General features: G+C 40.8%; 1 protein-coding gene across 4 annotated transcripts; it reads right to left on the reverse strand.

Moving 5' to 3' along the window:
* Positions 1-8,787: 8,787 nt before the first annotated feature.
* UGT8 (UDP glycosyltransferase 8) lies at positions 8,788-53,735 on the reverse strand. Of its 4 annotated transcripts, none has more exons than XM_054066029.1 (6): positions 53,390-53,735; positions 34,396-35,219; positions 16,957-17,099; positions 14,442-14,518; positions 12,736-12,955; positions 8,788-11,119 (listed from the first exon to the last, which is right to left on the reverse strand). In XM_054066029.1, the coding sequence occupies exons 2-6, from the start codon at positions 35,215-35,217 to the stop codon at positions 10,756-10,758; spliced, it is 1,626 nt and encodes a 541-aa protein (XP_053922004.1). In that variant the 5' UTR covers positions 35,218-35,219; positions 53,390-53,735; the 3' UTR covers positions 8,788-10,755. The 4 variants fall into 4 exon arrangements, with proteins under 4 accessions (XP_053922004.1, XP_053922005.1, XP_053922006.1 ...); XM_054066030.1 differs by lacking the exon at positions 53,390-53,735 and adding an exon at positions 51,300-51,513; XM_054066031.1 differs by lacking the exon at positions 53,390-53,735 and adding an exon at positions 39,736-39,756.
* Between the last annotated feature and the right edge of the window lie 90,444 nt (positions 53,736-144,179).

Raw genomic sequence — 144,179 nt, forward strand, 5'->3', positions numbered from 1 at the left:
ACCACAAATTCTATATGATTTTATTTAAAAAGAACCCCGTAATATTTCTCTTTTTCCAGTAAAGTAATGTAGATTTTTAATTCGTGCATCTTCTTGTTTTCATGCTTTTCCCAGCATCACTAAAAAGACCCAACACTGCACCTTCTTCTGAGCTGCATTACAGAAGCTGCAGAGCCAAAAACACCAGAAAGAAAAAGCAAATTAAACATTTTTTTTCATCAGGAAGCTTACAGGTGAGGCTCACGCTGATGAAAGGTGTTATCTGCAATGAAATCAAGCAACCAAACTTACAGTCTTAGAACTGAGCTTGAAAACATTCCCTGGGCAACAGTCCCTCATCAGAAAGCCAGCAAAGTCCAGCCAGGACGTAAGGGGAATATTGGAGCTACCTGAGCTTTCCGTACAAGCAGAATTGGAATTCAGTTATTGGGACAACTTCTGACATAGTTATAGTACAACCAGAAGTGTTATCCAGGAAAACAGTACCAGGAGGTAAATGCCAAGGGGCTTCAGCAAAGTGGTAAACCAACATTTGATAAGCACAAAACTATACACGCTGAAACTCTAGTGATAAAAGATGCTGCACTAAAAAGGAAAGATACAGAAACATATTTAAAAAAAGAGATATAAAAGGTTAAGACTGGAAAAGCAGAGCACAATAAAGAATGTCTTATAAATACAGGCAAATGCTTTAATTCCTTGTAGAGCTATTTTTTTTCCTAGATATATTTACTGCCTTTATAGAGTTTTCTCAGTGGGTGGCACCTGGAACTGAAAAATCTTCCCTTGCTTTAAATCTCACAGAGGTCAAAGAGGGAATTCATTGAAAGCCTGTATCTGAGATTATCACATATCAGCTGCTTAGTTTCAAGAAGTAAACAAGTTGTTTGTGTTTTGACTGAGAACATTTTCTGCCTATGAAGCCTCCAGAGGAATTCAGTGCATCTTTCCACAATGAACTTTGAAAAAGATTGTATAAGCTTTAGCCACCCTATGAGAAGTACAAATAATTGGATGCTTCTATAATTCCTTTTCTTAAGTGGAGACTTAGCACCTCTTTCCTCACTCTATAGGGGTTTCATATTTAGTCCAAATTTCCTACGTGAAATCTGATTAACGATTCCCAGGCCATTCTATGATTCTTGATTACTGCTGAAGCCTCCTATTAGATCATAGAATGGTTTGGAAGGGATCCTTAAAGGTCTTCTAGTCCAAGGCCCTGCAATAAGCATGGACATTTTCAACTGGATCAGGTCACTCAGTGCCCCATCCAGCCTAATATTGAAAGTTTCCAGAGATGATGCACCTGCAGCCTCCTCACCACCCTCACTGTAAAAAAACAAACAAACAAACAAATTTCCTTATATCTAATCTAAATGTCCCCTCTTTTAGTTTAAAACTATTAGCCCTGGTGCTATTGCAACAGGACCAGCCCAAAACTGTCTGCATCTTTCTCATAAGACAGTATAAGGTCTTCCTGGAGCCTTCTCTTCTCCAGGCAGAACCACCCCAACTCTCTCAGCCTGTCCTCATATGGGAGGTGCTCCAGCCTTCTGAGCACTTTTGTGGCCCCCTCTGGACCCACTCCAACAGGTCCGTGTCCTTCCTGTGCTGAGGGCTCCAGAGCTGGACACATAGCAACAGCTCAGTTTAATTGCATGTTATGCAATACGGTATTTTATTTTCATGAATCAGCTTTAGAAGTGCTGCTCTTTAATTTTCTTGTGAGCTCTTTTTCATTGGGAAAGGCACCTGAGTGCGTTCAATTTTGGGTTTGAGTATTATTATTTCATTACAGCAGATATATCACGCTAGAGTTCTGTCGAGGCAGTGGTTACTCCAGCCTCATGCTGGTGCAATGCACATCTTTTTCTCCCTCTTGTTTTTCCTTAGGCTGAGCGATTTCCATTCCTCTCCATTTCCATTTCTAGAACTCTCTTTTGTCCATTTTATCTGTCAAGAATGGCCAAACCCCCAGGAATCAGAGAAGCATCCCACCCGTTTATGTGCATTGCTTTATCCTCAAGCATCGTGTTGAATTATGCATTAAAGCATCCAAGAGGCTGCTGAATTTTTATACCAACTACTTGCAGCTCATCTCAAACCAGACATTTACTCAGTTTCCTCTCTCCTACTTCACCTTTATGCCCAAATTACTGGGGTCAGGAGTTCCTACATCACTTTTGCCCTTTCTGGTTTTGAACAACTGATGTACTTCTGCAGTTCCTTAGAACACCAGCACAGACAAAACCACAAAATGCCACTTACATCTCTCCCAACTTAATTATTACGCTGCACTTCCCAGTGAGTGCAACACTGTGTCAGGCAAAGAGCAACAAGGAATTCTTCCTGATTTCCAAAGAAGCATTTCATTTTCACCCCTACCTCTCCGTGGTTTCCCAATCTCAGCTTCACCAATTTCTTTTCCGTGGTGCAAGGTTCTTCTATAAAGGAGGAAACTAAACCTATGCGCTCAGCAACATTACCTCACAGTGCTTAGAAGTGAACTCACAGTTTTTTGACCTCTAGCAAGGGTTTATTTTTTTTCACAACAGACTAGAAACATAGATAATAAATTAAAATATTGACCTTTAGTTTGCCCTAGGCGATTCTTAAATATGCGGGAATGTAGCAGAATGTTTACTTCCATAGAACTCAGATAATGCACTACATAAAACTCTGTTAAAATTCGGGTTTGCATTGCAGTCATCAGTCACAAGCAAAACAAGATGAATGGACACACGCCAGGATAACTCCCTCCCCTCTCTGTCTCCTGTATCATTGCTACTAGTAGAGACACTACGGAATCATTAAGGTTGGAAGACACCTCTGAGATCATCTAGTCTAACCCCACCGTGCCTCCTGAACCATGTCACCAAATGCCACACCTACATGTTTTTTGAACGCCTCCAGGAAAGGAGGCTCTACCACTTCCCTGGGAAGCGGGTGTCAATGCTCACTAAGCGTGAGATGTACCAATTGTCCAGTCCAATCTCTTGATCTGGAATAAAAAATGTCCATATGTAGATTGATTTTGAGTTCATCTTAACTTATAAAGAATTTTAACAGTTCTCTCTCCCCATCCAGAAAAGGAAGAAGAAAGGTGACAGGAATCCCACACCTGTGACTACATCTACAGCTTAGGTGGGACATGCATTCCCAAAGGTTTGCCTGTATGGATATCACAACATTTAAAACTGTTTTAGTTACATTCAGAGAAAAGTACAAGAAGTGACATAATAAATCCAGTTTAAATCGTATACTTGCAAAAGAATCTAAGCTTGGCAAAGCAGATGATCAGACACCAATGTTAACTGGTGGGAGGGCACTTAGGCAAAAAACTCCTTCTTACAGAGAAGAAATAGTTTTCGATGTGCTAGTCTATCAAGCACTATATCAGTGAAAGGTGTCCAAAACTGGTCTTGAGAATTGCCCTGAAGAAGGCACAACTTTGCTAAGAGTTTTTATTGTACCCTTTGCAATAGGGTGAGAAGGGGTAGTATTGGAAACAAGGACTGAGTGGTTAATCAGTGCCTTGGAGGGATGAATGTTGAACACGTCCTGTAAAAAACGAGAGATACCCACTGCAGAGCTTGAGGAAGATCATAAAAATGAAAGCGGCAGTTTGCCAGCAGACTCATAGGCAGCAGGACATCTTTGATGAAATAATCCAGCATCCTTTAACTGTTGTTTCTTGCTTTAGTAATCCCTCCTCATCAGCCTCAGTCCTTACACCTAGACGTACAACTATTTCAATTAACGTAATCGTCCTAACATTAAAAAGCCAATTAACACTTCTCACAGTGCAATTATGCTCTGTTTGTGAGTTGATCCTTTTGTCTCTGTGTTTCATAGACCAGTGCTTTCATGACAGCACTTCTAATCTAGGCTGCAGTCTGGTTCAAACACCAATTTGATACACTCTCATCGAGATCCTTCAACCCAAATTTCCGCCATAGATGCTAAAAAGTACAACACAGTTCTCCTAAGGAGCAGTTCCTGAAGTGGCTCCCAACAACATCCTAAGAATGGATGGGCAGCCTGATCTGGTGGGATGTCCCTGCCCATTGCAGGGGCATTGGAACTAGGTGGTCTTTAAGGATCATCAAGAAACACACGAAGAGAAGAGTAACCAAGAGGACTGAGACAGAGATGCACAATGCTGTCATTCTGGTTATTTTACAATGAAATAAAATTTAGCATTGTTTGCTTGTTTTAAAAGAGCAGACACACCCCCACACAACACCCACACACATAAATAAGTGTTCTACCCCTGAAAGATATAATTTGCATTAGGGTAAAAAAGTCTCAACTGGTCTGCAGCGTTTTCCAAACAATGGCAGAAGGCTGCCTTGAAAGATTAATCCCTTTTCTTTTAAGGTTGCCTTCTCTGTTCAATGCATAACAAACAGGATTGATCAAGCTGGTGAGTAAAACCTCAGACTCAGTATCGTGAGTCAGGATGCAGTCTGGAATTACACATGTATTTTTAAACAGGCCTCTTTAACATTCCTTTAACAATCTGGCTGATTTCAACACTGGCCAAACACCACCACCAACTTCTCCTAGACTCTTTGTCTTGGAAAAAAAAAGGAATATTGGCTTACTGTGGAAGAAAAGAAAGTTTTCCCATTATTATCCACAGTGCAGACTTGGAATGTGCACCAAAGTATTAGAAGGTGGGGTGGATTGTTGTTGGTTTTGTTTGGGGTTTTCCTGGCCCTCCTCTGGACCTCTGTGGAAAAATACATTGCTAGTGAAGTCTGTCTGATAGCAGTTATTGAGAACCTCAGCCTTCTCCACACCTGTTGTTACCATTTCGCCAGTGTTGCTTATCAGAGGGCTGTCACAAAAGGGTTTAACAATGAAAATAAGACAAAGGATACATTCCAAACGCCAGTTTAATGTCATAAATGCATAATGGGTAACTCAAGCAAAGACTATATTTCAATAAAAGTTATTCTACAAACACTTCAACAAACCTTACTTAACCACAAATTCAGGAAGTCAGTCAAAAACTATTACTACACAGCTAACAATTAACTCTAAGCTTAAAATAGCAACTCAGAATGTGTAAACACTCACCTGTAAGGCAAGGACAATCAACCCTGGGGAGTTTCCTTGGATGGCACCCTGATCCGAGGAGAGAGCCCCCGACTGCAGATCCACTGCTCTAAGGAGGACGGGTTCAAAGTCTTCCAGCAGTGCTCCAAGTTGGATCAGAGCTTGTGGTCATATATGGTCGCGATGGCACTCACTGGTTGGGGTGGTCTTTTGGCACGCTCAGGAGCAGGACACCTGACTCAGGTCACTCTGTGAATGACACATCACCTACACATCCCTGTGGATGTGGCACCCGCTACCCTGCACCATGGCATCAGACCAGCTCCCCAGGGCGGATGCACGTGCCACAGGGGGGTACGCTCTCTTTGACCTTCCTTTTCTGGCTGACGTACCTGTAGATGCCTTTCTCATTATACTTTGCGTCTCTTGCCAAGTTCAGCTCTACACACCCGGACCTTTCTGACTCCATCCCTACACAACCAGGCAGCATCCCTATACTCTTTCCAGGATACCTGTCCCGGCTTCTGCTGCCTGTGTATTTCCTTCTTGCCATTTAGACCGACAAGTCTCAACTCAGCCATGCAAGTCTTGCCTTCCTTGCCAGGTTTCTTACAGCTGGAGATGGACAGCTCTTGGACTCTATGGAAAGCATCCTTAAACATCTGCCAGCTCTGTTCTGTTCCCTTGTCCCCAAGGGCAGTTTTCCCAGGTGGGTCCTTCTGACTGACTCCTTGAAGAGATGGAAGTTTGCTTTCCCAGAATTCAGGGTCCTGACTTTGCTCTTTGCCTGACCCATAACCCTCAAGGACTGCAAACGCCAGTGCATGGTCACTGCAGCCCAGGCTGCCTTCAATCTTGATGTCAACGATTATCTCACTTGCATTGGTGACCATCAGGTCCAGTATCGCCTCCTTTCTGGTTGGGATGTCTACCACTTGGCTTAAGAAGTTAACCTCAATGCATCCCAGGAGTCCCCTGGATTGTCTACAGCTCACCATGCTACTTTTCCAGCAGATGCTGGCGTGGCTGACGTCTCCAAGCAAGACAAGAGCCCACAAGTGCAGTACCTCCTCTGTCTGGAGTAAGAAGGCTTCATCAACAGGCTCGCCTTGATCAAGCAGCCTGAAGTGGACACCAACCACAAGCGTTCCCTTTATGGCCTCAGCACCTGATTCTCACCCATAAACTTTCAACCTGCTTGTGTCTATTCTTCAGACAATTCTTCACACTTCATCCATTTCTTGATGTAGAGGGCGACACCTCTACCCCCTCCTTCATCACCTGTCCCTTTTCAACAGCCTGTAGACAACAATAACCAAGCTTCAGTCATGGGATTTGTCCCACCAAGTTTCTGTAATGGCAACCAGCTCAAAGCTTTAAAGCAGCATGTTGGCTTCCAGCTCCTCTTGTTTGTTGCCTGCGTGGCCTGCATTAGTGTAGAGGTGCTTCTGCTGGGATGTCAGTCATGTAACCTTCTTAGAGGAACACTCTCAGATGTTTCCCCGTTGTCTCCTCTGTTACCTCAGGGGCCCCTGGCGCACCTCCGTAAGACTTCAAGTGAGCTGCAGCGCACCCAACGCATCTCAGAGCAGCTGAGGGCCCTCAATAGCACACCGTTCCTCTATCCTTGCCGTGCAATCCCACAGCTTGTCACGCACAAGGCTGGCATATTCTCCCTCCCCACCAAGTCTAGTTTAGAGCCCTGCCAACGAGCCCTGCTAGTTCCTGAGCAAAGACACTCTTCCTTCTTTGAGGAAGGTGAATCCCATCAGATGGCAGCAAGCCTGCTGCTGCATCGGTGCCGATGACAACAGCCACAGAGCCACGGAGCAGACAGGGTCCATTTGTCTTCTTCTGATGTCACTGCCCACAACCGGAAGGAGAGAGTTAAAAAAACAACCTGCGCTCCCCATTCCCTCACCAACCATCTGAAGTCTTTTGTCTGCCCTTGGATTACGTATGACAGCCTCACCACCACCCGCACGGAAGAGCGCGTGTATGACAATTCATACACAGATATACCCATTTACAGATACCTATACAATTTAAGGGAGAAAATTTGGCACCCTGGAAATAACAGAGCCAAAATTCTGCTTGTGTGCATGCGCACGCTAATATTTAAATGGTATCTCTTCGCCTCAGGTGCATAGATCAAACCAACTACAACAAGTACTACGTTATTTTTGTGCCGCAGAATGAAATCAGAACGTAATCAACTAGACAAAAAGCAGGATCTTTCAAAAGCATCAAAAAAGGGATTAACACAGTATGAAAAAAAAAAGATTTTGGAAGTGATCTGGGGAGTAAGAAAAAACTGCAACCAGATTCACCGATTTCCTTAAACTCCAAATACCTGATAACCATCTCTGGAACCTCTTTCTGCACGTGATAATTACACAATCTTGGTTTTACAGCTGCTTTCCTCCCGAATTGTTTCGCTATTCAAAGGAAATCAAAAAGTAGAGAACACCAAACCTATGCCCAGGGGTCTCAAGCTGTTTTGAAAACCTTTATTCAAGTAGCACATCTTCTAAAGCTCCTATTGCGGCTACTTCTTGTCAGGTAGGTTTACCCAAAGAATAGCTGATAACAGTTACTCGGAGTACCTTTCTTGTTATACCCCGATATTAAGGAGAGCAGTGAAACCCATGTAGAACCCTGTGTGAGGGCAGCAGGTTACGCAGCTGTTCTGTGCTGCCCAGTGACTTCTGTACACCTCTCCCAAGCACGGCTACAAAGTGACTGACTTGGCACTAGATTTACCCTCTACCTGTCAGAGATTTTTTTTCTGTAAGTGTTGCCAACACATCATCATGGAATGGTTTGGGCTGGAAGGGACCCCAAAGCCCACCCAGTCCCAGCCCCTGCCACAGGCAGGGACACCTCCCTCTGGATCAGGTTACTCCAAGCCCCATCCAACCTGGCCTGGAACCCCTCCAGGGATGGGGCAGCCACGGCTGCTCTGGGCAACCTGGGCCAGGACCTCCCCACTCTCACAGGAAAACATTTCTTCCCAATACCTACTCTAAATCTGCCCTCTTCCAGCCTAAATCCGTTTCCCTTGTCCGATCCCCGCACTCCATGACAAAAAGCCTCTTCCCAGCTTTCCTATAGGCCTCCTTCATTCACCTACTCCATTTAATACACGTTCTTCTATTACTGCACAGGGGTGAAATGAAAAATTACTTTTATATCCAATCATATTGGAACCTACAAGAAAGCAATTTTGAAAAAACCAGTTTAGGTGGATCAGACCCATCTAGAAGTTTGGAAATACAATTAGTAATACAGCAAATTCCTGGTTTTGCAACTGAATTGAAGCATGTTTATACCCAAGAAGACTATTCAGAAACCAATCTCATCTAATACCATCGTGAAAAACCTCTTCGTTTTGCTTTCTAAGAAATCGGTATAACTTAACTCATATAGAATAGACCACATTTTACCAGGAATGTTTAGATAAAGAAAAGATTAACTGCCTTAAAAAAGAAATCTGATCATGTATTCCATCTTTCTACTGATTCAGCCTTCTATACGAAACAGTTCTACTTTCACAAAACATAATAATTTTCCCTTTCAAATCGGTATTGCACATCGTGGCATAGAAAAGAAAGAATTTGTGTATCCTAATAAGCATCCAGTTACATACACTCACACACACTGGGTTCTTCAAAATAAATGGCATTCATTTGAATAAAAATGTACTTCCAACAACAATTTCTCTATTAAATCCATGTTTATTGCTTAAGTTTTATCACAGTGGAGATTAAATTATGCTTAATCATCCGGTCAGTGCTTTTGTACCTTCTTCAATGCCAAAAAAAAAAACCATCTAAACCAAGTCATTCATACACTCGAAGTCCTATCAGCATCCCACCATTCATCGCCTCTGTGTGCTCCTTTAGTTGCCACGAACTGCAAGATTGTAAAAAGGTATAGCTAATAGGCTTATTTATAATACCATTTTCTTCAAGTATTCAGAAAGCAGTACAAGTAGCTGTACTGTAAATTAGAAACATATCTGTACTGTTATTTATTGCTATAGGATAGAGGCTCCTGATGGAATGGTAGTGAAATATTGCATCACTGTGTATGAAGATGATCTCAGCATCCCGTAGTCGTCACAACTCTTCCCACGTTAGTGAACAACACTAGGTAAATGGGTTTCTTTCCTTTCTCTTTCAGGCATGGGAATCCAAACTACAAATAAATAAAGCATACACACACAACTTGTGTAGTGCAAATTCCAAGTAAACAGAATGACATGGAAATAAACTCATAGTTGCCAACTCTGGTTCCGCGGGGCGGTTATGATTTTACCCCCGGCGCCCTGCATCCCTGCCCTCGGTGCGCACCACCGCCAGCATCCCACGTCGGCGACAATGATTGAAGGAGATTGTTGCAGGGAGGGGCCGTAGCAGGGAAGGGGGAGACGACCACCTCTGCAAACCTCGCACTCGGGTGGACGGGCTTCACCCCACGTGTCCTGTCAGACCTCGGAAAGAAGGCTGGTCGCCCAACCCGGAGAGCAGCCTCCCATCCCGCACTGGAGAGTTTGTATTGGCAACTATGCAAAACATGGATTGCGTGGCCCAGACTAATAGAAGGTAATATTTTTCCAGATACAACCATTGAAAGAGAACATCTACAACACTGCGATTCAGAAAGAACTTAATAATAATGAGAATTAATAGGAAAGACATTCAACTTCGGGGTGGAGTGGGGTGTTTGCTGTTTGGTTTTTAAACAAACCCCAAAGAGTGGGTGTATTCTGCACAGCTCTGGGCCATTACAACACCTTTTGCATTAAGCACAGGGCTAGATTTTCTTTTTCCTTTGTAGGCTTATGTTTGTTTCATTTATTTTTCTTAATTACGCAGATCTACTTCTCACACAGCCACATTTTAAATTGAAACAGAACGCCCTAATATTTTCATGGCATAAATTATATATACAGAGAAAGGCAACAAATAAAATTCTGTATAAATTAAAAACTCAGACATATTGTAGACTTGCTCTAGACCCTTTTGTCCAAAGTACTGGTAGTGAGCAGAAGAGTCATGCAGCTTAACAGTAAAAGGAGTACATATTTTTGCCATTTTTCTTCAGTGCTCATTTTAAGGTTGGTTCTTTTAAAAATGTCTGTTGTCAGTTTGCAATTTGCTATTTCTTGCACAAAGACTGGGAAAAGTTACTAGTCTTTTCAAAACAATATTCATACACAATGTGTTGAACCTTCAACAAAGGAAACAGAGCTAGCACTAAAGTTCTCTCAGCTAAAAGATGGATATATTAAAATAATTTTAAAAAAAGGAAAAAAACTCTGCAAATAAAAAAGAAACCTTTCCTCATTTGGGACACACACATTTAGCTCTTAGAAACTGAAAATTCATAAATACCGGCATTTTATAACTTTAGAGAATTAAGGCTTCTAAAAACTTCAGTGCCAAAATAACCCCTCTGCATCAGTATTAAGAATAAAATATTTTCCATTCTAGGTTGTGCTTGCTCTTCCCTTTTTTTCTTTTTAAGACTTTTCTAAGTTCCGTAGAATTTTGTCACATAATATTACATACTGAAGGGGAGTGTTAGAACTGCTTATTGAGGTTTTAAGTAGTTGTTAGATTAAGTTACAGCGATAAAATTCGATTACTGATCTGATTTATTACTACTTTACATGGGGCGGTTGGCTCATTTCACCTTTTTTTCATGCTTAATGTGGCCATTTCTTCTATACTTGCCATTTGGTATCCCATTCTGGTAATGTCCATTAACAGCGCTATGTTTGTCGTTGGACCAAATATTTTTGCTTTGTTTGCAGATAAATTTTGTTATCCTGGCCAAAATATAATAAAGTAAGGCAGCACCCACTAGTACAACAAAGGCAATATCCAGTAAGAAATACTGATAGAAAGAGATGCTGTAAACAGCGGCACGTAGATGTTGGGCTCCGTTGTGACGGAGGATGTAATTAATCCAGTATACAGTCCGGTTAACGGGATGACCGGGTTGGTCTTTGTGGATCTCAGACAGCCTCTGGGCCCGCTGCCGGTAGCTGTGGGGCAGAAAAAAGGGAAGAAAGGAAAAATCGTTGTCAACGCTCTAAGCGGTACAAGGCTGCAGATGTAAATATACTTAAGCCCTTGGAGATCAAACGGCACACTACCCCAGCACCCGCGCAACCACCAGCACACAGAGGGCTACACACGGCAGATAATCTGTCTTTAAATCAGTTGTTACGGCTCACTGATGAAGTGTGACTAGGGAAGCAGACCCATGAAAGTCTAAAAGCAGAAATCCACCCTCCAGCAAAGCTACCAAGAGCCAAGTTGACGTGCTGCTAGAGGAGAATCTTATCTAATCCAAAATGCATCCTATCGAGTGAGACGCATTTGCCTTTCCCACCGTGAAGTGGCAACATCGCCTGTCCCTGTCTCACACATCGCTCATTTATGTAGTTGTGCAACTGAATTACCAGAGAAACCCAGAACAAAGCAAGAAACTCGTTTCTGATTGCACTATTTCTGCTTGGGTCCATAGTTCACCCCAAACCTATTTATTTTTCTCAACAGTCTGCCTATGATGTCAAATTCCTCTTCTCCCCTCTCACGGCAGCTGCAGGGTCAACAGGTTATTTATGCACGACTTGTCTTTCTACTAAGGATAATTGCACAAGGGAAAAGTGATGAAACTGATGTTATCAGGATGCCCTCAGTGACATTCCCCTTTGCGGTTCTGCTGCCCACTCCTTACAGGTTTCTCTTTTCCCAAGGCAAGCGCTGCCTAAAGACTTTGCTCCCATGAAAAGTAAGAAGCATTATCGGTACCATACTGCTGGACTACAGCCCAACACAATGAAACACCAGCTAACACGTCATTAATTTTTATCTGGAGACAGCCAGAACATCAACAGATGTTTAAAACAGCTTCTGAACAAGTTGTAAAGTGAGACTCCTCAGGCTTTAATACCCCTGAATAAATTTGTTTGCTGGAATTAGAAAGAGTTATAAAACCCAGTTCATAGATTTTTTTTTTTTACCTAATCCACTCGAATAAGGACAAAAGATTATAAAGAACATAATCGAGTCCTCACATTCATAATAACTTGTTAGAATATTGTCACTGCAACAAACAAATTACATTCCTGTCCCTAAGAGAGTTATCACCAGCCAGAAAAGGATTTTTTTCTTTCCTAAAAAAAAGTCAGGGGACTTCAGAAGAGCCACTGGTTCTGAACACACCCTTATTTATAGCTACAATCCAAACATGCCACCCCACAACCACATAGATTTTGCTCCAGGTCCCTTAGGCAGCACAGACAGACCGCTAAATAGAGAGCAACCAAGACACACACAAAGGAGGCATTGGTCGGCAATAAGGAATAAGTCACTACAAGTTTGTTTTTATAACCTTTCTGCCCTTCCCATGGCAACTGTGGCAAAAGGCAAATGAGACAATTTGGTTTGGGTATGCAGAGCAACGAGCTTAGCACCTACACAGAAACATGATTGATTGAGTAATCTGACGAAATGGCACAACCATCCAGAGACTTGCCTCAACTGTACACACAAATCCCAACATGCATTTTGTCCCTTGCATAAAAGGTTCTGTATGTGAATATTTACCTTGTAACAATAACTTAAAAGCAAGAAATAATCCATCATTCCATACCTGGGATCATTAATGACTTTTACTAGGGCTTCATATAATTCGTTCTCAGTGACTGTTTTCCAGTTCAACAATATTCCCATGCCTTTGGCCTGCACACGAGTCATAGTATCGTAGTGGTCTCCAAAGAGGGGAATCCCCACCACCGGGACCCCATGGTACATGGTTTCAAAAATGCTGTTCAAACCTCCGTGACTAAGGAAAGCCTTAATGTTAGAGTGACCTGAAAAAAGAGGAGGCACGAAGGTTAAAAGGCATATTTACATCTCAAAGTAAAGGCATTGAAGCAACTGGGTTCAACCCATTTTTCACCATGTTTCTGGGGCTGCAATTCAGGAAAGCAAAAATGAATGCAGCTTGATCTGAAGTTCCCCTGAAATCCACTCCGCGGAAACTTTGCGTGCATTAGATGATTTTCTCGTACACTATAAGACAGGGAATGGCCAATACAGAGAAAATTCTCATGTCTATGAGTTGTGTGAAATGATTAATGGAGTAATTAATATTCATTGTTTACTCCTGACTAGCTGCAGGTGGTGACTGCCACCAGTTTAGTAGTATAAATGAGCCACAGAGAACGCATTTTTCGTCATTACTCATATGTAATACAAGCTATTTAATGACAGGACAACTGATGTTACATTCTCTCTAAAGCTTCACATGCCTTACTTCAGGCTAGCAAGATCTGACAATAAGGACAGCGACCTTATGCAGTGGAAAAATGATACTGCCTCAGAGCAATTTAGTAAGCAGAACAAATCCACCTGGTTTAAAAGTCATTTGTCTAATCACTACGTTGTGACAAATACTTCAGCTGACACGCACACACATGGAGGCACACACATGCGTAACGCATTCATCAGCGCCCATTGTAGCGGTGGAGCTGTTGTACGAACATCCAGGTATCCCAGAGACAGCCATAAACATTCTGTGGCCTCTTGGATCCGCAATTTATTTAGCTATACTTCAACAGGGAACAAAGAGAAAAAACTTATATACCTAGACTCTAATATCTCTTTACTGAGAGATGTAAGAATATCAAGTTTTACATCTGCACCTGAGAACCTGGAGTACTTCAGATTAGTTAATCAGAGAGCTTATTATCAGCTTGCAACCCATGCCCAAGTCCTGTTAGAGCTTTCTCTGGAGAAAAATAAATAAATATGCACATATACAGCAGGATGTACAGACCCTTAAGACCAGTTTTGGTGCATTGTGAACAGACTTGGTATGCTCAGGTTTTTTTACTTTCCTAGAGACACCAGTGAACACCATACCATGCTTTTCTTGTAACAGAAACTAGTAATTACAGCCATGAGTTCCCTAAAATAGTCAGAAAAATCCCTACTCATTTATCTTTAATATTTTTTTTCCTCAAACTGCATAGCTTCCATGGTATAGAAAATACTCGTCAAAACCTTTTCCCATTTATAAGACCAAACAGTCTTCAGAAAAACTATGTCCTTCTACCTTATTAACTTAGGGGGGGGAGAGGAAAAAAGGAATTAATATCAGGGAAAGACAACTAACATCAGAAAGGTGTTTGCTTTCATCATCTTGAAACTCTGACAAATTCAACATTGTTGTTCTATGACTTCCAAGACCGAAATTATCCTACCTTTACAATGCTAATTCAAATAGAATATTGAATCTGAAAAGCAACTTGAATTTGAGCTAGAATAAGTGACAGATGATCAGAATATACTCACCAAGGAGGTCGTTTTGTGGTAACCATTCTATAAGCTTTGTATTGTTGCCTAAATTCCTTGGTTTATTTCCTGAAAACCTAAAACAATAAAATCAAACGGAAGCTGAGTTATCAAGACCTCCAAAATCCAACTCAAACCACAAAATCAAAACAAATGATCCATGAGCCCTAAAGCAATTTCCAATTACATGGGAACACTGTTTACTCACTACTACAAGGAAACAAAACAGGCTCAACCAAAATGCTGTCAATCAGTAATAATTTCCAAATTCATCTTTTCATCGTTCAGCTTCTTTGCAACTTGAAATGCAATGTTATCTATTAACGTAACAGCAATGTAGTTCCTTCTCAAAGTATATATAACTCTTACCACCGTTACCGGCCGGGGGCTTTATAACCTCTTTATGGTTCCAAGTCTGTGGTTTCACTGGAAACTCTGGCTGGTACTAGATAAACAACTGCAGTGAGAACGTCCCATGAGCACACAAATAACCACCTGTACCTTCAACACGAGGCATTCCCTTTCACCTGGCCAGCTTCCTGTATCACAGTCTTATTTTAAAAGGAGTGACTAATATCAAGAAGGGAAAGGCTGACAGCTCAGCTTATAAGGCAAAAAGCTACTGATCAAAAGTTTGTGATCAGAATGAGACAAGCAGTTTAATTTTCTTACTTGCTGAACTGCCTGAAAGCCAATAGCAACTTCTTGCTCACCTCAGGTTGCTGGAAAAGTTTAGGCCATAAAATACAGGCTCGAAATACAAACTGATTTACATATTAATGCTATATACAGTTAAATATAAAAAATTAAATATATTCTAAACAGAAGAGAAAGAGGGAAAAAATTACCAGTGATTACTAGAGGATAGAGCTGGTTTGTGACATATAAAACCATTATGGTTATTAGAGAGCATTAGAACTATAACGTCACAGAGAATCACCCACATAGGCCAATTAAACAACCTACTAGTTTGTACATTCTGTATGTTGAAAAAAAACCCCTATGTTAATTACGCTAAGTTATATAAGAGCAAATAGACTATGTTACCGGCTTTGGCTCTAACTAGTATTCCATAACCAGCAGTGTATAATGAACTACAAAGATCTCCTTGATTTGGCATTGTGACATAAAACTGCCAAGCTGTCCTCCCTTCCTCATTTTTCGAGGTGTCTAGAATAAAACTCACTTGTGTCCAACACAGACCATAGGTCAGTGACCTGAAGGACAAAAATAATCTCTCCCAAAGATCACGTCTTACAGTAGTCCCAGGGACACCTTCCCATTCCACAAATCATGATGGAAACAAACAGTAGGCAGGTTCTCTTACCCAAAAAGACACTCAGGAAATAATATATTGCAGGTAACAAAACCAAGGCAAAACAAACAAAAAAGCATCAGTAAGGAAATGCCAGCAAGGAAAATTAAAAATTTTAACAAAAAGCTTCCACTGAAACTGTTGCTTTTGAATTTAAAAAGCTATTCCCCAAGAAAAATCCATTAAGATGTATTTATTTAGTGGATACTTGCTACAGAAAAACATCCCACAGGAAAACATAACGGAATAAAACAAAAGAAAAGCAGAACTTTGAACTAGAACTAATAATTAATTACAAGCCACGCAGTGTTGCAGGCTTCATAAGAAACAAAGACACAGCACCCCTACCCCAAGCAAAACTTCACAAGCAGATCTTCACCGCAAGTACCAAAGGTTCTGTGCCTGAAGAATTTCCATTTTCCTGTTGTTTAGTGGGGTTCACTACTTCAATTATACACAGTCCCCAAGAGGTGGCAGGGAACGGAACCCTACACTGCTAATTTAACTCCAAAAGAGAAGCAAGGACAGCAGTCAAACTGGAAGACACTAATTATTTGGAAACCAATGGTGCACACAAACTCCCCTGAATTATGTAACAGAGTGACACTCCATGTGAAGCAGAGCTGACTAAACAGTCCTTGGATTTTTACAGTAAGCTTAGAGAGTCACTCAAGTTTAGAGTCAAGAAAGCTTATTACTGATTGTCACTCCTGCAGAATTTTCTTCCTCCAATATCTCACAGATAAAGATAAGTGAGAAGAGCAATAATGAAACTCTGTATGTACAGTGAGAAGAGAAGGAGCCCAGAACAAAAGAGGAAAAAGATAAATTAGAAAGAAAACCCAAGATTAACATCAGCAGGATGTCATTCTTGCTCCCCATGGTGGCTTCTTTATCAGAAATTATGACAGTGTGTCACAAATGTTATGACCTCAGACTTCGGTTTCACTGCCCCCAATCCTTCTAGGATGTAAACCCAGCTATGAGTGTAACCTCTGCCTTATTCTGCCACGAAATCATTGCTCCTCCTTATTACCAGGGGACTGCAAAACTTCCAGAGAGAGTGCCTTTCAGAAGGCTCCCATCCTCTGTATCATCCAGACTGTCTCAATTTCAGCTTCTGCAACTCCAGATCGAGATGGCACAACAGGAAACGAGCATGATTTAAATTACCCCAAGTACAGCTGTCATTGTACTCACCTCCAAATAACTCTCTGCGGCAGCCTGGCGAGAGCATGTGCTAACTTATTTGCTATATCTTCTGAAAGGTATTTCACTCCAGCTCCAAACGAGACGAGGACAAAGCCATTTTCGTTAGCACCATTCACCCACGTCTGGAGATCCTGTTGAAGTGAAAATTTATACTGAGCATAAGTAAACCACAGAAAGAGATTAAACATATATTGCTTAGAAAGAACAGCTGTTGATCCCCATGTTACTTCACAAGCCAAGTTTCAAAAGGCAAACATTTTAGGCATCACCGAGTGCAATAAATCCATGATTCAGAATCCACTATCTAAGCAGCAAAATCCTTCGGTGTTTGTTTTAGCTTCCATAATAACAACCAGTTTTGTAAGGCAATTTGTCCTTCTTTAACCGATCAGTTGACACATTCACAAGTTAACACATTACATTTTAACTCAGTAAAATATAAATAGAACTGTCTTGCAGTATCAGCCTGGAAGGACAGCACAGGAAATACGTGAATGAAGTCTGGTGCTTGGCTGTGTGATTCTTAACCTTAAAGGGAGAGTACTTCAAAAGGCTTGGCTTGCTTTCACTTCCATAAAAACAATAAACACAACTTGAAGGAAACCAGAACTTCAAAACACTCCCTTGGGTTCTACTCCTCCAATATTTAAAGGAGCGAGGAACAATATTGCATCTCCATGGCAAGTACAGGGTGCATGACTCGTTTTCTTGGACCTGCATACTTGATCTTAATTAGACTCAACTGTGTGCCTCTCGCACAGCAGGTTATCAGTATTATATCATTAATACCAGTAACCAGCATTATTTTAACAGCAATAATCTTTGTAACCAGTATATCACAAGAGTAACAAAGGCCCAAGCCCTTTACACCCTTAAGTCCACCCTCCTCCCGTAATTACTCTGAAATTGAGTCTCTTGCAACGCAATTTTTGCTCATCTTCTTGATTCAAGGGCTGCCTCAACTTGGAGAGGGAAAGCAGCAATGCCAAAAGCAGAGGTCTGCAGCACCGGCTCTGATCAGAAGCACTTCAAAAGCAGAATGATCACTTTCCTAGGGGTAAAACGACAGCCACGTCGTGAGATTCAAGTTCAGAGGCAGCAGCTTTTACAGCAGGGCACCCTGCAATACTTCTGCTGCCGTACAGGGCTTTGGGGCTCTCACCAAGAGATGCTCAGCCCCGCATGGTCCCTAACGAGAGTGCCCCGTGCACAACCACGGCGGGTCCAGGGTTTCCTTGCGCTGAACACCTCAGTGCCTTGGGTCCACCCAGAGGCAATTCCTTCACAACTGATGCTTTGGACAAGTCACAGTTAAGTTGTAAAGGAGAGGACAACATCCCAACATCGGGCACTGACTGTGGAAACAGGGTTTGTGTCACTGAGGACAAGGCAAGCCAGCAGACACCACTACAGATCCCCACCAGGACAGCAGGGCTCCGCAGGGTCAGAGGAAAAACCTTCCTGGCATATGAGACAGAGTGGAGCTGCCAGATAAACAAGTCTGACACAAGAACACTGTCAACTCAGCTTCAGAGGCAGGGGAAATTATAGCAAAAAAAAAAAAAAAAAAAAAGTAAAATCCTCAGCGTAACCTTTGCTTTTGCAAACACAGATTTAAATTCTATTTTTCCAACGCAACCGTTGGCAGCAGAAACTAAAGAATTATGCCACTGACACACAGACATGTCAACTTGCCGAAAAATAACTTGTATTTCCGAGGATATAGTCCCGATTTCACCAAATTTAAGTCTGCTCAACCCCCATAGAGCAATAGGAATGAGCAAAAGGAAAACTAAGAGCTCTGTTCACAATGCACCTCTTGTCCCGGTAATAAATAGCAGGCCAGACAGTAACAGAGTAATGCTGTCCTATCGTATCTGAGCACAAAACCACAAAAGCTACCAAAAAACCCAGCAGGCGCAAAGATGACCCGCACACTATGCTGGGAATTGTACACAAGTCTCTGCTCCGCAGTGAAAGAAGGGATTTTCATTTTCTCTAGAATCCACACATTTGTTTTTCTTCATCCTTTTCCAGCGTGCTTTCTGCTCCATTTTTTCCCTATGTCTGCTGAGAGAGGGGGAAGGAGGGGTACTGTCTGCAACCTGCCTCAAAGCTGAATCATTTATTATGGGCTGAACTTCTGACATGGAAGTTTCCAAGTGCTTTTGTGATTTATTTAAAGTTTGCCCTTGAATTTTATTTAAGGACCTAAGGCATGCTGCTAATGTAATTGTATTAGAGTTGCTTTTGCTTAGCGGTTCATCTAGTTACATCTCAAACTATTTCCTATCTGTTGTTTAAAGCTCAACAGAAAATACCCTTTTGTGGGTTCTAGGACAAACCATTCTGAAAAGCAATCAAGTACCGTGCTGTAAATGACAGCTGCCTGCCCATTTGTGACATTTGATCCAATTACCTTCCGAAAGCTGAAGCACCTGTCAGTTACATGGTGGTTTTCTTCTGGAAGCAACCCAGCGCTCACAGGCTCTTCAAAGGATGCTCACCCACCCCGACACCTGCAGGAGGGGCAGAAACCTGGAGGTTTGAGAACTCCATGATGCCGGTGCTCAACAAACCAGCAAGGGGAGACTCTCTGCCAGACCTCATACTTACTAATCTCATTCAGCATCAGAAGTTCTACCTATGACTGCTTCTGCCTGCTGAGACACATGGTTTCTGCTGCTCAAGATCAGTCTGTTCTAGCTGAGGAACAGCTCTCAAGGCTGCTGCTTCTCTGCGCTTACTTAGAAATTCTGTGAGACTTCACAACTCTGATGTATCCGCGCAGTAAGAATTACACATCATTATGTATACACGGAGGAGGTATAAAATATTTCATTTTAATGGAATTTCTAAAACAGCGTTCAAAAATCCCCAGTTTTAATAACAAATAGCTATTAAGTGCTTAGTATTGTATGTAAGTGATAAAAAGAAAGGAACTTTACTGCGTACCACGGAGTTAAGAGTCACCCTACAAACAGGCTTTTGCATTTTATTTTTGTTAGCAAAGCAACCTGCTTTGTGTTGTTATGGCTGACTTCACAGCCAAACTCTGAGAACCCTTCCCTTTGAAGGCAATCCTACTGCTTCAGTGGAACATGACATGTACAAAGGGGAACTTAATCTTGACAGGCAGGACAAGATCCTGTCATCAGGCTCGAAAGACGGGATTTGTTTGCTATATTAAATGGAATTACATTGAAAAAAAATATAAGTCAATGGAATAGAAATTGGTTTACTTTATATAAACTGAACCCTATTATGTGAGCGCTCCCTCTCCTGACCCACTTCTTAAGTGTGGCAACACATAAGCACACACTCGCAAGCGCCCAAGTGGAACTCGAGCAACAGCAGTTTTGCATGGAAAGGTTTTGATTCACTTCAGAAATCAGGCACGCTTCCCCTACAGACACGTCCACACAAGAAAGAGAGAAGTGAAATGACGTTTGCCACGCTACAAGTTCGTCAGCTGCAAAACAACTGAGCCAACAGGTACCTAAGAATTAACACAAGTGCCACGGGCAGGACTGGGCTCAGACACAACAGCATACACGGCTACAGTGGACTTGCAGGCCAGAGCTAAAACGATGCCTGGCCAACCCAAACTAGAAGGAAAGGAACTTCAAGTCCTCCTCGGAGTTTCTTTACGATGCTAAATCAGAAAGAGTAGGATTTTGATTCCTCACATGGTCACAGTCAAACTGACCTCTGCCAACCTCAAGAATATCCAGATGAGTTTCGACTTAGCTCATTGTATTTTCACATCAGCTGAAGGGTTCTTTTTCTCTCCACTCTAATTTGTCCTAATTTTACTTAAGCTTTACATCATGCTGGTAGTAAGAGGAATTCCTTGCCTGCCTCCTGAGCTGCAGCCCCATTCCATTCTGCTTCCCCAGAAGGGTGCTGGAGGTCAGTACCGTGCATGAACTGCAGAAAATTAATTACAGACTTGTCAGGACAAGGGTTTTCCTTGCGTACATACATCTGTAATTTCTGGCACAACACAGTCTTCATTAAATGGGATCACTAGCATCGCTAAAAATGTAAAAGTAAAAAGCAGGAAAGGAAGAGCAGATTGGCACTGCTTTCTTGTAGGGTTCCCCAGTTTTGTGACCTGGACAAGTCTGTTATTCTTACATTCCTTCAAATACCTACAATTATTTCCCCTGACAGCTTTTTAGCATTGACTTTCTAAATTCAAGATGTAGTGAAAGCGAATCCAAGTGGCATTCATAGGTCTTTGTGTTGCAAGACAGATCTGAACATCCTGGTACAATTAGCAAGGCCACAGCACAAAGGCTCAGTATTTTCTTGTACTTCCCCTGCTCTTGATGTGGCATACAAGGTTTAGAAGTGATACTCAAAGTCAATAAAAAGCAGACTATGATCTTGGCACACTTCACCAGCATTCTCACTATAGCTGCGTGCATCACTCACTTTGTGCATGTGCATTCCTAATGTTTACTTGAGGAAGCACACTGCAGTGATGTGATGCAGGACGAGCAGTACAAAATACAAGCTCTGAGCCATTCCCACAAAGCCTGAATCGTGGTAGAGAACACACTGATGCCACAGGACAATTCTGTTTGCCTACAACTGCCTTCAGTCTTCAGTCACGTTCCTACCTTTCTATTCATTAAGGCTGTACCAGCCCTAATGCCCCAAGAACCACTCTCAGTGAAACCATCACTCCACCACTGCACGCTGAAAGTTTCACGAACACCTTGGAATTCACCTCATTCTCTTTTCTTAAATCCATTTACACTTGTGACCTCCAGCACATTGTGCCTGCCCGATCTAATTACGCACCCTTTGAAAATGCACTGAGTCAGTATGAGTCATTAGAGCCATCTTCGTTAGAAGCGGTGTACTCTGTTCAGGCAGCATTTTACAGCTCCTTGCTTGCAGCAGGAAAGCGACCTCCTCTTGTCCAGTTTAAATGATGCTTCAGTTCACTGAAAGCTCTGTGTGATTGTTTTAATGTAAGGAAAGAATACTTAATATTCAAAATTACAACTTTTAAGGTCTAAACCCATAGCAAAAGTCTGGGGAGGGGGGTTATTACAAAGTGAGCTCCACTGTTTAGCCTTCCTCTAACTCTTCTTCAAACTTCAGCTGAACACAGAAGTGAGAAGGCAACTCCTTGGACTTGGGGAGTTAATTCGAACTTTACAAATATATCACAATGATTACCTCTTTTGGTGACTGTAATAAACCACTTGATCACTTTTTTTTTTTCTTCCAACGCTATTTATTTTGAGGCTTTGGCTTTATTGTGTAGAAAGACACTCTTGCCTCAAATACCTGAAGTCCTATCAACGTGGCTTTGCTGAGGCTACCCTGCAAATTTGACAAACTGACCAGCAGCTCAGAAAGACCCGGCTTTCCCCTTCCAAACTAGGAATCAAACTCAAACAATTACAACCCCTAAACACTGTGGAACTCAAAAGCAAAATTTTCAATAGAATTTCTGAAAAAAACTTGGAGCAGGTACTCACATAATGTGCAGCTGAAGAAGCACTGAAAATATAATTGTTCTTCAGACCGAAAACAAGCTAACATGAAGGCTGGATACACAGATGTATAACAGGATTTTTCCAGAAATTTTAATACACTAAAAGCTTAAAAGTCTGGGATTGGAGAGATATTGGCAAAAATTGCACAAGTGACTGAGCCTGTCTTCTTCTTCAGGCTATCTCAACAGTCAGTGGAGAGGCTCATCCAAAGGATAAAGCCAAGCACCTACAGATACACACATCACCTCTCTTCTTGCCTGGATCCATCTCCTCACCAGGCACAGTACGACCTCAGATGGGGTCAGCCCATGTGAAGAACAGAAAACACATCAAGGCTACTATAGCACATGTTACGTTCCTGAAAGGAACCGCGAACTACATTTTCTAACTGAATTTTTGTTTGCATCCAATTACAGCTTTAAATACATTCCCAACAAAATATCATCTAATACAGACATGAATTAATTACCATTTTCACTTAAGTGATTTAAAAATAACCTGTGCACATTAATGTATGAAATATTTAAGGGAGCCCCAATTACAACGCTACGCCAAACCCTGCCAAGGCCCCTGCCTATTCTCATGTTAACTTCTGCACAAATGCATGTTCTTTGAGCAAAATAGAAGACTGAGAGACTGAAATGATAAAACTTTCTTTCAAAGCTCCCTAACGGTCGATTCAAGTCTCTGGTTTCACTTTTGTTGACTGACTGATCCTGGTACACCAAGTCCCAGGGGAGACAGCAATTCATCTTTGGCCATACTCCACATTAGTTGGGCTTTCTAAACCCTTTTAATACACGATAATTTAACACGCTTACATGTCTCACAGAGAGGTATTGCACTTGTGTAGACCAAGCAAAGGTGGTCAGACAGCTCCTATTCCCTTCCTTCCCCAAGCAGGGAGCTTTCACACGGCAGTGGACTCGCCTCATGATCATTCCCCCCTCTCAGAACTTCTATGCATGCTTTGAAAACGCTGCCTTGAGTTTGTCACATAGACTGTCCAAAGGCTGCCTAAGCAGGCTTCTCCTTTTTCCATGTGGGTACCGTTAACTGCAGTCCTAGCTTTGCGTAGTAGCAGACCCCACGACCTCGCGTTGTTCTCTTCTCCGAGTTTGGCTGCCTATGAGTAACGATTTCTGTGTGACACAACATAACTGAAGAGTGAAGGTTCGCAAGGATCTACCGATCTTTTACTGAGTCGTCCCTGTGCCTGCGCAGGAAGAATAAGCACTTATTAATCTCTGTATACTATAGGCATGAGGGGAGGAGGAATAAATAAAATAAAATAAATCTTTTTATCATTCTCAGACAGGAATGCTATTGTGCCGACCCTACTATGTGAGCTTTGTTCTGTTAGAGTTTCTAATTAGCTATTCTTAGCAGGCTTCGATGCTAAATGCACAGCTGTGACTATAGAGTGAGGACCCAGCTGGCAGTAACCAGTGGTGCCTAATACTGCGCTTTGTTGCAGATAAACAAAGTACACAAATACAAACATAACCGGGTTTAATATCTGAAGCTTTCCCTGTTCAGCTGCTCGATTCAAATGTGTAATAGCACAAATGTCTGTTCTTTGAATATGGTTGCAAACCACCATTCCCCAATGGAGAGCACAGGCAGACTATGCAACTTCTGCTACCAAATGATGCTTAAAGTAGACAAAACCCGATCTATTTCAAAATAAATAAAAAAGAAGCTACATAAAGCCATCTTCAGAAAGGAGATTCTCAATGTCAAATAAACAGAAAGGTACACAGACCATTTTTATTAGCATCCTAACTTTTCTGGCATCTTCTAAATAGTACTTCTCTCATGTGAAACATTTAAATGTTACATTAATCCATTTTTAACCTCATTTCAAGTTTTACTGAATGACAACATTCCAGCATAGGCGGTTCAAGGTCATATAGATGCCATTATACAATCTCTACTATCACTCAGCAAACAGGGTCCTATAGTCTGAAAGTTATAAAATAACCCAGAGAAACACCATCACTTCAGGCAAAGTATGCTGTTTGTAGTCACTCACCATGAATTTTTAAATTGGTTTACAACCAAAAACAGTGGGTTTTTTATTTGCTCTAACAAGGAAAGGGCCAGAGCAAACACTTGCAGAAGTGCAGAAGACGGCTCGCACCTCCCTGACTCAACACACCCAGCTGCATTCTGCTGGCTCAGCCGAACATCTCCGCATCGGCAAATGCTTAAGGCACACACTGAAGGTTATTTTTCCACTAACTAAATTCCTGCAATTTAAAAGCGATGGCCATGAGGCAAACGCGCTCATCCCATTTTTATCAGGGTTTGTTGCTTTTCACTTCATCAGCCTCAGTCAGTTCAACTAACAGCAACCACGCTGCACTCAACCAGGACAAAATCCTTCCCCACCGGATTCCCCCCTGAATTCATTGCAGGTTTCTCAGGCACAAGTCACTGAGAGTCACCAACCTCCTCTCTGTTGTGGACCCGTAACTAAACTTATTCTTTCTGGTCTTCCTCCTCTCCCATTTTTTCTCTGCTGTCTAAAGTTAACCTGAAACTTCTAGCAAAGAAACACAAAAGGCAGAGTGCTTGTAAAGTCTCAGAAAGCTTTATACCTTGTCTTCCCTAGTTATGCTGGTGTTGGCTGACCTGCACCACATGCTTTTAAGATGCTAATAAATCAAATTCTATCTATAAACACAGCCCATGCAGTTAATACGCACAATATTTTTTCATATTTTGTAGTTCATATTAGCATAGAGTAAAATAATTCCAAACCCAATAATTGGTAGGCATTAAAAAAGAATACTCAGATTACGGCATGAAACTGAACTCCTCTGTTTTCTTGCTGGTTAAAGCCACGCAACACCACCAGCTGGGAAACAAGCTGTAAGATCTGAACTGTTTTCTACTAGGACCCCAAGCACTAAGTGCGCTGTCATCCCATATTAATCTAACGATGATGTTGATCAAGTGCTTTTTCAATAACATTGGACACGGATTCAGCCCTGCTGCAATACAGGCTTTTCCCACTTACGTTTCTCACTAATTATTTGGTGTCAGTATATATACATATACACACATACACAAACAGAGTACATATTTGGCTTATCAAAACGCACTGGAGGGAAAAAGTCTTTAAAGCTTTAGGAAGCTTTTTAATGTCTAAAACGTTGCATTTTCTTCTCCCTCTCTTCTACTATCTTTTCCTGTTTAACATCCAACACCAGAATTTTAAAGTCCATTTAAGTTCAAAAAGGAAGGAAGTTCAGACTCAAAAATGCAAGCAAGAAATACGGTACCACAAGCCTTTGTCTTTCCTTCCATATCTCAGCCCTCTCTAGAGTTACAGGTGCCGCCAATGAAGACTTTGAGAACACATTCTACCTAAAACTAGAGGTCAACCAGAAACTGCCATGCAAGTACTTCCCTGATGCAACACCCTCCATCAAAAATCCATTACTCACCGGACCTTTGGCAAGCACTCTGGGAAAGCAACCTTGCCTTTCAAATGAATGGAAGGTAGTAGAAAATAAGAAGCTTGCCCTTCAAGAGAGGTTATTAAAACCACTGCATAGAGTAGCAGGTGCAGAGGTATCCTCAAATCCAGGATTCAAATTAAAAAACCTTGTTGACATTACCACAAAGGCAATATTTTGTTCAAATTCCCAAAAACTCCTTATCTTTCCTAACTATAAAGCCCCGTTGCATGACTTGTAAGCATAGACAGAAAGCTTTATGATTATTAAACACAAATCTAAACCCAGGCTTGCCAACCCCCCTCTTGCAGTTTCAGTAGCTATTAACTTAGTTAGAATTGCTGAAGAAATAACAGTTAAGACCATTTTAACTATGGAGACTATGTTTTTACTTATTTCACCCATAGAACATCAGGTCATATTAAGTTGCAGCAGATACAGTACGAAGAAAAGTTAAAGGAGGTGAATTTTAATTCCAGATACTGATATAGAGCCCCCCCAACCCCCAATGAATCCACGTTATAAACTGATTTAGGTGGGAAATTTTGCCTTTCGGTGTTCCCGTACAACACCTGTGCTCTGTGGGTGGTAGGAGACAGAATTCTAACCTGCAGCTTTGATTTAATAATGGCAAGGTCTTCTGCCTTTCCTCTTCAAATTAAATAGTTTTTCTTTCCCCCTGCAGCTCTCTTCTCCCCCTCTTCTTTTCTCCCTTTTCTTTGTATTTATAAATACACATACAGACATATTTATGCACATATATGCATACATACACAATATATGTACATTTTTATATAACATTCATGTATTTTAAACAGGTCAATCACCACTCCTTTAACAAGCTTAAAATGAGCTGCCTTCTGAGCCTGTGTTTACACAATAAGATCGTGCATCCTTCTACAAATCCTCCCTAATCACCTCTTCTGTTCCTCCACTTGGTTCAGGTGACCAGAATCACAGTCAGACTCTTAGAAGGGCCCAATCTACCTGTGTCCTCCCCTCGCCTTTGTGTGAAAAGCCTGAATAGAAACCAGGCACCGCAGCAGTACTGAGCAATCCCCTGTTTTCACCTCTTAGGGGTCTGGATGAAGGCAGGATGAATCCCCCAGCAGGCGCTGGGTATCCAGCCTCCATCAGACCAGGGTTATCGGACCCAGCACAGCATGCTGTCCCACAGCATCCCCAAGTAGGCTGCGCACAGCCTGGGAAAACACCGGGAGATGCAATGGAGCAGCAGTAAATCAGCAGGTAAAGGTTAATATTCAATTAGAGGTATATTGCTGCGTTAAAAATTAATTGCACTCACTCCTTTCACTCAGTTTAAGGGAAAAAAAAAAACCAAAGAAACAAATAAATTAAAAAATTAGGACAACTCTGTTAATATTTTAATTTCTGTTCAAGGTGCTGTTGACACCGACACGCAGCCCCCTATCAAGATTGCTCAGTCAGGATACGACAGAAGACTACTTAAGGTCACCTGAAAAGTACATCCTCTGAACCTGGGCCCTGAAAAAAAATACTGCACACCAGGTTTCAGCCAAACACGAACTGACTTCCTGAACCTATGACTCCCTTGAAGGCAAGCTTTTAACGAAAACGGCATTATTTGGAAGACAGATGCTTTTTTTAGGCAGAGAAGCTGGAGATGCATTACGGGTTTTCTCAGCGCTCTCCCAAGAGTCAGGTAAGAGGTGCCTGAAGCCACACCATACCCCCTTCCTCGGCTGCTAATGCTAGGACAGGGAGCCAGGCATGGTAACGTCCCTTCTGCTTCCCACTAGTCAGGTTCATTTCTTCAGAAGCCTCCATCCTCCCCTGGAGGCCCCCGTCGCACACGCCTCAGCACCCCCAACAACGTTATTTGTCCTACATAGACATCAGTCTTAAAAACTTGCAAGTGACTCTTGCCATTAAAGTGCTGCTCATTACCAAAGTAAATAAACTTTGTTGATTTGTGTGTTTCAATATGAAAACCATCATAGAATCACCAGGTTGGAAAGGACCCACTGGATCATTGAGTCCAACCATAATAAACTAGATGAATGATGAACAACCAAAATGATGAATTAGAATATTTAAAACCAGAAAACTTGTTTACAATAGTGGCTTACGTTAATCCATTTGATTTTTTGTCAATAAAGAAGCACAGTAAAATAACTTATGTTGCTTTTAACTTCTCCAATTTGACCTATGCAACATCCAAAGCCTGAAGCTTGTGTATACTGGGAATGGAAAACGCAATCATTTGAGCTAAAGGAACAACCACCTCACACTTCTATAGGTCAACCAAATAAAGTTGCATTTTGATTGACAGTACAGGCTTGTTAAAGAGTTTCGGTGTTTGTTCATCAGACCTCTGGACGCCAGCTTCGGTTTGGCATGCGTACTTGGAGAGCCTGCCTTCTACACCAAGTCTTACTGGAGATCCTTCACTGCCTTCTGCAATCAGCCCTGCATCCTTTGTGTCTTACACCGTACTGGAAGATGCCGAGTCACCTATCTTCCTGGATTTAAAATGCAGCAGTACAGCAGGACCAGACATGGTTCATCACCCCAGCTGCACGGGAGCATCGGAGTGACACCTATGGCAGTTTTATGGCTGCGGGTACCTGAAGAGCTCAGGCAAGGCTTACAGGTGCAGCAAAAGATTAATTGTTGGGAGGGGAAAAAGCTGTATGTGTAAATATATTTCAGAGCCCAAATACATGATCATATGGTTCAGCACAGAATTTACACCATGCCCCATAATCTCCATCATCCTTAAAAGAGTTTTTACCTCACCAGCTGACAATCGCAGGCATTTTAAAACAGCTCTTGAATTGCTTCACATCACCAGAAATTTACCGTTGGAAGTAGCTCTAAAGAGCTATTCCCCAGACTTAAAAAAGAAAAATAAATAAAATGATGGTGTTGTGCCACACGTAAAAACCTACCGTTGGCAAGAGCTTATAGGTGGCGTCCTTGAAGTTGAATGAAGAAGAAAAATCTGATGTAAGCCATAAAATTATTCTTCCACCTAATTTTAATTTACCAGCATCAGCTACACACATGTAGCAAACATACAGCTGCCAGCAAGACTCAGAAAAACACCCCAGTTTTTCAGTGAAGATATTTCAATGCCCCCATTTTGTTACACAGATCTAGATCCGCATAACAAGATTGGATACGAGATCTACAGGGAGGGGCGAGTAAGTACTGTAATTGCTATTTGTTGACAGCTATTGCTGAAAGGACAGCTTCCACTTCTGAAATGCGAACAGCCTCCTTCAGAGCATAAATTCAGTTTACTCAGGTACAGAAGAATTAAAAAAAAAAAACCCAGATGTCATTTGTTTCTCTTCTCCTATCAAGGACAAATGGCATTGAGTTCTGAGAAGTTGCAGAAAGCATTGTGTTACCCAGCAGTAGTTATGAAACTTTAAAAACTGTGAAGAAGCAGCAGCTCAACTTACAAACTACAGAGTGGCATCAGTTTAGTTTGGAAGGGGGAGAGAGGAGGGGTAGGGGGGTGTTTGTAAACACCAACACAGATTCTCTCAAGCACGACTGCATCCAAACTGCAGCATCCAACCAAAGTCCAAACGCACCTACATCACTAAATAGTTGATGGAAACACCATTCAGCTGCTTTCATAGAATCATAGAATGCCCTGAGTTGGAAGGTACCCACAAGGATCATGGAGCCCAGCTCCTGTCCCTGCACAGCACAACCCCAACACGCACACCGTGTGGCTGAAGGCGTTGGCCGAATGCTTGTGGAATATCGTCAGGCTTGGCGCTGTGACCGCTTCCCTGGGAGCCTGTGAACTCTGCCCCCCCCCTCACCTGGGACCAGGTATTTCCTAAGGTAGCAGCTTGTAGCACCCAGTCAATTTCTACACTGATTCAAGGGCATATCTTATCAGGCTGATTAATGCTTAACTACACATCAAACTGGTCTGAAGGTATCAATGCCATAACAGAGGTTTCCCTATTGTTTCCTAAACTGTGTGTGACTTGAAAAAGCCAGCTTCATGGAGCTTCAGAAGATCCCTCCGGAGAAGCATACTAAGAAAGAGGCATTACTTTCCTAATGGCCACTGCCAGTTATCTGGAAAATACCGCCAGGTACACTTAATAGTTGAAGTCAGTGATGACCTTAAAGACTCACTATTCAGTCCGTCTCCAGCTTTTGATCTTTTAAGGCTAATTCTGCTCACACTGTCCTTACGCAACCCAAATTACACTGAGCCTGGAGTTAACAAACCCTGGACTCTTCCCTGTGCTCATGTAAGATTTTATTCACTTATGGTAACAGGTGCAGCGACATTAACCACCTCCTTGTCTTTTACAGAGCACACTATTTAAGCAAGAAACGGATTCCAAATCCATGAACTTCAATGAAAATAGCTTAAGTACCACAGAAGACAACTCCTGTACAGTGCCTACTGCCTATGCTGAACTTTGCGAAGCCATGATCAGCCCTTCCACCACGATGAAAAGTGACACAAGTTATGCTCGGCTTCATCCACCTGCAGCAGCGATCAGAAAGGCACAGGAGGAAACGTGCCATCCTCGGGAATTTGAGTCACAGATTAACAAACTGTGTCTGTAAAGGGCAAGACCAACCCTGCTACGCTGAGAAGAAAGCTCCGTGCCATGCCGCAGGGTGCCGCAGGCAGCCAGGCAGCGTGGTGACCTCCAAAGGACCTGCTGCTCTCCTCACTGGCTCTTGGCTCCCGCTCCTCCGCACGCAACCCTGCTGAGGGACACTGCGCCAAGTGCAAACTGACATAGGGCACTGCCTTAGAGGGAGAGCAAAAAGGAGGACCGGAGCCTGGCGAAGGCTTCCTGAGGCGTCTGGGCAGGCTGCAACCCAAAGACACATTTGCAGTTTGTATACCACAGCCAAGTGCTGTGCACTGCAGCTGTAATTGCTTTAGAGCTCAGAAGCGGCTAAAAATCATCCCCACCACGTGAGCTCCCAGCGTGATCGGCCACTGCTGGTTTCTGAGCGGTGCAAGGTAGTAAGGATATGCCCCGGTAAGGCCAGTTCCCTTTCCAGGTGACGCGCGAGATGCGCAGCTAACACAGAGTCCCTGCAGGGACTGCAGCCTGTTCCTAACGCAAGCACCGTGCCAGCACGGCAGAGGCTCTGCGTACACACTGTGCACGCTCCAGCAGCGTGACTTTGGCTACAACTACTGCGGTCCCCGATCTCAGCATCTCCCCCTGCAAAGCATGTCACTGAAAGCCCTCCCAAAATATCAAATGCGGCTACAAACCCTTACGTCTCCTGTCAAACGCCAGCAAGTGCTCCATTCGCAGGTGAAATAAGACTTCCATCTGAACATCCTCCAAAATAAATCTAGTTTACGTGCACCAAAAATACTGTATGCAGTAAGTGGGGATGATTGGAGGATTTACAACCCATCACCCCAAACCGAAATATTGGTGGGACAGAAACAGAGCAAAGAAAGAGACAGGTTTGTTTTCCCTCACACAGGCACTGCTATATGACATGGATATTCAGCACACACCCTGCCACCTTTAAATCCATGTTTTTCTTACTTCTCTTTAAAGAATGTTAAGGCAAACACAGGTACACTGTGAGCAATCACAACACAGAGCTACCACGTCCCCTAGAATTAAAAAAAAGCCATTCCATAACAGTTCAGAAAGACCTTGACCTGTCTCCTTTAACTGTATAGTTATTACCCTCTGCCTTCTCTTTTCAAGTTTTTACTCATCAGCAGAAAACTAGAGCTTTTCAGCTATGTGCAGGAATTCTGATTTGAATAAACAAACTACTTTTTACCTTTTCCACCACCCCCTAGTCTCCCCCAAATAAAAAACTCTCTCTGTGGATGAGGCAGCCGTGCCTCTGCTGAGGTGCTTGGGTATTTCGTGCTAAGCAGGTATTTTAGAGCTGAAAAAACGACACAGATTTTTTTTTTCTAGTAATACTCTACCAGAAGAAGTGAACTAGGTTAGTTATAACCAGTTTTGAAGAATGCAACAGACATTTGGCTTGCAATAATAGCTTAATTTTGCCGACTGTAGCTTGCATCTCTGCTACATTCCCCTCTTTTCTGAAGATCATCTCTGGGCAGGAACACTGCTTTACAAAAAACCTCCCGAAGCATCACCATTTCCAGCCCAACACAGTAAATGAGCTCTGCTCCCAGCTTAGCTTAATGCATCAGGCTAAAATCTACAGAAAATAAATTAGCAAAGGCTCCTGCCTCAGAGACACAGCAGTAACTGAAAACAGTCACAGCACTACTTGTCCGATTTTAATCTCCCAGAATAAAGTGAGACTCAGGAATTTTATCTAACTGTTCAGTAAAACCAAACCGATTGCCCAATAATTTACCTACAATACATACCTCGGTGGATTACGTGTAACAGTTTAGACATGGACAAATAACGTGGTAAAAGATGAACACACTCTGTCTCTCTCATATTCAATCAAATCCCACACTTGGAACACTGTAAGACTGAATTGCTTGATAAAACTGAAGAGAAGGTAAATAATGTCTCAGTTCACCAATAATTACACTTTTTCCCCCCACTGTAGTTAGTATTTGCCAGCATATACTCTACCTACAAATCCATTTCAAGGTCACTGTCTGGTTACACTCAACATCTTACTTATTGCTCCTCCTTCTTGAATTGCAAGGTATTGTACCAGATTAACCTCCCTGGGCCCAGAGTAAATTCAGAAAGTACACAGAAATATATTCTCAAAAGGCTCCAAATACGTATTTAATTGTGTGTGGAAATGTTATATATGTTTCTACACACACACACACACATCCCTTTAGCAAAACACTGAAAGAAGACTGCTTCTTTCACTTTCTCACACTCTGTTTTATAGCAAAGGAAGTATTTGCTTTTGAGGACAAATATTTTTTTGCCCTAAAGATCAATCTACAGAAACAAAAAATAAGACAATATTAGCACAGTGCCCAAATTGATTATGCAAAGGTATTTTTTCTTCCTATGGAACAAGAACACACCAGTTTGGAAAACGAAGAGCTGAAACTCAACCCAGACAACAAGGTTTTCCTGGAGAGGACAGGGCTGTACTTTGTTTAGACATCACAGGGCTACCTTTACTCTGCCTTCTCAGGATATCTGCACAGCCTAACACACGCTAAATACACGTACATTGATGTAAGCACAGGAAGGATCAGGTAGAAGCAGCACTGCTATGGCCATCTCTGATGACACCTTGGAGAAGAGACTATAGCGTATCTTGGGATGTAACCACAAATGCGTTCAGAGTGCCATGGAAGTGCCTGCTCTCATTCAGCTCAGATGCATTTGAAGTTGAACACGGGAGGAAAAAAAAAAAGACGAGGGAACTGGCTCAGTGTTTCACATCCTGCAGCCCTAATCGGAGAATTTCCTGATGCTTTCCAAGTAGGTGAAAAAAGGTACTGCTAAGACACTACCAACAGTGCAAAGAATGAAAACAGACACACCTCCCTCAGCCTTCCATGACAAATTTTCAGGCTAAAACAGATGAAGAGTGATCTTGGCAGTTTTCATGCAAAAAGCAAAGGCTGAATGAGGCAATTTTGAAAGTAAATGATTGAGCACTGCAGGTCTACCTACCTATTTACCACCCAGCCAGAAGCATCCATTAATAATCATTCCCAATTCAGGATCTATTTGTGTAAGTGGAAGGGGAAGTGACCCTTGGTTTTCTGTGAAATTTTGCTCTGCCTGTCACTCACCGTTGTGCTGCTGAACGGACATTCACAAATATCAGGTATCAAAGATCACATGGTACACTGAAATAATCAAACTCAATTACTAATCTTTGCAGCCAGAATTTCTGGAATCAATCCAGTCACCATAGCGATCTCAGTCCAGAGTTCAAGACCCGATGGTCAATAAGCGTATAGTAAAAATTCATATCCGACTACAGTAGTGGTGCTATTTGTATCAGCTCACATGGTCTCCATTTCCTGGCCTCTACGTTTTCTTCATGCTTATATACACCCAGTTTTAAACACATTTTAACATATCAAACCAAGGAAAGCAAGCACTCCATAAACACATTAATACCATGAAATTAGATAGTATAAGCTATCAGCAGACTTCTTTAAGCACAGGCAGTATTCATCCATTCTCCCTTCTTCCCATTTTAACCCACACCTGGTTAGAAGCTACAGATGTAATTTCCAAGACAGCGCGCACTGTTTTTAACTCTACTTTACCATTAAGCAAAACACTTCCTGCAACCACAAAGGACTCCTTTTGATGAGCCTGTCCAACAGTTCCCCTCAGCACCACCACAAGCTTCTTCCAGTGACTTTTAAGGGTATATTTCAGCAAGCAACAACACACAACACTAAAGCCCATTTGAAATTCACTGCTTAAAAGCTGCCACTTCTCATATGAGGTCAACCAGATGCCACAGAAATTACTGTAAAGCTCAGCAAACCTTACTTCTGGCAGAGGGCTGGCCGGCTTGGTTAGGATTCCTCCAACATAAACAACATTGGGTAGCGTAGGTCTTGGAAACTCCAGCGCTACATCAGTACAAAGCATCCACAGGCTGGATCCATGAACCAAGTCATACATGGACCGTTCCGGCAGAACCTTGTATTTCTGCATTATCCTTTCATATTTTGGCAGAACCAAAAAACTGACTCCAAATCTTGAAATAATATAAACAACTGTATTTTTAATCCTCTCAAATAGGTTCATGCGATCTGTGAGCAGTGAGTTAAATTCTGGAACATAAGACAGAGGAGCTGGAGCACTCACTTCTGCTGGATACCAGAGGCCCGTGGAAAAGACGGCATATTTCACCCCTAAAAGATGAGCTATAACAAATCCACACATCTCATTGGGATCTACCAGGAGGAGGTCAAATTTTTCCTGTTTCAGAGCATGCATGAGGTTTTGGTTGCCAACGATCATGTCGCAGTTCTTGGAATAGTGGTCCAGGATATCGAACAGTTCGAGGGCTGTCAGTCTCCCAGAGAAGATACTCCTCATCTTGGACTGGAGAAAATCATCCGAGGTGCTGCTGTTAAAGATCCCTGGGTAGCGCTGAAGTCTATAGTGATTAGATGGAGGAATCTCTCTGCCCTCAGAGAGGAGAAACACTGTCTGGTGACCTTGGTCATGCAAGGCTGAGGCCAGAGTCTTGAAAATATAAAGATGGCTTTCAAACATAATTGGCGGCACAACAACGATTTTGGCAGCCCTCGCTAGCCCGACAAAACCCCACAGGAGAATGAAAGCTGGAGCGTACGGCTTCATAGCTGAAACGAGAAATAAAAGCATTACATCAACAGAAAACAGGTTTCTATGCCACCTGGGAATTTAAAATAGAAGTTATTACATGGCTGTCCCATGAAAGCTGATCACATCTTCCCGTTTCGAGGTTGTCTTTACAGTGGTCATGGGGAACGAAAGAGCCACTCTGCTTCAGAGCACACGAGCACATTTGGTAACGCTCAGTTTCCAGCAAGATCTGCTTCTTCCCCTCCCTTCCCATCTGGCACTTGGGGTAAACAAGAGAATTCTTTTAACAGCACCACCAACATGGCACCTGCATTAAATGGCTGGAAAACCAACTGAGACAGTGAGGTTGGCACCCCCCATGGAGATACCACGTGCACCGCTTCCGAAGTATATACGCCATCCAACTTCCAACATGAAGTCAGTGCTGAAATTCCTGCCACATTTGGGATTTATTTAAAAGCACAACTGCGATATTGACACTGTAATCAATTTACATTAATAAGAAAGATGCTTAGTTCTAAAACACAAAGGCTTAAATTCTGTATTTATTCACATGACACCTGAAGGACGCACTGGTGATTGTCAGAGCACAGGACATAACATGACTCTTTCACAAATACAGTTCAGTCTTGCCCCCTCAACTGGAACTTCTAGTGTTTCTAATTTTGTAGTTTGCAAGATGCATACTTCATGCTGCAGTTAACATGGTTAGGAGTATTTCTACCACAAGATCTCATCCGATAGTCACCCACAGCCATCAGGCTGTCCTCCTTCAACCTGCACCTCTCCAAACTTATTTAAAGATGACGTTTTCTACCCATTTTTCTTCATATAAACCAATAGGAATAGAGACGATAAAGACATTTTTTTCTCCTAAAAGGACATGCAAATATATGCAATGCTTTTCTTTAGTATCAACATTAATCAGATGAATCACGGTGGAAAGTCAAAACTTGGCAGGAAGATGCTACTGTCAAATAAGAACCAACAACTACTGTGAGCTTTCAAAAATTACACATCCTGTTTAAGAACAAATGAAATAACAGGAGTTAATGCTACATCGGAACATCGCGACTTCTGCTGAAGCCCTTTTTCGCAGCACTTGATTCTATGAATCTACTTAAATCAGCAGTGGAGCACAAACTCAAGCACGGACTTTCACTTCTGCTGGAAACCCCACTGCTATCCTAAACACACGCAGTTCCTGACTGTAGCAGGCTGACGAGGAACAGGAAAACAGTTCTTCCCCCATGCTTCGGTATGCAGGGCCTATAAAACGTTGTATGTGCTAGATGAAAGCATTACAAACACAGCAAGGGCAAGTTAGAAAGCTCCTCAGCCTCTTTAACCCTTCTGGGACGGAGGAACAAGCACACGCCAAACTAAGCTACCAGCTCTTTTCTTCTGCCCAACTGATCCACATGGAAACCCGACTCTGTTGTGGTGTCCTTAGCAAATGACCACAACAGAAACAGGCAATGCTGCTACTCATTCTTTGTTATCTCCTTACCGTCTAGTGTTATAACCCACCTTCAACAGATCACTCAAGACTTCCTTTAGATTTATTTATTCTTTAATGTAACGTGGGTTACCAGTTCACCAACACAGCATCTCAGATTTATACTGCTACTACATAATACTTAGCTTTCCACAAAATGCCCCAATGTCACATTCAATATCAGTACAAATAAGCTATGTTCAGATACAGTCAATGGGGCCCTACTGGAAGATAGCACTCTTTAGGTAGGTGAGGTATTAAAAATAAGTAACTAATTGTTCATCGATTAAATACTCAAGAAAAACGATAAATTAAACTACAAAAAAACCCCCACCATTATTGATTACATCTCCCCATTCTGCAAGCATTCCCACAGTATTAAGTTACTGCTCCTGTCTACAACAGCAGTATTACAAAACAGTGAATGGCAGTGCAGGAATGGGAAACTCGGAAACAGTAAACGTTCCTATGAATGGTAGGAATCAAAAGGACCAGGAGCCTCAGAGCTAGTCGTGATCCAACAGGTTGCCAGGACACCAGCAGTACTTCGTTCTCCTGACCCAACAGAGGCCCAGCGCACAGCAAGGGAAGATACAGTCCTTAGCCCCAAGGTGTGTTTAGCACAGCCAGGGTTATACACATGCCACCAAAAGCCATGGGAACTGCTTGTGCTTCCCTGGGAGGATGACAGTACCATCCCACCACTTCCTATCCATCCAGCAGCAACCTCTTAAACAGGAATCACACTGGATATTTTGCTCTTTACAAAGGTACTATCTCAGTCTTTACAAAGCACTACCTACCTCACACAAAAATCCGTCAATATAACTACCAGCCATTTACCAAACACTAAGATTTTATCTTCTTTAGGTGTATCAGCATCAAAAAAATATATAACATGCCTCCCTTGGGGTCGATAGATTATGGTATCTTCAGAACCATAAAAAAAAGAATCACTTCTCAAAAACGCATTATGCTATGAATTTATTTTCAATGCAAGCACCTTCCACGGGGACAGGGAAACGTGTGTATAGGACCTGCCAAGCCACAGAGATATTAAATACATAATGCTAATAGAGAATTGCCAATTAAGTGACATTTTTATTGGGAAAATTGGCCTTGACCGTATATTGGACTTTTGGCAGGAGCCTGCAGGATGAAGCTTCATCATTTCATCCCCTGGCCAAGCAGAAGCAGGGAGCTTGGAAGGTTCGTATTTAGCAGGAACCAGGGCAATACGTAACAGCACTTTGTAAGCCAGTTAACCACGAGCATAATTCCCATTTGGCAGACTGGGATGGCACAAGAAGTGGGTGCTCAGTGCCATCATCAGGCCAACAACACGCAACTATGCAAGATGAGCTCCAGGCTCAGTCCCAGGTGCCCATTCACTCCAACTGCCCTCGGGAATGAATGCCTTCAGCACATAAGGCATTTCCACCAAGACAAGGAGAGCAGCGGAGGCTTGCCTATTCCCGCGGGAACTCCTGATCTGGCTTATCTCCGAGAGCAGCAAGCAGCACCGAGGTAGACGGGTCTGTGCAGAGGTCAGGAAAAATCATGAGGTGGTGCTCAGCTCCTCAAAAGCAGACCTACAGGGACTCTTCCCGCTAAGCTCCAGCCACGCATTGGTGGTGAACTACCAAAATATATCACTTGCCAAACTGAGTAAGAAAGACTGACATCCAACACAACTGCTCCCTGTGTCTGAATACCAGGAGCATAAAAAATTGTCTAGTGTCCTGACAGAAAACAGTAAAGAACACCCAAAGCCAGAGAACGCGTTTCTCCAAGACAGTTAACAATGTAAAATCATTTTCTACCTCTGCTTTAAGTCCTTCCACTTAAGATCTGCCTGCATTAAATAAGATGATTTCGGTGTCTGAGCTAATATAAAATACCCTTTTATAATAGAGGGTGAAAAGAAAAAATCTAAATTCCCTATAATTATAAAAAAAACCCCACTAAGCTATCCCAGATAGAAGCCATTACCACTTCCAGCCAAAAAGCCCTAAAAGCAATGGCACAAAGGAAAATAAATACAAGCAGAGTAGCTTTGTATGAGTGTAACCAACTGCTGACTGCAAAGAGCTCACCTATAGGAGTGTAGCATGAAAAAGTTAAATATTTAAAGAAATACCAAGAGGTTAAACATTAAACCTACTCCAACAGTTCCTCAAAGTTAACGACTTACACGTGGTTTGTTTTCTGGGGTTTTTTTAAATGAAAGAAAAAGCACAAGTTTTAAACTGCATTACAGCAAAATGAGCACTTTGACAGAAGACTGCTGGAGGGATGTTTTCAACTGACCAAAACAGTTCTAAATCGCCATTTTTTTTTTTTTTTTAAAAGAAGTATTTCTCAATTCACTCAAAGACCAAGCAGGACCTGGCACAAGAACTGTAACTACACAGAAATGGGTGACTTTCAGAGGAAAAAATAAGGGGAGGATCCTTTCCCCTCATTGTTCACTTGGAGATTGTGCAACGTAGAAAGAAACTCAATGACATTTACAGTTATATAAATTAAATGAGAAAGTCTTAATGTTTAAATTAATATTCTAAAACCGAACTAATACTACATTTATATTTCAACCTTAGAAGTGGTTTGAAAACAGTTCCAGTTAATAATTTATGTAAGAGTCAATTACAGGACTGGAATACATACCAAAGATTAGATGTACTGTCAAGCCTTAATGATTTGCCCATCACTAACTAAAACTTACAGGCACATTTGGGTTTTTTCCTGCTTTAAATCACTGGCTGCCTACCTCAAAGAAACAGCCATTTTCAAGCCAGCAATACCATTGTCAGTGTTCTCCTCCACCGTAGTGAAATCTAGAAGCCAAAGAGGTTCTCAAGCACCTTGTAGCACAGCTTGAATTCAAACACCACGATTATACATCACTACTCAGAAAGGTAAACAGTTCTTACACACTTACATATACCGTAGCAATGAAGTGCTTTTTATTCATGCTCCTGACTTCTAAAGCAGCAAATGAAGTTCTACAGAGAAGAGTTCAGTGATGCTATTACCTTTGTTGAGTTCTTCCCTCCCTTTCAGCCTTTCTTTAGATGCTCTAAGGTTTGTTGAGTTTACCCAGGCAGTTTGGTCAGAAGCCCGGGACCTCTGCTTAGAAAGGTGCCCTTCATACTAAACCGCAGCACTGTACTGACAGCAAAGGAGCAATCTCTCTAGCTGCTGATGCCTCTCACCTTACCCAGAGAGCTCACATTACTCATTACAATTTAACAGATACCAGCAGACGTTGCAAGGAGCGAGCTCACCAACCAGGCTTCCACCTCTGCCAGCCCCAAAAGGGTGACTGTGCAAGCTAACCACGTGCATCACTCGAGTGCAATTACCAAAAAGGGGTGAAAATCACATCTTATCAGCAGCTCAACTTCTATTAAAAGTTGCAAACCTGATGCAGTTTCTGCATAGGGAGTGTGGATCTTGCCTAGTGATCAGGTCCGTACTGCAACTGCGTGCGGTGGGCTGCCGGCCAGGCTGCTGCACAGCCGGTTGCCTTTTCTTCGCCAAGTCAAGCTCAACATAAGTTACCCCACCTGCTCATATCTCTGTGAGGTCAAAAACCAGAACCATAAGCAGTGCAGTGTCACTTCAGCATCCAATCCCACCTTACTATGCCCAACAGCGGCATTTACCACAGGTAAACATGCAGAGCGTGTTTATTTCTTTTAAAGCATCTACTGTAGCAAGTAAGAGGAGACATGGTTGAAAACATGGTTAGGAAAATGCTGAGCTAGGCTGTGACCAAAAAGACAACTGGTTACAAAGAGCACCACAAACTCCACCTGAAAAGCACACAAACAGCTACTGGCTATGGTTTACTACTGCTCTTAATAAAAAGGAAGCATTAAAGAGAAGAAAGAAATGAGCATGGTCTCAGATGTTTATCTAATGCATTACCTGATTTATTGAAGCCCCAGTTTATTGATGCCCTGCCTACTCAAAATCCCACCGATATTAACTTTTAGTCCGTGCAAATCTGTTTGCTTTGGCTGTTATTAAACACAGTTTTACAGATAAAGCATGGTATCCAGCCTTTACAGGCTTGTAAATGTTTCAGTTAAGCACACGCAGAACCAAGCCCTACGCTCGCTGCATGACCAAGGGCCCTGTAAGCAAAGCCTTTTATCAAGCCTAAGATAGCCAGGAATGACTAACAAAATGCACCTACGGTTAAGTTTGAAGCTGAAAGAGGAAGAAAATATTCCAAGACAAATAAAAGGTTCTCTAATGCTGCTTACAGGATGATTCAGACATAAAAATACATGCACCCAAGACAAATCTTGGCTGTGTGTATCAGCCACACGCAAGCAGCTGCTAATAAAGACAAAAATATACACACACACAAAAGCTTGAATGCAGTGCATTGATTTAAAGCTGGGGAAGACTGAACATAGAAAAGAACAGGTCTGTCTTCATTTGTGACATCCTCCAAGGTATCTCCTCAAACAAATTATTTTCTCGGGTCCCTCTCACAACGTTTTCTTTAAGATTCAATACCAGTCCACACCAGTACCAAGCCCCAGGTAAAGAAATGCTGCCTATGTGAGGAAATGCCATGACCAGATCAGACCTAACGGCCAATTTCAGAAGATGATCAAATTATCACAGACAGAGGAAGATTTTAATTAGTGGAATAACAAACAACAATGAGGAAAACCATGTTCTTCAAGCTAAAAGTACAAACCCTTTAAGCTGGCAATTGTAAAATATATTTTTAACCTATACCACTGCTTGCTGTACTGTACATATTCCATAGATCATAGGGAATACTACTCCATAATCCTTTAGAAGCACTAAGGTAAGACCAATAAGCGGACTTGAGGCAGCAAATCACAGTCGAAGATTAAGAAGTGATTGCAACTAAGAACCCATGTAGTGTAAAACAGACGAAAGCATCAGAGGGGTCTGAAAGCACAGAGCCTTGGAGCAGCAAACCATTAGATTACCTAGGAAGAGACTCAGATAACAGGTATTACACAAGGTTTGGATTTATATCCTTAAATTTTTCCTATCACACATCTTCTTACTAATTGCTGACGAAGTGCATGCTATCATTGTTATTCTGTGTTGAAATGTTTTAGATAAGTGGCGAGATTGGGCTTGTAACTACAGGGTCCTGTTTCAACCAAATGAATAAATGAACAAATTAGTGGAAATTATTATAAAGAAATGGAGCAGTTCGATGAGTACAGGAATATCTCATCTACTGATAAAAAGCGAGAGGAAGATTTATAGGCATGACGATGTCACTGTAGCGATCTGTCAGAGACTTACTGGGTTGGTTATGCAAACAGCAAAGGCGTTAAGAGGGAGTCAAAAAGATACGGATGCTATAAAGCCCTTTTAGTAAAAACTTATTTGTGCAACAGGTTTTATCAGGCTTTGAAAGATTTGACCTGAGCTTTAGTATTCAAGAGTTGAGCAAAAATGATTTAAAAACCTCACTCAAAAGGTAGCACAGCAGTAGAGAAGAGGTGCTTCTCTTTCAACACGCAGGTTTTACACAGAGTATTTGCAACAGACGTGCTAGTAGATAGATCTTTTTTTAGTGATTCACATGCAAACAGAACTCTCATGCAAGGCACCATGTCCTATTAAGACAAATTCATGGCAAGTGACCGAGTTATAACATTCATGCTAGCACTTCGCCACTAGCTTTCTGACAGAACAGCTTTAAAAGAGTCTTCATAATGATGGAAAACAACCCCAAACTTCAAAAAGATTAACTGTATCTAAAAAGATGAAAAACTTACAAAAACTGCCTTGATTGTTCTATGAAGAGCTTCTGAATTCATACCAGATTATTCTAAAGTTATTAACAGTAATACAGTCAATCTTTTAAACAAAGCAAGTTATAAACCACAGCAAGACTGGCATACTTTGGGATTATGATATTGCAGTACTGACAGCATCAGTCAGGAAGAGATTTACCTGAGGGTAAAGGATTCAAGTCTAAATAAATGTTTTGATAACGTGAAGTATGTTATAACAGGGCAAAAGCACATTCCCCTTCGCAAGGCTTTCATTTCTAAACACTCTACGCACTAGAACTGAGCAGAGTTTTGAGTTAAAAATACATATATATTTTATTGAACTTCACTATTGTACCAGCATCCACTCTCAAGACTCAGTCCAACAAATGGCATGAAAGCGACTTTCACAAAGATTTTCTACCCTGTGAAACACTTATGTTTGCAAACTTACAAGAGAATATATTTTAATAACCCAAATGAAAGTAACAAGAACAAGAAGAGCAAGTTCTCTTTTTTCCTGCTGTGTGCTGGTTAATCCAAAAGAGCGTATTTTAAGATAAATACAATCTGTAAGTCTATCACCTTAAGTAGTGGGGATTTGCATTTGCAGACACTACACTACCTGTCAATGTTTTGGTAAAAACGAGTGCTATTGCAAACCCTCCTGGTTTGAACAGGTCTATAATTGCTGCATGAAGGAAAAAAAAAACATGTTTTTGCTGCTGGCCTCAGTTCAAAGCAGCAGAGCAAGACGAGCCCAGGCTCCCGGCCCCACACCTCGGGAGCCGCACTGCACCCCCAGGACCGGGCGCAGGGTGGCACGGGGACACATCAGTAGGACAGTTCAGGTCGGGCTGCGTTTATTATTACAGGCCTTGTGCCAGAGGAAAGCTGACCACATATGTACACGGTGTTGCAATGGAGCCGATGTGCCATCCTGGACCTTGGGACAGAGAGGAAGCACAGTGCAGAAACCTGAGAAACGAGAATTCTGCTTCAAAACCTACGGACCTTCAACTGAACGCAGCCTCAGTGTGACAGCCGCTCAGATTTCTCCGCATTGGCACTATTATCCAAGTCTTTTCCTTGCTGCCCATGCTTACTCCACCCCCAGCACCTTGGAAAGAGAAATGCTGACTACACATAGTGGTAAAGCCATCTATTTGAAGGTGAGACACGTATATTCCTTGTGGAGAGATTTGTCTAGATCATCTAAAACAAAGCAAGCGTGTTTTCTGACAACTTATACATCTTCCTTGCAGCTACTGTGAACGCCGAAGATGTGGTGTTTCGGCACCAAGATACCCTTGACAGAGCTCCCTTGACTTCTGGAGACCTTTCCTCTGTACTTAGAGGAAAGCAATGTTTCCCAACCTGCTACAACCATTCTGCATCACAAAGAAAGCAACCAGAAATAATGCTGTGACATTGAGAGGTGGGGATATTAACGTAGAGAAGCCAACAGGTTACTCCACACTTACAGAGACACCAGTGGTGTTTAGGATGTAACTTACTGGCTCACAAGCTGTCAGCCTTCTGTGTGACACATGCACTACCCAGAAGAGCCCGATAACAGGGCAAATTACATCAACTTCTCATGCTGCACAGTCAGGAGCTACAGGAGTAAATGCAGAAAGAACAGCAAGACTTTCTACTTGCCAAAAGCAAGGAGGCTTTAGAGCCACAGCAGCCGATGTGGACAAAGACAACACCAGTGAAGGGTTAAATGAACCGAGTAAAATCCCAACTCTGCCTCATTTGAAACACTTGAATCAGCGAGAGATCTTCCTTTGATAAAACAACTCTCCAAGGAGAGGATGGACAAATTTCAGAGCACATCTTTGTAGTAAGCTAAATATGTTGGTGCAACAAACACCGCCTATACTTACGTGCTATCATCATGCAAGCATGATTTTTGCCTTCTGAAAGAACCTCAGGATCTGAAACAACATCAGTTTTAAACCTCATCCCACTTTACTGGGATTTTATTTTAACTTCAGGAATTGTTTGGGGGGATGCTTTAGTTTTCGACTACAGCTAGCTTCAGCTTGGTACAAGCTCTCTCTGGTCACGCCATCACATGACACCTAGAAGCACTGAATGAATTTCTTTGTTCAGTTTCTGACTTCATCCTATAGCAAATAATTACATTTTAACAAGCCACGCAAACAGAATCACAAGGGACACTACAGCAGGTTTGTTTCTGTAAGGGGAAATACAACTTTAATCAACGTTTAAATACTTGATTTAATGTTTTGCTCTTATCCAGCTCAATTAAAATAAGTGAATCGCTTAAGACTACGCAGCAACATCACACATCAACATTCACCTTGTTCAATCTGTTCAGCACTAGGTTCAGTTTTGGAATTTACAGGTAGGATTTTTTTTTTTAAAGCAAATTGTCTTTTACTTTCAGGTTTGTGTTTTGTAGCATCTGCGCTGAACTATGTCGTGGTAGAATCTGGTTGTTACATACAGTACTTTTACCCTTACTCTAACAGGTTTTCTTCCTACGCAGTTTAATCCTCAGTCTCTGATTTTTAAGAGCGAGACCGCATCACTTAGAGTGGGATACAACAGAAATCAACTCCTAACCTTCTGAAAGGCACTGCCTACACCCAGTAAGGGTTAAGAAAATACTCAGGTTTTTTTGCAGTAGTTTGTATAAAGACAAATACACAGAAGCTTTCTCCAATCAGTCGCTGGCTAAAACTAGATTATAACTTCAGAAAGGAAAAGGTCTAAATAAAGGGGTTTGAGGATTTTCAAAGACAATCTGAGACTTCAGTACAATCTATTAATTTACAGATATTAAGGGGGAGGATGATAGAGACATAGATCCAAAGGTTGCAGAGGGGCAAGATAAAGATCATTCACAAAGGATGGTCTGGGTGTAAGACCGAAACAAATCAACAATAAACCACCCAGATGCGTATCGAGTGCTTGTGTGTGTGCACACACATCTGCTCCTTCCCACTGAAATTGCACTGCCTGGGAGACAGGACAGTCGTCCTCCACTTCTGGAAAGCAGCTAGAACTTTTTGAACGCTATCACTATATACTAACAAATATTTGGTGAGGGTTTATAATAGAAACATGTTCTGCCATAAGCTATCAAGTTCTTTCACCAGTACATAGCTTGACACAAGATCGACTGCTTAATGAAAAATGTCATCTGGGATGAAATTTATTGGGAATACTCCAGGCTGCTTGTACTTCCATGAAAATAAAGCCAATTGATAAATAAGGAAAACCGTTACCGAAGTAGCACAAAGCAGAGTAATTAAAGATTCATTACAGCGACTGGTTGAAGAAATCTGGCAGCTTTAGGTTGCACAGTTAAATTTGACACGCTGCATGCCAGACTGGGATCTATTTTACAAAACGCTCAACTTGGAAAGGAAAATTCTCAGATCATTTTTGCCAGCAATATGTGGAACCACAGCAAGATTCCCAGAGTCCAAAGCTCATTTCAAAGGAGCAGCACGGCAGGCTTCCTGTATGAAAGACTGAGCCACCTCTCGCACCACAGGAGCTGTTGCAGCCAGCATTACACAACTCCAGCTCATGCTCTGAGGACCACCATGAACAGATACAGGTAGCAACCTGATAGAAACAATGGTTCTCAAAAAGACAGGAGCCATCTGAGTATGCATCTCTTCCCAGTTTGCCCAATATACCTTGTCAGATCTTCGCACTTAGCTCCACAGCCAAATTCCTTGGCTATCTGTTTGCCATTAGCGTAAGGAACAGTAATTGCAGGTTAAGAAGTTATGACCGGTACCTGAAAAGATTATCAGAGAGGATGGGGAGCCATCACACTTTGATGTGTTCAGAACTTGGACGAGAGAGAGACACACAACCTTCCAGCCAACACTTCTAACCTACTGACTCCACAGGCACCACAGATGGTTAACCCTTCCACTACCGTGGCAGCACGTACTCCTGAGGATTGCCAATGCCAAATCTCACCTGCAAGTTCCTTACTGGCAGCAACTTTCTAGTCAAGAACGCTCTCGAGAAAGATACTGCTACCAAGGTCCAACGCACCCATGCTATTAAAAAAAAAAAAGCACTTTTCAGCACCTGTTTATATTATGATAAGCTGGAAGAACCAGCGTCTCAAGCAAACTTTCAAAATCAACATTTCCCTATGTGCATACAGCATCGACATTCTCTAACAACCCATTAAGGAAAGCACTAAGCCTTTTTCATCTGGAACTGACAATACTACTACCACAGCGCAGTAAACCTGTTAAACATGAGAAGGGAGAACCCAAATCACATGCTCACCTGAAAGAATATTTCATTATAGAATTTCCAGCAGTACAAAATGTTGGTGTACGTGGCACAACATCTCCTCTGTTTGCATTGTTATTCTTATGTCTATTTCCCACCTTTCATCTGACACAAAAATATTTAATCAAATCGTAGCAGGGGAGGGAGAACATCGCTTTCCATGAAACAAAACAGAATCAAATTAATAACTAAATCTGCATTCTCAGTCAGTTCAAGGACAGGTACAGCCCAGAGGAGACCTTGCAAGCGCATTCTGAAGAGTAGATTCTCTCTCCAGGCACTGCACGTTGCAGAAAGCACATCCCACTGCGCTGCTGGGTTCGACCGCAGCAATGGGCTCCACAGCCACGCTTCCCACCTCACCTCAAAAGCAAGCTCTGCACCTACACACCATTTAAATTATCCTAATGATTCAAGCAGTATCCTGGCCGAAATTCTTGTTCCTAACTCAGATGTCATTCAGAGATACATGCTTCTTGAATCCCATTCATAGTGTAAACTACAAAATACCCAACTTTTCTCTGAATTTGAGGATTTCACATTTTAAATATTAAATTGGGAGGGCAATGATGCCCTGAAAAGAAAGCTCAAGGCAAACAACAACACAATTACTGGACTTTTTTTTTTTTAATGCTAGTACTTCACTTTTGTTAAAAGTTTTGACAATTCTTGTTTAAATATCTTCATTTTATGAATTGGTGTTCTTGACGTGAAATTGCAAAGCCTTTTTGGTTTGACTTCACTACCGACTTGCAAGGGGGGAGGGAGAGGATCACCAGATTCAGCATCTGGAACTGCATTTTAAACAGTATCTTCATAACTTCAACATCAGGATTTAATGTTTGAAGGCTATGCTACACCTATGCACTCAATCCTCATATATAACAAATGCATGAAATATCTTTTAAAAGACTGGTGTTAATCTACGGGTGAAAACAGTTTATCTAATGGAATACAGCACCATAGTTGCAGGAAGTCAGAAGGTCCTCCACCTTTCACACTCCCCCTGCTGCCTCCCCTTAAACAGACTGCAAGACAACTTTCAGATTTTTTTTTTGTTTGATTTTTAAAAAGCACAATGTTTCATCGGGGCATCAAGACTCAAGTACAACTCCATTCAGAACCTGAAGCTGACCCAAGATTTCCCGTTAACTCTCTCCTGGGTTATTGAGTAGGAAGAGAAAATAGTCTTAAGCCACTTTTCTCATGAAGCCAAACCATCCATTCATGGGAGGAAAGAACAGCATGGAGCAAAGAAGAAAGCTATACTTGTTCCCCTATACAAATAAAGTTATGTGCATGACAACCGTCCCACTGAAGAGGAACTGTCATAATAAATCAGGCTTAACACTACTCTTTGCAACTCCGAACTGTATTATTTAGAAAGCAGTTATTTATATTGTCTTTCAAACACTTTAAATCATTACTATTGCATTTTTATGAACTGTATTTGTAAATACAAATCAGTGGTACTTTTTCCAAGTACTATCACTTCTTCTCATGTAAAACATCTTTTTGAACTGGGCTAGTAGCTATTCTTTTACTAAAAAGCCATCTACTGATGAAATAGTTCAAGATGTAGCAAGGACGCAAATATCCCTCAGTTGCAGGTTTAGTTGATTAGGTGTTTACTAACAGCTAAACAATGAAGTGACTCCGTAAAACCATAGGCAACGTAATCAATTCCTCCTGTATTTAGGAATTAAGTAAACACACAAAACTATGTAAAAAAATAAAGAATTTCAAAAGCTTCCAGAAGAAAGGACTCACTACTACTCCAACAGACTGGCTCCAAGGCAAGAACTGTAGCACAAAATCTTTCCTGTAATTAGCAAAATAAAACATTCACAAATAGCACAGTGCTATTACTTAGCAGCAAAAAAAAGGAAAGCCGAAAATTCCACTCCTATGGGATGACAAAACAGTATGAATAAAAATCTCTTAATGGATGTTCAGTGAAAAATAGTGATGATCAATCCCCAAAGGATTTTCTTTATAACAGAAATGCAAAAAATCTAAAGACTTCTTCCTTACAAGGAGCATTACAAGGAACTCACACACTGCATATTTAAGATAAACACATCCCAAGTGTCATAAAAGACGAGAAATAGTTTGTCAAAGGGTTCAAGAAACCTTATATCACAAGTTTTGGAAACTCACTCCAAACATAGTTGTCCTGGGCGAACATTTCAGGACAAGGAACTATATTGAAAGGTTCTAGTGCATTTTATTTCCTGGAAAACAGGAAGAGCCCTCTACAATGCCTGTTCACAAAGGCTTTGTCCTGTATCAGAAAGCCTGTGTTCACACCAAAGACACTTTCTAAAACAAACAAACAAAACCAAGAGGAATCCATGTTGAAGATTTTTTCAAAGAACAAAAAACCCAACCAAAAAAAAAGTGCATGACTTCAACTGCTTCTAACGTATCAGCATCTCTCAAAGGTAATCCTACTCTCTTCATAAATATCGTACTATAAATATTATACTACTGAAACAAAGAGAAGCATTCTATTAAGATTTAGGATCTGGAGAGAAAAAGTATTTCATTTAGTAAGGATCTCTCAAACACAATCTTACAAATGCCTCAATAGCTTTTAGTGCCATAACGTGTTTTTTTCTAGTAAATAACTGACTGAGAAGGGACTCAACCGAGATGGAGTACACCGAGCTGAACTCTTGGTACTACTCTAGAGGAACCAACCTGACTAAAACAGAAGATGGAAAACAGCGCTTTCAAGAACCTGAAGTGGAAAACAAAGAAAGTAGGTGCAGGTAGTAAAATACCCAGCAATTAAAATGAGAAATAATTTAGTTCTTGCTCAGCAAAGTCAAATAGAAATTAATTGAGTCATGATAAGCATTGTTGTTAGAGTTACTACTATAATTAATTGCAAAACATTTTTTAAGCGGTAGGAGTGCTGCAGCAAAACAAATCTTCTGTACAAGTCTCAACAGGTACAGAAAAGGCCATACACAAAGCTACTCTCAGTGGCCCCGTTTTAGGGGCAGCGTGGCTTACCACAGCACCTTCTTGCCCAATGTATGCACACGTAGTAACGCACCTACCACAAAGAAAAGACTTTGATAAATTTTTCTTTTGTCTTACTGGAAATAAAACACACTGCTATAAATCAATCAAGTCAATCTGTAGCAAATGATACACAGCAAAGAAACAAAGCACGTTCTGTTACTTTTTCTTTACAAACTAATTAGACCACATTGTCATGATCTGCAGCACTGCTGGCATTCATTCACCAATCCAACACAGTTCCTCCAAGCAAACCTACTAACATAGTTATTCCAAAGGGCTGATTTGGATAACAACCTCTAACGCATTTGAGATATAATAAACATGGCTTTAAAATGTCACATATATTAGAGTTAAACTGCCTTCAATTTCTCTAAACAATAACTAAACCGGTTGAGTGTATTGTAGGGAACCAATCTGAAATTATCAGAGTCCTGCCTTCATCACAGGCCAAGCTGCAATGACCACCAATGAATTACAATAGCCAGTAGCCATTCACTAAGTCGAGGTTGCCACCAGTGTATAAAACCAACCCACTGCTTTGCTACCATTTCCTCAGCGAGTTAACCACCCTCCACTCCACTGGCACAGGCAAGGAGAGGACGCTTATGGAGCTCAGATGACACAACCCTGTGCAGAATGAGGCTACAAGGATTGTCTCAAATGCCATCTCCTCGAGCCCTGGTTAGTCCCATAGATTTCTCCATCCAAATCCCTCTTCAGAACAAGCCAACCACTTAAAAGCACTCTGAGAATATGAAATGTACGGGGTGTTCACAAAGTCCTCGAACGTAATTCTCACCTTGCAGCCTGTATACTTAGACACACATGACAAAAATCACTTTCTTGATTCCCACAAAGAGCTTCTGCTGATAACCAATGCTGTGCAAAAATCAAAAATGTTGAAGCGTTTCAGGCCAAGCAGTCATTCCCTTGTATTTTGACAGAAATATTTCTACAGAAGCTCAAAAATCGTCTGAAAGAGCACAGGACTCCAGCACGAACTGGTTAGCAGTTTTGAAAAATCAGGCACCGCAGTACCCAGTGGTCAGCCTGGATCAGTGACCAAAGCAAAGGAACAACAACAAGGAAATGTGAAGTAAAGGTTAACTGCATACTCTTGTTGTATTGGTGCTACAAAACCAGCTCAGCTAAAATACATCAAGTGACCTTGTGCGATAATTGCATGGAAAAGCAGGCTGGTACCTTCAGACAGGACACATCACCGAGACAACTTTTAGGATCAATACCTAGAAACAGGTATATATGATGTGAATTATTCCCAAAAACTGAGTCACCCGGTCACAAGACGAAAACCAAACCCACTACCTTCGAGGCGTTTGGGGAAGACCTTCAAGGATCTCTACTGCTCGGGTTGCTCACTGCTGCTCATCCCCAGGCGATCCGATGAGCATGCAAAACACGCTGCGTATTTTGTCATTATTTCCTATTGTCCCACAGTCGGCGCGTAAACAACTCACCAAAGACAAGGTACCATTTAATAACCGTCGGAACCCTGCGGCTCTGTTGATGTATTCCCTCAGAAGTTTACTCTTAACTGCTTTCCTCCTTTTTCCGACCCACCAGGGAGGGCACAGCAGCCCTTACGCAATGTTCTCCCTTCCCATGCAAGAAGGGTTTTTGATGGAAACTCAGTTAACATTCAGGGCGAGCACAGCACGCGACTCACAGAGGTCCCTCACATTGCACCTCCAAGGAAAACATTCCCAAGGCATCCAGAGCGGCTGCCCGGCTTACATAACCTTTTTGGGGGGGACACACACAGCCCTGGGGAGCCCTCGCTGCAGCCCCAGCCGCCGCCTCCTCCTCACAGGTGCCATGAGGGACGCTCTGCCAGGGAAGAGCAGCCCCCAGAGCTCGCCCTCCTCCCTCCACTTCACCCCAGAGTGAAGAGCAGGGTGCGAGGTGTCCTTTTTGCTCCCCCTCAGCGCTCAGGTATCCTTTTTTTTTAACCTTCCCTCATCACCCTCGCAAGGACACGGCGCTCCCCCCCCCCCCTTCAGGTCACACCGTCCCCTCGCTCTCAGGGACACCGCATCGCCACCAATTCCCGGTTTCCTGCGGTTTCTTCCCAAGCAGTCCACCTCTTTTCCCCAGCCCCCCCCCCCCCCATCAACCCCAGCGCCATCCCCCCTCCCAGGAACCCCACCAACCCCAATCCCATCACTCCCCCAGTGCCTCCATCACCCCCTAACCCCATCACCACCACCCCCAGTCCCCCCCATCACCTCATCACTTCCACAGTCCTCCCCATCACCTCCCGGGCCCCCCCACCCCCTCAATCCCCTATCACCCCCCCAATCCCCTATCACCCCCAACCCCATCACTGCCCCTGAGTCTCATCACTGCCCCAGCGCCCCAGTCCCCCCAAAGCCCCTCTCTGCAGCCTCATCACCACCACAGTGCCCCCAGTTCCCCCCAACCCCATCACTCCTCCAACCACCCCCAGTCCACCTCTTTTCCCCATCCCCTTTCCCCAGTGCCCCCATCAACCCCCAGCCCCATCACCCCCCCCCAGTGCCCCCATCAACCTCGACCCCATCACCCCCCCAGTGCCCCCATCACCCCCCCCAGTGCCCCCATCAACCCCGACCCCATCACCCCCCCAGTGACCCCATCATCCCCCCCAGTGCCCCTATCACCCCCAACCCCATCACTGCCCCTGAGTCTCATCACTGCCCCAGCGCCCCAGTCCCCCCAAAGCCCCTCTCTGCAGCCTCATCACCACCACAGTGCCCCCAGTTCCCCCCAACCCCATCACTCCTCCAACCACCCCCAGTCCACCTCTTTTCCCCATCCCCTTTCCCCAGTGCCCCCATCAACCCCCAGCCCCATCACCCCCCCCAGTGCCCCCATCAACCTCGACCCCATCACCCCCCCAGTGCCCCCATCACCCCCCCCAGTGCCCCCATCAACCCCGACCCCATCACCCCCCCAGTGACCCCATCATCCCCCCCAGTGCCCCTATCAACCCCAACCCCATCACCCCCCCCAGTGCCCCCATCATCCCCCCAGTGCCCCTATCAACCCCATCGACCCCGACCCTATCACTCCCCAGTGCCGCCATCAACCCCCAACCCCATCACGCCCCCAGTGCTCCCATCAACCCCCAACCCCATCACCCCCATGAACCCCGACCCCATCACTCCCCAATGCCCCCATCGACCCCGACCGCATGACTCCCCCAGCGCCCCCATCACTCTGTAAGCCCATCACCCCCTCCCAGTCCCCCCAGCCCCATCACCCCCTAACCCCATCACCCCCTCCCAGTCCCCCCAGCCCCATCACTGCCCCCGGTCCCCATTCCAGCCCAACCAAGCCCCCCCTCCTCTTATCCCCCCCCCCCCCCCCCCCGCTTCCCGCGGCTGTGCCTCCTCCAGCCCCTTCACCGCGGGGTGATGCAGAGCGCCCAGAGCCTCCTCTAAGCATTACAGCGGGAAGGGGGGGATAAGCAGGAGGAGAGGAACAAGTGAAATCAAAAAGCCGCAAGGTGAAAGCAGCGCTTCCCCCCCCCATAGCCGGGACCGCCTCGCCCCGCGAGCTCCCTCACCGCTCTCCCTTCAGGGCCGTTTCTCCGCCTCTGGTAACCGAGCCGCAACCCGGGGAGCGAGCGTGTGCTCGGGAGCTCGGCTCTGCCGCTCTTTTCTTCCCCCCGTTCGTCCCGGGGTGTGGGGGGCTGGTGGCTCGGCGGAGCCCGCAGCGCCCGCCGTCCCCTCGGCCGGGGCTGTGCGGCACCTGCTGCGGCGCTGGGGGCGAGCCGAGCGCACCCTGGCTCCGTCCTCCCTCCCTCAACTCTTTCGCATCACTTCCCTCTGCCCCGGCACCGGAGGGGGGCTCCCCTCCCCCCGGCTGTCGGAGAGCTGCGGTGCGGCCGTGCGGGCTCCCCGCCGCCCCATGCACTGCCCCCGAGGGCACAGCCCCCGCCACCGCCCCCGCCGGGCGGCACCCGCACCGCCCAGCGCCCCGCCGGGCTGGCACCGCCCGCGGGGGACCCGCACCGGCCGCCAAACCGGGGGGGGGGAACCGGCACCGCCCGCGGGGGGACCCGCACCGGCCGCCAAACGGGGGGAGGAACCGGCACGGGGGGGCGAACGGGGATGGGGGGGGGGGGAAACGGCACCGGGAGAGAATGCAGTTTGAGGAGGAAAAGGGACCCGGGATCTCCTGAAACTGCAGGGGGATATCAGGCACCACCAGTGTCACCTGCAGTTGGAAAGGGGACCCAACACCCCCAGGACTGGTGCAACTGGAGAGGAGAATCAGGGACCACCAGTCCCACCTGCAGTTGGAAGGGGGTCCCAACACCCCCCGGACTGGTGCAACTGGAGATGAGAATCAGGGACCACCAGTCCCACCTGCAGTTGGAAGGGGATCCCAGCACCCCCAGGACTGGTGCAACTGGAGATGAGAATCGGGGACCACCAGTCCCACTCCCAGTTAGAAAGGGGTCCCAGAACCTCCTGGACTGGTGCAACTGGAGATGAGAATCGGGGACCACCAGTCCCACTCCCAGTTGGAAAGGGGTCCCAGAACCTCCTGGACTGGTGCAACGGGAGATGAGGATCAGGGACCACCAGTCCCACCTGCAGTTGGAAGGGGGTCCCAACACCATTGGTCCCGCCGAGGCACAGAGAGAGAGATGACATGTGGGTACCCGGCACCCCTGGGACTGGTGCAACTGGGGGTGGGAATTATGCACCACCAGTCTTGCCTGGGGTTGTGGGGGGAACCCCCCCCTAGTCCCACCGAGGCAGGGAGCAAGATTAGATAGAGAAGAGCTGGCATCACTTATGAACTCCAGAGCCTTACACCCCCGCTTCCCCTTTTTATTAGAGCTAAATGGACTTTCCTAATTGATTCCATCTGCTGGAATGATAGCCAGTCCCCCTGCATGAAAGGGCACTCATGTCTCTGCCCCTTTCAGTCCCTGTTTAGGAAAGGCTGTATGAAAGGGATGTAATGCTTCTAATCACCACCCTGGAATAGTCCTGTCAGCAGCCCTACAAGCCATCAAGGTTTAAATATTGATGGTAGTTCTCCAATTAATTTTGTGTGTGTGTGTTTCAGGTGTGGAGATTTTTTTCTATTTTTTTACTCACTATATAATAAAAGCGTAATTTCATAGCTGATAGTGAAGTTCTTTGAAAGAACAATGTTTGCCCCTTTATCTGGCAACACTCTAAAATCCAGATTGTTCCCCTGCTTGCTTTGAGTTCAAAACCATGTCACGGACTCATTAAGGTAAATGCTTCTTTCACGGAAGATTTTGTAATGGACTTTAAAGGAAAAGAAGTTTCAGACAGTCTTTCTGATCTGATGGACCAAGTTACTCCTTTAATAGAAATGAGGATTTAAGTTTCAACAGACAAAACAAGAAAGTTAATGAAATTTGAATAAGTTAATGAAATGCATGATCTCCATTCTAGTAAAGTTGGCTTGGAAAAGAAAGTGAAACTTTACTTTCATTCAAATTAGTCCAATTTATTTTGGACATAGATCTCCTGATATTCATTCATTATTGAGCCTTTTAAAAGCTCCTCTGTTTCTGACACTGTAGAATCGTTTAAGCTGGAAAAGACTTTCAAGAACATCAAGTTCAACCATAAACCTCACAGTGCCAACTCAACCACGAAACCACGTCCGTAAGCACCACATCCGCATGTAAAACAATTCCTTAAAGTTTCTTCAAACTCATGCACTGTGTGACAACTCGTTAACATTCAATTAGGTGTTAGGATTTGGTGAGGGATACTCCAATCCTACAAGCTAATAGTTGGGGGGGGGGTGTTATACCTTGTATATCACCTAATTTAACTACAGTTAAATCCAACTTTCTCTTCCAGATCTGCTTGCCACAGTTGTGACCTTGTTCATGAATCCCCATAAACGCAATAAAGGTGTACAGAAGCGTCTGCCTTTGTTGCTGGCAACTGCTGGCCTTAATATCTCACAGAATTGACACTAAACACAAAACTGGCATTTTTTCTGCCTCTATAGGTGACTCCCGTAACTGTGTTTTACAGCTATAGATGCTGATCCTCAACAAAAAAGAACTGCTGTGCGATCACGCTATGTTTTGTAGGTCTTGCAAGTGTGAAATAGTAATTTCTAGTTAACTGATATATATGTGAGTAGCAGCAAAACATGGGGCATTGAGCTCAATCAGTTTTTCACTTCGAGGAGAAACCTGTGATGCACCTGCATTTGTTCTCCGAGCAGCCCATGTGTTTACAAAACATAACATTCTGTTTCCTTGAGCAGAAATATTAGCAAGGGAAGAAGGAATCATTTATGAACAAACTCAAGTGAAATCTCACCTCCTATTATTCTTTGTCTGGCAGGGCTGTAACTTTCTGAGGAGGTTTTTGTCCCGGGGTGACCACAGGCTCATAGAAAAGCGTTAAAACCATTGATGCCACTTCACCATGCCTTCTGACAAAAGCCACGCTGTGATTAGGGGAGATATAAGGAAGAATGCTTAAATCATTTAAGGGGATTGAGCAGCTCCCTTGCTAGTAGACACTAAAGAATCTGGACCCTTCTGTGTGGAAAGGTGAAAGCTGAGGGAGGATACGAGCAGGATTTGCAAAACCATGAGGGACGTGGAGAGGATCGATCCTACCTGTAGCTGTTATTCGCTAGATCCTGTGATCCAAGAACCAGGTGACACTAACTGCAGCAAGTATCAAAACAGGTGAATGAGATCAAAGGAAGTTTTTTTTCTGGAAAAGCAGCTGACCTTGATTTTCTTTATTATCACCAGGAGTTACAGAGGTAGGCTGGGGGGGGCTCAGAAGGAGAGTGAGTAGCTTTGTGAGCAATGTGTCTATAAGCAATCGTTAAAGGTAAGAGTTTATTCTGTAACTGTTCAAATACAATAAGTTATTTTTCTGGATGCGTCATAGAGAACTTGTTTATGGCAAGTGGTCTGTGTCTTCTCTGATAGGTGTTTTCTTTCCTGTTGTGAGAAACTGAATAGTGGCCTGGAGGGACTTTATTAACTGATACGATATTTCTTGTGTTGAGTTCTCTCAAGTAGACAAGAGACAAACTCATGAATTGAGGGTGGGCGTTAACTGATATGATATTTCTTGTGTTGAGGTCTCTCAAGTAGAGAACAGACAAACTCATGAATTGAGGGTGAGTTTTTGTTAGTTTTAAACAGAGTTTTGTATAGGAGCCTGTAATTGGGACATCTGAAGATTGGGGGTTTTGTTGTTAAATGGAGGTGTGTGTGCTTTAACAAAATGTGTCTCTGGAAAATTATGTCTATGTGCGCCTTAAAGTTCTAAAATAGTATAGGTATTGGACTGAAATAGAATAAGTGGGCCAGAAGCGCTAGGTGTGGTGTAGATGTTTGTGGATTGAATAGTGTTTTGTTTCTGTTACCTGTTCTTGGTACTCTGTGTTCATTTGGTTATTCTGTATTTAATTATGATTCACTGGAGTTGGTTTGAAACCTGTTTAACTTTCTGTATTGTTCCAATGTTGTTATACTACTTTTCTGATATTGCACGTTCAGTTGCTTTTCGAGTTCTGAAATAACTGCTCCCTCTTTATGCTGTTTAAAAGAAATGTAGAAATAGCAAATTGAAAGTTTGTATTCACATTTTGACAAGATTGGCTTAAATTCGTTTTGAGAAGAGTCATTAAAAATATAAAAAACTGCAAGTGAAAAAAATCACATACAAGCTTTTACGTATTATTATTTTCTCTCTCCGTAAGCATCTCTTTTAAGTTATGGTGTTTTCTTTAACTCTTTAGGAGTTGAAATTAGAGCTGAAAATTGAAAAGCCATTGATATGGTTCAGGTGAAGGTTCAAAAGTGGGTTGATTGTTCTATCTCTGACCAAGCTGATTGGTATACATTCACTAACTGTCTGTGTGGATTTAACCTGATTAAAATACGTATTCTTAGTTATAATTGAAAATTTTTTATTACTTACAAACCTAACTTGTTATTTCACAGATTTCTAAACTGTGCGCAAATAATGCCGTTTATTGCTATCCTTATTCCCCTTAAAGAAAATAAGGGCTACAATTTTATCTCTTTAAGCTTAAAGATAGAAACGTGTAATGAATATTGGCAATAAGTCTTCTATTACTTTAAAGTATCAAAAAGTATTTAGAGTCTGTTTTCTGATGGAGCTTGTTCAATCCGTTTAGTTTGTCAGACGTGAATGAGCAATTACAAAATGCTACTACGATGAAGTTTCTAGAAGGAAAAAAAGAAAGGTCTTTTAAATAACTAGTTTGGAGGTAGTACTAATTTTGTACCTCACCTATGGAAGATGATACTTTAACCAACTGACATAATTCTGGTCAATGTTATCTGTGTACCATAACAAGTACAGAGTTCAAAAATCTGACTGCAGAGACAGTAAATCAGTCTGACAGAATGCTTGAATGTACTTAGTCCTTTTTATTTCCTTGGTAAGTGACTTAAGGAAGTACCGATTAGGCTTGGGGATACAGTTGTAACTTAAATCCTACCTGATGTAAGCTGTGGTTTATCTAATTTTCCTGTGTAAGCGGAAAAGGTTAGTAGTGTATGACCATAGAAAAGATAACAAATAGTGCTTGGATACTCTAACAAAACATGTTGATTTTTGAAAGGAAAAAGGCAACAAACCAAACGAATGCGTTACTCCACCAGTATCTTATAATACTTGCTTGTTGCACCATTTCTTGTTAACAAGAGCGTGGTCTTGCCACACCTGCTAAAATAACTACCAACCCAAAAAACTCTGTGCATCATGTTTGTTTTCCTTACCTCACCTGAAAGTGAAGAGTAACGAGCAGAGCTAATACGCAGAACCTCCACGCGGACTCCAGGAAGCGGCTAATTGAACTGAGATCAAGCTGGTTACTTGATACTGGGATAATTGACAGGGGTGTGGTATGGTGTGTGTTCAGTTCTGTTTTATAAATAGTTGTTAACAGAGTATTCATAGCCGTAGTTGCAAAGTGGCAGAAGCTTGACTAAAAAGTTATTCATCTCCTTTAAATTAAGTTCCTGTCATGCAACTGGGTAGGGTTTTTTCTTCTTTTTTTTTTTTTTTTATCTTATCAGAGATAAGATAAGATGTATAGGTTGTGTTTGGCTCAGTGTTTGTAGTCAAAGAAGACACTAAGCAGTGGCCTTCAGAAGTTTGCTTAAGAGCATTAGGGTTGGTAGAAAAGAATTCGTGTCCTTCCTTCTTTGGATGTCTGAACGCGTCATCTCTCCCCTAGTATGGGGCTCTAGATGCATCCTTATATGCTTTACTTGGTAAATGAATGATGAGTGTAACCTGTTGTACTTTTTGTTATAAAAGTTATCTTTAAGATCACAGAGTCATAAAATGGTTTGGGTTGGAAGGGACCTTAAAGCCCATCCAGTACAACTCCCCTTCCATGGGTTAGGACACCTTCCCCTGGATCACGTTTCTCAAAGCCTTATCCAACCTGGCCTTGAACACCTCCAGAGGTGAGCTTGGTGAGTCTATGAAAGACATGGTAGGACTGAGCTCTCCAATAATATGATAATAGTATCAACCCATGAAGTCCCTTTCATCCCTTTCAATTCTAAATTGCTGATGTAGAAATTTATAAGATCCAAGAGAGCAAAACATACAGAACAGGATTCTTCAGCCTTCCGTTTTGTGAAATCATAGATTGCCCCGAGTTGGAAGGAACCCACAAGTCTCATTGAGTCCAACTTCTGTTCCTGTGTAGGATGATGCCAACGTTCACCCCATGTGTCTGAGAGTGTTGTCCAAATGCTTCTGGAATGTTGTAAGGCTTGGCCCTGTGACTGCTTCCCTGGAGAGCTGTTCCAGTGCTCCACCACCCTCTGGGGGAAGAATCTTTTTCTGATATCCAACCGAACTCTCCCCTGGCACAACTTCAGGCCGTTCCTTCAAGTTCTGTCGTTGGTCACCAGAGGGAAGAGCTCAGTGCCTGCTCCTTTTCCCTTTGTGAAGAAGCTGTAGACTGCAATGAGGTCTCTCCTCAGTCTCCTCTTCTCCAGACTGAACAGACCAAGTGCTTTTAGCCACTCTTCATGTGGCTTACTCTCTAAATCCTTCACCAACTTTGTGACTTTCTTTTTTAGGACATTTACAAGGGGTACAGGGCAAACATCTTGAGTTCAAGCTCCAGTGCTAGGTGAATATTTAATATAAATACCTTGTCTTGTTTACGTACAAAGCCAAGAGAGGCGAGGGATGGGGACTGCCAGCTACTTAGATGAAACAAAACCCAACAGAATAGTTAATCAAAACAGCCCATGTAGTAAATTGTGGCCACTGATGCAAGCCCACAGAGCATGGACAGAATGTTCACGTGCCATGAGCATATCACAACAGCTCTGCAGTCCTTCAAGTCAGTACTTCTAGTACCAAATTCCTTGTGAGTCTTCACTGGCAATGCCTATTAATCTTGTTATAACTCATGCATTGGGTGTGATGGGAGGAGTGCCAAAATCACTCTATGTACCTAGTACATACCAAGCTATTGTTTCCCAGTGTCTGGGTAGCCAGCACTACATCCTCCTGCCAGATAGTCCAGACAAATTCCTTGCCTTTACCTGTTTCATTCTGCAAACATTATGATGTGCTCTTAGAGTGTCTTACGGAAATCACAACCATTTTAAAAGTAGGACTAGAGTTCTGCGTTTCATCTAGAGAAGCAGTCTTTTCAGACGTTTAATCCTTTTCGTTCTTAAGTTTCTGCAGTAATAGGCATCTTCATAGAATTCTCCTGTCTTGATTTCATTTTTGTGCATTCCCATATGTCTTATGAACTATTGGCCATTTTCCTTGATTTTAAGCAGCCCTGGTAAGCGAAGCATTCTCTGAAGTTCTCCTCTGAATGCTGCATAAGCCTTTTCTCATCTTGCACCAAACATCAGTCCCTCTTCCTTTGTCACATCTACGTGCTCCAGACCCAGTGAGTGTAAGTTCTTACACTCAGTTTTAAGAAATGCATCCATGCTCTGTAATCCCACCCTCAATATCTCTTTTAGAGACTACAGCCATTCGTGGCTAAGGCCATCTCTTGTTTTTATAACTACCCATTTTGGATTACCTGATTTGTAATTTTACATTGTTCCTCTTGCACAAGTGGCTTTACAATTTCCTACAGATAAAGCATGTAATTATTCAAATATTCTATACTGCTTTATCTGTTTTTAAGAGTGTATCTGGTTTAATTTCCTCTTGTTAGGCACTTGCCCTGTTCCTCTTCCACCTATTTTATGCTGTCCCCAGGCTTGAAGCAACCAGAAAGCTTTTAGCCCCAAATGTACAGGAAGAATCATTTATGGAAGGGGCTCTTCTTTGGAGCACAGAGCAAAATGAAAGTCCTTTTCTCTACAAACTGCTGTCATTGAGTTTCCACTGTAGCCTTCTCGCCTTAATTTTGGGAGGAGAACTGAAGATCGGGAGATAGATGGGAAAGAAATAGCTAAGAAGATCAAGAATTAGTTTCCCTCAGAACTAGAGAAAAGAATAGTCATAACAAATGAGAATTCTGGCAGGCTATATAAAGAACTGAAATCAATTATATACCGAACACATCTATAGATATTAGAACTCTCTTGTTTCCCCCCCACACTGATGGCATACTTGCCAATTTTCTGTCAGGCCAAAGGTCTCAAGTAATCATATGTATATTTCTCCAAGTTTTTTTTTACTATCCCATGCACTGAGTTTTGAACTTATTTCAGTGAGTAGTTTTGATGTAGTTCTGAACAGCTTAATGTTTAAGGGCTGTATCAAAATGAGAGTATTGGGTAGAACAAGGGAATTATTTTTAAATAAGTAGAACAGATGTATCACTGTTGTTCTATACCAACTGACTCTAGGAAATTGGTTTTAAACTAGTATTTTGTATTATTGAAATTATTAACTATCCTTTTCAAGTGAACATTTTGTCTGGTTTTATTTTCCAAGTATCTTTTCTTCCTTTCTCTCCTGTGGGGAAAGTTGTCTTGTATTAATCCTCTCAGTTTTCCCTTGCATTGTCTTTCATCAATGCGTTCTCATGTATAGTCATCTGGATATAAAACTGTTGGTTTGGCTTGGATTTTGCCTAAGTGTAGGACCTATGGAGGATTTCATTCATCACTTCTAACAAGCATGACTCTACATCTCCTAAGCTGATTAATAATTAAGATTTTCTTGACACTGCAGTTGCTTTCCAATAACTTCACAGTTAAACATTGTTGTAAATACATAATGGAGGATCCTAGCCAGATGCTGTGCCTATGGAACCTTAGTTTTCTTTTAGGTAAACCTGCTATAGCCATGTGGTTTATGCCTTTTTCTTCTAAAGAAGCCACAAGCATGCATTTTCTGTCCCTTTCATGCAAGAATAAGATGAACTAGGTGTATTAATTGGAAGGCAGTGAGGGCTTGAATTTTCTACCTGAAGTCCTTTAAGATCTAGAACAGGGAAATCTGAGCTCTTATTTTATTTTTCTTGAAATTAGAAACAAGAGGAATTTATTTTCTACCCAAGACTGACGTCTCTGCCTAGAAACGGTCAATTATTATGTAACGCTATCTGTGCTTATGAACTACCAGGGAAACCAAAATTGGACAGGAATGCTATCATGGGTAGATAACCGCTGACGGAGACCTGTTGGCCCTAAGTTGTGAAGGAGGGGAGAACAGAAGCACCAGTTCTTAGTACAGTGATCTTTTAGCTCCTCTGCAGCCTTGTGTTGGTGCTGCCCTGCAGTGATAAGTTTTGTGTGTTTTCTGCCTCACGTGAACGCCCTTCTTCTGCATGGCCTTGTCCTTTAGTGAATCTTCAGTGATTTAATTGAGCCTATTAAATGTCTCTCACTGTGTACGTTAACATTAAAGCCCTATGGGGAACCTTAAATAATACATTGAATTTTTTGCTAAAAGAAGTTGACTCTCCTTAGTTTCATTCCAAGGTTGTGCTCAATATATGCAAGAGGATTGAGATGTTTGGAGTAGTGACCTGTTACACTTTGATTAGTCACTTTATCCTGTTAATCTAGTAGGAATGACTGAGCACTAGCAAATAAAAAGTGTATGTTTAGGGAGGAAAACCTGTTTAATGAGTAATCTCTCCTATACCGGGTTTCTGCCAGCAGTTTTGGAAGGTTGATTCTTTGATTAATAAAGCATAGGAAAATTTGGACACTTTGCAGTTAATTTATTTTCCTTTCTCTGTGGTGAGAGGTTTTTTTTTTTCTTTTCATCCTGTTTGATTACCAAGTGAGATATTTGCGTTTCTGTGCTGTGAATGGAGAAGTGTGCCGAAATCCAGTAGAGAAATGTTTCACGTTCAGGTTTGAATATTTGGAAGCCTTTATGAATCTTCTTTCTGCAGAAGAGGGGTCTGCTGCATGCTGTTACCCATGTAGAAGTTCTGGAATAAAGTTCTGGAAATCTTGTGTATGCAGAGTAGGTATAACCAGTAAAAGAGAAGTCTTAGAGAATGGGAATGATAAAATAATTCAGATTGGAAGGTATGTCTGGAGATCCAATCCCTGCCCAGAGCAGATCATACTGATATTGGGTGCTTAGGGCCTGACCACTAGAATTTTGAACATGGCCAAGGATGGAGATTCCACAGCTTATCCAGGTGACTCTTTCCAGTGTTCGAACACCCTCCTGGTAACGTTTTTTTTCTAGATACCTAATCAGATTTTCTTGTGTTGGTGTTTGTGTCTATTGCCTTTCATAGTATCACTGCACACTTCCAAAAGGAGCTTGGCTCCTTCTTTGTACCATCCTATTGGATAGTCCGAGACAGCAGTAAGATCTCCCCTCAGCCTTCTGTTAAGGAACAGGGGCAGAATAAATAAAAACAAAATAAAGACAGGATGAGTGAAAAATGAAGGCAGTGGTAGTGGCCGAGCATGATCCAGAGGTAAGTATAGATGATGCGAATGTAAAGGGTAAACTAGATCTACTGTGCGGTGGTCAAATGGTCACAGAAATTACTCTATTCATCTGAACAGGCTTTCATAGATCTAAGTCACAGAGCAGTAAAAACTGTTCTTTTTAACTGTACAGTAATTTGTTTGTGGACAAGGTAAGGGTAAAAAACACTAATACAAATATTGCAAAAGAGGAGTCACAGAAACCGTTGAATTGCGTTTCTTTAGAGCCGTTGGGGAAGATTATTGGTAGAATGGGGAGGAGTCGTTTGCTTTTCAGCCACTGCTTTGAATAATGAAATATTTATTCCCTAGGAAAAGAGAAGTTGAAACAATAGAGCTGTGTTTATAGAAAAATGGTCATTTGTCCAGACTCTGATTTCTGGTTCATCAATACCTCTTTGTGAGAGGTACTTCCCTGAAATATGCCTTTGTTTCCAATGGAATGCAACCAGAGGCGTGTAGCGCAGGGAGTCTCGCTTGGACAGGCTTAAACAAACAATAAGGCAGTACAATGGCTGAAGTTAAGATGTATATTTTTTTGTGCCATGTTCTATTCATTACCTGATTGAAGGCAAGACAATATGACTTGAAGCTTCCAACCTGATGTGTTGTATGTTTGTACAGCCATGTTGGACGTCCTTTAATTCAATAGGCAACATCATTGAAAAGGCAATGGCAGAGCTTTGCGTGCTGTTTGATAAAGTTCTGTGATGGAAATAACCAGCAACGCTCTCAATTTTTGTCTGTTCCCAAGGACAAATACCAACTTTTTGTGTTTTTCCCAGTCCATTGAGCCCAGTGATCTAGTGTTATACTAGGAGGCAATATGACAGGTGGTAATGGAGATGGCTTTAGGTCACTTTCAGTGTAATGCATTTATCATCTCAAAATGACATCTGCTTGCCCAGAGGCTGCACTAGTTTTTCTTCTCCCCGGTATTTTGTTGAAAGCAATTAAGACTTAGGAGTATTTATTAATACTTTGTTGTTGGTAGGTCTGTGCTATGATGACTGTGTGTGTTAAGGCTTCTGTTCTCTGTCGCAGAACCACGATGTGACCCACACACATAAGAAATTTAGGACTGGCAGTTCAGCATCTGCTTTTAGTTGTGGTGGGTTTTTTTTTCCTCCTTTCTGCACTGGCATGTTGACCTTGGTTGGCATTTTGGTTTTGTTTCTTTTTGAATGCACCATCTAGTGGTGAAGAGTCACCAGTAGGTTTAGGAAGAGGATTCTTTCTGCTTCAGTGCTTTTTTCCTGTGGTAAATCTGTCTCTTGTTTTTCCTTTGCTAAAAATAATGCTCAAGCATCTCCCCAGGTTCCTCTCCAGCCCAGATCACATTTGGAAGCTAACTGGCTGCATCCCACCTCTATGCGGCTTATTTTTGCCAGAAGCAGGAGTCAAATGGAATGATCATCAAGAAGTGATCTATGAATCTATGAGGAAAAGGTGACTGCTGTATTATAGTCAGATAAATAGGTGCCACTGTACCATTGGAACTATGTATCTGCTCTAGAGGCAGATTAATCTGCTGCAGGGCTGGATGGAGGAAAGCTTAAACTGTTTGGCTTTGGGGTTCTTTGAGTGAAATGATTTATGGGTATTTTTGGTACAGGGAAGTAGTAAATAAGATGGAAGGATATTGCAGTCTCTTTGGTAGAAAAACATACCAGAAGGATGAATTCCCAGGAGAAGTGTGTGCACAGTTGTGAAGTGGGATGTGAAATAAGGACAAGGACGGCAGTCAGAAAAGATTGTTTCTACCACCTATTGTTAAAGCAACAAGTTCCTTAAGAAAGAAAGGACGAAAAGCCAGAAATAAAGAGTTATGTGAATAATTCTGGATAATATGAATGCAAAATGAGTTAATTTAAAGCAGCTGAATACAGCAGTGTTTGTGTGTGGAGAGTTCATTGAGAAGTCAGGAGAAGCCATCAAAGAATTTGTCAAATGACTTGCCTGTGTTCACGATAAGGTTGGCAATAGTTGTTTTACTGTAGCCTTATGACTGCCTGGTTTCAACAGTATGGACATGGTTATGTCTGCACAAATAATTGATTTGTTCTGGTTGCTGAAAAGAACATAAATACGTGCAGCCCAATGAAATGAACAATATTTTAATTTGAGTTAAAATTTAGAGTTTTCCTAACAAAACAGGAAAATTTTTATGAACAGCTAAATTTCATGGTCATCGACAACCGCAGTGACGAACAGATGGTGTCACACCTTGCTGTCTTGCCTGGATCAAATACTTCCTCTGACTAATGGGTCGTTGAAAATTTCCTTCTCCCTCCCAGGAAAACACTACTTTCCCTTCTCTTTGTCACGATATTATAGAGTACCAGAGGTGTCTTTCAATTTCACTAAAAATATCAAGGAAAAAGTGTATAAGTGCAACATTTTAACAGATAAATAATGAAAGACTTGTCCCACAGTGTGATATGGCCTGCTATTCTGAGCATTTGGAGAGAAAATATGAGCTTGAGCTCCTTTAAAAAGGAAGGAGTTTGAATTCCTGCCTTTTTTTTTTTGACCCAGGAAAATGGCACGTAATTACTAAGATTAAAATAATAGCTTTAACCTTGTTCACGTGAGAAATATTTTCAGCCTAACCCGCATTTGGTTTTGAACCAACTGATAACAATGTTTCTGGTATAATCAAGAATCAACAATGAAACAAGAAGTTGCTGTGTTCTAATTATTGTGCTGAGCATGATAGATCTAAAATATAGGGAGCTAAAACTCTCCTCAGTTTTATCTTTATCTGTAACAGCTATAAATAACACCAAGATATTTATGTATCTTAATTTGGACATAAGATTCATTGTTAGCATAAAAGCTTCCACTATTACGGCAGAACTTGGTGAAAATCAGGTTGCTCTGTACCCATCTTCCAGGGATGGATAGGATTAAAGGTGTAGGTACCTCCTGCCTAAGTAAGGTGCAGTTACTTATCTTCAAAATATGTAGCAAGAGACACGGTACTGACAGGCCAGTTTCTGTCTACTGTGAGTTAAAAATCTCATAAACATTTTCTTATGTCATAAAAGAGGTTGTGTCTGTGCAGGGTGAAACTTTGAGCTATCACCAGATCTTAATTCTTGGCTCAGCCTTGGGAAAGGACCACTCCTTCCTTGCCAGAACAGATGGGACAGAGGCAAAAGGTGCTTGCCTAAGTCAGGTCGTGTTAGCTAAGTACATAATGAAATAGCATCTTTACAGTATGTGAAGACTAAGACATGATATCAATAGTGACTCAAATTCTTTTGCAACCCATGATGCACTTAAGTGTTGGTTAGAAATACCCTCAAAAACTTGACTGCAAAACATAATTAGGTGTGAATTATCACACAAACCTTAAGGCACCTGTGGAAACAGAGGGATGATTAACGTGGCGCTTGTGTAGTGAACTCCAATTGTGGATTGTAGACAGGAGTTGCTGAAATGCTTTTAAATTGCATAGTAAACACATGAAATTAAATTAGTGTTACCTGTGACTTAGATAATGTGTGCTCATAGGTTAAGTTGGTCAAACCACGTATGTGGTGTTGAGCAAATAGTGCAAACGTTAAGCCTTGCTATATGTCTCTTGAAGGTCTGTTCTAAGATTCTTGCAGAAGAAGTGTCCCACTTCTACTTAGCTGGAAATGCTCTCTTTCTTGACGCTGTAGGTGATGTGCTTTACTCTTCAAGAAAACGTTGCGCTCAACCTAGCCAAGATGTTTTTAAACAGGCAACTTGGCTTGTTTATGTCCTTGAAACTAAAGGGAACAACTATTTTGACGAGAGAGAGAAAGGATAGAATTGATAATAACTTTCTCTTTATTTTGCCTCTGTGTGTATGTGATGTATAGCACCACCACCATTTGACTGATGGTATTGACAACATAAATTACATCCAACAGCATCTGTTGACACGCCAGAATATGCCATGAAAGGAAACACAGAATGAAAATCTATGGACTGTAAAAAGGGAATGATGAAAGCAAAATAAGCAAAACTTTTTGTGGAAATGTGCTATGCTTAAAACATTGCTGAGGCAGGAACAACTTGAGTAATATGTCAGTACATGAAACTTGCCAAAAATTAATAGTAATTTCTATTCTGAAACTGCAGCATCTTGTAGATGAAGCATTTAGTAAGTAGTCAAACCATTACGAAAAATGAATGCTCAGAGTTGGAAGGTATAGCATGGTACTATTGGAAAAAAATTCTTCTAAAGCTTTTTTTATGTAGTGTTGCAGTGTCAAATCGTGTGCTACAGAAATAATTTATATACCACATAGATGAGATAGGAAACTACAGTTAGTGCTCTGACATCCCTGTTGTAGACTAAGCCCTTGCGGTTTAGAGGTTTTATTTATCTCGTTAAGTTTGAGCCTATTTGGGTCATACAGCAATGCAGATTAGCCCTGAAAATCAAGGTGTAGTACTGGTATTCTGTTCCTCATAAATCACACAAAACCACAAACTGAAACAAAAAAAAACCAAACAAAAATCCCTAATCCAAACAAACCAACCTCTCTTCCCACTCCCTCTTCAAAATTCAAAAAGAAAACCCAGCTAAACCCCTGCTCTGTAAAGCAGAAGCGCTTGTTCTAGCTAAAATTTCAAATAGTTCCACATTCTGATCAGGTTAAAGACAAATAAAAGCAAGTTATTTCTTGAAGGCAGTGTGTTGTCACTGAGGTGGAGCAATGGCTGCTGCTCTCCTCAGTTCTGAGGGTTTGCAAGTCAGCCAATTAATTTGTGCAATTTGTTATTTTGACTGAGCTGATTTTCATCTCCGAGGTGGTGTTTGTAATACCTGGTGCTTGGTCATGGTGTTATGGTGGTTGATGAATAATGTTATTTCCTAATCTTAGTTGTATCAATGCTTTCTTTTCCTGTTTTTCTTTTCTTGGGTTGCGTATTAGGGGAAAACAATCTTCACTGAAAGCATGATAAAGCCCTGGCAGAGACTGCCCGAGGCGGTGTGGAGTCACCATGCCTAAAGGTCTTCAAAAATCTTGTAGAAGTGGCACTTGGTGACATTGTTTAGTAGGCATGGGGTTGGGGTGACATGTGGACTGCGTGATTTTAGATGTCTCTTCCAGCCTTAATGAATCTGTGGTTCTATGATCTACTTCCAGAGCCTGTTGGCCGTGTGAAACGCTGCCTCAGAAGCACATGGCAATTATTGGGGAGGCACAAATGTTACTGTAGAAATTTTACTAGGTTTAACCTGAGGATTTCTAACAGGATGAGCTGTTTGAGAATGCCCTTCGCTCCTTCCAGTAATGGCAGGAACAGAACCCTGCAATGGGCTTATTTATCTAAGATTTATAAGTTATACAGTCTTTCCAGCATGTGAAGGTGTAGGCCCATGATGTCATTACATCTTTGTGATGAGATGCTCGCATGTATTTTTATCTCTATATCCACATGCAAGGGTTTTAATTTTTTCTGTGTTCTTCTCAGGATCACTTTAGTCAGAGTTGTTGGTAATTTCTGGGTGTGAATGAGAGAACATCTTAATCTACTTAAAAAAGAACAGATTAGCTGCGAGGGGAACACTGAACTGTGTTTACAGAAACCTATCGAGCTGAACTCTCTAAGTATTGTCCATGGGTGAGATTTTTTTGTTCTGTTGCAATTTCTCTTTATTATACTAGAGCTATCTGCCTCGCATACTTTTTCTAGGTCTGTTATTTCTTTACTCTTCTTCCACCTCTACCGATCTTCCTTTTACTTGATTCCATTTTAACTTGTTTCATTAATGATTCCTGTCAGCTGTAAATTATAAATAGATTATACATGTAAGTATTAATATTTATTTAAGAAGGTAATTTTAACTGAGGGATGCATCTGGACCCAAATGTTCAGTCTTTCCCCTTCATTTGAAACGTTCTGGTAAAACTAGGATGAGAATTTAAGCATGGAACCATGAAGTTTTTTCTTTTAGATGCCAGGAGGCCGTTGAGGCTTAAGTATGAGGTTAACTCTGGCTCTCTCCACGGGAGGAAAGTTCCATAGTTTTAAGCATTGCCTCTTAGACTTGGCAGGGGAAGGGAAGGGTTGTTGATATGTGATACTGTGTACGGAGCCTTACAGTAACAAGCTCATGTGATGTGAACCGTGCTGAGCATTCAGATTTCCTGTACAATATTCAAGGACATCAGGCACTGGGCACCATGTTAACTTCCTCTGGGTTTTAAATAACCCTCCAAGTAGTCTAGTCTGCCAGTCACCTGCTTAGAGAAACTCCCTTTGAATCCCAAGGATGATATGAACTAATATTTCAGTTCTTATTAATGGTATAATAACAAATGCTTAGTGAAGGCAATTTTCCTTTTTAATCTCATGCTTACTCTTAAGCAAAAATCACTGGATCATGTCGTAGCCTGATATTATCCTGGGCAATCACTGCCATCCTAAGCTATTTACAGAGGCTGGGCTGGATCCTCCCCCGGCCAAGCCTGTAAATCTCAGTTCTCTGATAGGTATCTATGCCAGATGCTTATCTCCCTAAAGCATCATCAGCTTAAGAGGCATTAGCCTTGTGTGGATCACTGGATTCAAGCCTGGGCTTGGGAAGTAATTTGTGTGTGGTAAAGTATTGTGAGGGCTTGGAGAGCAGAAATTGAAAATCACTCTTTATTCTTTGCATGAGTACTTGGCGGGGGGTGAAAGAGAAGCTAAACACGTGTAACTTCTTTCCAGCAAGTAATGGTTTTCAGGAGAGTAAGATAGAAAGTATAGATTATGCGTCAAAATAAAAATACAAATGCCACAGGCCATCACAGCTCCATCACAGTGATTTAAGTAATCTATAAGAAGTTAGAGAGCTTTCACAAAATATTATTTCCTAGTATGTTTTTTGTGGGAAGAATAGTTACTTCCTTGCTTGCCTTGACGCAGGAAGCTGGCTGTTGTTTGTTGTTGGAGATGCATCTGAAAAGGTAGAAGAGGTGAACTGGGGAGCTCTAACGAAGCAGTGTCCCAAAACCAATATATTAGAAGAGCTCTATCTGAATTTTGGCTCAGATTGAGTGCACTGTCCTCTTATTGTGTGATTTTAGGAACTTTGGGTTGGATACAATTACTATTGGACTCTATTTCAAGGCATGTAGTAGGTCAAACCCTGTTAGATCTGTGCTATACCAGTGACTGATAAGTTAGGAAACTTTTTTGATAACTAGAAATGATCATAGAGGCTCAAATGTATGGTAAGGATTATCATGGGATGAGTATGAATCATTTTGGTCACATAACACCCCTTGATAAGGTGTACATGGAGCATACATAATAAAAACATCACAGAACAAAATATTGGGGCGGAGCGCTTGAACCTATGGGGAAATTTGGTAATACGGATCTACAGCAGATAGCGTCAGAGGTATAACTGATGTGAGAAGAACAAATGAGATCAGGACGAATCAAACTATTCTTTCTACCTGTTGTCTTCCATTCCTGTGAACCAAAGTTTTTACAGATCCACCTTAACGAGGTGGAGAAGTCAGGGAGGTGCTTTGCCTCACCGCAAGAGTGGAAAACAGCTGAGTGAATGCTATATTCTGTAAATAGAAGTGAAACAGTAGAGGAGCACAACCGTCAAGTTATTGTGCTACAAGGAAGTCAGTGAACAAAGACTTAAATTACTGGGATTATTGTAGAATCTGGTCTGTAATTTGTTTTTTTAGTCTTACTAACAGGAGAAATCTGACAACAAATAGTGGTTTGCGAGAATACCATAGAATTTTTGTAAGGTGAAGTGGCTTAATAAGAGATGAATAAGGCTATTGTATGAGTAGGAATACCTAGCTTTACACATGCCCAAGGTGAATATGTTGATGTTTTTCTTTGCTACAAATGTTTTCAAAAAGCATTGGACTTGGAAGTTTAATTATGTATTGAGTTAGTACTCACATACTTATTAAAGGCTGCCAAGCATGAGGCTGCCTGAAGTTTCCACAACAGAAAAGTGATCCTAACAATGAGTAAGTCAAGGTAATTAGAGTAATGTGATAAATCAAGCTAGCTGTAGCAGACACTGTCTTCCCAGCAGGCTGCTGTTTGCTTAGTCATTGCAGTCTTTTGTAAGAGAAGTATATGATCCGTATCGGGATTTTTCAGGTGAAACTGAAATCCTGTGTCATAAATACCTTGTTCACAATGCTGAATTAGCCTCACTGATTTTATATTAGCTTTTTGGTTCACCTCTCTGCAAAACTGTAGTCTATGGAGTAATTTTAGAAACTGCTCCAGCAATGTATTTTTGAAAGTATACCGTGTAAGAGTTGTATTTACCTGTTTCTCCCCACCCCGCTAAAAAAATGTTACTGCAATGTAATCATAACTTACGAAAGCCTAAATGTATTTCTGATAGGAGCTACTTTATTGTGCATAATCTCTATTGCTAAGTCTGGGTTCTTCTGTGTAGATTGCCTTTGTGTATGTTAAGTCATAAATGGTTTGGGTTGGAAGGGTCCTTAAAGCCCATCCAGTCCCATCCCCTGCCATGGGCAGGGACACCTCCCACTGGATCAGGTTGATAGTCAGTGCATTGAAAAGCTATTCTTAGTGTGTGACATTAAGAAAAGATCCCTAAACAATCAAAGTCTACATGAACTTTATTAAGTTGACCTTTTCAATATCCGCTTTCAGCATTAGAAGATAGTTCTAGATGTGCAGCTACTTCATATTCTGACTACTAAATGGCACTATTTGCTTAAAAGAAGGTGAACAAAACTAAAGTCACCATTTTATAGGTTCCTTTGTTGTGAAGAGACTTCATGTTATAACGTTATGCCTCACACTTTCTCTGTTTAAGCAAACAGTTAAAGAACAGTTTGTTTAAACTACGTTGTACTGTTGGACTCTATCTCAAAGGTCTTTTCCAACAAAATGATTCTGTGATTGAACATCTAAGTCACTAATGTGGTCAAAGATCATCTTTTAAGCTAAATCAGACAATGGTAATATTCTGTGGTAGTAGAAAATGCTCTCTGTGCTGGAATGCTTCAAAAAAAAAAGTGCACTTCATTATCCAAGTTGCCTGTACAGAGCTACTACTGACCTGGGAGCAGCTTTTTTCGGGGTGCTAAGCACTGGTGAGGCCCTGCCTTGGGCCCCATGTCCGGTTTTGGGCTCCTTAGTACGAGAGAGATCTGGTTACGTTGGAGAACGTGCAGTGAAGGGCCACAAAGATGGTTAAAGGACTACAGTATATGTCAAGGAAAGGCTGAGAGCTGTGGCTGTTGAGCCTGGAGAAGAGAAGGCTTAGGGGAGACCTTCTCGGGGTGTACAGACGTCTGCAGGGAAGGTGCAGAGGATGAAGGCAGGCTCTTTTCTGTGGTGCTCAGTGCCAGGACCAGAGGCAACGGCTGCAAACTGAAACGCTGGAGCTTCCCTCTGAACAGCAGGAAAGAGTTTTACTGTGAGGGTGACAGAGCACTGACACGAGTTGCCCTGTGAGGTTGTGGAGTCTAATCTGTCCGTGTGAGACCTGTGAGAGTGCCTGGGACAGCACCAAAGCACCCTAAAAAGGCGTTGGAGCGTAACTTCCAGGTCCCTTCCAACTTCAGCCTTTTTGAGATTCTGTTACTGATTCACGAAGTATGACATTGCAGGACCAAATTAGTTATGCTTTAATGCTTTGAGATCTGACTTTCTGACACAGCTCTACTAAATTGATGCATTAACGTAGGGAAGTGTGACTTAGCTGCTATGCATAGTTAAAATGGTACCAGCACTGGGAGCTTCCAGTTAAATTATTCCACCTTTCTGGATCCGTGTGCAAGTCAGTGCCTGTCCAGCTGTACAGTTTGGCCTCTTTAAAGGGCAGAATCCTGAGTTTCTGATTAGATGTTGCAACAATGGGGAGACCCAGGACTGTATTGGAGCCATCTGAACATAGGGGTGTTCTCTGGTCACATCATTGTGTACCCCAGGACAGGCCTAGAGGGGACACCAGCTTCGTGTACAGCCCCACTCTGTCTTAAAAGAAGGCGAAGGCACAGGAACAGGAAGGCATCTCTAGAGGACGGAGAAGAGAGCAGAGCTGCCGAGTTTGTCAAGAGCAGCGATCAACCTGTTCTACAGTTTAGATGCATCCCGGGACAGATGGGATGTATGGAAAACCTGGTGTTTGTTGAGTACATAAGAGCTTTAAAGTGCTGTTTGGAAAATGCAGTTGTAATCTAGTTCAAAACTAAGATATGGCCTGGTTTCACCTTTTTTTATAGGTTTTTGTATTTTAATTGTTGCCAAGTTTGTCTTTCGAAGTTCCTTGGAATATTTGCAGAGAAATAGGTGGGGTTTTTTTGTGATGCTTATCACATGGACAAATGAAATAGCTATTTTTCTGAAGCGCACTGATGGGATGAGCTAGGAAACTCCTTGGTTGCTTCTGTCTGTGGAGCTTTGTAAGCTTTATCTTGCATTAACTTACGGTGAGAATGCTAACTGCTCTTCTTCATGGAATCATAGAATCACCAGGTTGGAAAGGACCCACTGGATCATCGAGTCCAACCATTCCTAACACTCCCTAAACCATGTCCCTCAGCACCTCATCCACCCATCCCTTGAATATCTCCAAGGAAGGTCACTATGAACTATATTTATTGTCACTATTAACTGTATTTATTGTCTAGGTCTCTCAAGGATAATCATAAGAATCTAATAATCCAATGTTTAATTGAAACCTAAACCCCTCACCTTGTTTATACTATTTCACATCTTTCTATTTCAATGGAGTTTTTCAGATGAGCTTAAAATCCTTTTGTTGTACATTTCTTGCCTCTGAATTTTGTCATGAAAATGTGTTCCATATTAGATACCAGGAAGTTAGGCTTCTCAAGGTCTTACAAACATCAGACTCATTGTAATGTCACTCATTAACCAGTCATATGAGCTATTAAAAGCCCACTTTCTATTAACACAGTACTGGTCCTCCCAATCAGGACTGAGAACCCTTGAGTTCAGCACAGTTATAGCTTTATAGCCACAAATATATGGTGTTTATGCTGGTTCAGTGAAAGGTTATAAAGTAATGAACACAACGCTAACTGTATTTATGAACATATAAACCAGATAATGATGTTTTTATCATTGAGGTCTTAATGATGTGACTATAAGATTGCTAAGTAATACTATGAAATAATAAAGATCCATTGTATAAATCTTTTGGCATTAATTAGTTGTCTACCTGCTACTTTTGATTTTTCACTGCGTCCAAACAGCACCTGTAAGATGGGGCTGCCCCATCCCTCGAGGTGTTTCAGGACACCTGGAGGTGTCTCTGCCCATGGCAGGGAGTTGGAACAGAGTGGGCTTTAAGGTCCCTTCGGACCAAAACCATTAGACGATTCAATGATAAAAGGTAGCATACTAGTTGTTAATATGAGTCAGAAATGTGCACTCCTCGGATGGACTCAACCTTTCCTTTTGAGTCAGAATCTGGACAGTTTTTTTGCCTTTTAAGAGAATAGTCTCAATGTTTCTTCTAAAGTCAGGGTTTAGCCATATTTATTTATCAGATGCCTCTTTTTCAGGTTTGTCTATGTAGTTATCACTTCATTACAAGGGTTGCGTGGAGAATAACAGTGGGTTTTCTGGGTTGCTTTCGCCAACTTTTTTAATATATATAGTACTAAATATGAAAAAAAAACCCGTTCATGTGTTAATTGGCGAAGTAAAGGTGAAATTTCATTCATATCCTTAGGAAATAATAGGTGGTATTGTTTTCATTAGGAAAAGCCCAGAAAGCACTATTTAGGCAGCCTGTTTGTAGATAATGAAGACTATTGTTTAGTTTCCATTAGTGCAGTTATTTGTATAAGGAGTGTTGTGGTACTGCTGCCTCGGGTGCCTGGTTTCATCATTTCATGCTCACACTGCTTCTTATGTAGCAGATTTGTCTGTAACACAACAAATTTGAGAAGCTCACAGGAATGGATTTCGTACTTTTGCTAAAGAAAGCCTTTCACGCTCATAGACCCCAAACTGATGGTGCTTCTGCCCCTTCTTGGAAAGGAGAAGGTATATAGCAGTATCTCATGGTGATATTGTGGGAGAGAAGGCTTTATTTAAAACCTCCAATGTATTAAGGAGATCTCGTTCAACTGCTCTGATAAAATTGTTCCATGGAACAGCTGTGAACTAGTAACCCTGAAGAAGACTTGTAAATGCATGTGAATGCAGACAAAAGATGTAGCAGCTTCCTTGACACTTGTTGAGTTTGAAAAGCGCGCTTAAACTGAGCAATTGGAACAGTGAGATTCAGTACTTTAAATTATTAAGAAGTTGTCTTGTTCCTCAGAACTCAGCAGGAAGACTCCAGCATAACCTAAATGAGATGATGAGGGTGGCAGTGGAGCAACTTAAGCTGCTGGCTGCTTTGGCAGTGATAGCTTATTAGCTATGCTATGGAGAATTTTGATTGTGGACAGATTATTGACAGCAAACTTGGGTGCAGATGCTCTTCATCCTTTACAACAAATGCCCTTCTTGCAGGATGTTTAGTAGCTGCCTACCTGGTTTTACTTTAGTGGCATTCAGCCTACACAAGAACACAAGCATGTTTAGTCCAGGCAGGAATGAAGAGTTGCTTTTTAGCAGCAAATGATCAGAGAGAGGTGTTAAGTGTTTAAAATTTTGCTTTCTTCAGGCCTGTGCTTTGTGACAGAGCTGTAAAATCACAAGCCTCGCATCGAGTGATTTTCAGGTAACACCTGTAGGGAGAAGCAGCTAAGAAAGTTGACGCTTTACTCTGTTACTGCTGTGCAGTATCCAGCGTGTCAGACCCTGCCTTGGCAAGGCTGAATGTGTTCTCTGCGTGTTCAGAACCGCCACTGGAATAATCCCGCCTTGTTCCAAAGCCTCTGCACATTCCGTGTCAGAGCCTGTTGTTTCCTTTGCTGCCCCGATGGCTATGGACCAGGCAGAGAGAGCCCATCAGTGTCTTCTGGCTGGTGTGTTCCTTCATGGCTGCAGCCAACGAGTCTGAGGTTGAGTTTGGTATCTGTGGCTTAATCTATAACGAAGGTGAATCCTTAACTCTAAAGGTATGTAGGTAATCAGAGGAGGATGGAGTGGTGAAGAAAAGTGTTCTGTTTAACTCAGCAAGGTGTCTGATGTTCGATCTATAAACATTATAGCACTCTTAAGAAACTGTTGGTTTTAATACAAACCTTTGAATAGCCGGGTTGCCAGCTATTTGGAAATCTGCTTTTAAAAGCTGGTAAAGGGGATAAAAATGTTGATGTTCCCCTCAGGTTAGCGTTTTGGAGCTTTGTTGTACTCCCACTTTTACATTCCTCCCTTGAAAGTAGTCGATAGCCTGACCTGGTAGCCTTGCACATCCTGTTATGTGTCACGTCAACTTCCTCGCAAAGATGTCTGAAGGCTTTGACAGGATTAAGGATTCTGGATTTGGCCACGCTTTCACTCATCTATGGGTGTTTATTTAACATCAGGTAACCAGGTGTGTCATAGCAGGAACAAGCCCTGAAGAGCTGTGAGGCTGTGCTGACACAAAGCTTTCAGAAGCTGTGAATCCCACCTACATCCACATAACCAAGGCCAAGAGTTTGTCTTCAAGGAATTCCGCTCCCTTGTCTTGGAGGACCATGTTCAAAAGGGGGGAAGTGGAACAGAGCTGGAAAATACTTAAGGAACCTTTCCACAGGGCACGAGAGCAGTGAGCATCTTGGTACTGGAGGGCATATAAACTGCAGCTCAGTGAGTTAATACCTTTATTCAAGCTGCTGGAACTGACTTGGGGCACGCTGTTAGCCGAAGGCGAGCTGTGTAACACGGGGCTTGCCCGTGACATCTTCTGTAGTCCTGCCAGAGCCTCAACCCTGCAGATCCACTGAAGCAGCAGCTGTGATTCCAGAGGTGCGTTTTGATGTGTGAGGAGGTGGTGTAAAACACTGCTGCTGTGCTCCCAGCCTTGGCAGACAAAAGGAGACCTCTTCCTAATGGGCAGAGGAGGTTTGGCTGCAGTTTGCTTCCACGAAGGAAGCAAGTTATTTAGATTGAGTTTATATTATAAGTGAAAAAAAAAACCCAAACCAACTAAAAAGAATAACCAGAGGGTACAGAGGTGTGGATTTAGTGATGCAGTACTTTATACAGTGAGCGATACCAAGGTGTTTTTCTTTATGGTGGACTGCAAAGCTTGCTTTTGTAACCTTTATTGTATTTGGAGGAAAATGGGGAGGAGGAACAAAAGATAGTTCTAAGGATAGTTCACGGTCAAGCTAGAACTGTTTCAACTTTGCTAGTTTTCTCTTGGATAGCGTTTTCTGTACTGGGTAAATTTGGGATGTTTGTGTTTCCATTTGTTAGTGCATAGAAATTAATAAGCAAAGAAAATATTCTGAGATATAAGATCACGTTTTAATGACTAACTTATTGTACACATCACACGCATTAGCAGAGATCAACCTATCAGCCAAAGTCCAAAGCACAACTCCTGATTTTATATATGGCACATATGTCTCTGATCCAATACCAGACTTGTAGTTTACTTGATCAATTTATATGTGTATCTATCCAAAATAGGTGTGTTTCTCATTTGAATTATGATGGTCCAAAAGTGTTACTATAATTGTTTTTACGACTTCATCCAATTTCAGCAACCCTAACCATCTCCAACCAGAATTCAGTGCAGGGTGACAGTTTTGGTTACAAAAATTACTCATGCTGCTAAAAGGGTAGGCAGATGTTCGCTGTTGTTTGGATGAGCAGCCTGGTGAAAACCACAGGCCTAATCGATTGTATCAGCAGGAGAGTGACTGTTAGGACAAGAGCATTTTTCCTGCCTGTGTTTACCCTAAGGACTTCAGAACAAACCTGTCTTGTGTAATACTGCACTGCTCCTGGTGTCCCTGTGCCAAACCAAACAGTAGGTTTCGGGTTTGAATGCCAAACCTTTTGTTTCAGGAGGGAAGGTTTGATGTGAGGATGTTTGTCAAGTTTATAGATCGTGCTGGAGTTGTTCTCTATTTAGTTAGTAGGTCCAGGTGTTAAGGACGCCCTTTGGATTTTCAACCGCTCAAAAAAAGAATCAGCAGTAGAGTGAGATTTGTAAGAAATCTGGGAGGATTGCCTGAAAGGAAGATTATTGCAGAGGTAAAAGAAGCTCAGGCCAGTCTCAGCTTCGTTGTGCTGCTGTGCAGACCAAAAATGATTATTGTGGGGTGGGGAAAATAGAGGAGGCAGACAGCGAAAGCTAGATTGATGAAGAAATAAAGAATATTGGATGGAAATATCAATGTGAATGCTTAAACAGTATTTATTACAACTTGAGATAATCTAGGCTGTTGGAGTCATTCAGGTAGTACTGGCAGATTGCACGAGACACAGAAGAGGTGTGTACTTTTCTACACTGAAATCTGGAAGTTGGGTAGGAACTCCCCAAATAGCTTTAGGACATCCAATTGAATCGTAGCCGTACTATCCCCTGGTTAGAGTTGGGTGTCCATGTGCTTGGGTGAATTAAGCTTTGGTTCGTGTTGTGTCCTATTCGGGTCAGAATTTTGTTCTTTCAGAGTTTTGTTCCAGCTCTGGGATGCATCTACAATATGCTGTGTTATGGTCTTACGAAATCAACCTGTATAAATGTCACCATTTCAATTTCATAGGATCATGGAATTATATGGGTTGGAAGGGACATTAAAGCCTATTCAGTTCCAACCCTTGTGCTGTGGGCAGGGACGCCTTCCACTTCATCAGATTGCTGAAAGCCCCATCCAATGTCGTTTTGAACGCCTCCTGGGACGGGACATGCATTGGGATGCCATTGCCATCCCTTTCTTCCATTCGGATAAGTTTGGGCCCTATCTAAGACGTTGTTTCTTATTACTAATTAGTTAGGGGAAGTAAAGAATGGATTTAGGTGGAATATGATAAATATTGTGGGTAAGAAAAGGCTGTCTGATCCCAGACAGGACTATTAAAATACGCTTTCTTTTTCCTCCAACGTGAGCTGGTCAACTTCTTATCTATTCACCTTAATTTAAGATCCAGAAAATTTCCCTAGTATTGCGTTGTTGTTGTGAAGAGTGTAGTCAAGTTAATAGGAAATTATGAATATAGCTACGCTCTTGTTCCAAGCACAACTGGTCACGTGTAGGGTAGTGAAAAAATGATGCTTACTGAATTCTGAAGTTCAAGTTGTTTCCAAATGGTCCACATTAACAAAACAAAAATATTCACTCTGAAAGTTCAGTCATGCGTGCACCCTGGAACTGCTGCCACAGCAAGAAGAGCCTAATTGGAACAGCTTGAGTAGTACGATTGCTCACAGCACTGCAGCAAACTCTAGGTCAGTCCTCTCAAGGTCTCACAGCACCATTGTGTTTAGGTTTCTTCTTCCAGGGAATTATAATGTGTAGGCAAGCTTTTCTATATGGTTTGCATTAATTGAATTCAGGCAACTTAAGCATAAAAACAAAATGCCTGTTCTCTTCAAGTCCTTTAAAAAATAATGAAACGGAATATTCCAAAGCTCAATAAGAGTGTGATGTTTTGAAAATAACGGAAGAATACAAGAATTTATTAGAAGCATTCACATGCTTTTCAGCTAAGTCACTTATGAGTCTACAGAACTTCTATCTCACAATTCTTCTTCCAAGCAATACTCACTAGGCAGTGTAACATGTAATATTTGTACATCAGAATTGCTGCAAATAGTGCTGCTAGACTCAAAAATAGAATCGTAGAACCGTGGAATGGTTTTGGTTGGAGTGGACCCTAAAGATCATCCAGTTCCAAACCCTCCTGTCATGGGCAAGGGCAGAGGAAATGGAGAATGATGGATGAATGAGACAAAAAAGAATTTTGTGTTAGTTTTTGACAGCTGTGGTTACATTTGTTAATTTAGAGGACAGTCTTAACAATGCCGAGAGTCATGTTTGCATACGTTTGAGATCCTTCTTGCTTCCTCAGTGAGGAAAGAGTGTAGGAATAGGGGAATTCTTTAAGTAGTATTGTGATATAAGGCTTTGAGCAACCTGATCCGGTGCAAGATGTCCCGGCCCGTGGCAGGGGGCTTAGAACCGGATGGGCTTTAAGGACCCTACCAACCCAAATTGTTCTATGATCTGCAGCTCTGAGCATCTCTCAGGCTATTATAATTGAGCCTATGGGCTGCCTTTCTGAAACAGATTCTTCTCTCTGTTTTAATTAATTTTTGCCATAGTCAAATATCTGGTACTTGGGATAGGTCAAAATTGCCAAAATAATTAAATGTAACTATGTCAGTCATTACTGCAGATACTGATAATTTATGCATTAATCACAATTACGTAGTATTAAGGATTAAGGTGTGAAGTCACAAGGTAACAATTAAATTGGAATTGGTTTCCCTGTAATTAAATGGGCAGTATTACTTTTTAATAAGTAAAATTTGATCCCTAATGTAGTCAGAAGCATTTCTTCATCCTTGTGATTATTTATCTTAAAGCATTATTATTTTGGTTCTGGAAGGTGTCTGAAAACGCAAATGACAGCAAGTTATGTGTAACCACCTAATCTTAGAAAAGCAAAAGTCTGGTTTATGTTTTCATTTCAGTTTTAAATAGAAAACATCATTGGAGGAAAAAGCTGTCTTAGTTGGTTTATAAGACTTAAAGGATTGAGGCAGTATGGATCAAATTAGGTATACAGAGTACTTTATCAGTGTGAATTACTCTAAGATTTCCTATTTTTTTAGTAGCCCTGTGTATTTTTTCTGTACGAAGTTTCATAGACTTGTGTGTTATTAACGCTCTTGTAGTAATAGCAGTTGCAGCTCCTTCTGTCTCTTAAAAAAAAATGCATTCATTGCAGAGCTAAAGCCGCTACACCTTCTTGCAGAAAAGTTTCATTTTCCACACCTCTCAATCCTTAACAGTGTTTGTCCACCTGGAAGTTCTATCGTCGGTGAAAGAAGAAAAAGCAGCATCCTCTCAGGTTTTCTTGCTATTAAAAAAAGTAATGCTGTAGCACACAGATAACCCAATGGTGTCCTTGCGTGATGGGTACATTATCTTCTTGGGCAGTGGAAGAAGCAAAAAATAGAGATGACCTGAAGAACTAGCTGTGCTGTCAGCACTCGGCAGAAAACATGCCTTAGTGTTGTTAGCAGTCACTACATTTTCATAGTCAAATCTTTTCCAGCCTAACTCAACTGGAATTGAGGTTGCTGGGAACAGAAGCAGCTATGTAAGAAAAAATAAAACCTTGTCACTTTTACTACTTTTGCTCCTTGGACTGGATAATAACTATCATTCAGAAAAGGTTATATAAGTAATATTTTATATGCAAGTACTTATCTGTGTCTATACACGTACTACAGATAACAATTTATAGCAGAGAAAATGGTATGTAGGTTATAAAAAAAAAACTTATGATAATTAAGATGGGTAGTTTATATCTCTGTAAGTAAAAGGATAATCCTCTTGGCATCACATATTTCAAAACAAGGAAATACAGACACAAATAAGCGGTGGTTTTAAGGCGCAGTTTATTTACAAATGCAGCCTCACAGTACTTCATCTGCCGCACTAAATAGCTGTATGGGTTTGTTTCATGGGGTTTTTTTATAATCAGGACTTGACCTTTCGTTTGCTCTAGTATTGGTCAGGGACTGGAGAACTTAAGTAATACAGTGACATCAGCTTGTGTAGAGGCCTGGGTTAGGTCTGAAATTGGAAAGCTACGTGGTTGTCCCCATATCAGTTAATATTATTATCTGGTCTGATTAAATGTATTTCTAATAAATTGTGTTTTAGTAGTGTTTCCATTTTCCCCTTATCCATGCTTTAACTTTGATCTGCGTAGTCCAAAAATGGCTCATTAGCTGAAGAACTGTTTAAAGAGAATACTTTGCCTCATCCACGTAACATAGAGAATCACTTTTATCACAGCGTTGATTATAAATATATTTCAAATGACTTTACTAATACTAAATCACTTGGGGTTTTTTTCCCATGTTGTGTTTGTCACAACCATGTGATTGTGAAAGGAGTTTTATGAAGTATGGCAAGTCAGTGGTAGGAAGTTATTAGTAGGAGCAACGTGTCAAGCAGTGAATAATAATAAGAGATGAGTTCTGAGAGAAGCTGGTCCATCCTGATAGTCACCAATGCAGCTGGATTGCAGTCTAATTATTGGATTGACACTTGTTATTCAAGCACTAAGTTTAGAGTAGGAGGGTGACTTCTGCCCCTTAGATGCTGTAGGGAGGGGAGAAGAGCAACAGGAGGTTCTCATAGAACAGTATGCTATATTTCTTCATTCCTTCACTCTGCCCCCCCTCAACTACTCCTCCCTTAAAAAGTAGGGGAGAAAGACATATCCATCTCTTTCGCATCAAAATAAGTGTCAAGCATGGAGTTAGAGGATGAGGCTACAGAAATAGGTACTGGTAGGAGACTGCCTTGGAATATGCTCTTATATATCCCATTGGCTGTCAATAGGGTGGACCTTGTTGTGAATAAATGCTCATAAAGTAGGAATTTCTCCATGAATAACACCTGGCATATTGCAGTGTAACCTGAGCTGCGAAGAGCTGAGCGCTCCTTTCTTTGTGTCATTACTTTATGGAAAGCACCTCCTCCTCCTCTTCCTCACCTGTCTGCTGGTTTAGAGGAGATGGTATCTCTCTACCACAGATCTATTTTGAAACTGAGAAATATTTGCAGCAAACACTTTGTGACAGCATGAAAAGCTTCTTTCAACAGACAAATCTTTCTGAAGACTCTGGGAGAAAAAGAAGTAGCAGTCATCTTCATTTGCATTAGGAAATATCAGAAAGCTCATTAATGACAGAAACCATGCAACGCTTGTGTTTTTTCTACTGTGTTTTGCTTTTTTCTGTATCCAGTGTCCTAAACCATGAATTGAATTTGCTTTCTGAACTTTTGGGAAGAGCACGTATCGCTGGATGTTTGCTGTACTACGTTTGACAGTTCTATATGCGCTCAAAGTGATAATGGAGTGGAAGACTTATTGCTTAAAAATATCTTGAAAGCAGAAAAGGAATACTTCAATGAAAGATATTAACCTCTAGGGAGGAGAAAGTGTGATTTCTATTTTTTAAAACATTTGTTTGGAATTACTGTAGCTTTATCCCCACTCTTATTCAGCTAGAATAAATAAAAAAAAAAAAAATAGGAAGAATCAGAGGGTTTTTTTTTCAAGTTCCAAAGACACGAGAGGAGAAACAAAGGAGTGTATTCCCACTTTGGTTAAATCCACCCCAGCGTCAAGAGCTTCAGCGAGGCAAATCTGCTACTTGTAGCCTATTTCAGTGTAGTTTTTGAGCCTTGTAGGTGGTGAGGGTTTGGAGTCCTTTGCCTGGGAGGGTTAATTCCTCCATCCAGAACCTCAAGATTTAAAAAGTGTACTAAGTGAAAGTGGCATAGAACAAAGTGCTTTGATACTGCGCTGGATTTTTTTTTGTCTGACAACAAAGCAATGCATTCATTGTATATAATGAAATTCTCTCACAGTTCTGGAAAAGCTCATTGTGTATTCATGACGGAAGATCAGTAAAGCCTGGCTAATCCAAGCATTTATTTTTTTTACATTTCTTTCCTAAAAGGGATCATTCTTGCCTTATGAAATAAAGATTCATAGGAGAATGTGTGGCTTGCAGAAGGGAAAACAAATGGGAGATGCAAAGTGGGTGTGAGTTTAGAGGAATTTTAAATCAGCCCAGGTTGTGGATTTTTAATTGCATTTTTTTATTCTTTGTGATCACTGACGCCAATATCACTTGCATTTTAATATTCTTATTGTGTTGTAAGTCTCCCCTCTGGTTCTAACAGTTGAGATGTGAGACTGGGGTGGGATTTTCACAGCTGATACAGCTGAATCCAGAGACAAAACCCTATAATTGGAGTCTTCCAGGGAAGAATTCTGGTATGAGAATTGACAAAAGTGCAGAAAGATGTAAAAAGACAAAGACTGGAAACGCATATTAACAAAAGTTAAAATGATGATGGGTGAAGAGAAAGGAACCACGCAGCAGGGGACTGCTCGTGTGCCTTACCACATCTGCATCGTTTTAACGACTGAGGAACACAGATTCCATCAAGCAGGAAGGGAGAGGTGTGTGTAGGAGATGCCCTGACCTCCAAGATGCTTTGATACACAGTACGGTCTACTGTTTCCTGGGCTGTGACTCTGACGGATGCGCGTATTGCCTTTTGATTTAAGCTTAATGTAATTTTTGTAGCAACTGGCCTGTCTCCTTTCTTTTCCCAAGTTGCTTCTTACCTCATATATTGCCCTTGAAAAATTAAAAAGCCTATTAGATAGTTTAAATAATTTAATTAGGAAAACCAAAGAGACAGAACTCTAATCCTACTGAAACGAGAACAAAATGCCAAAATAAAGAAAACTTCAGGTCCCCAACGCTTCATCCTAGTGTGGTTCTAGAGCACAATGATAAAATTTTCCATTCTCAATTATTAAAATCCCCTTAAGCAGCAATTCACAAGAGTTTAAGGGAATTACTATCTACTTCTAACGACTTGTTTCTAAGAGCAAGAAGGCTTTAATGCAGCTGATAAGAAATGTAGTGAATAAATGCTGATTTCTTTTGGGTTTTTTTAAGGCAGCACTGAAGCCTTTTTTCTTATTGACACTGAGTGCAGCTGCCTCTGTTTTGATTTAGAGTTATTGTTCAGTGTAGCTGAGAGAGTGAACTGAGACACTGACAGTGTGGGAGTGCGCCTCAGACAGATATCAAGTGAGCTATTTGAGCTAGTTATCAATTGTTAATTGTCTACTGATCCTTAAACTAGATACCTAAACTGAAAAGACCACTATCAGCAACAGATGCAAATTATATGGATCCTGTAGGTGTGCAGGCCCTACAATTTAAGTGGGATACTAAATTTTTTATTGCCTATTTGAGCTTTCATATCTAAGCCCATCTCCTAGCGTGGACCTCCAAACCCCACGTTGTTTTAAATTCAGTCATAACTAGAAGATAATGCAGTTTTAATTCAAGTATTAGCAGTAGCATATTGACCAACTGTCCGTAAATATTGTTGGATTTCCTATGTCAAATACCCTTCCTCTAGGGTAGCCCAGTACAAAAACTTGACTTATTTGGCGCTTACCATGAGAGTGGGCTCTATGCTTTTTCATGTCTCTCTTCAGCCACCTGCCTATTGTTCTTAAAAATTCTTATCCTGAGAGTTTTGAGTGCTGCAGCAAGTCTAGAGCTTGTTGTTGGTCCACCTCGGTTCCGGTACTGCCTACCCTCACTTTCCAGGAGAAGGCTGAGCATCTTCCAATGGCAGAAGAAAACAAAAGAAATGGATCCCATCTGAATATTGCTCTTTAAAAGTAGCAGTGATTACAAGCTCAAAAGGTGAAAATGTTTTTCTTTGGAGGCTGTGACTGTAACTTACTGTGAAATACGAAAACATGGGACTTCCTCAGGCAGATCTGTCATTTAGGATGCCCTCCGAGCCCCCAGATAAACCTTGCTCCCCGTGTCTCCGTGGGAGTAGTTATAGAAGTTTCCTTACGTTGCTGCTGAGTGGAACAGCTGCAAACCTTCCAGAAAACTCACAAATTGGCCATAATGTCATCTCATAGTTACTGGTTTTGGTAATTATGTGGGTTGGGGAAGGGAAGAAGAGTGGGTACCTGAGGGCTTCTGTCAGTTAGGGGTTTTAAGGTAGCGCGAAGCAGATATGGAGGGGGCTTCTCAAATAATCCTGTGGCTGTCCCTGCAGGAGAAAACATTTATTTCCTGTCCCTCTAACACAGCACAGAACAACTGCTGATCGTTCACCACCTCACAATCATCCACAACAAAACTGCCCAAGTAAGTGATAATCAGTGGGGAGCCCACTTAACTGAAGAGATGGAGATCTCTCTAAGCTGGAAGTTCTAAGTGTTGTTTCAGCTGTGCTGTTATAGATGCTTCAAGACAATGCACTGCTACTGTTGTTTGTGTAGAGTGTGTTATGGTTGAGACTGTTACCATTTGGTGAAGGACAACTTGTATTCAGCATGTTACAGATACTCTATTTGATGACCAAACTCCTCAGAAGGTCACCTTTTTGCTTTCGGGGGTACAAGATAATGTGCTTGTGTTGGTGGTTTGTAGTACTAAGTTGGAGCAGTCTTTGATTTATGTCCATGTATGCTTTCCTTGATTATGGTATATGTCAGAGGAGAGAAGCGCTGTTGGAAGCACGTTACATGATGTTATTTGGTGACAAGATATGTTGTTCCTCTAAACTGAACCTCTTGAGAGTGTTTTTTGTATTAACTAAAGAAATTGAGTATTTAGCCACCTGCACAGCAGATTATTTTGGACGGAATGATAACAACTTAAAAGAATGGGAGCAAAGAGAGAACAAAAAGGGATGACTCAAGCTATCATCCTTAAAGCCACTATGTTAGGGTGGAGTAAATGTCAGTAGTCTGTCGCGGTCTGACACTGAGAGGACAGCTTCCCCGCCTTGGACATAATTATCTTGCTGTGAAGGGTGGTGGCCATTTCTACAGTGAAGACATCAAATTACATGTTTCTGTCTCTTTTTGTCTTTCTGTTCTCACAAATAATCCTTTAATTGTTGTCCAAAAATATTGCGCTGGCGCCTCACCTGTCCCACAGTCTGTCAGGTATGAGCCAAAATGGTTTGGTATTGACGCCGCTCATTGCGTTACACAGATAGCTGAGGACAGAATGTTAAACCTGTGGTCCTTCTGGGTGCAGCAGTGTGTTTTGTCAAGTCACTGCTTGGAGACCAGACTGAAAGGCTTCCTTTCCTCACAGTACATTAGAAGTCAATACAAATAAATAAGGACATAAAATTCCCTGAGTAGCAACTTCAGTAAAACAGCAATTTGACTGAAACTGTGAATTTTTCTTGTTTAATGTGTTTTGTGTTGGTTTGGGGGTTTTCTTTGGTTTTAGGGTGGGGTTTTTTTTGTTTTCTTTGGGGTTTTTTTGGTTTTTTGACAAGACCTAGATGAAACATTAGCAGTGCATCTCCCACATCCCTTGTGGTCTGCTTTTCCTGAGTTTTAGGTATAGGTGTATTCAGTACTCTGGAAATTGCATCCGTTAACTATACATATGTGTTGCAAACATTTTAAGTACTTGGTAGTATAACATATCAAATAATTACTGTGTTCTCTACCCCATCTAGTATCATAAACAGTCTATTTTTTTATATCAAAATTTAGCTCCGTGTTTAACTGAAAGCTAGAGGAGTCTTCTGTAGTATGTTATTCTTCAGTGCCTGAGATTGCAAATGCCAGCTTCATCTGTCTTCAGTGCTGCCTTTTCCAGTCTTGCATAATAGAACTGCAGCTTTTACACCAATTTTCCCTTATTATTCTTTGTTCCGGTATAACCACAAGTCCCTTCTTGGAGATAAACCTGGATACAATAATTAGAGACTTAATTTCCTTGAGTATACTTTGAGATAAGACCTTTAGCTAGTAAGTGGTAGTTGCATTTCTGCTTCAGTTTGCATGTTTTGTCTTACTGAATCAGCTGTATTTATCTTGGCTGAAGACATCCTTGAATCCTCTGAGGATAAACCAGAATTCACCCAAGATGACCTCTTGGTTGTGGTATCAGTATTCATATAACAGTGCTGAGGAGAAATCTCAACAAGAACATAAGCAATAAGTTTAATGTCCTGTTCCTAGTTACATGCCTTTATCTCATGTATCCATATAAAACCTTGTTCATAGGGTACCCGATAGTGCCTTGGTTTGCTTTAGAATTCATTAAGTCCACAACTTGGTGCTTCACGTCCCTGTCAAGATGTTTCGTTGAATGTTTCTGGTTGTTCATCTGGTCCTGGTCTGTCATTCTGTAATAACTGTTTAGTCAATGTGTGTCTTGGCAGCTTCTTTTCTTTTTAAATGATGGCTGCAGGAGTTTAGCTGCTTTAGAGAATTTGGATAACACGCTCAGCTCTTCGTGTCTGAAGTAGCTATCCCTATCTTCAGTCAGAACTGGGACCTTCAGTATGAAACTTATCTGTACTGCAAGGAGAATTGTATGGGCGTGGGATTCATTGTTTTCTTGGGTTTCGTTCAAGAGTAGCAGTTAATCATAGAATCACAGAATGGTTTGGGTTGGAAGGGACCCTAAAGCCTATCCAGTTTCCACCGCCTTGCCGTAGGTAGGGATGCCTTCCTCTGGATCGGGATGCTCGAAGTGTCATCCTGACTGACCCTGAATATCTCCAGGGAAGGGGCTGCCACAGCTTTAATATCTACTGTGTCCTTTTAAGTGTCAACTTCCCGAACTTTTTCTGTGAAAAGCCTGCCCTATCTTTTCATGTTTTTTTCTTTATCTATAGCTGTTAATTTGAATGTTAACCTTCTCTCACCATAATGGGCAAACTGATTCAGGTATTAAAATAAGCACGCATCTTTCACAAGCCTTAAACTGATGCTCCTGTTACTTAGGATGGTTTGCTAAGAGCCTCTTAAAATATAGTAGTAGTTTGTTCTTGTCAACAAAACCTGCAAAACTGTCTCTTTTTAAGAGGGATAATTGCTAATCTACTAATTGCACTCCCTTCTCCTTTGATCTTTCTGACCAGTTTTCTTTTTTGGTTTTTTTAAGATTACAGGACTTCTCTGAATTCAGAAATGAAAGGAGGCATCTTCTAATCGCTCTTAATGCGCTGCATAGTTCTTTTTCCCAAAAGAAGCCAATTCAGGGCTCAGCTGAGCAAATGTCTTTAAAAACACAATCTGAGTCATCTAAACAATAACACAGTTAGATGTCAGGAAGTATGTTCCTTTCCAGTTGTCTTTCAGAGGCAACATTTTGGACTTCAGTATGTGTCTCTGGGTGGGTAGGAGAGATTTTATAGGTCATTAATAGGTATTTCCTGTGCTGGTTGTACCCTTGGTGGCAAGGATACAAGCCATCGATGGGTTCCACTTAGACACTGTTGATCTCCTTCCTTGATTGCATAGGAGTATACAATAAAGGCCAAGTTGCTGACAGATGAGTTTCCTATCATTCATCTGATCTGAGGAGACACTGAATCAACAGAATAAAGATCTCGGGGCTACCTCACTGCAAGCAGCTGCGCCCTTCAGAATGATACGTTTGTCCTTTAGTTATTCTTTCGAGTGCTGTTGGAAGACAATAGCCTGAGCATTAAAATAGCACCAACCATCCCAATCCTCCAGAGAAATGGAAAACCTAAGATTTAACATAAAATGATACAGCATTGTTTTCTTTTACCCTTTTGTCTTTCACGTCCAACTGAACTTTTTCATTGATAAAGGCTATTCCTTCTCTGGCTGCCACATTGTGTTTAATTGCTTATGCTCCGTTTTGTGTTTTATATGAAATTTAAACCTATGTGTGTGCAAATACTATGTAATGCTACTGCAGAAATGTGCAATCCAGTTCTGATGTCATCAGTGATTGCAAATAAAAACAAGACGGCTTATATATCAGAAACGGATCCTGTTAAATTCCTGTCTGGTCCAAGCTCAAGCACTGAATTTCATCTACAGCTGTTTTCCAGCTGAGTTTGGTTGTAAGTTTTGTTCGTAGCTTACTGCAAATCTAAAATTATAAATGCGAACTTAAATTAAGGAGGAAAAAGGCAGAAAGTAGGAATCTTTCAGAAATGCATTTTGTTATAGGTGAAAAGCAATTCTCGGATTAATATTTTGCAATCTAATGAGAGGTAACAGTGCTACATGGCATCTTGTCTAAAGGCAGGGAATACAAGTTTGACAGGTAATCACTTGATTTGCACAATTCCTCAGTGATGGGTAATCCATGTTCTGTGTGCAGAAGAGCAAAATTGAGTGCAATTTCCTTGATAAGTAATTAGCTGTCTTTTAATAGGCTCTAGTTATCAAGTACTGTAAGTTACCACTAAGTGGGTATTGCTGAGCGAGAAGTAACAGTGACATTCTTGCCTCATAGAATCTGTGCATTATATGTTTGAAATGGATACTGTGTCATGACGAAGGCTTCAGCAGTGACACTTCACCGTTTATTGCTTAAAATTGGATTTACCAGTTTGCTCCTTTTTATGTTTATAAGAAATGTCACTGTTAAGGTTGGCAATGTGCAGTGGTGAAAGCTGCTGCTGTGTGTTAGGGAAGGGTGTGTTGGTGAAGGGTTTAGAGGAAGCCATGAGAAGAGTGGCTGAAGTTGCTTGGTCTGTTCAGCTTCTGGTGAAGAAGAAACTGAGAGGAGAAGAAGAAACTGGCCAGGACCTGAGGGGGTAGTGGGAATATGGGCATGGGAGGGTTAGGTTGGATCTTAGGAAAAGGCTCATCCCTCAGAGGGTGGTGGAGCACTGGAACAGCTCTCAGGGAAGCAGGCATAAGGCCAAGCCTATTGGTTTTCCAGAAGCGTTTGGCTAATGCCCTCAGCCACACAGTGTGCATGTTGGGGTTGTTCTGTGCAGGGACAGGAGTTGGACTCCATGATCCTTGTGGGTCCCTTCCAACTCAGGACGTTCTATGAGTTTAATACTGTAGATCAATGTACTTTTCACCTTGTTTCCTCACACCAAACATTCTTGTTAGTTAAGTGTTAACGACAGTAACAGTGCAAGTCATCTCTAAAAGAGTCATCTCCTTGCAGTTTCTTTGCTATCCTTCAATGCACTAGAAATTGGTGGAATACACAGAATACTGTCATTAGAAGAGACTTAATGTCATTTACTTCAATGGTATGAAGTAATTTGACACTTCTCATTCTCGAGGGCAGCCAGTATCTCTCTTGTGGAGTTAATACATGGTCTCTGTTGTGAGCACTGTGGTGTGGCTTTAAAGAGCAGTGTGGCACTTGGGTAACTTTCTTTATCCTATGACAGTATATATTGCTATTTGCTATTCTTTTTCTAACAGGATTCAGTCTATAAATCGGACTTCAGTCAGTGAAACTGAGAATGAGAAGTGTTATTTGCTCTGGGCATCACTCACACACATTATGAGTTACTTGAACACATGTTGGTTTTGTACATGCTTTTTTCCATGGGTGTATGAGACAGAAGTAGAGGCAATTGTCAGCTAAAATTAAATTGTTAATTTCTGTACTGTACGGTGTTGCTAATGAGTTCTAAGATGTAAGTGCAGTGACTGATTGCCTTGTCTGAGGTCCTGTTTCTATCGTAAAACAATCCAGTGGGACCAATGAAATTCTGTTTTCTACAGTTGCTCTGCTGCTCTCTCATGGCATCCCAACTCTTCGATTTCCCAGCCAATAACTACATTTTGCTTTCCTAATCAGTAGGCATTGCCTCATCTTAGACTGTCTGAGTTTGAGTACTGGGGCATTTGGATTATTTTTTTTTGCAGAACTATGAGATTATATGGAAGTCTATCCCTGCTATTGTTCTATTGCCTTGAGACATATCTTTTGTTACCTATCGACACGCTTCTGTGCATCCTCTAAATAATTTTTCAGCTCTTTAAGCCAAATGTTTTCCTATGTGGCTCTATGGTGTGAGGTATTATTTTCTTTCTCTGCAGCAGGAGTTTGTATCTGGTAATGAGGCTCCCAGTCTCCCATGGTTCCTTGTGCCGCATTTGGTGTAAGTTACTTTTGAACAGGTATTTGGAACACAGCGAGGAAACAACTGATTCTTTTTTCCAGCTATGAATGCAGATGAAAACCCTGTATATTTGAAACTGCAGCAAGTAGGCCTGATGTTTTATAAGCCCTTTGATATCTGAAAAAGAACAATCAAGATGATAGGAACTCGCTAGTTCTGTTTGTAGGTAATTTTCAAGAAAAGCTGTGCTTTTGGTGATTTCTTTAGTGTTAGTGGCTTAGAAATGGAGTAAACCTGACTGATATAATTTGGGGATGAAGATTTATTCAGCTCTCCTAGCTGGTTCTTTTGTTCTGACTGAGTTAATTTTTTACTAATCTTGTTGAATTTAGCTGAAGATGAGACTAAATCATAACAAGCTTCTCAGTGCTCTTCTGCCCTGGGTCATGCAATAGGTGTGCATCACGTAATGTATTTGTTTCCTGCTGTCTTCATAACGCTGATATTGGGGAAGGGGTTCCAAGAGGCAAGGCTGCAGGAGAATGAACAAAATTTGGCTTAGAGGATGAGAGTGGCCAGAGATGTTCAAGGTCACTGATGGCTGTTGATTTGATAGAGCAGGAAAATCAATTTTTAAGCTATGAGCTGGTTTGAGTGTAGTGATGAGAAGGAGGAGGGTTAAGGGGTAAGGAGACAGTCTCTTTGATCCATACTGTCAGGCAGCAGGTAGACTATTTAAACAGAAGAGGAGTAAAACACTTCTAGCTCCTTTTCCCGTGTAATTGCGAGTAGAGCACATAACACTAACTGGCACACCTCCCTGTAGCAGCGTTTCCAAGTCAGCTGCTGAGCTTCTGTCCTAGCAGTTTGTGCAACTATTGAAACACGATGCTTGGAGCCCTTTTGAAACCTTGTGTTTAGACACAATGGACACTAAAGGGTTTTCTAATAGGATTTTTGCTGTTACCTTGACAGCTGTGTGAGGAACTGACCCTTGCACCTTTCCTTTGCTCTCTGATGGTACTAATCACAAAACTACAATGATGGCAGGGATCCTCTTAACTTCTTGAACTCTGCTTCTGCTGTCAGAGCTCTTTTCATTGACTAGTCATTAGAAGCAGCTTAGGGGCACCTCTTTTTTGCCTGCTGAAAAGCACCTTGGAAATACCTGCATACAGAGAGTCCTCTGTAACTGGGATTGAACTGGCAGGACTCCAGTGAGAGCAGCCGAGTGTGACAGCAGTTTTCATGATATGATGAGAAGAATAGGAGAAGTGACTTGAACAGGTAGGTAAGCTGACTGTTGGCTCCCAGCACAGGGCAGATGGATACCTAGCTGGAATGATCCTGAAGAAGCCGAGAGCCTTAACCATAGAACCATAGAATGGTTTGGGTTGGAAGGGACCTTTAAAGATCATCTAATTCCAACCCTCCTGCAATGGGCAGGAACACCTCCCACTGGATCAGGCTGCCCAGGGCCCCATCCAACCTGGCCTTGAACACCTCCAGGGATGGGGCAGTCACAACTTCCGTGGGCAATCTGGGCCAGGGCCTCACCACCCTCGCGGAGATGAAATTCCCCCTTATGTCTAGTCTAAATCTGTCCCTCTCCTATTGTTCCTAGTCCTGTCACCACAAGCCTTTGTAAACAGCCCCTCTCCAGCTTTCCTGTAGCCCCTTCAGGTGCTGGAAGGTTGCTATAAGGTCTCCTCAGAGCCTTCTCCTGAACAGGCCCAACTCTCTCAGCCTGTCCTCGTAGGGAAGGTGCTCCAGCCCTCTGATCATCCTTGAAGCCCTCCTCTGGATCTGTTCCAACAGTTCCATATCCTTCTTACGTTGAGGATTCCAGAACTGAACACAGTATTCCAGATGAGGTCACACAAGAGAGGAATAGAGGGGCAGGATCACTTCCCTCACCCTGCTGGCCATGCTGCTTTTGATGCAGCCCAGGATACAAGTTGGCCTTCTGGTCTGTGAGCGCATGTTGCCGGCTCATGTTGAGCTTCTCATGGACCAGCACCCCCAAGTCCTTCTCTGCAGGGCTGCTCTCAATCACACCATCCCCCATCATGTACTGAAATCAGGGATTGCCCCAACCCAGGTGCAGGACCTTACACTTGGCCTTGTTGAACCTCATGAGATTCTCAGAGCCCCACCTGTCCAGTGTGTCCATGTCCCTCTGGATGACATTCTGTCCTTCCAGTGTGGCAACTGCACCACTCAGCTTGGTGTCATCTGCAAACTCGTTGAGGGTGCACTCAATCTCACTGTCAATATCATTGATAAAGATATTTAATAGCACCGGTCCCAGTGCGGACCCCTGAGGGTCTCCATTTGGACCCCTGAGGGTCACGGATCTCCATCTGGACTTTGAGCTATTGATCACTATTCTCTGAATATGACCTTCCAACCAGTTTCTTATCCACTGAACAGTCCACCCATCAAATCCATATGTCTCCAAAAAAAATTTTTTTCAACTTGCAATTCTTCCGTACTACTTTAATGCGTCTGTTGGATTGATATTTTTAGATATGTTCACTGTAGCATTGCCAACTTTTATCAGTAACTTCAGCACAGAGGAATGTGCTTTTGGGTGCCACTTTCAGTAGAACAGGAAATGTGAGTCTTGAATGAGGAGGGGTGCTGCCTTCCAGCTTGAGTCAGGTAGTTCCTCCTTCAGCTTGGGTTTGTGCCAGGAAGGCTGATTAATCTCGGTTAGGTGAGTGCTGGAACTTAAGGCAAGCACGTTTTCAGTTCAATAGCAGTCAGACATGAAATCTTTTCACTACCTTTGTCTTCTGTGTGTTTTGTTTTTGAAAATCATAGTGTCAGAATGGTTTGGGTTGGAAGGGACACCAAGGCCCATCCAGTCCCACCCCCTGCCATGGGCAGGGACACCTCCCAGTGGATCAGGGGCTCCAAGCCCCATCCAACCTGGCCCTGAACACCTCCAGGGAGGGGGCAGCCACGGCTTCTCTGGCCAACCTGGGCCAGGGCCTCTCCACCCTCACAGGACAACATTTCTTCATAACATCTAACCCAAATCTCCCCTCTTTCATCTGAAACCCATTCCTCCTTGTCCTGTCCCTGCCCTCCCTGATAACGAGTCCCTCCCTAGCTTTTTTGTAGGCCCCCCCTTAAGTACTAGAACGTATGGTCTATTGTTTTCTGTGTGACTCTGGTTTATACTGTTCAGTGCGGATTTGGTTTGAAAATTAATTTTTTTTTCTATTTGATTTCTTAAAATTTATTTCCCTTCTTTTTAGTTATGTTTAAGTAAATTGTATGTAATCCTTTATTGAAGATGGTGCAGTTTTTCTTTGTGGCAAGAAAAATGCGAAGTGTATGCAAAATCTAGACATTTTTGTGTTGCAGAGTGTAATCATAATTATTAATTAGAGACAAAAGTGATAGTGCCATCTATTGTTATAACTGCTTGGTGCTTTGCATTCTAAACCCCTGCCTTGCAGGGTGTTGTAGTATTTCCTCTTTGGAGTTTCCATGCATTTTTTCCTGCCTGTTGCGGCAGGTGGTTAAATTTTGGCTACGTTATGTAGGCCATTTGAAAAAAGAGATCAGGAAGAACGGGGGATTTGGTGTTTGATAGAGGAATAGTTTATTGGAAAAATAAGTATTTTGTAAGCGTGACAGACCTTCATAGATAGTTGCTAGAGTTTGGAAGCTGAATTTGGCTAAGTTTGTGCTGTTTATACTATAGCCCGGGACTGCAATCATCAGGAAACACTTTCCTGCAATTTAATCTGCTAATAGGCAGAGGTGATTGTGGCACTGATTGTTTCCAGAACAGAGAACTCCAGGAATCAGTTTCTGCCTGTAACTGAAGACTGTACTGCATGCAGACAAGGAAGCAAAATTAACTTCAGTGCTCTCTAATTCATCTTTGACTTTGTCATGTTAACATTCCTTCAACTACTTTCTGGCAGTAGCATATGTCTGTTCTCAAGTTCTACTTTAACCTTTGTATACAAAGGAGAACGATTGCAAGGAAATGAGGCAGTTCATGAAAAATAGCAGGAATTCAAAGCAGAGGAAAAACTTGAAGGTGCTGAGATCTTTCCATGTTATTCTCAGAGTCATAATTTTCTTAACTGACACTTTGGCACAATTAGTATCAGGAACCTAGTGCCAAAAGCTCTCTCTTCCCAATGCAGAAATGAAAAGGAAATCATTGAGTGGGCATGTTACAGGGATTTGTCATTGTTTCGAAGATAACATTGTGTGAGGTTTTTCCAAGAGACGTTTTCTTTATAGGCTGTGTCCCATTGTAATGGGTGACACTTAGGAACTGGTCTTCTCCCTGTCCTGCCTAATGCTTCTAATGCTGTTCCCTATGGGCTTGTGTGACATTCCAAATCCCAACTGATCAAGTAAGAAGTTAAATTATTAGCTATATAAAGCTTCAAGATTAGGTCTGAAGGCAACTAACTAGCTTTTCCTTATAGGTAAGGATTGGCATTGTGACTTTGTTCTTAAGTTTGTACACAAAACAGAAGCTCAGAACAGGTGTCCTAATTGTAAGCATCCTCCAAACATTTGCCATTGAAGTACATGAGTCATATTCCAACATGGTTTCTCCAGGAAGCACAAAAGAAACCAGTATGAATAATCCATTCATAATGTTAGAGATTCAAAGTGTAGATGCAGTGCTGCATTTTAACTGTAGCTGAATTTTACCACTGAAATAGTATGTGGGTAGATTTTTATCTTATCTTTGGAATGTGCCGATTATGTCAATCTGTACAATAAATTTGAACTAACGTGCGTTTGTTGCACATGATTCTGTGGCTTATGCTATATATGCGGCCACACTGTATTTTTTTAATCCTCCTGACCTATGAATAAGGGGTGAGGGGCAATAAAAATTAGAGTAAGAATTCTGTCTGATAAACTCTGCTATGCTAAGGGTTAGTAAGGACCATTAGAGGACTGGCCAAGTTTCCAAGTTAGATGTGTTTTTTTCTGTGGAAGAAAAACACATCTAATGTGTTACACACATGTTAAAATGTGAAAAACACATCTAACGGAAGTTATATGTGTGTTTATCTTATATTAAAGTATAGGCATTGTATAGCTTAGTTCTTGATTTGTGTTTCCTCCCTTTGAATTAAATACTATTTGGTTAAAAATAAAAGGTTCAGTGACTTCTGGAAACATAAGTAATGCTGCAAGCCATTCAAGAGAAAATAAGAATGAAATTTGGAAGTCAAAACAGCGTGGCAATGGATGGTCTACACCAGCTGCAGAGGAACAAAAGCTTGTCTTGCATGCCAGCTAGATACAAGGAAGCTCCAGCCTGGAAGCTGAATCTGTTGCAGAGTAAGCTCATCCTGCTGTCAGGGTATTGTGAAAACAATTTGAGCCCAAAAAACTGTATCCTGTGCTGCTTTGAACCATGTTGATTGCACAGGGACAAGTGTCTTTGCTGGCTCAGACAACTTAGCTTGCAGGGTCACAAGGAGAAAGCAAATGCAGAGACCTTTGCGTTCCTTAATCAGCTGCATAACTAGATAAGACCTCGGTTAGTTAGAACTGTGCTGCAGAACCAAAGTGAGCTTTTTTTGTGCATGTACTAAATATTGTAAATCTCTGTACTCCCTTTCTCTCCTGTTAAGCGTTTTAAACACTACAGTGCTGAAGGCTTACTCTCATCCCTAAATATGGTCCTGTATGTCACCTGAGTTACAAAACAACATGCATCAACCTGACCTTCAAAAGAATTTCAGACACACCAATTTCATTCGGATTCTACATGAGTATCTAGTGTTTATTCCATAATTAAATTGTGATTCATATTGTTAGCTTTATACAATCATCACCTGAAAAAAATGCATACGCAATTCTTTTTTTAGCTATCAAAATAATTGGAATTGTTGCTCTGGCGGTGTGTGGCTGTCTTTTGTATCCCTGTATTACTACTCTACATTGTATTCTGTTACACCATTGTACCCAGTTGAACTTGATGGAATATATTATGCAAATCCACAATCGCCTCTTGTGTATCAGCAAGAGAGATCTCTGAAACGCAAGCGCTACTGCAGAGCCACTGATTAAAGTCAGACACAGTCAAGCACTAGCACAGTCCACCCTTTGAGAGGAAAGGATGTTGTGGATAGCATGGAGCCTTCGCTGCTTACTCAATAATGCAGTACAATGAAAAGTTGCTTAGAAATTGCTGATTCTACTGATCTAATTAGCAGTTTCCAGTGACCAAAATATGTTCTCTGGGAGTGAAAGTGTTAGAGAGAATCCTGTAATAGATTGCACTGCTGAGGTGGGAGGAGATCAGCTAATAGAGTGTCAAGGGGACAGCTGAAGACTTGGGGAAAGGGCATGTTAGAGAAGCAAGGAAAACTGTACCACACCACCTTGATCCTGTGGTCTGTTTCCTCTTGCTGGATAAGGATTAAAAACAAGGATGGATGTCATTAGGCAGAGAATCATAAAACTGCAAGAACAGGAGTCAGAGGAAAAATGGCAGGCAATCCCCCATGGGACCACAGTGAAGGAAAAGGGTTATCCTGGGAAAATGGGAGAGGCAAAGCTAGGGTTATGCAATGCACTAGAGCTGAAATCATCATTGGTTAGGATAGGCCTACTTGATTTCGGCTGAGCAGTGCCCCAAGGAAGAAGACAGGGCACATACATCCTCAGCTGAGCTTGCCTGAACCTCAGTTTGAGCTGTCTGAGGGCCATTGCTGAGGGTATGTGATGATGGGGAAAACAAATTGGTGCTTTTCATTTACAAACAGGCAAACTGCAATTCTTCTGTTTTATAGTTCTTCACCCAAGCTGACACGCTTGATGTTGCACATCTTAGAACCTTGCAGTTGAGGATGTGATCATTGCATGTTTGTACAAGCCACAGCTTTATTTGATATTAGGCAAACACAGCTCCCAACTGAACCATTGACTTATTGAGCTATGGAGTATTTATTGTGTAGTGCCATAGTTGGATGCTTCAGGTTCTGCTGTATTTGCTAGACATTTGGGTAGTGTCTGTGTTGTCTAATCCGACTCAGCAAATCAAACCACTGTGGCTGCTGTTTCTGTAGCACATCAGTGCTTATACTTGATTGTAATCAAACAGTCTGTTAGTCTTGCAGCTGCTACCCTCATTGATGTCACAGTGAGATGGTCTGCAAAGGACTTGCAAATGGCACCTCCAGACAGACCTGTGCTTACTGTGGGGTGTGGTCACATCCCAGTATTAAGGTCTGTATCTATTCCCCAACCTGGAATGGGGATAAGAATGGAATGATTCCTTTCCAGTTCCCCTACAGTGATCTATGTTCCATGTACTCTGTTGTACCTGGAGGATGCCTGGGAGATCAGAGCTGTAGCATGTGTCACTGATACCACGTTTGCCTTGTTGCCTAGGCTGCTACAAATATTTAGTGACATAAACGCATTACTTCTGATTTACAGCTGAGACGTTTCATGCTCTACTTCTGTTTTGATAGTCTGCCTTCTTTGTCCCCTATGCATCTGTCCTATTTCTATCCATAGCATCCTGTCCTTACCCTCCACATCCCTGTAGACAGGAAAGAGATGACAGTCGCATCTGCATGGCAAAAACATTGGGTTGAGTTTAGGACTGAAGTAGAACAAAACACTCCTGCAGCAGAAAGCAAGGAAAGGGAAGAGATTTGTGACTTCTAGGGTCTCGCTCCTCCTCATCCCAGGCCAACCAATAAGTCTGAGACAAACTCGTGTTCTTGAGGCTGCTGGGAATGCTATTCTCCATGGCCTTGCTGAAGTTGAAAGATCCACATGTAAAAATAAGTTATTTCTGTCTCATGATGGCTGTTTGAGATGACTTAAGAGTTAATTCAGGATTCTAAAGAGTAAATGACAATTTCTCCTTGCCTAGGTTTTGGGGATGATTCCTTTGCTACCGTGTACATTGAAGAGATGATAAAAAACACCTGAATACACAAACGTATTGCATTGACCATGAGTTGGAACGATCCCCTCAGGACTTGTGTGTAATTTGCTTATTTATTTTTTTTTATTAAGGTGGGACACTAGTTAGGCCCTAACCAGCACTGATTAAACAAGATTGATCTTTGGTTTAACTACTTGAACTATCTTGCAGAAACACAAGCCATGGGTTGTATAGGTTGAGTAGAGACTATTTGTAAGATATTTATAGGGAGGGTGTGCTTCATGATGAACTTATTCATCGTTCATCAGTTTTCCAGGACAGCAGACCTTGTTTTACAAGGTTTTGTAAAATTGACAGTACAGTGCTAGAATTTGATTATGAAAATCTAAATTGTATGCAAAAGCAAACGTGGAGGTGACCATCTTGCAAAAGGAGGGATAAACATTTAGAAATCAGCTGGCAAAACTGCAGCTGAATCATTCATTTGCTTACGACAAAGAAAATGTAGGTCAGTTTTCAATATCCTATAACTGTATTCTCAGTTTGAACCTTTCAGACCTGTGTTAGGTCGTGAACAAGTTGTTGTGTTCTGCAAACAAATTTGTTGCAAATTCTTTTCCTCCCAGTTCATTAACTGCTGTCAACAGTCGCATCAGGTTTGGGGATTCATAGCTACCTAAGTGGTTAGCCAAAAACAGTGGGAGCAGAGGAACTGTACGGAATAGGTATGATAAACCCGATGCGTTGTGTGGATCAGATACTGTCACCAGTCCTCAAGTCTGCTGTGCCAAGAGGTTTCCTAGGCTTTTCACACAAGGCTGATGAAATCTGTGTCTCTTGCTCTTAAGAGGCGGTGGAGGTTCATCTCCTTGGATCACTGAGCAGCTGTAGCACCAAAATGACCCTTCACACTTTGAATGTGGATAGCACTTTTTTTTGCTATTAATGTTTATTGATAAGGTAACCTGTGCATAAGCACAAACTTTTCAAGAGTATGCAAATCTTATAGGGATGTAAATTAATTGCTTGTAAGGAAGAATTTATTTTCGTTCTGGTTTTGCGGGTTACCTAATTCCATGTGTATTAGAGAAGGCTTACTGTGGCTTCAGAATCCCATTTCACAATTAAGTAATGTTCCCGAGAAAAGGACAAAACTTTGTCATTCACATTGCACCACTGTCCTCTTTCTGTAGAAACTATTTCCTTGAGCTCAAACCAGTACTTGCATTTAATGTGAAATGACATGAATTGCCCACGCTGGGTATATGGGACCTTGAGCTTTTTATAATGTGGTGCATTCAGTTATGCGGAGCTTGCTGGGTTACCACTGAATCCTGGAATTATTTAGGTTGGAAAGGACCTTAAAGCCCATCCAGTTCCACCCCCCTGCTATGGGCAGGGACACTTCCCACTGGATCAGGGGCTCCCAGCCCCATCCAGCCTGACCTTGAACACCCCCAGGGATGGGGCAGCCACTGCTGCTCTGGGCAACCTGGGCAAGTGCCTCCCTACCCTCACAGAAAAAAATGTTTTTCTAAAGATTTAATCCAAGTCTTCCCTCTTTCAGCTGAAAACCATCCCCCTTCATCCTATCACTGTTCTAATTGTTAGGAGTTGGTTAGCAGCCTCAACAATATCATTACCAAACTAAATACCTTTTGGGAAAAGGATTGAAATTATTCTTGCCCTACGGAGTGTGTTTATATTCTATCAGAAAGCGGTAGTCTCTGAATTCAGACTCCCATAACCTATTTGAGGCCCTAACCAGCCAGCTGTGGATGTAGATGTTCTACCATCATTGCTGCCCTTCTGCTACTACAGAGCATACGATTCTAGAAAATCATAAGAGAAAACCCAAGTCAGTCCTGACTGTTTGGAGAGCTCAGTCCAGGATCTCAAAACTTGAGGCTGACTACACTTGCATTTCTACACGCACGCGCGTGTATGACTGCTCCTGCTTAGATGCTTGTCATTCTTATGCAGTTTCTTGCAGTAGGCTGTAGATGATGCTGGCTCTCAGAAGCCTAAGGAATGTCTTAGCAACACACATTCCCTCCCAGACAGTCAGAGTGGGCTCTTGCAGGAATGTGGGCAGACCTCCCCTGCCGCTTTATCTTCCAGAGAATACACAATGTCTGTACTGGAGATAACTCGCATAGTTAAGAACAGTTTGTCTTTTGTAAAGGGAGTGACTGTATTTTAAGAACTTGGGAGTTTCTTTTAAGGCCATGAACATATACACTGTCTGATTTTTTTGACAGACTTGTAATATTGATCCATAGCAAGTGTTTGTGCTAATATTCTTTAATGCAGTTTAAAATGCTTTTTAGTAGCTTTAGTTGCCAGAAGCAGCTGGCAGCTGCCCACTGCAGCAAGTAGGCTGAAGATATTTGTTTTAACTTTAAAATAATAAAGAGGGAAAGAAAAGTGTTGAGTGTAGTTGTAGGAGTAAAAGCTCTATGCTATTCAGCAACAACGGTTTATGAAAGATTTCTTCTGTTTACTAAAATGTTGCGTATTGTGGACTTCAAGATAGTTGTTCAATTCCACTAGACAAAAAAATGAGTAGGTGTCCTGGAAAACAACTCTATGCCAATGTCCAGACTGGAGCAAGTGAACTCCGAAAAATGTGTGTAGGCCATATGGTCATCTGAGGATTTGTTTTTATTTTTGTTAATCGTTCTATGTTGCTCTATCTGTATAGTGTGTTAAATTATTCTTCTGTCAGCAGTAGGAAATAGTCTGAACAGCAGATTTAATCATGCGTTTACGAGGTCTCATAGCTTCTTGAAGACTGGAGAATTAAAAAACTGTGGGGGAAAGCACAGCAAGAGAGGCAAAATGAGTAAATAGGGGAGGAAGAGGTATCCCAGCCAGGTCCCCTGGAAAAGCCTTACATCAGCAGTCTGCAAGGATCCCATCCTGTAACAAGCTGAAGGGCCCATTAGGACATCTGCCCATTTGCATACCTTACTGTAATGAGGCAGAGTACATTGTTTCTGCAGCTGCATGGCTGCTGCATTGCAGGAAATAACCTTTGCTGTCACCCTCGCTGTTGTCTCATGAGGCTGGCAGTACCTGTCCCCCTCTGTCTTTTATTCTCTTTATTGAATTTATTACTTAAGTACCTTGACTGAGATTGCACCTTAAAAAGTAGATGATGGAGGGGTAGAAGGAAATAGAGAAAATATTTGATGTTCCTCATCGTGTAGTTTGGAGACACTGGGTAGTGGCACAAGGACCCACCAGCACCACATCCTGAACTGCAGCTTTTGTTATACTATTCATATCCTATTGCATTTTCAAACAAGGACCAAGGCTTAACTAGCAGTGATTTTTTCTCGGTTCAAACAGAACTTGCTTGTTAAATTAATTTTGATACAAATACAACATGGAAAATACAACATGGAAAATTGGATGTTTGTTCTGATCTTTAGTGTTTTGTATTGCCTTCCTTGCTGTCAGTGAGATTATCAGTTGGTTTTGCCGCTTCATGACAAACAGCACTACTAATAGCAAACCCCATATTAAAACGTACATTAAAGAGATAAATATAAGCGTGCTGACACTAGAGCAAACGATGGGTTGCAGTACACCACCACGGTGGTTATGGTAAACAGTTTGTGATTTAGCACCCTAAAGTCAATTAAAGTCAATTTTACTGCAAATACTTGCGAAAATGCCAAACATGAACTTTAGATTTAAGTAGGGAGTGGCTGAATAATAACCCTGTAAGAATTAAAATGATGATGATGCAACAGTGTATTGGTGTTCTCAGTATCTTTTTATTATTATTATTATTTTTGGCTGCAACTTGCAATGTTACTAGTGGCTTTTGGATAAGACTTGGGCATATCAGCCTTAACCTACTGGGCCCTGTCTGGCAAACCACTATGCCCTGGTTCCCAGGTCACCTGGATCGGACGCTTGCCCAAGAGTACTGTTTCTTCTGTGATCTTGTGTCTAGCAAGCTCTTTGTTTGTTTTGCACAGAGGTCACAGTACAGAGTACTTAATGAGGTCAGATTTCAACAGAATGTTGGGATGCGCTCAGGGTGTGCATCCAGCATCTGGAATCTGCAAGCACTCCTCAATTCCTTAATTTAGATGAAGTCATAGAAGAGGAATGTCATCCCTCAAACATGTCACAACCCAGCAAAAGAAATGACCACATAGTTGATGCAGGATATTACAATCACAAAGTTATTTAGGCTTGAAAAAAACTTTAAGATCAAGTCCAACTGTAAATCTAACACTGCCCACTCCCTAGGTGCCAGATCTACATGTCTTTTAAATACCTCCAAGGGTTATTGACTGGGGTCTTCCTAAGATGATTTAACCTGAAGTGTTTTCCTTTTGGAAGAATGCTGCTGGAAATGCCAGAAACTTGTCTGTGCTGTGTGGGTGTGCTCAGGTGTACAGCAAAGTGGGATGCAGACCAACAAGTTCCCCTGGAGGTGCTCAAGACCAGGCTGGATGGGGCTTTGAGCAACCTTATTTAGCGGAAGGTGTCCCTGCCCATGGCAGAAGGGTTGGAACTGGATTGTCTTTAAGATCCCTTCCAATGCAAACTGTTCTATGAATCAAAGTAACAAGCTGGGTATCAGAAACAAAATTGTTGATGCTTGCAGATGTTGAAGCAGAAAGCAGTGTGTTAGAAAGGAGCATGAATGAGAATAGGAATAAATCTCAGTCCACCTAAGAATAAAGATGGATTTATGTATGTGTGAGGAAAATGGTAAAACGGCATAATACAGTAACATGATCAACATGATTGTTGTGAAGTTTGTAGTAACCCATCCCTAAAGCACTGTTATACAGGAAAGAAAACTTTGACCTGTACCCCAGGAAATAGTAAGTCATTATTCCTGAAACTACTACCAGGGGAGGTAGATTAGATCCTAAACTGCTATTGAGAAGCCATGAAAGCACGGGAAGCTGGTTTTATGTACTGTTTTCCTTTTCATCTTTTATTTGCTGCTTTTAGATCTTTTCTGTTGTATTTCTAGAAGGAAGAACACGAATGTCGTATTAATCTCTCTAGTACCATGGCTGAATATATGCCAGTTTAGACAGTATTTAGGGACAGGTTTGAACAGAAACATCAAACATTTACAAGTAAGGTTTAGGTATCATCTACCATTCTTTGTATAAAGAGCATGTGCATATTGTCTCAAATGCATGCACATTTGTCAGAAATTACTAAGACCCATAAGAGCTTCAGAAATCACTTGTGTGTTCATTTAGCAGCTTTGCTGCTTTCTGCCCATATTGCTTCCCCAGCGAAGAAAAAAATATTCTGTTTGTATTCCTTCTGTATGTAAATGCGCTGTTTCCGAGATTAGCTGGGGAGGGCTGGGTATAATGATATAATTCTAGACATGTGATGAGTTCTGTACCCCACGGACTAGATGGATTATTCATACTTTTGCAAATCCTGTGATGTCCCTTACCAGATTTTTTTTTTTGTGCACACTTTAGAATCATATAGGATATCATTCTGTCAGCCTAACAGACTTATCGAAAAGCTTTCCCCTTCAGGAAAGGGCATGCAAAACAAAGCATCACGCCATAGCTGGGATAGGTGACAGCATTGAATTTTGTTAAGCTTATTAACGAAGCAGTTCTCAAGCTAAAAATCAATGGCTGACTATTTATTTGCTCCCTGCCCCTGTTTAGGCTGAATCTTCAAAAAATATTGGTAATCTGTAATCCTTATCCAGGGGTTCTCATGTCAGTGAAGACTGGGAGTTTGTTTTCCTTTTTCTGAATGAATGGCTTGTGAAGCAAAACTTGTTCTATGTTGTACAGCATAATGCTCAAAATCACTTCTTGTCAAAAACTGCTGCTCTCTGTTTTCTCCTGTAATAAAAGAGAAATGTAACGTAGCCATTGTTAGGAAATAAATGTAAAATCAGTATTGTAGGTTTTGGAGCACTGTAGTTATAATTATATCCTCATAAATGTTGGGTATTGATACTTGCTTAGTAGTAAATAGAATCTGGTATTGGTAACAGCATCCTCAATTGACTTAAACATTTGTAGGGGAGGTACTTCTGCTGATGACCAGTATTACTTGAAGTTTCAGTGATCAAAGTTGCTGTGTGTGTTTGCGCAGTGTGTTGTGGGTGAATCCTGCGGCACGCTTTTCCACATCTCCTTCTGTTTCATCCTGCCCTAGTGATACATAGCTCATTATATTGAAGAAACCCAACCCTAAACTAATGGCATCTCATTTGCTTTCGTAAAAGAAGTAGTAAACTAGTGTGTGAAGAACTTCATAGAGGTTTTTTTTCATTTAACATTCTTTACAAGTATACACTGTTGACAGTTAAGGACACTCTCACATGTATTCCCCACACTGACTTCACTCGCGTAGGTGGTTTGGGGTAAGGATGGTTGATTGGAAGGAAATATTGGAGGAAATGGCAAATGCTAGAAAAAGATCTCAGATTGTAGGAATATTGACCTATTGAAATCAAGTGCTTTCAGCATCTTTAGGAAAGCCACAGAATCCCCTTTCTGGACACTTAAGAAATAATTAGACAATGCTCATGCCAGGATTGTATTAGCATATGTCAACCTTCTTCTAAGGAATGGGATAGGTTTGATTATTTGGACTTAGTTATATCATTCTTTTGAATCTATAATACACGTTAGCTGTTCTATAAAGTTGAATGTTAAAGAAAGCGTTGGTTAGGTTCCTCATTTTGATTTCTAGCTTCAATTAACTTGTGGCTCACTTACATCCTATTGCTATTTCTTTAACAATGCTCTAAAGTTTAACTAGTCTTTTTCTGGTGTTTTCTGTTAGGGATGTCAGGAGAAATGCGCTGTATCTTCATAATGCTCATTAGTTTTATCAGTGCAATTTTAATTTATCTCATTCTTTAATGAAAATATGAAGTGAGACAGTTCTTAGGAGAATAGCAATAGTGACATCATTGCCCTTTCTACATTCCACATCTCCGGTTATTAACTCTCCTTTAGCCACTTAGTGCTCACCCAGTATTTCATGTTTTAATCTTTCTCTAGGATAATTATTTGTAATAGAGCATTATATCAAAGCCCGAGTTAAGCTAAATTAGATTTACTGTGTTGCCTTCATTTCCTTTGATGTTATCACTGAAATATTTTGCTTTATAGATTCTGCTCTTACTATGTTCTAGTTGTATCATATTGTATACTGATAAAGCGTTGGAAGTCTGCTACAGTTTTGGTGCAATTTGATGTTCCAATTCTTTCAAACAATCGATTCTAAAGTACTGCAGGGAGTGGTTTTTTTTTTAAATGTAATATTAGTGTAATAGAATGGTTTGGGTTGGAAGGGACCTTAAAGCCCACCCAGTTCCACCCCCTGCCATGGGCAGAGACACCTCCCACTGGATCCAGTTGCTCCAAGCCCCATCCAACTTGGCCTTGAACCCCTCCAGGGATGGGGCAGCCATGGCTGCTCTGGGTAACCTGGGCCAGGGCCTCCCCACCCTCACAGGAAAACATTTCCTCCTAATATCTTGTCTCAATCTCCCCTCTTTCAGCTTAAAACCGTTCTTTCTTGCCCTACCCCTGCACTTCCTGATTGAGAGCCTCTCCCAGCTTTCCTGTAGGCATCCCTTTAAGGAATTAAAAATATTACTACATTATAAATTTTATATTATATAAAATTATTATTAAAATATTATAAAATTATTCCTAAAACCATACCTAAGATAATAGCAAAAAGAACCATATTGGACCTCTGAATATTTTCATCAAGCCTTTGTCCTGTTCCTTGACTAGATTCTGAAAATGAGTTTTATTAGACCTTTTATTACAAGTTCAATCTGTTCTTCATATGCAATTAGTTGAAAAACACTTCAAATTATCTTATGTCCACTATTTCTACAGCACTATTGTACAATTGCATTACTTAGGGCACTCATGAAGATGACGTGGATTTAGCTGCTCTACTCTGCTTTAAATTTCCAGTTCTGATATCTGATTGCTCCTTTTTTATCTCCTTGTGAGTAGTCAAGTGTGTACAGAGAATTCTCGCTGAGTAGGCTAGTGTGGTACAGAGTATACATTTTGGATGTCATAAATGTCAACACCCCAAATATTTAACACCCCCGTGCTACATAAAAGAAAGCTTATTTGTGAGAATGACATCCTATTTTACAGTCTATTTCTTGGAATGTTCTAGATATTCTGTATTTCAGAAATAATGGAGCAAGTAGAAATACTTGAGGGTAATGGAAGTCTTCTGATTCAGTAAACTTGCTCTGCTAAGTAGTAAGGATAATTAATTTCAGATGAATATAAAGTAAGATTCTGGCTCCTTTATACACTGATTAGGTAAGACAGGTGTGTCTTGAAAATTAATTTTGTGATGGTGATGCTCTTTCAAGCACATGAGAAATACTTATGTTAATTTTGTCACATTCTTTGCTTTTAGGTAGATTGCTGCATATATCAGGTAGAACAGGTTGTGCAGTATTTATTTAGGATAAGGAACTCTTACTGACCTCTTGTTCCAGAATGCTGCAATGTATAACAGCACAGGCCAGCCTCCAAGGAGAGGTGGAGCAAAATTCTGAGTTTCAAATTGAACTTTTAATGCCAGTCATGTGAGGTGGCAAGAGATGGAAAGAGGGTTTTTTTGTGGTTTTTTGTGTTTTGTTTTTTTTTTTTTTTTTTTTTTTTTTTTGCTTTCAATGCAGCTTGGAGATCTGTCAGTGCATCTTTCCTAAAAGAAGAGAGGAATCAAATTAAGCCAAGAATCATTACTGGTGTGGAATGAGAGCTCATACACTTCCCTAGTTTGCTTTGTGCTCATTACTGAGGTTGGCCTTTCAAACTTGCAGTGTTTCGTTTAGACAACCTGACAACACACATGAGCTAACAGACAATGAAGATGTCCTTTTGGTATCAATACATTTCTCAGAGACAGCCAATCTAGCGCTGCAGGTATATTTTCACATGGCGCTTTCTGCACTTCATCTTCCTTTGCAGCTTCCCTCATCTGACAACCACCCTGCAAGTGAGTGACTGAGCCACTCGACGAACCTTATTGCAGACTGAAGACTTCTTTCTCAAGCTGCAGTGCTTGCATGGGCTAATGGTTCAACCTATTAATGTAAATATTAGTGTTCAAGAGTTAGAATGAGTTTTTGCAGGCATTGCTCAACGCTTCATATTTGTATTATATGTATATTTGTCTATATGAATACACATCGGTGCTCTTGTGAATATAACAGCTTTGGAAAAAGCCAGGTCAGCTAATTCTCCTGATCGTTCAGAAAGTTAACCTGATTGAAAAAGGGGAAAGAAATAATGAATGCTATTAAAATGATACTGACCTTTGTGGAATTGATTTGATGTTGTTTTGTTGTGGTTTTTCTTTAGATGGTGTCTGTGAATAGGGAGGGGAATACTGCCAATAAAGCTAAACTGGACTAATACCCCTTAAGAAGGGTCATAGTGAGGATGCAGAATTGAGTTCTTAGATTGAAATTTTCCTTGAGACATTTGGTACAAACCTTGTACTTTTTACTACAGTGAACTCTCTTGTAGTAACCATTTTTATGACTAGACTCTTCCTACATAACAGTTGAGATTAAATTAGTAATTAAATAGTAAAGGAAACAAGGTTTTGCTCTAGTTTCCATTAAATGAATAATATTCTATCACTCTTTCCAGCCTTGCATTGAAGTATTTTATGTATTCCTTGACAGTAAAAGATTATGAAAATCTGATCATTATCTGCCTAAAAAATAAAATATATCCCTTTGTGCTGATGTCATGTGACATCCAGTAAACATTTCACTAACTTGTCTTTAAAATCTGTGGGTTAATTAGAAGCCTAAGTTATCATTTGTATTGCAGTGACGCCCAAAATTCAGGACCATGACCCTACTGTGCAGGCTCTTGTATATGGAGAGACAAGGTCCCTACCTTGAAGTACCTCCCATCTAATTGGGAATTCTGTAGAAGCATGATACATCATAGGTGGGAAAGATGAGATAGATAAAAGTAATTGACAGTATGATCAAGTTAGGTTACCCTTTCATGAAGTGCAACGAGCTATAATTATCATAGCTGCTAGCAAACATAAGCCCAAAGAATGTCTACACCACCATCCGTGAAGCAGGGTGTATGGAAAGTCTGACAGCTGACCAAGGCAGAATTTAGTGCTCCAAGATTCCTGTTTCTCAGGTTGATGGCGGGGAATAAATCCCATGTGATCTGCCAGAATGGAAATGTTATACTGCTGTATAGGAATTCTACTGGCTTTTGTCAGAACTGGCCCTTGGAGATCTGGACTCCTGCTGTGCAGCTGTGAATGAAGCTAGTTTATTGATGAGGAAGGAAAGGTACTTTAGGGATTATGAGATTAGAACTTCAAATCCAGAGAATTAGAGTGAAAAAATGTTACTTCAAATTATTATTGCCCTTCCTTAGGTTCTCCTGTTGAAATTAAATCAGAGAAACTTTCTTTTTTAAATTATATGATTTTTTTTTCCCTCTCAACAGGCATAACATAGCATCATTGCCTTTATTCAGCTGATCCTTCAGGCACCCTTGCTTCTCAAACAGCCTCATACTTTCGGGCTGATACAAGTAGGGGGGGCTGCTTTGTGCTGTCATTCCCAAAAATGTAAGCTGAGGCAGGACCAGAAAGCACCTTCCACTGGTGAAATGGAGTTTAATAAACCGCCTTCTGTACTAGTGATAACTGCTAGTTTGGGACCTAGCTGTGATGACCCAAGGTAGTCATTGCCACCATATTATTACAGCTGCTTACTTATTAAAACACATATGTGATGAGTAATCATTCATGTTTTTCTGCAATCACCCGGTGATGTTATGGATAAAGGCATGAAGTTGCATGTCTTATGCTGCTCATCAGCATAGATCTTCACAGAACCGTAAAGTTAAGGCAATTACAACTCGTGGAGGACCTCTAGAGACCAAAAGTAGTATGTTCTCATTCCTCTAGAGAGAAGTGAATGCTATCTTATTGTCCTGTGTTTGAACAGTGTACGGAACAGTGAGTCAGGATGTACAGTACTATCGTAAGAAATCCATGGGTGTTGAAGGGGCTTTTCTATTTACGTAATAGATAAGCGTCCTTGTATACACCCAATTTTTACAGTTATAAAAAATTATTAAATTATATTCAAATTATTGAAGTGTCTAAGCACATAAATAAGCTTTTTTCTTTCCTTTCCTAACTTTTTATTGTGGTTGTCCAAGAGGTGCTCAATGCCCTGCACTAGTACTTGAAGCTTAACCCCATGTGTGGATAAAATTTACAATCTCATAAGTAAACACCCAAGGACTTCAGTGAAATTACAACTTACATTAAACATTATCATCTAAGTGTATTTGGCACTTCATAGCCTATCGGTCTTCATTGTTGTTCATTTCTAAACTTGAGGTTTAAGAAGGCTGCATCTTTCCAGAATGACCAGCAATGCTCTCTGCTGTGTTGCATACACATGACCAGGAATGTTTCTATTTAAGTTCCTTCTCTTAAGGAACTACTTGAAATCTTTCCTATTTTTTTTTTTTTATAGTAAAGTGGATTATATGCTATCTTTGTAAGAAGATATAAATTGATAGTGATCCCTTCTGGCCTTAAACTCCACTGAAGCCTATGAAAGTGAAGAGAAGAACAGGATAGCAAAGCCATGTTTTATTTTTTTTGCCAAAATAGTAAATCCAGAATTAAGTCTGTGTAGCTGACTTCAATTAAACTAATCCAAATATTGAGAGTGCACATGATTAAAAAAGCCTGCTAGAAACACCTTAAGAAATTACAAGGTAACTACGCATTGTTCACTTGCACCAAGATTAGCAGTTGATTAGAGAACAATGACTTTCCCCTAAAAAGTAAATCCTTTAAAAAACCTTTTCATAAAGAACTGTTGATTTTATTGACACTTTGTAGGATATTTTGTGAAGAACCTTCATGTCTTTACACTTCTATGTAAAACATTACACAAATACTGCAAAGTCTGCAGGCGTTTTTGTATCTGCGGTAACATTTGGGGAATGTATATGCTGCTATACATAATTCATTCAAAGAGAAAGGGTCCCAAATTCATCTTCAAAGAAAAATTCCCATTTCAAGTATTATTTTTAATTTTAATATTTTCTGTTCAGCTTATCCCATAACTTCTGTACTTCAATAGCACTTTCACCTGAAGATGTCAGTATTTTACAGTTGTTGAAAGCCTCGTAAAATAGATTATATGTAAATGATTAAAGTCCCGAAAATTATTCTTGTCAAAATAAATGCCTAATAATCTTTCATTTTAATATGCTCTTGGAAGAAAGCGACTACTATTTGATTCCTCTTTAACTGCACTTTCTGTATTCTTTTTCTTATTTTATTTGCGATAGAAGAACATTTTTGTGTTAAGCTTCAAAAAGCAGAAATGAAGATTGTTTAGCACCTTCTAAATATCTTTGATAATCTAAAATTATATAAAAGCTAAGAAAAACTGAAGGGGGGAAGTGAATCTGGATGGCTGCTATAGAATATTTCATAAAAGCAGTCAGGTTTTAGAAGATAATCAGCTACCAAGCAGCTTGTCCTTTCGCTAAGACATGGCGTGATAAAATTGAGTAGGCATATTGATGTAGCAACTAGAGCGAAGGCAATCTAGATTTCCTTCTTTTAAACCCTATTTCAAGAGATATCTTTTTTTCATCTAGGAATCTTGATCTTTTTATTTGTGATGCAGAGGATAAACATCAGTTCCATTCTTGGACAGCTGGTCTTTTAAGAGTCTAAGAAATCTATATAATTTGGCATCGTACATAGACAACACAGCTACTCAGATTCATCAAGAAGGCAAAGGTAGAATGATCGTGGTCAAGTCCTCAGGCAGTCCAGGTAAACTGAAGGAAAGGTTTTAGTTCTTTGACTCATTGTGCAGGCTCTGTTTTACAAACATTGCTGTTTCTAAGGAGATTATGTCAGTATGTGGAGCAGGTAGTTCTTACAGAGCATGTAATCTATTTTTCACATAGACTTAGCTGCAGCATCATCACTCTCATAAGGAAATCAGACAGTGAAGTGGGTGTTACCATTTTTGTTTCATCAGTATGAAAACTGAAAATTCAAGGTGTAGGTGTAGGAGTTGGTATGAGAGCTCAGATTTTCCCCCTTCCCTTTTAAAATTCAATTCAGCTGTCATTATCATGAAGATAAGAAATTAGCAGTCTTTCTTTTCCTTACTGACCCTGTCTTTTCAATTGGGTGTGTAGCACATCCAGAGGTACCAGCAGTGTCCAGTAGGTGACACTCCAGCGACATGGGTATGGCCAAATCATTAAACTGGTTTATGTTAAAGAATTTGTGGTTTTAAATTGAAAGTCGATATTTTTATTGATAAAACAGACTTATATCGTACTTATTCACTGAACTATAGTTTGTTCATGCAAAACTTCCCGACATGAAAAACATTCTAGAAATACTCTTCTTACAACTCTGTTTAACTGGGGCTTTAAAGAAAGTGCTAAACTTTGCGGAAGGCCTTCAGAATACTTATATGGGAAGATAATTCTATTTATTTATCATAGTAAACTCTCATAGCTGTTGTTAAAATGACAGAGCTTCATCAAACAGTTGAATCAATCATGGCAGAAAATCCTAAAGGAGAAACACAACATAGAGAACCGCCAGGGTTCTTGTCAAGTTACAAGGTCAAATCCCTCTCATTGTGTGCAGCGTAGCTGTGTGGTCCTGAATGACTGTCGGCATCCTTAAACAAGCTGGTTGGCTTCTTTGTCCCCTAGGCTCCCATGAACCTCTGAGTGAGCATAATAGAATTTCACAGCTTGAATAATTTCAGTTTTTGTAATTTCCAGCCTAAATATAATAATGATCAGTTTATAAATGTTTCTCGAGTCTGCGTGGTTTTACATACACTGCTTATTTCATGTTGTTTACACAGTAAGCTGTTCACAGAAAGTGGCCTTCCTTCTTCTCGGCTTCACTTTGGAAATCAAAACCAACTATAGCCTGTTTAGAGTTCCCTTTCTTTAAGTTTCCCATTACAGAAAAAGGCACGGCCCATTTGTGGTTTGCTGCTGCAAGTGTCTGCAGAACCTGAGTTAATGTATCACTGACCCTAGAATAGCTCTGTTGAGTATGTGGAATGATTTAAGGGTTTGTTGCTCTAGAACAGGAATAAAAATTGCAGTACTGAAAGTGAGGGAAAAGGAACATGTCTGCTGATCAAAGACAAGTTGGTTCAAAAATGTATCTGTGAAAAGATAGCATGCCATTCCTCTAATACCTTACATGCAGAGGTTTTGATCCCTATGATTAACTGGAGTTTTTCAAGGTAATACCAGGTATGTTGTGTTTCCCTCCAAAGACATTGTTGCTTTAAATCTTGTAAATGCAATAGCCAAAAGATCATTCATGTCAGCATTAAGACCTATTTGTTTTTCTACTTCATGTTTACTATAAACAGATGTGATAGGGCTATGAGTCTGAGGAGGCTTAGCTGCTGTTTTGATAAGCAGAACAGATGCGCTTCGTAAGTCTTCATTGTTCCAGCCTCAGAGACCAGACTCCACTGACACTTTAACGTTTGTGCAATCACAATAGATTTTCACCAAAAAAATAGTGAGCAAAGGTGTCCAGAATGTGTATGTGCTTTTGTTTAAGTTGATGAAATAAAAACAATATGCAAGTTTGCTAATATAGATGTGCCATGATGTGAACTCTGATTCAAGCACATTAATTTTCATGTCATTTATTTTCCCCCCATTCAGTTCAAAGGCTATTGGAATTAGACCTTTTTCAGCATCTTGTTTTTTTTCCTTCAGTATATGTTACGTAACTGTAATGAGACAGTGAATAAGATTCACCCTTTAAGTGAGAAAAACCCTGGACAAACACCAATTAAGTTGAGTCATATAAAGCTCATGAGCTGGCTAAATGTTTTATTGCTGTATTCATGTCTCTGATTACCTGCTTCTGAGTGTTTCATGTGAGTTACCTTTTAAACCACGAGACAATGATGGGGGGGGGAGGGAAATGTGTGTAGGAATGGTAAAATTGCCTGGGTGGCAATTAAAATACCTGGCAGCTGGTTTAAATAGTGATTTTGATTATTTTATTCATCATAACTAGGTCCACATGGCCTTATAGAGTTGACTCTGAATGCCTGGTATTGAACTGCTACAGCTTGCAAGAGAAGAAAATCCCGAATCAAGATGAAAAGCCAAGAAGTGTAGTGTTTCTGTAGCATTTGAATCCCTCGCAGTATTTTGTTTCACTTTATGAAATCCTTGGGATACCTGGCAGTTAATCGGGCTGTACAGATTCAGCTTTGTAAGGCTAGGTAATGCACGAACTGCTGCTTAAACTAAGCCTGCAAAATACAAAGCCAGAGGTTAATGTTTTCTGATGTAGAAGATATCATTAGTTTAATGAAGATCACTGGGGGTTGTTCATCATTTGGATTATTATTTTTTGCTTTTGAGCTTTATTATCCATCAGGAAAGCTTAGCTTTTATGTGCATTAAAAAAAACCCTTGTGACGTGCTTTTTAAGAGTTGAGGGTGTACCCCACTGTAGTTGCCTGAACTTTCCTTTCTTAGCATAGCCAAAGCCACTTTGCGCAAGCTGCCACACTAGCTTTCACCCCAGATCTCCATTCATAATCAATAGCAAAATTATACTCCCTTAAAGCCCTTGAGCTTCCTAAATGCTTCTTTCCATTGTGTTTGCCACCTGGCAGTATGGGTTTGCGTGGCAGATTAGAAAAAACATTCTGCCATTAGTTGTGTGGAGTGTTGTTTCACCCCCTCACTTTGTTAGATCACTGTAAGTGACAGCCAAAATAACAGTGGGAAGCAAGGGATTTAGGAAAACAACTCACTTCAGAATTCACTTCACATCAGGAAGAAATGGTCCATCTATTCCTCAAAGAGAGAACCTTTATAAGGCGATCTGTAGCTTCTCAGCCTGAAAAACTGATTGCTTTAAAGTCCAGGCAAATATCAGAGAGATATACATATAAATAAATGTGCTTTTGTCTTTATTTCAGGCGTGGAAACCTCAAAATTGTAATCGGAGAGGACCCAGTGGATATTGTAGCAGCTTTCCAGTACTGAAAGGGGGCCTACAGGAAAGCTGTGAAGGGGCTCTTTATTACGGACTGCAGGGATAGGGTGGGGGGAACGGTTTTAAGCTGAAAGAGAGGAGATTTAGATGAGGTATTAGGAGGAAATGTTTTCCTGTGAGGGTGGGGAGAGGCCCTGGCCCAGGTTACCCAGAGCAGCCGTGGCTGCCCCATCTCTGGAGGTGTTCAAGGTCAGGTTGGATGGGGCTTGGGGGATGGTGATCCAGTGGGAAGTGTCCCTGCCCATGGTAGGGGGTGGAACTGGATGGGCTTTGAGGTCCCTTCCAGCCCAAACCATTGTATGATTCTGTAATCTATCTAGCATGTCCAAAACGTGTCAAGTGTTCCTTAGAGTAGGGAAGAAATCTGTGGCCATATAAATATAAATAAATTCATCTGTTTGTGCCAGAATCTTATTTAAGCCTAACAAGATTTAGAAAGAAAAATTAATATTTATTAATCTTAGTATTGGGTTTCAGTGTTTGGGATGCAGAGAGACCTGCTTGCACGAGCTCATAAATGTCATTGCATTACATGACATGCTAATATATTTCACTGCTCTGGAATGACCTTGCTTTACCAGCCCCTTTCATCCAAACACATAGGACTTGTTTTCTCTCTGCTTCCCAGCTGGCCTGCATGCAGTTCCATCCTCTTTGTTTTTCTGCACTAGGGGTTGCTTTTTAAATGCCAACAGCCCAGAGTACGGCCCTTGGTCCTTCCCTTGAGTCCTTGTCCCTCCGATCTCAGCGTCTACTGAAGAGGCAATAAGTCTGTAGACGGCATCGCCTGCATAGTCAGGCATGTCTGGTGAAAGTCAGAGTGTGATTAGGAAAGCTCATCAAGAATTTCTGTCACGTCAGAGCTGAGGGATAAGGTTAGTCTCAGTTAGTCAGCAAAGATTCTGTGGAAGTGCATCTTTCTGGAACATCCCCAAGCCTTAACAAGAGAGAAGATTAATTCTCAAACAAGTCAAGCTGCTGTCAAGTTCAAGGAAAGTCGGATATCTCTTCTATTTAGAGCTTCTAAAATCCTACTTTGAGCCTCTCTTTTGCTGCTGGTCATGAGTTCTATGACATCTTGTATGAATTTTACACTCCTACTTAAAACCTACAAATACTGGTTTTCTGTAAGGAACAAACCTGTATAAAATAGATCTCTAGGCTGATATCGAAAAGGCAAGTAGTTAATCTGGGAAGCTTTCTGTGCACCAAGCCCCAAGACAGGACAGGGGACAGAATTAGCCAAATGTCTCAGTGGACAAAATAGATGATGATTTGCTGCAACAAAAATGTAAGCAATTAACAGCATGATGCCCTGGCAGTCTGAAATATTTTTTCTCAGTACTCAGTGTATTAAAGAAATAATTAGGAGAACAGTTTTCATCATAGAAATCGTTCAAAATTGGCCTGAAATACTGATTTTTAATGTATGATGTTCAGAGTTAACCCTCTTGGCAAAGCATTCTTCACACAATACAAGTCTGTGGAGTAGGTCATATACAAAAGTATCTCAAAGACACGTTTTGTTTATGACCAGAAGTAAATTGGAAACACTGATTGGAACATCTGTACACGAGGATTTTAAATTACTTTTTGTAGGAAAACATGAGCAAGAATTATGTATATTGTGGTTTTAGTACCTTTCTACAGACAGGAATAAAATTGCTGAGAGTTGAAGACCTGTGACCATCCCTGTCATTATTTCCAATGCTGAGTTCAAACCACAGAGTGAACACCTCATCATCAGACAAAGCTAAATTAGTCTATGTAGCAGTCTACTGAAATGGTTGGGGGTTTTGTTTTATTTTTTTTTTACTTCCTTTACAGAGCTTGCTGGCAGGCTTTTTTTTTTTTTTTTAATGTAGAAATGTTCCTCCTCTACAGCAAAGCCATTTCAAATGCTCTTTCGCATGATGTGTTATTTCTTCCTTGAGATGTGTGAAATTTAGAAGGTCTTTTGATGTACTTGGTATGAGGAGAAGTAATATGATAATCAGCAGTTTAAACACTTGAATATCTGTTTTATTGGACAAAGGATATATGTGGTCAGGTCACCCAACATGAGGACTTGACTTTTCTGCTATTGACGCGTATCTGACTTCCGCACAAGTAAGTCTGTCTAATTCAAACACTGTTGCTTGCCCTTCTGTATCTGGCTGAAGTGGAAAAAGTTCTTCCCAGTCATAATAATTTCTTTAATTAGAGAGGCAGAGTAACAATCACATGGAATGTGCACAGTATGAAATAAGCTGGAAGACAGAGCTTTCTGTACTTGTGCTTTGTCAGTGTTTAAGTTCACCCATGGATAATACTGATGCCAGCACTTTTGGCATGACGACTACTTACTATGTATGCATTTAGTCCTGAGAGATGTCTTAATTCTCTACATCTTTGCTAGTCTTAAAGCAGTCTATCAAACCAGTTAAACAGTTTCTAAACAACCAAAAAAAATCAGGAATTCCAAATTGTAGAGTTAATTGAAATCAACTAAAAAATTCCAGGGTGAAATCTCCTGGCAGATAATTGTAGGTTAGTGCATACTCATTTTGGTTCTATTTGAGAGCTGCGAAACAGTTCTCTTTGAACCTTTCACCCGATGGCTACAGTAAAATATATGGTATCATGTACATAATTATTAGCTATTGCTTGCTGATAGACTTAAATTTCTATACTCCATTCAAGGTGTCCTTCCCCATCAGTCTAATGCAAATAGAATACCATTCAATAGAATGGACATGGGATATTTCATTTGATATGGCTTTGAAAGAATTAGTTAAACCTTTCACTTGCTGTTATGCAAACAGTAACTAAGTTAAAATTAGTAAGCCATAAAACTGAAATGTGTGGAGAAAGATGACTGTTTTGTTTGGATTTGTCTCTACCTCTGTGTATATTTGTCATTATTTCTCCACTTCACTTTGTATGTTGAAAGCAGATATAAATTGACAAATCTTTTCTCTCAAGTTGAATTCCCATCTACAATAGGAGTGAATCAGCTCTCTTTTCCACTGTAATGACTTCTGAGGATTAGAGAAAAACTAGCTTAAAAAAATCAGTGTGATTAAGTGAAGCTCAAAGGTTATATTAAGTGATCGATAAAAGCTAATTCTGCAAGTATACATTGCCCAAATGTGCATCTTTCGTGTGTTGCAGAATAGCAGATTCACAATACATATTTTAAAGTCATTATCAAGGTTCTTATTTGAGTCTCTTAAAAAATTTGTTTGCTTCTATATTCTTTAGCTGCTGCTCTTTGTCTTGTTCTGGTTGCACTGCAAGGCTTCATTTTGCATTTTACCACTGCAAAGAAAGGAGTGTGGCTGGTATATTGAACTGGGAGAGAAGAAAAAGGGAAAAAACCCAAAGGTGACAGCATAATAGCTATCTTTTGAATCTCTTGCATATTAGAGTTCTGATAAAAATACATATATATCCACTGAAGCTAACAGAATTGATTTTACTAATCTTATTGGGTTTTAAACTAGACTTCAGTACCTGCTCTTTTATTAGTAAAAAAAAAAAGGAAGCTGTGTTTTTTAATGTGCTGCCAGCAGATGTCTCACACATTTTCTTTCAAAAGCAGGATTAATGCTTTAACTCACTTTGATCACACGGTTCCAAGAAAGTGAAAGTTGATGAGATGTTTTTCACTGTTATGGACAGATCTTCTGTAGCTTCAGCATCAACTGTTCTGAGTCCTTTTCTTAGAGACTAGTTTTCATAGCAATTAAATCAGAAAAAAAAATGTTGAGGTTCTTTTGATGTTGGTATGCTTAATATCTAAACTAACGTACCTCAAAAACTAACTCCTCAAGTTGCATCATGGGAGGTTTAGAATGGATATTAGAAAAAATTACTTTACTGAAGGAGTAGTGAAGCTCTGAAACAAACTGTCCATGGAAATGGTGGAGCTTCCATCCTTGCAGGTGCTCAAAAATTGTGTAAACATGGCACTTTGGGACATGGTTTAGTAAGCATGGTGGTATTGAGCTGATAGTTGGACTGGATGAGCTTAGAGGTCTTTTCCAACCTTAACGATTCTATGGTTCTCTGATTAAAATTAATTTTAATTTCAGGCTTTCTCAGTTATTTATTCTTATGCCCTTCGCACTGCTCATGCAAAGGGACTCTAAAATGGCATGGAAATAACGATTTATCACAAATGTGAAGAGTTTGGCAAGGTACTGCTGATGCAAATGAGGTTGGCTGTATTCTTCCATAATAACTGCTTGCCTTAATTATTCTTTCTGCTATCAGAGGAACACTCTAAATTACACTGTATTTTATGCCGTTTGGCATCATACAGAAATTGCTGCTAAAAGCCTCAGAGATCCTCTTCTTCTGTGCTATATCAGCCATTTTCACAAGCTTAGTGCTTAGGGTGTATGCCTGAAGCCTGTGCAGACCACAAGCTGTTTTGTTCCAGAGAATGATTAATAAAAATATGTACTCTCTGGATAAATTTTACTAGCCTGATTAGTCTGATTTCAGAGATGTGATGCAGCAATGACAGTGTACCAAAAAGGTAGAAGTGTTATATCTCTTCAATTGAGGTAAGAGTGAATATTCAAAATTGAGCAGTGCTTCCATTTGCTATAGAAACAGATCTCTCTCTCTAGAAAGAGAAGAGCTATTAAGGTGCTTTTGTGCTGTAGTGGTTGCCAGGGGAGTGGCAGAGTTGTTATTCTGTTTTCAAACCCGATGAGCTCCTATATACCTGGAAAAAAACAAGCTGTGTAACAGGACTCAATCATTTTGGGTTTCTTTTGTGCATCCCAAATGGAGTCAAGTGTTTCTAAAAACGGAAAAGTGAAGGCCTGGATCAGAGATGGAAAAAAAAAAAAAAAAACAAATGAGAGGAAGGAGGGAAATAAAAGCATGTGCAACAGATAAATATGTTTGCATATTATGTTCCCTTCTATCTCTTTTCTCCAGTATTTATTTACACTGTAAATTCTGTTTTGTGAGCTTCATAAGTAATAACAATTTGACCTGAAGCAGGAATGTAGAAGGTGAGTTAAGGTATAAGCCATCATTCTCTGTTAAGCGCTCTTGTTCTTCTAAACCAAGAACAGTCTAAAAGAATCACACAAGCCAATGAGAGTACTGAGGAAAACAGTAATGATTCAAACAGTGACCTCTATATTCTTCAAGGGCAACAGAGAGCAGCATGAACTAGATATGGGTTTCAGTTGTTGCCTCTGAAAGACTATGATGGCAGTTGTGGGTGTTTCTCTCACCCTTGTCTCATAAGGCTGTTTTCACACACACCACTAATGTAATAAATCAGTTGTGGATCAAGTTTTTACGACCTATGACTACATAACTGTATAATCATTGCATGTGTTTTTTACTAAAATATTATTTCAGCACTATTACCTACAATATATTAATGTTGACAAATTCCTATCAAGCAAATAAATGCCTTTAAAAATATAAATATATTCAGTTGCAAGACCTTTGTCTTCAAAAAAAAAACAACCAAACACCACCACACAATAAAAATAACCCAACTGATCTTTCTAAAATCTGTAAGTTTGGATATCTCTAGTTAAAATAGCTCATAGAAGAAAACACTTCAAATCCAGCTTTTTCACAACATCAGTTCTTTGTAGGGATAGCAGCATGTTGTTTTTTCTGCTATATAAATGTGAGCAGTGCAAGCCCGTAGTTGTTTCCCCCATGACAGACGCTGTCACAGGCTGAGGTGTGGACTCCCTGGTGTCAACTGAACCAAAGAAAAGGAAGCACAGAGTGCATAAGAGGTGACCTAATATGGTCCCTTGAATTTAATTCTGTGTTCTTATGGGTTATGAACTTAACTTGCATTTTGCGGTTTGGCCTCTAAATCTTTCCTAATGTGTTAGAAGAGCTGCTCTCTCCACCCCCTCCCTCTTCATGGTATGAGAACTATGCTTGTGGAGCAGCCATGGAACATACTGTGTCTGGTATGATTGAGATTGCCTCCAGAACAGGTAACTTGTCATAAGCATAGTCTCAGGTGAAATATTTGCCTCTTTTTTCCACCAGTATTTAGCAGTATTTAGCTGCACTGCTTTTTTTTGTCCATGAACAGAGCCCAGCGTGGGCTGTTGGTTACGCCTCTGCTTGCAGCCACTGGTTTTATTGGGGTTTCTGTGACACCTAAAAGTTTGGTCTTGAGTAACTCAAATCACTGACATAGGAAATAACGTTGAACCACTGAAATTTATTGGAATGCTTAATAACTTTTGGAAAATGTGCTGAAGTCTCTGAATTTGAGAAGAATGACTATGGCAACAAGCAGGCCATAGTGGCCGAACTGTCCACGGGCACTGATGTTTTAGTCGGGCTCTCCATGTCTCCGAGGAAGAGATGTTAGAAGTAATCAGGAAGCCAGATTTATACGGACAGTATTTGATCACTTTGGTGTATTTAATCACTTTGGTATTTATGCAGCCCATATGGCCTAGCACAATGCTATTTTCTTGAGCGTGTGGCTGGCTTCCTCAGTGACTTGCTGTTCTCTGAAGGTTCAGAGTTCCCTGAGAAAGGCAGTGTGGCACCAGGATGCTTCTCCCTGTTTTTCAGATTCGGCCTCGAGTGCACTGAGGCTGCTCCATCTGATTTAAGCTATTGTTTGCCTCAGTCTTTCTGCCGTGCCCTGAAAATAACAGGTACTTCCTATCTAGCTGTAAAAACAGACAAGTTTAGACTTGGCCTTCTGAAATGCCACTTCAAAACAATTCCCCTGTAAAACAGACAAGCTGCAAATACCTTTTATAGAATCACAGGATCATTTAGGCTGGAAAAAGCCCTTAAAATCTCCTTAACTACCTACTCCTCCACTTAAGCACCACATCTACATGTCTTTTAAATAGCTCCAGGCAGAGCGATTCAGCCTCTTCCAATTCTTGACCACTCTTTACCCTTTTAGTAAAGAAATTTTTCCCAGTATCCAGATTAAACCTCCCCTGGTGCAACTTGAGGCCATTTCCTCTTGTCATATCGCTTGTTCCTCGAGAGAAGAGACCGGCATCTGCCTGGCTACAACCCCCTCTGAGGGAGCTGCAAAGCGCGCCATGAGGTCTCCCCTCAGCCTCGTTTTCTCCAGGTTAAACCCGAGCTCCCTCAGCCGCTCCTCGGGGCATTTGTGCTCCAGTCTCTTCACCAGCTTCAGTGCCCTTTCTTGGATGCACAAATATACTGTTTTCCAGTTATTCCCCCCCAGAAAACAGTGCATCGCACTTAAGTGTTTTGCTGGTGAGTGTAAACAGACACTGTTTGTGTTCTGAGGCGGATTCAGGGCTGCGTTACAGTCTGCAAGAGATTTCTCGGTTAAGGCTGAGAGATTAAGGCACAAGTGAGGCCAAATAGCGCCAATAACTCCTTAATCACAGCATCATAGAATGCTTTGAATTGGAAGGGACCTTAAAAGATCACTTAATTCCAGGCCCTCTGCCACGGGCGCTGCTTCACTGTTTGTTCAGAAGAGAGAGAGAGGTAAAAGAAAGAAAACGGCGGGAAGGAGAGAAGAGTGTTCTGTCACGTGCTGATCCCGTGTCCGGGGTCTGTCCTGCTGAGAGGCGGTGGTCCTGGAGAAGGATGGCAAGCCAATGGGGAGGGAGGATGGTGTGTGCCTGTTGTGCATAGGCTGAGAGGCAGACCCTGCCCGTCCACCATTCTGTGCCCTGAGCTGCCACACGCAAAATGGCGGCAGCCGTGTGGGCTCTGCCACAGCTGCCCTCCGCCCGCCCCTGCCACAGCCTTGCGGGGCCCTGGCTTCCCTTTGAGCACCACCAAATGCTAAGTTTTAGACAAACAAAATCACAAAAAAAAAACCCAAACCCAAAACATAAAAAGACAAACTAAACCAAAAAAATCCAACACAAAAAAAGCCAACACAGAAACGTAATTAAAGCAAAAGCAATTATCATTTCTATGTGCTGCCATCGCAGCTATTTTCTGGGGTGGTTTCCAGGTAACTACTGAAATAATATCACTGTTGGATCCTGATAAATGTGTGTTCTTTAATTATCCGTGGTTTATATAGCACCAAAGGGTTGCACTATGCTATTGGTACAAGAACCGGTTACGATTACAAATAGTGGAATAGCTCTGGTTTAAGCTCAAGCGGATTCAAGTTTCATCTAAGTAATTATAATTTTTGAAAGCTAGACAGAATATTCCTCTGATAATGTTAGTAACACGTTTCTGCCTCTCCATCTTTTTGTGATCCAAGAAGTAGTTGCTATTACAAAAAGTGGAATATTTTTCATTTAAGCAAAGTAGAGTTACATTTCATCCAAGGAACTGTATTTTTGGAGGTAGGCACAATGTCCCGTTGACAGTATGGTTTCCTTCAAGCAGTGTTGCAGCGCTACAGACTGGGGGAAGAATGGCTGGAGAGCTGCACGGAAGAGAAGGACCTGGGGGTGCTGGTTGACAGCTGACTGAACATGAGCCAGCAGTGTGCCCAGGTGGCCAAGAAGGCCAACGGCATCTTGGCTTGGGTCAGAAATGGGGTCACCAGCAGGTCCAGAGAGGTTATTCTCCCTCTGTACTCGGCACTGGTGAGACCACACCTCGAATACTGTGTTCAGCTCTGGACCCCTCACCACAAGAAGGATGTTGAGGCTCTGGAGCGTGTCCAGAGAAGAGCAACGAAGCTGGTGAAGGGCTGGAGAACAGGTCGTACGAGGAGCGGCTGAGAGAGCTGGGGTTGTTTAGCCTGGAGAAGAGGAGGCTGAGGGGAGACCTTATTACTCTCTACAACTATCTGAAAGGAGGTTGTGGAGAGGAGGGAGCTGGCCTCTTCTCCCAAGTGACAGGGAACAGGACAAGGGGGAATGGCCTGAAGCTCCGTCAGGGGAGGTTCAGGTTGGATATCAGAAAAAAATTCTTCACAGTAAGAGTCATTGGGCACTGGAACAGCTGCCCAGGGAGGTGGTCGAGTCGCCTTCCCTGGAGGTGTTTAAGGAATGGGTGGATGAAGTGCTTATTGACATGGTTTAGGGAGTGTTAGGAATGGTTGGACTCGATGATCCAATGGGTCCTTTCCAACCTTGTGATTCTGTGATTCTGTGTTTTTCCAGACACTGCTCAACCTGTGGAGATAACGCCTTGTGTTCATTGTGGTCTGTGCTGAACGGAGGGGTCTCCTGTGATCCCCTCTGTTTGCAGTCTTTCCATATTTCAAATGCGAGGTCAGGCAGGGCTGGAGCCAGCTCCAAAGCTCCAAATTAGAAAGATATTTGGCCCTTTCTGGGAAGGTTTATACATGTGCACATAAGCGGGAAATCTGTCCTGTCCCAGCTCTTGCCTCGCTGCACACAATGGATGGAGCTCGCTCCTTGAGTTGCCCAGGCCTGATAAAGGGTGTTGGCTGCCTAACACTCCAAAATGACTCTTAAAGAGCTGATTTGCCGGCGTTTTCGGTATCATTATATTATACAAATATCATTATGAAATATATGATGGGGAGAGATACAGTCACATCCCTTACAAAAGATAAACAAGTTTAAAGTTTGTCTTTAAAATTAGTAGAGTTTTTCTTTATCTTTTGTATCTTTCCAGAGGCAGAATTTTGTGGTAAAAATGCTGTTCATATTGAAGTACTTTGTATAAGGCAAATTTAATCATGTAAACTTCCTCAATATTACAAATTCTTGCACTTTCAACTCTAATTCAGCATCTCCAATCTCCCTTTATTTGAAAATCTATCATGGAAATTATTTTACTGAGTGAAATGGAAGGGAAAGAATCTGAAGAAAATGAGATTCATAATAAAAATGCGCTGAAGTTTTTCTCATCATCTTTAAAGGCATGAGTACTGTTAGGTTGATAACGCCATTAATTTAGCGTAGAATTATAAGCATCTATTAGGCTGCTGCTTCTTCTCTAGGCTTTCCATTATCTGAGAACATTTTAGGTTATAAATTGTCACTTAAAAAAAATCCTAACATTTCAATTGTGATATTAAAAGACACTTTCCCCTCTGTCTTCTCAGACTACTCAGACTATTTTGTATTTAGATGACAATCTCTGCAGAATTTCTCACTTCAAAAATCCCATCACAACATATCAATTCAAAAAAAAAAAGATTTTTAATAGAGATTTCCTCCAGGGGACTTCCTCGGATACGAAAGCAGAAAATCGTGTCTTTGTTCTCTTCAGGAGCAACAGTTTTAAATATATTTAAAAGAAATAATCAAATTTGATATGTTATTGACTTGTAGGACTTGTAAAGTCATCTGCTGTTAATAGCAAAATAATTTGGGCTTGTTTAGCCTAGAGAAGAGAAGGCTCCAGAGAGGCCTTATAGCAACCTTCCAGTATATAGAAATGGGGCCTACAGGAAAGCTGCTCCTTGGATGTGTAGTTATTTTGCTTTTGCTATTTCCCAACGTACGCTAACCATTTGATATATGAAAAAAAAAAAGTGACTGTTCAGCCAAGATTTTTTTACAATTTAGCGACAGTCCCCAAAATGGGAATCTTACTGTAGTTTGAATGTGCACAAAATTGCTTTGTGCTTCTTTCAAGTCATGACAGCATTTTATTGAAAACACTAATGAAAAAAATTAAGTGTCTGAAAGAATCTATTCTGGAAATTTGGAGTTGGATGTACTAAACCTGCTTTTCAGAAAAGTTACATTCTGTAGTATGGGAGTGATTATTAAAATAAAAAAAAGTGTTTCATTTTTAATTAGATGATCTTAAATCTTGACAATTTGCATCCAAGAGTTTTGAAACAATTAGCTGTAAATCTGTTTGTGTTGATCTACTAATTTATTTGAATGGATCTTGGGAAATTTAGAATCTTTCAGAGCAACGTTTAGATAAGGAAACTAATTAATACAGGTATTTTAAGGTTGCCAGTCCTACAAAACTAATAGAATTATTGATATTGACTTGCACAAAAAAGGAAATACGTAATAATATATGAAGGAACCTAGGGAAGTAGTCCATACAAAACAAACTTGGTATCTTTATCTTAATAAAAGATTGTTGATAAAAGATAACAGTGGTAAAGTAACATGTTTAGAAACCAGATATAGTTTTAATCTAAAAACGGTGCAGTACAAAGTTAATGGGAATTCTATTTAACATTACTACTAAGTTTGAAATCAATTTGAATAAAGAATGATAATTAAAAGCATATGGTGCTAGATTTAGTGATCGTCTCTGTAGTTGTAATGGATGTATTTGCATGCTTATAGAACATCAGAATAGAAAAAACACTTTACCTTATGGTGCAAATTTGCACGTGTATAGAAATCTGAAACAAAACACTTCTATATTGGTGCAAGAAGAATTTAAAAATGAACCAAACAAAATCCTCAAAGGAAATACTTTTTGGCAAGTACAAAGATATTATACTTAGAATTACTGCCTAAAGAAGGAGAAAAGAGCAATTTTTTTCTTTTTTTTATGTTTTATTCATTTATAGGATTTATTTTTCAGTTCTGGGTACAGTAAATCTGCTTGTATGTTGTTGAGGAGTGGGGAAGCTGTAGGTGTGGTTGTCTTGTTCATTTGCTTTTACTAATCCTCCTGATCAAATCCTGTACTTCCTGTCCTTCATTTCAGTTTGCATAGGAGATGCACCTACTAAAATAATTCACATTTCCTATTCTCCTGTATTTCCCTCGTGTGTCATAATGAAAACTAACGTTATTTTTAAGGTATTGATGTGTCTATAACATCACTTTAGAACTGCCTGCTCCTGTTTTGAAATACTTATATTGCTGAGGAAATTAGCATGACCATATTCTGCTTTATTACTCTAATTACTCACACTCCAGATATTAGCTAACATTTATTGACTAAATCCAATTTTACTTCTAGTAACCGTTTTTCCCTGAAAGAGCAATCGTGTAATTTTTGTTGAATGTTAAGCAAAGAATGTATTTTTTATGTATGTAGTAAGACAAATAAAGTAGTAGCTCTTTTCTGTCTAATATTTAGCTAAGGAATGATTGTAAATTGTAGGAATAATAAAATTGAGGATTTGGGAAACAAACATGATTTTAAATTGTCCAAGGTAACAAAAATATAAGTGTATTCTAGAAACAGTTTGGGAAAATTAAGGGTAACTGAATTATTATAAAGATCTAGTTGCTTTGCCAAAAAGTAGGTGAAGTTATGACCGATAAATTAAAAAAAAACACATAAAATGGTTAAAATTTTAAATTAAGCCTCGTTGCAGATTAAGTAACTTTTTTTTAGTGTTATTTTATAAATTACTCTAAATTATTTTAGAAGGGGAAATTATTTTATTGAGAAATGGAATTTGAAACTTTTATCGCCTGTGGTAGTCATCGTAAATTTACAGGGGATTTGGGAGAATCGGAGTGTAGGCTCTTCTTTCCTTGTAACCATAAGCTGGATTGGCTGAATCCCTATTTATTTTAATATAAAAGGAGCTGAAGAGTTCGCATGTTTGGTGGTTGTTTCCCATTCAGCTGCCCAAGGGTTCTGGTGCTGGAGAAGAGAAAACTAGAACTCCTTCCCATTGGAACTTGTGTTGAATATCTGAGATAACTACTTAACAGATATAACATGAATGTATAGGATGTTAAAAGATTTCAAAAATTAATATCCAGAATAACAAAGCTGAAAAATGTTTCTAGCGCACATCATCAAAATTATCTTTTCAAAGTGTAACAGTTGGAAATTACTTCCCTGACTTTTATCAATAAATGCTAAAATATATGTATTTTTATAATTCCAAGGGCTGTTAATTGAAGAATTAACTGAGGCCTGGAAAACAAGGATAAAAATGAATCTTCGGAAAGTTTCAGATGGAAAATGAGTTCAGGATTTAGGGGCATCCTGTTCAGGTATGTGGACAGCATGTGATTAGGGATAGCCCTGTCAGGTCTATCTTTCCAATAAAATCAGCAGTTAGGAGGTATCTGCCAGGCAGTTCATGCCCCAGGCAGTAGACAATGCTGCCATTTATCTCGCTCTTTAAGAGCAGAATCGTAATTTTGTATGTGTTATTAGTCTCGCAATTCAAACTGTGACAAGTTTAAAAACTGAAACAAATATATGTGAAGGTTTTATTGTGTAACAACTGGGACCCCCTAAATGGAATTAGAATGGAGCGTGGGGGCATTTAAGCCAAATAAAGCCATTCGATCCATGTTGATTCATGAGCTTGTCATGAACTAATACAGAAGACCGCAGTGACTGTAAATCATAGGGTGCCATGTGTAAATTGAATTTCACAACTAGCTTAAAAATTACCCTCAGATGATACTGTAAGAGAGAGAAAAGAAAGGGAAATGTGAAATGGTAATAATAATATTTTTAGGCTATGCCTAACAGAAAATATTGCTGCTTTATAAAAGTCATTAATGAAAACAGAATTTTTCAATAGCTGACACAGCTGTTGCCACTAGTGGAAAAGGCTGCCCAGGGAAGCGGTGGATCCTCTGTACCTGGAGGCGCTTAAAAAGCGTGTAGACATGGCACTTCAGAACCTGGTTTAGTAGGCATGATAGTGTTGGGCTGACAGCTGGACTTGATGATCTTAGAGGTCTTTTCCAACTTCAGTAATTCTATGGGTCTATGGTTTTCTCATGCTCATATAGAGAGCTAAAGAAAAAGTCCACTCGATTCTTGAGCACACTGCAGGTTTCCAAAATTATTGACAGCAATGATCACCTTCTTGTCACACGCAGGAGAAGGCTGTATTTTAAGCATCTCACTCGCTCTTTGTGACTGTCTACATTCCTAGCAAACTATCTCTCATAATCTTGAAACATGACCTTTTCTGGTTGTCATTCTTTAAATTATAGCCAAAAGGATACAAAAGCTATGCTTTTCAGTTATAAAGCCATAAAAAGAAATTTCATGTTCATGTCCTATTGTCAATTCTTTTACAGCAGGTTTATCAACAACTTTCTCAAATGATCTCTGTCATAAAATACACAAACTTTGTTTCAGCCCCAAAATTAAGATGGTGGATACAGAACAAGAAATGGGGGAAGCAGGAAAGAAAGAAAGGGTATCTTATGAAGAAAGTCAGGAACAAAAATGCCTGCTTGCCGTGGGCAGGTGAAATTCTCTGAAGAATTCATTATACAAAATTTTTTGCAGAGTTTTTTAGAATCTTTCAGAAGCTGATATTCACATAAGATATTTTCCTTTCTCTAAAAACTGATTTGAAAGGATTGTCTTGTTCTCTTTTGTTTGGTGGCAATGTGCTGCCAGCTTGCTTACTGCCTTTTCATCAGTCAATGATTTTGCCAGTGTATGACTTCTCACATCATTGTTTTTCAAGTGAAATATTTGTCAGCATTGCCTCTTAAGCTTTTCAGATTTTTGTTTGCCATGGGGACAAAGTGAGAGAAATTCAACTCTGCTGAACTTGTAAGCAAATATGCTGCTTTCACTTAATTGTTGAATCTTTGGGTCAGCTCTTTCGCCTAACCTCTTTTCGATGCTTTTAATGGTACCTTTCCCTAGAGAATGACAGGAATTCATATGGGATTTATTGGCATCAGCCATCTGCTGCCATTTGATCTCAATGCTGCGATCTGTCAGTTGCAGGTGAAGTAATTTAATAAACTTGTCATGTTTTGGATAGCTTATTTAGATGCTGTCCATAAATGTAAAAATCGAATGGTATGACTTAATTGTTTGATTATTGAATCATTTCATAAGAGCATGTGATGCCTTTTTGAGAAGAGGCATAGTTCTCTAAACAGACCTGGTTTTATTTTCTTCAGCTAAGGAGGTATTAGCACGCACTAAGTATAGCCAGATGTACTGGTCACTGCCAAGAGTGCTCTGGCATTATGTTCAGGAGTTCTCACAAATAACTTGCTAAAAATGTAAGCTATAATCTTGGATCTATTTTTCCATATCAAACAATACGAAACATCTGTGTGAGATCAAGTCGATGCTTTTATTCACAGAGCTAAATCTGTGGTACATGAGCTAAACTAACCATTCATACTTTAAAGTGGTTTCTGATAATTTGTGAAGTGCTGCAGGACTTCGTGTGCTTAAGATGTACTATTCTGCATTAAGAACTACAGTATGTTTCAGCTAAACAAAAATTGTCACAAGAAATATATGCACATATATATAAATACAGTGTTAATGGGTTTTAATAAGGATGCAGTAAAACACTAAATTTGATGCTTAGCCCAAAAGCATGGGCTTTTGGCTGTGCTATAATTACTGTGAGTAATTGTGTTAACCTGGCATTTTACTCCAGATACTACGTGCTCTCCAGTGATGTATTTCTGGGGAACTGTGTCATTCCTGGTGTGGAAGGGGTTTATGTCTGGCTGGTTTGTATCTCAGGAAGAGTGAATTCTGATTCAGAGTTTGTAAGCAGACACTCAGCCACTTTGTCTGTCTTGTTCTCTATACGTTGCTATTAAGGATAAGCAGACTTTCCCATTGTATTTTACAGATTAACACATTAATTGTGAGGTATAAGGGAAGGAAAACCATAAACATTCATTTATTAAATTGCTAAAACACATCAAAGGACATTATGGAAAATATATAAGCATTTCTAAAACTCTGGGGTTTCTTAGTTAATGTGTTTAATCTGTTAACAAGATAGAAGTAATTTGTTATTTATTAACATTTTGAAGCATCTCTCTTTACTTATTTCATAAATATACAGGATAGAAAATACTTTGTCCATTCAAGGATACCAATTTGAAAATATGAGGCTTTTAAAATGCTCCTGTATTCTTTTAAGTGCAGTGATGTTTCAGCTTGGTTCCTACAAGATGTGAGGGACATGCATGTGTTGCAGGGAAGCTTTTAAGGTCTAGAGCTACTTTCTCTGATGTTGGTGGTAATATTGCTGCTGACTTCAGTAGGAACAGGTATTAATTCTAAAGGCATCTATAGCACACCAGCTTTATGCAAGTGAATAGTTCTATTAAGCTCAAAACCAGTTTTATGCTTAGTCTATAAAAGTAATTGAGTTCTGCTTATAAGACCTGGTGTTTTATGTTATACTCCCGTTAGTATCAGGGGCTAGGACTTTTGTGCTTGCTGCTGAATTTTTCACTAACAAGTGAAAATACTTAAAGATGTATTCAGGGTAGAAATAAGATTTGCTTTTTCTGCTAAACTTGAACTTCAGTCACTTCTGCTGTTTGATTTGTAATGTTACAGACTACTTATGTTTGTCAATCCCTATTTTAAAACAAGAAATTTAATACTCCAAAAGAATATTTTATTCAACTATGCACTGATATTTCTTTAAAGAAAATTCTCTCTTCTTACTCTGCTGTCAGTCACCCACAAATTAGTTGCAGCTTTGAGTATCAAAACTCATTTTGAGAAACTTGATTGCTCCTTCTGTGCAAGTTCTCTTTCCTATTCTCTCCCTTCCAGCAGAAAGCCCCAACTCCAAACATATAAAATTAAAGAGTAGAATGGTTTGGGTTGGAAGGGACCTTAAAGCCCATCCAGTTCCAACCCCCTGCCACGGGCAGGGACACTTCCCACTGGAACAGGTTGTTCAAAGCTTCATCCAGCCTGGCTTTGAACACCTCTAGGGTTAGGGCATCCAAGACTGCCGGGCAATGAATTCCAGTGCTTCACTACCCTCAAGGGTAAACGGTTTCTTCCTAAAATCTAATCTAAATCTCCCTTCTTTCAGCTTAAAACTGTCCCCCCTTGTCCTATCCCTCCTTGCCTCCTCAGCTTTCTTGTAGGCCCCCTTTAAGGCTGATATGTTAATGAGTTTATAGACTAAATCTCATGTAAATCTGTAGTTCTGGACAGAGGATGAAGGAAGCAGTATGGATTAAGAAAACAGAGTTGTCATAGTACAGTTTGGTGATGTGTGTTTTAATCTGTTTCTCTTGACTTTTCGCTTTATCTTTGCTCTCGAATATGTCAGTTCCATTAATCTCTGCATGACAGTTGAAGTAAGAGATGGCTTTTTCAGCCATGGCCTGCCTACATAAAACAGTATGATTAGGTCAGTAAGAACTCATCTAAATGCAGAAGTTTTTTTATTCCATTCTGTAAGAAAGGGTAAGTTTAATACTGTTGTAATTAATTCTTTGATACTCTTATAGAGACAACCACTAATACTGTTCATTTTGGTGTGCAGAAGTTATGTCTTTGAGAAATACTCATTTTCAGCTGTAATGCAAGATTTTACAATGGTAGTCTATATTTATCAGTGAAGTTTGTTTTGGGAGAGTCTTCTGTCTGAAAGAAGTGCTGCTGCATGCAGCTGCCGCTTGCAGGGTTTTGTATCCTAGGGACCACAGTACATTACGAAGTTCCAAAATGATATGATGACCAAAGTGAATATTCCAACACTTACTTTTATATATGAGCAATTTTGAAACCAATGAAGGCTCAATGCCAATGATTTAAAACATTTGTTGATATAAACTGATAAAACTCCATTCAAATGGAATGATTCATGTTCACTCACACCAAAAATAACTTGATCCAGTGTAAATTTTACTTGGGCTAAATCTTTATAATGACCTTTGAGAGAAGTATATCCTTCTTATTCCCAACTGGGGTTTATTGTCTTTCTGATAAATTACTTTTCTCAAACATATATATGAGAAGTGAAGTGTTTTGCTTAGGCTAATATTTCATAAGCTGTCAAAACGACCACAAACACTGTAGGAGGTTATAAGTAAACCAGGCTGTTACTTCTAATATTGTCCTGAACTTTTCATTTCTTCAACTTTGTGTGGCTTAGCCCATGAACGCTTGGGTTTTTTTAGTCATTAACCTAGTGTTTGTATGTGGCAATTCTTGTATGCAAAACACACTGAAACAATCATAGAATTATAGAATAGTTTGGGTTGAAAGGGACCTTGAAGATCATCTAGTTCCAACCCCTTGCCATGGGCAGGGACATCATCTGCTGGATCAGGGTGGACAAAGCCTCATCCAGCCTGGTCTGGAACACCTCCTGGGGTGGGGCAGCTGCTGTGCATTGACAATGTGAGTGCGACCCAGCAACCGTTGTCAACTCTACATCGATCTACTCCCAAAGGCAGGTGAAATAACAGCTCTAGTTCCATTTCCTCATCCATTACCAGGGGTTGGCACTGGCAAATGATTATTAGCGGATGTTTTCAAGGGTGTTCATTTATTTTCAGTTGATCAAATGGCTGATTTGACCTTAGTATGCAGGGGTGTATTGCTTCCAGTATATTTATGTGGATTATTGTTTATTAGGAACTGGGGGACTACCAGGGTCAAATCGTGACAAATTAGAGAGCCATTTATTAACATGCGCAGTCCAGTGTTTTTTTTACAATCCTGATCTCAATGCGACTTTTTTTTTTTTTTGCTGTCAGTAAGTAAAATGGAAGTATTAATTCCTGGAGAAGAATGAGGTGAAATTAATATCTGGGGGTATTATCTCTCCTCAAGATGCTGTTGTAGCAAAGAAATGGCAAAGCCCCATACTTGCCAAGAAAAAGTAAGGGCTACAAACAACTGCATAGCTAGAATTTTATGGATTTGCTCTTTTCTCTTGTTCGGGGATGGATTAGCCAGAGCCTGAGTTCTGTGAGGATTCTCAAGAGCTGACAAGAAAGGGTTCATTCTTAACTTTTCCTAGCCCTTATTCTCTGCCTGTCAAAACTTCTCTCTAGATCCTAAGAGGAAAGTGGTGTGGGAATTAGCAGGTTTTGTTAGAAAACTGCTTGTCTGTATTGCAATAGCCCACTGCGGTTCTATCACTTCCTCCTCACTTGCTGCTAGTCTGCAGGGAGAGGTGCATAGAACACCACCATCCAGTGCCTTTTAAGTGCTGAATGATTTAGGAAGTGTAATTAATAAGCCATTCACTGGTGAGTGTTACTGATTGCAAACTTCACGTGTAGAAACTGCTCTGAGAGGGGTAATATTTTGGAGTACTTAAAAGTAAGTGCTATGCTGCTTCTTTCAAGTGTGCACTGTAGGCAACAAAGCTGGGGAAGGATCTGGAGCACAAGTCCTTTTGAACAGCAGCTGAGGGAACTGCAGTTGTTTAGTCTGGAGAAGAGGAGGCTGAGGGAGACCTTATCGCTCTCTAAAGCTCCCTCAAAGCAGGTTGTAGTGACGTGGATGCTCATCTCTTCTCCCAAGTAAAGTGTGATAGGATGAGAGGAAATAGCCTCAAGTTGCACCAGGAGAGAGGTTAGATTGGATATTGGGAGAAATCCTTCCCTGAAAGGGCTGTCAAGCATTGGAAAAGGCTGCCCAGGGAGGTAGTTGAGTCACCATAGCTGAAGGTATTTAAAAGGTTTGTGGAACTGGTGCTTAGGGACGTGGTTTAGTGGTGGACTTGGTAGTGCTAGGCGAAGGGTTGGACGCAATGATTTTATAAGTCTTCCAACTTAAACTATTATGATTCTATGAAATTACATTGGAGGTAAATCTATTGTTTTATCATTACTGCTTGAATAAAAGGGAGATCACAGGATACAAAACTGATTTGATTGCGTGGAGCAAAATAATCTATTTTCATTGTGGATTATGTATGCCTTATTGTATACCTAAGACTATGTCTAGATGACAGATTAGCTAATATGCACACTGTAGGCTGTGCATGAATATAGCATAATGTAAGCATGACAAGCCATTTATCAAATAAAGAGTATATTTGGCCTATATATATTTGGAAAAACTTCTAAACATTGACCTGTTTACAAAATATCTGACCAGAAGCATTGGAAAGTGAGAGCTTCCTCCTACACCACAGAAAAAAGCATGAGAAATATCTATAATTAAGATTTCCCTTTCTGTCTCTCAGGCTTAGTTGCTTTCTGAAGTTTCACCTTTGATTCTCCAGTATTCCGCCCAGCATTTTCCTGAAACTGGTTGTATTTTTGTTTTGCCCAGAAAGGCCGGAGTGAGGGCAATTTAGCAGTGCTGGAATGTAATGAAACTGAGGCGTAAAAAAATCTCTGTACTAAAGTAAAATATATACGTGTATAATTTATATGCATTTCTACTTAAAAAGAGAGTGACTTCTATTTAAACACTTTTACAGCCCAAACCGCTGGGAGTTGAAACTTGAAATATGGTTTGGAAATTGCTCTCACCAGGAAGAAAGGCTTTTGAGTTCTCTAGAGAAAAATGGTTTTCATTGGACTGAGTTATGAGCATTTCAAATTGAATATCGAGAACGCACTGGGTTTTGTAGGATCTTTTCAAATGGTCTCATAAATTGAGCAGATAAGGATGGCTTGTGCTAACAATTGGTACAAACAGCTCCTTAAAGGAGCTCTTTGCTCAATAAAAGTGTCATTGGTCCAACAAGGTCTGGTGCTAAACTTCTTGTACATGAATGGAAAGCATTTAATCTAGTTTTGGTCAAACTTTAGGATGACAGCAACAATCTCATTCTTAAATATGAATTTTCTTTTCCATTATATTTATTTAGAGTGTATTTAGTAGAAAATGTTATCTAACAGTTTTTTCACCTCAATTTACTTTAATCCAGCTAAATCCTTTAGTCAGCTATGGGATGATGTAGGTACATGAGCAATGCCCTTATCTCTCTGATTTCCATCTCAATGGGAATATTTTAGGGTTTATGGCCTTTGGTCTCTTTTGCTGAAGGTCAGGAGTCTGTTATAGGAGCTAAAAGAGAAGTTTTTGCCTGTTCTGTAGGGACTATAGCCTCTGACTGCAGGAGACGGACTTATGACTAGGCAAACATCGCTAGAGAACAGGCAAAACCCTCTTCTCCGAGTCACATTAGAGAATTGAGGACTCCTTTCTAGTGCTCTTTCCCCAAAAGCTTTCCTTCATAAACATAAAGGTAATCTTTCAAAGAGAAAACAGCTAATTCTTGAGAATTTTAATTGGGAGAGAAAGGAGAGATTTGAAGGTAAGCACACACACAAGGATGTAGCAGAAAGAAAAATTCACACTGACAGCTGTCAGTTCTTTCCTGAAGTACAGACACCACATTTCTTTTTTCTCTGCTACATAGCAGAGCATTTTAGTGCTATTTTGCCAATGCTCCAGCTTTAAACTCAGTATAAACATGCACCAGGATACAGTGACTATAACCTGTCTAGAATAAGTTTTGCTCTGTGTACTTTTCTTTTGCTTGTTTAGACTTCGATTTGAAGATGTGAAGTCTTGGTTGCTATACAGTTAAGAGTAGAATTCTCCCAAGCAGATGGAAAGAGATGATGTGTGATTTTTTGACAACTAGGTATTCTGATATTCCAGAAGGTTCACAGGAACAGCAAACATTAACAAGTACCACCTTGAATCTGATAAATCTTCATGAGAGTCGTTATTTCTATAGTAGCCAAATATACCCACCTTTAAGCACCTTCTGCTCTACAAAAACTTATTCTGTCTGATCAAAGCAGAATACCTTCAATCAAAGTAATCTTCAGAACTTTGTCAGAAGCAGAATACAACTCAAAGAAAATAACAATATATTATAATTTTTAACTCTTAAATAATTTTCTGTTTAAATTAATAAATAGAGACATTAGGATAAACAATATAAAGATGTGCCGACAAGAAAAGCATTAAGAGAAAAAAAGGAGCTGGTCAAGTGTCCACTAGTGTATGTGGAAGATGTTTGCTAAATAAACAAGAGTATTAATGTGTTTTGAATTATAAGAGACATTATGAAATAACAAAATTCATGGCATGTGTCAAACAAAGTTCAATTCCTCTACAGCAATAAAGCTCCATTAGAGAAAAGGAGGACATTATTTAAGTAAGAGACCTCGGCTTTGTCACAGGGTCATAATGCTACTCCAATTAGTGCATGTAAAACCGTTTCTTCCACGTTAACTATATTTGTGGGGCTTTATATTTTTCCATGTGATTGAAGTATAGGCATCTGTAATGAGCTGCTATGTCTAAACCACTGAGCAGGAGAACACTGGTTTTTTTACCCAAGGTCATGCTTGCTTTCTCCCTCATACTGAGGATGTAGCTAAAGGATGCCACGGCTGTCTTTAGCCCTGGAGGCTCAGGTTTCCTTCCCATGGAAACTAAATTTTGAGTAGCCTGGTGAGAGAAGGAAACTGCATGCTGAATCTTATTTCAGCATGGTATCAGGCTGCAGACTATGTATGGATATGGACCTAGGGGTTGGAGAGTATGCTTGCATCCTATTATTTAGATGAAGATGCTTCACTTCTGTGTTTTATTAAGTAATCTGGTTCATGGGTTTGTTTTTTTTTTGTTTAACAAATGGCTTTCAATTTAAATAAGCGTAAGCAAAACGTTTCAGGGTTGCTCTGGTTAATAAAAAATAAGCTTTTCAATCTTTTGCTGAACTGAAGAGTAAAGAGCTATATTCCCTCGTCTCTTCCCCTCCCTACAGCCAGATACTTACCCTCACTGGAGTGAAGGGATTTTAGTCCGATAGCACAATGTCTTCAAATCCCAATGTTCAAACAGAACCCAGCTCCTTAGAATACACATATACTTACTTTTTAGTGGAAACAGGAATTGTGTAGCTCAGCTACTGTTCAATGCATTTCTTGGCATTCCTATTCTGTTTATTTAGCATGATTTGGTCATTTAGTGGTAACTTGGGTAAATGCAAGTCCTGGTGCAGCTCCTTTCAACAGCAACAAGGAGTGGTGTGACAATTAATGTCAACCTTGCAGTCAGACTTGCTCTTGAAATTTTAACATCAACATCGATGTTGTTTCCAAAGCTGCAAAAATAGACTAAAGATCACTGAAAAATGCAGGTGCTTTTTAGCAAGTAGAAGAGTTCAGCTGACCTTGCGAATTTTACTAAGCTCATGCACTTTATTTCAGTTCTAACCTGAATTGCTTTCTGCTTTACTGAACGAAAGTGAAGTACGCTGGGTTGTACAGGTTTTCTGTGCATTGAAAGACAATTCTTAAAAATACAGTGCCCTTAGTCCCAAGTTAGTTTCTCCAACCCTAGAGTATAAAACAGTGAGTTTTGGTCAGGATGTGCTTGCTTTTGCCCTCCTTGCAGGTCTCAGAAGTATAGAGTAGTTATAATAATCAGAGGTGAAATCATTCTCGCTGCGTTAAATACAGACCAAACATTCACATGTTGGCCTGGAACAGATGTAAAAAAGCAGCACTCCATCTATTTTCAGGATAAATCTATCATGATGATCAAAATAGATAATTGCAGCAGAACTGAGCAGGCTTTGTGAAGGAACACTAGCTGGAAGCATGCCAAGAAATTACTACACAATAGCAGCAGGGATTGCACATGCATAGCATTGTCTTTCTGCCATTCTCCTGAGTTTATAAAATGTGGAATTTGAGGTTCTAGTGGATAAACACCTTCAGAGAGGCCTTAGGGAATGCTGTACCAGATAAACATTCCATGCTAATATCTGTATGGTGGTTTGTGACTTCTACAGAAAAAGAGCTTGCTTTAATAAATGCTATGGGACTATGGAATCTTTCCAATTTCTATATAGTTTCATTGATTTCATCCCTGGTGCCATTCGAAAATAACAGCTCCGCATATATTACTGTTAGGAGATCGAGGGAATACTGTCCAGACACCATATTCCTCTTGAATTACAACCAAGCAGCACCTTCCATTCCATATTTCCTCATGAATACTTCAGTACCGGTCTCTTTCGAGTGTTGTTTTCTTTTTGTTTGCACTTCTCCATCCTCCCAGATATTTTTGTTCTTTAGCACATGTTTATTAGAAGTATGAGGCTGCTGCCTTTATGCTAGGAACATGTGGTGAATAGACTGGAAACGGAAAGAAAAAAAAAAAAGAATAAATCATACCTTAAAAATTTTTTGCTGCCTGATTTGTGTCTGAAAACTACCAGGAAGGGTGTTATGTTCTGACTCCTGAGTTTTATTTGGAGTGAAATAGCAATAAAACCACAGGCCAGAAATCAGGTTGAGCTTTCCACAGGTATCAGCTGAACAAAAAGATGCTGTGATGCTGTAAGCAACCCGGAGCACAGTGGTTGGAAATGATGGAGGAATCACAGTGTCCTCTTCTCAATAAATGTGAATTCCTGGCTGGTCACAGTTCATGACAAAGCGAACAGTTTCGTGATTGTTACACAGAATTTGGAGAACCTTGAGACTCTCAGTCTATGTTGTCATCCTGTAGCTGCTTTTTTCTCTGTCTTCAGTAAATTGCTCCAGTTCCTGGTGAGACTGATTCATTCTCCCCTACCAGTCTGCAACTATATGTGCCAAAGGATTTGTAGGTGAACAAATGAATGAGCTTTCTGAATTAAGGTTGCTTTGCAAGTAGTTTTCTGGTTTCCCACTGAAGAGTCTGTCATTACAGTATTTCACTTGTTTAGAAACCACTTACCTGCAAAGTGTTCATAATAGTGATGTTCTTTGTGCTTTCTTTTGCACCAGCATAACCAAAAAAAAAAACACGCTATGAGAAATAGGTTACTTATGTTTTAAGAAACTGGAAGAGAGGGACAATTTTGATGGTGCATCGAAACCTACGCTAATAGCTTTTGGGCCAGGTAGCTGTTGTGCTCCTTCAGAGCTCCTCTCTGTACAGATGGAAGCAGAAGATGAGTTGTGACTTGTGAAATTTGGTTCCTCTCTGCTATGCATCTGTTAGGAGAACAAAAATACTGACACAAACTGGCATGCTGAGACTAGAAAACTAGAGTGGCAAAGCATTCAGAAAAAAACTGTGTGACTGGAACACCGGATGTGTTTGTGCACTATGCAGATGCTTTTGAGCATGAGAGCTTGTTCCAAGGGCCTAAATCGAAAGAAAGGCGAAGGGTAGACCTCTGTTGCATAATATTTTTGGGTGCACTGTGTCCAGCCATCGAGCTTATATGAACTAGCAGACACTTGCAAATCTATTTTTGAACTGCTAAGCGAAGAAATTAGATTTGTCCTTCACCTTCTTTCCTTAATCCAAAATCAAATCAGTGGGTAGGTTTTTTGCCTTCTTCACTAACAAAGGTTTTTACTCTCCTTGCTTAGCTATTTTGTTATTGCTCTTTAATGTTGTCGGGGTTTCTTTCTGGAGTCTCAAAAGAAGTTGCAGAATTATTCTCATTTTTTTTATACTGCCTTGCTTGTTTATTTGGCTTCCTGTAAATCCAAAATTTATGTGTACTCTCTGCTGCTCATGTCAAAGTTGCGTAGGATACTCGCTAAAAAATCTACTATGGCTCCTATATATGATCTTAGTAACAATGTTGTTCCAGCTACCCTGTTGCTTCTGAAGTTCATGGATGTGTTCTGGATATTCTTCCCTAGGTTTCTGTCATTGTGGTAAAACACAGCTTGTATTTGAGGGTCAGTTTGTCTCTGCGTGTTTTGTAACTGTGTCTGCTGCCTTCAACTAAGATGATCTAGTCCATGGCAGGGGGTTAGAACTGGATGATCTCTAAGGTCCCTTCCAACTCAAACCATTCCATGATTCTTGCCCTCCTTTTTAAGGCCTAAAAAGCATTCTCAATACAAATGGCTCTGTGCACAGAACCTCAGTTTTGGTGGCTCTGTGTGGCAAAAATTGTTGTTTGGTAGAACTCTTTCCATCTAAATCTGTCTTTTATTTGTAGTTTGCCATTCTTGTTGATCTGCAGTCATTATTCAAGAATATCACCAAGGATACTCTTACAGCCTAATTCGCAGAAAGACTATAAGAATAAGTTGTCTTCATGAAGGAAACGAAATCAAGTTGTGGTTTTTTTATCTTGCAAGCTGGCGTTTCAGTGATTTTTTTTTTTTTTTTTTTCTCCTGCTAACAGAGTAAAATGAGTTGTGGTAAAGTAATCATACAGCTGCAATCTAAGGCCTTGTACATTAATAGAATTAACTAAATTCAGGAGTAACTTCTAAAGTTATAATAAGTTGTGCTGTGTCTGTATCTAAATGACTGGAGTAACCACTGGATAGGGATGCATAGAATGGTTTAGATTGGAAGGGATCTCAAAGCCCATCCAGTCCCACCCCCTGCCATGGGCAGGGACACCTCCCACTGGCTCAGGGGCTCCAAGCGCCATCCAGCCTGGCCTTGAACACCTCCAGGGATGAGGCAGCCACGGCTGCTCTGGGCAAGTTGCGCCAGGGCCTCACCACATGCGCATGTAGGCTAAGTACCAACTTGGAGTATTTCTCAGTGTCTTTCCTAAAGAGCATAAACTGTAATGCAAAAATTAGGCATGTATTAATATTCTCAGATCAGTGTGCCATCCCCGTAGGTGGGTTATGCTTTCAGTTCTGTTAAATTTTTTTGGTGCTAAAATTAATCTACACTCCCTCTAAGTAAATATGCTGGAAAAGGGCTTTGAAATTTAGATATTTAGAAACAGTTCAGTTAGGTAAAGATTGCTTGTGGGAGCAGCTGAGTAGCTTGTAAAATTCTTCCATTAATGGTAAAACAGTTTCAAAGGAACAAAAAAATTAGAAAAAGGACCATGACTTCTTTTTTTCTAAACTGCGGTAAATGTAAAAATTGCTCCTGCAGAATGTTAGTTGGAATTTGCCTACAAATGAACAGGAATATTTCTATATAGGACACTAAATGTAGGCACACAGTCAACTATAATAATTACTCATTGCATAGTGTGAATCCACTTAGGCTGGTTCTTGGGGTGACTATTTCTAAGAAATGCCATTGCAGTTCATGCAGCACGTTAAGTGACTTAGACCCAGGTGCATGGCTTCTGAAGCAAAATATTCAAAAAGCCTTATCTGCCACATATTCAAATTGCTGAGAATCTTCAGATGAAGCCTATAAAATCACACCTGATTTATATTAAATGCTTATTTGATGTGTTTTCTCATCTTACTGGAACCCCCTTTCTAGGTGATGACACGACAGGAAAGCATGTTCTGTAGAACATTCATTAAAGATGAAGGCATCGTGCAGAGACTCAACATCAGGCAAATGCATTCAGACAGAATTCTGAATAAATCAGTATGGTGAGCAAAGTGGAAAGAAAAGTTTTACGTAGAGAGCTCCTGTAGTGAGATATCAGCTAGACTTCCTTAATCTCTGCATAAACTTCTTCATGCTTAGAACAAAATCATTTTGAGGTTCAATACACTAACACATGTAATTAAAACATAGTCATAGTCTGACTGAGTCAAATAATGGTTTTGTGCTGCCTCTGTCTATTGTTTCTGTGCATGCTCAATATTGCAGGGATTACATATAAAAGAAGTTGAAGGTTTGAATTGATATTGAATTCTGTCGCAGGGCAGCACTATTATTAGAAATGAAAGCCAGTATATGCTGCAAGACTAGGCCAAGAAATCAGGCTTTCTTACAGTCTATCTTGTTTCTCCTCCGTTATAGTTGTGGGACCCAGTAAAACTCTTAAGGAACTGCCAACCCAAATTTTGGAACTGCAAGTAGAAAGTTTTAATGGAAGATTTAGAAATTCTGAACTCTGGCTGCGTTAGAGAGTGGAACAAAATTCTTCATGAAGAAAAAATCTTTAGTATTTTAAACATAAAGATGTTTTGTTCTTACAGTGGCATACATTTCAACCTTTTTTTCCTGCTTTCTCTTGAAACAAAGAAGATGAAATCCATGTGTTTTCACAGAGCTTTCACTTCAGTAGATCTGCATATTGAAATAAACGCGCTTCTAGTGCTGTTTTTCCATACAAGCTGTATGAATTGAACTTTTCAGAGGGTTGAACCCAGCCCTATAACATTGTTTTTTTCTTTTACGTGTATGTAAATATGAATGAGCTTTTATATATCAAAACATATTTTTATTATAGGCTCAGCATCCAGGTTTCCTCTGAGGAGGTCAAAGTAATTTTTTGCTTATGGAGGCCTGCCAAGTTTGCATGGCTCTGTTTTCCACAGCAAGGACAAAATTCCTCTGATGAAGGGCCTCATCCCCAGGGGCAGGCTGGCCATCCATCAGCATGTAAGACCTGAGAGCCATGAAGGAATAGCAGTGGTCTTGGACCACATGCATAGAAGTAAGACATCTG

This window comes from Cuculus canorus, chromosome 4, assembly GCF_017976375.1.
Source record: "Cuculus canorus isolate bCucCan1 chromosome 4, bCucCan1.pri, whole genome shotgun sequence".
In the NCBI taxonomy this organism is placed as follows: domain Eukaryota; kingdom Metazoa; phylum Chordata; class Aves; order Cuculiformes; family Cuculidae; genus Cuculus; species Cuculus canorus.

Excerpts from the sequence above, each read along its gene's own strand:
- UGT8 (XM_054066028.1), bottom strand. Across the intron at positions 12,956-14,441 it reads ACCACAAAACGACCTCCTTG|GTCACTCTAACATTAAGGCT; the intron begins GTGAGTATATTC and ends CTCTTTTTTCAG. Across the intron at positions 11,120-12,735 it reads AAAGTCATTAATGATCCCAG|CTACCGGCAGCGGGCCCAGA; the intron begins GTATGGAATGAT and ends TCTGCCCCACAG.